This window comes from Telmatherina bonti (assembly GCF_933228915.1).
Source record: "Telmatherina bonti genome assembly, chromosome: 22".
NCBI classification, from domain to species: Eukaryota; Metazoa; Chordata; class Actinopteri; order Atheriniformes; family Telmatherinidae; genus Telmatherina; species Telmatherina bonti.
Genome location: NC_136631.1, coordinates 25,300,947 through 25,445,125, shown reverse-complemented (window position 1 = coordinate 25,445,125; position 144,179 = coordinate 25,300,947). Strand labels below are relative to the sequence as shown.

The following is a 144,179-nucleotide window of genomic DNA, read 5'->3' as shown; positions in this document are numbered from 1 at the left end:
ATTTTTGGTGTTAAATATGTGATCACTCAGTAGCATGATGCAGGTCTCCGGTCAGTTTGCAGACTCACTTATGGTGGACTAATGCCCATGTTGAACAGGGAATTTCACAGGTGCCGGAATTCCTGTACTCCCACAGGGAAACTCCAGACTGTCTGGATCACAACATTCCTCCTGCAGCATGTGGATGATTCATTTCCCCGAGCTAAAAGGGCTCGTCTTCAGCTCTCAGAAACCACCATTGACTCCACAGCAGCAGGTGGGGGCCAGCCAGTAGGCTATAGGTCGAGGCTAAAGGAGCTGAGGTCGGGGAGGTCCGAACCACAATGACAGCAGGCCATCTCCTTGAGGAATTTCCTCATGTATGAGGAAAATATCCCCCAAAGGACATGTACAACAACAACATGTGCAGATGCCCTTCTTCAGGTCAAGATATGTAATCACTGGTTTTGCTAATCATGTCATTCCACACCATTTACTTATCATAAACGAATTGACATGCTATGAGTTGATGTAGAATATACTCGTGAACAGTTATCAGTTCGTGCTACACTTATATTCTTACACAATTACATTTTCCTACTTTTTTAAAAAAATAAATTTTTTAAATTTCAAGTACAAGTTAATCACAAAATAACTTGTTTTAACTCATAATTTACTGAAAGACAGTTCTTGTGTTTATTATGGTGAATGCTTCATATTAAAGAAAATCTAACAAAAAATCTTTGCAGCTGATCAATTATAAATTTAGTTTTCTGTCAGTTGATTGATAAAATAATTATGCAGTTTTCAAGCACTGTATAATGTCATTGATACACAACAGCAGTCATTGCATAGAACCAAAGGATATACATAAATATTGATGATAACAATAATGATAATATTAATAATGAATTAGATGTATCTAGCACTTCAAAGATCCTTTAATCACCTTACATTGTAGTGATTATTACTGTACCCCACATTCACACACAGGGATGGTAAACTGCATGTGTAACCACAGCTGCCATATATTATTTATTTTCTTTATTCCAGACACATCCGTTAATTTAAGAATTAAGGGAAACAAAAAGGTATAAAACAATCGATCATAAAATGCAAAAACAAAGTATAACAATCACTGAAGAAACAATCAGTTGTTCCATTGCTTCAAACATCAGATACCTTGAAGGGGTGTTTCCTATTCATGTTAATGTAACAGATCATTTCTGAAGGATCTATTTTTATATGCATATATTGAGCCATGTTGGAATGTTTATAGCCTTGGCTAAATTTTACTGGCAGGTTGATGTGCACAGTAAACTTTGTGTCTGGGCATTGTATTAATTGTAAAGTGAATGTCAATTAATGTTGGTTTGTCTTGTAGGAGGGGCCTCCAGTATTAAGCTGGAGTAGAAGATTCAGGCATGAGAGAGAATTTTGTTGTGATTGAGCAGCCGCTGAATATTGCTTGTCCAACTGCTAGCTGGTGGATGGCTGACTCATGGGTTTTTCAGTTCAATTCAACTTTATTTATACAGCGTCAAATCACGGCAATGCCATCTCAAGACGCTTTACAGACCCAAAAACTAACCAAAAACATAATGAAAGCCAATTCATGATATAAGGAATAAATATATCTTGAGCAAGCACACTGGCGACAGTGGGAAGGAAAAAAAACTCCCTTTTAACAGGATCAGTTTTTATTTTGTGATTAATAAAGATAAGACAACGTTGAAGAGCTGAGATTCTGCAATTTTCTCCTTCCACCACAGCCAGCCCCACACAGACAAATAATATGCTGAATGCTTCATGAAACGTCACATGTAGTTTTTTCACTTTAGCTTTGCTATAACTGCAACACAAATGGGCAGCAGAAAAGACAACAGTACATCGTAAAAACGCACAATTTTAACATTATGTGTACATGGATAAAGGTTACATGCTAGAATATTTACTTGTGCATACAGTTTACAGCACCGATGGTGGACATCATCATCATCACATAAATCATTCCTGGTAATATGACTTGAATACTTGTTTACCATGTTTGAGACTTGTGTGGTAAACAGCATTTGTCTCCTTTGCAGCTGGATTTGACCACAAGCGTTTTCAGCTGCACCATATTACAGCATACATCCAGGCCCCGATGAGATATTGTTGTATGATTACTACTGTTTCTTTTTATATATCCATCATTCCATTAAATAAGAAAGTACAGATTTTTTAAGCTAACTTTAGCATGTAGACTGCAGGAAGCAACAAGCCTATTTCTTTCTAGTAGAAACAAATCCTCCTATCAGCATGCTAAAAATACCTACTTACATTGTGTAGTCTGCTGCTCTCTGCTTTTTTATAGGCAAGTAATGCGCCACATTATTATCTACATGGGTACATGAACATGGACTGTTTAAATAGTTCTTAGCTCATAAAAACTGAATGTCATTTTCTTCATTTGTATGAAGCAGTAGAATTAATTCCTTAAATCTGGTCTTTATTCAGGAGATTTTCTTCCTTGTATGCTGAGGTACTGTTGTTGTTAGCTTAAATTTGAGCTTTTCACCTGACACAGACTGAAACTTTTTACCCCCTCTCTGGTTCATTGTTTTGGGCACACAGAGCAGATTGCATTGCAGGGATTTCACGCTCTACATGGAGACACATTCCTACTTGTCAGCTTAGATTCAGGCCTCCAAATGCAGGACAGGCTGTAACCTGTTCTTTGCTCTCCTGACATCCTGCTCCCTCACTCACAACACAGTAATCCTCACCTGCAGTATTTTTCACGCTAAAACTGGTTTTGTTCCACAAAGAAATCAATCTGAAATGCCTGTAAATTCTCGTTTTAAGATCTAACTGCTTATATTTAGCTTGACCGGCTCTTAAACACACCCTTAGCTTTGTCCTTCCTTTTCAATTTACAAAGAAATATCTTCACCTGGATGAATCCCAAAACTCAGTCGCCTCGAAAGCACAGACACACAAACCAAACCCCAGACTGTTTTACCAGTTCATGCAGGCGACATTGTTTAAAGACCTCTGTCACCTGCAGGCAGAGACATGCTAAAATTCAGGTTAAGCATTTAAAAATCCTCTATGTGCTAAAAAGACTGGTTGTGAATCTGCTAACATGGGTGTTATAAGATACTTCTGTTAATTTACAATACATGTGTACAAAATTACTCATAAATGCTATAGGTGAAGATTTCTGCTTTTAAATTCCAGAGCAAAGTCTCTGGAAAGGTGAGATCAGACAAACAGAATGCACTGTAAAGGAGCCAAGGAAATGAGAGAAGTTCTGCTATCATCTTTGTCTGCGTAGTGACTGATAAAACACAATTATACTAAACAAAAGACCTTGCATGCAAGCCGAAGCATCAAAATGCTAACATTTACATCCCATTACTTAAAACAATAATAGAGATACACTGTTTGCAAATTAGACATAAGCTGAACAACCTTAGCGACTATGGTTCACGTTTCAACGGGTGGGTGTGGTTTTACTCTCAAGGCAGCTATAAGCATTAATAACACTAAGCTAGCTATCAAGCTGCTAGCTGCTACGGCTCTAGCTAACCAACCCGCAGTCGATTTCTGTTTTATAATATTGTAGAAAGCAATAAATGAAAAGAATGTCTCTTGTGAAATTTGGCTTTTTTTTTTTTTTTTAAATTCATGCTGGTTTAAATAACTTTTCCTCGCAAGCCAGAGAGAATGAAGATGTTCATAAATCCTTGTTTACTGGGCAGTTTTGTTCTTGGAAGGAAAGAGTGTACAATTTTTTTTTGCTTTCAAATGACTTTTGAGAGCATTTATACCATGTGTCGTGAGAGTAGAGGACTGAGTCCAACAACGCCAACTAGGGATGACTCCCTAGTACTTGGCCAACAAGGCCACAAATTCAATCAAAGCCCTGGACAGTGATTGTGGATTTTGCAATAAAACAAGGTTTATTTAATACACATGTGGTTAAAAGTCTTTAAAGTCAAACACCTATAAAAACCTATGAGTCCACAGCCTGGAAATGGACACTGGGATGGGCCTGCAGATAGGAGAGCAAGCTGCCAACTCAAACATACAAACGGCGAAGCAAAGTAACCACAACCAAAAACAAATTTGTGAAAAACTTAAACCATGCAAAATGTTTGAAGGCAGGTTGCCTCCACACCAATAAGTCCCAGCTGTGCACAAACACACCCAGGAAGAGCAGGAATGGTTAGATGTCGACAAAACCACAGCTGCTGAGATGAATCTCTCCACTGGGTGAAGCAGGTCTGCTCCAATGTTTGCTGTGAACCAGACAAGACAGCAGTGCCTCCAAGGGACCTGGATTAATGGCGCATTTGTGGTACACACCTCAACAGTATGCCTGTAAAGAAAATTACTTAATTGGCGTAACAAGCAAGTCTTGTAGATGTGTGGATATCCTACTTGGAGGATAAGTGCAGCCTACCCACAGAAACAGATTCACAGCCAAACGGATGCTGGGAAGATTTGATGGCCCAGCTCACCTGGAAGCCCAATGGCAGCTTCAGCTGGCAGACTCCCATGCTGCAGGGAATTCGGGTGAGTAACCCAGATACACATTTGCAAAATGTTCATGCACAGATCGTACTTACGGCTTGCAAATGGGTAGAACAGACACCACTTGCTTTAACTTGACAATGGTATTTATCATAAAAATTACATCAAGGTCAACATAAAATCGTTCCTATACTTTAGTATATTTGTCAAGTTTTGTAAAAAAGAAATAAACATTTGTTGTAAAATATTTACTGTGTGGGACCATGGTGTAAGCGGATTAAACAACTCAGACCTGTGCATTAGATTGTGTTGATGCACTTCGTTGTGCATAGTGGTATTCTAGACTCCGCATTGTGCATTAAAACCGTAATGCATTGCTTCTCACGGTTTAATCATTACTTATATCTGCCAAAGATAAATTTATAAATATGCACCATTCAATAGAGCAGTATTTAGTTGTCATAGTATGATAATCTGTTAAACTCATACCATTGAGATGTGTTAGCATTTTTGGAAACACATGGTTTTTTCATGGACAATCCTTTCCCACTGCATGAACTTTGAAGTAGGAACTTACATAGTTTGCATTTAAATGCCAGATTTTAACACATCATCTACTTCAACAGTTAGCTATTTAGAGAAATGTAATCTGGTTCTCTGTGGGCGATCCAGAAACTATCAAAGCCTCAGCATGCACAACAGATGCAAGAGAAGTTTGGGTGCCAATGACGCTTGTTATTTTTGTTGTTATGTGGTTTGTGCTGGGGCCGTGGAATGAAAATAGAGGGTTCTTTGAAGATTTCTGCAATGACAGTTTGGGTTTCAGCTGAAAAGGGAGCTTTATGAAAGTTTAGGGGGATTTGTCAAGGCTAATTATTTAGAATCACATTTGCATTTGAGTTAATTAGCTGGAAGCTGTTGACAGACCAGTAAGATTTGTGCTGAACAATGACCCCATCATGATGTGGGCTGATGCACATATTATTTCCTCTGAAATTCCAGACCCCTCCACGTGAACTAATGGCTGTGCGTGTCTCCAATAATGAGGAGGGAACATAATGTGGACAAGTGGAGAACAGGAAGACAACGGAGGGATGTTTGCTTTCCTTTATTGCACTTCCTCTTCACCTTTGAACTCTGACACAATGTCTTGTGTAATGTTTTTCTTATGGATTCTTACCTGCCTTGGGACAATGGATGAATATTAGCATCCTTGCTCTAATCTGGCATGATTGCTTGATACTTTTGTACTGATATTCATTAAGCTGCACCGTCTCAATTGAACAAACAAGTAAACTATCCTGAAAACATCATATAAGTATTTGTTTAATTTAAAAAAAAAAAAAAAAAAATCTTATTTCTCCAAACGTTTAGGCCTTTTTATGTCTGTTAAAGCCTTCAAACCGAAAAGAACATATTATTACAGTTTTACCCATTTTAATATTTTTGGGTTGCATATGCTGTCATTTAGCATTTTTACTGCTTTAATGGAATAAAATCTTTTATTTACATGTTTTTCAAAAGGCCAAAATCTCAAATGATGCTTGAATGAACTAAAGGTTGTCTGTCAGTCAAATTTCTCATTGACATTGTTAAAGTCAATGTTAAATGCGAAAGTTAGCAACATTGTTTGAGAAAATATTAACTGAATTTGACATCCTTTAAATATATTCATATCTGAATTTTATTATTTGCCTTAAAATTTGACTTACTGGTAGCTATGACAGTAGCATGTAGATAAAATCCAAAACCCAGCCTTCATGGCAATCTGCTGGAAGCTACAGTAGCATTATAAAAGAGCCAATCCGCTAATTGCTTTCTTACTTGTAAATAATGTTAACATAGATGTCAAAGTCAAAAAGGCAATCGTTCAGCTTAACAGGAATTTAAAGTTTATCCTTTTACACACTGATGCAGTGATCTAAGACGTGGTGTGCTGTTTTCCTGGTGTTGGTCAAGACTCTAGAGGCAGGATTTTATATGAGCTGCAGATGTTGGATTGTTTTTTCTTTTCTTTTAGACCCCTAAAGGCATCATTGCAATAATCTGATCTGATATGCTTTTATAGAAATCCCTTAACTCTTGTGACGCTTTAAACATTGCATCCTTCCCACTCAAAATAATACATCGGTCTGGAGGAAATTCTAGCGCATCCACTTATTGATTTATTGGATTCACTCAGTGTTATGCTTCATTTAGGGGTGGCTGAGAAACAACATGAAAATGACTCATCTTCCTTAATTGTCAAGCAGCCACAAAGATGTCATGAAAGTTTAAATATTAACAGAGCTTTATTAAAAACACACAAGGCACAGGGAGCTGAAAAGGGGTAAAGGTCACGTCAGGGTGGGCCAAATCCAAAATAATAAAACACAACTAGCTGTAAAAGAAGCAATAACCCAAGTCTCAACAAAAGAAAAAAGAAAATAAAACAACTTATCTCCTAAAACCAACAATACAGGCAACAAGTGGAACAAACAAAAATGGCAGTCCATTCTGAAAAATTCCCAGAAACCCTACATGTGTACTAATGAAACTGATGTAGTGTGTGTGGACAATGGGTGGCTAGTTGTGAGGAGAAAAAAGAAATGACTCCTTTGCTTTTAAGTGCCTTCACACTCAAATTTGCATGTTTATCACCCCTCAAAATCGGTTTAACACTCACTTAGGGCACATTCACATCAGCCTTTTTGATTTGAATCCGAATCTGTTTGCTTGGAAAGTCCACTTGTTTGGAGAGCAGTGAATGCGCCAAATGAATTCTGATTTGGACCAAAGAAGCGGACTCAGTTCGCCTACAAATGCAGGTCTTGGCCCGTTTCAAGCAGACCAAATATGAGAAGCAGACTAAAAAAAAAGTCAGTTCCTGCATTTGACATAGCATTGCATTGCAGGTAAATACATAGTGATTGCATTAAGAGTCCTCTGCCTCGTCTGTTGTTCATACTGCGGTAATTTTTGTGGTGTATTTCTGCAATATACTTGCATGAGACAAACTAAAAAACCCAACACAGCAATAGTTTCCTGCTCCATGTTTAGCTCGCAAGAGGAGGAAACAGATTTTTCTTCTTCACGCTGGTCTTGTTCTCTCTTTTGCTAAATATTGTAGTGCAACGCCACCTTTGGTGGTAATGGGAACCTATTATTTAAAAAGTTTGGCTCATACGACCAAAGTCCATACTGAACCGAGTCTAGCAGACTATCCTGATGTGAATGCACCCTAAGTGACTGTGAAAGACAACAATCATGTGGTAATACTGAAATGTAGAGTTGTGTGTCATCAGCATATGTGATGTAATACTCTGCTGTGTTAGTGGAAGTGTGGTAACACTTAACAGTAGTAGTACAAGAATGGAGCTTTGAGAAACATGTTATTTCTTTTCACAGAATTGTTATTATCAAATGAAACAAAGTATTCAAGCTCTGTCAAGCAAGCTATTAGTAAAAACAAACAAACAAACAAACAAAAAAACAACTTCCCACAATTCCTCCAAGCTGTGGTCTTGCATTTCTTTCCATATCCTCCATCTGTACCATGACACGCATATGTAAAATACAAGATGCATTTACAGCTCTTAAACTTACAATACAAATCTTGAGACAGTCAGTGATTGTGTAGCAAGTGTAAATTTGTAAAAGGTAAATCTGAATGTACAAGCAGTATTGTTTAAACTGTATGAACAGTCTTCATTTACGACTCTACCATAACAGAGCTGCAGTCTTTTGCTGCTACACTAAAGGAATCTGCCGCATAAACACAGATAGACAGCTTTAATTGGAGGCAAATAAGATAGTTTGTAGATTTGGAAGTTAGGATTTGACCCATGGAAAGTTCTGCACATGAAAACATCAGCATGTGAGAAAAGAGCTCTCCAATCCATCAGTTACATAACAACTGGTTTGAAGCTTAGGTAAAGGAGGGGTCAGAAAGCAGTTTCCTTCCAGAGAGCAAGGGTGGATTCAGTCAAGACCCGACAAAATATACATTTTATTTCAAAACTTCACCATGAAAACATAAAATACAAGCCATATTCAGCTCAGGGGGGGAAATGTTTTGTATCATCTGACAATGCAAGCCTGAAACCATAATGCTTCTCAGATGAATACATGATGCTGCGGAATGTGAAAATCTGTTGTTTTCAGTGAAAATACACACAGGCCACGGAGACTAATCTCACTAAGTTGTTGGCTCTCAAAACTTCCCCAGTCCAAGTTTTGAGTTACAACAAAAGCATGTTTCTCCTGCCAAGACAGCCATCAAGGTTTTCAACTCAAAATTTATGTCCTGCTATTAATGTGTTAGACCTAAAGTCTTATGAAATATGAAGGGCCTTGTTGTCTTCTCCTTAAGGTCATGATATTAAAGAAAATGGAATTTTCCCTGACATCTTCCAGAAAGCAGTTGTCTTGTCTCCCATAAATTACATTATGCTGGTAATGGCTCAGCAATTACATTTTGGAGGACTCAAAATTTCTGCCTTTTTTATGTTCAATGAAAATATTTTTTCTTTCCTTTTTACAGTACTCTACCACAAAGACGCTGTAAATGATGACTGGTTTTGGTCATGTGCACCTAAGGTCAGGATCTTTAACAGTGCAGAATATAGTTCATGTCCCATGCGCAGTTTCTGTGAGGGAAAAACTGTTAAAATCTACTGTTATTTTTTTTTCACCAGAAGGACCATAGACCGTATCTGAAAGATGGACGGAGCCTTTGGCGGTAAAAAGTGAAGCCTATGCGGAAGTGCATAAAACTGCAGTTCCCCCTTCATCCACAAGGAGCTGACTGCAAAACAGAGCAAATCCCCACAGGCTCCCATGTTAAAAAGACCAGTTTCACTGCAGAAATAAACATGCTTACAGCCTGGTTCTAAAATCCATTTTTGGTTAATATTTGAGGTTTACCTTCATGACAACTGTGGGGGGAGTGAATTTTTTTCTAACTCGCCAGTTTAAAAGTAATTTAATCTCAAAGTTCGGCATATTCATGGGCGTGTCCTTTTGATTGACAGGTACATGACCTCCTGCTTCAAGTCAGAAGAATGTAGAACAACTGCGCTTTTTAGTCGGTTAACAAGGTTAGCTCCATTAGCTCTTAGCTACAGAAAACTCAGAATTCGCTCCATGTCAATCACGCACCATGGCGCTCACAGCCCTCCTCTCAGCTCCACCTCTTTGCCCATATTTGTATTTTCTGAGTGACACGACATGCATGACCCTGCCAAGATGGCGATGATAGGAACCGCCCACCGAGCTTCAATTCAGCTCTTCAGAATCCTATGGGTGACGTCACGGAGGCTCCGTTAATCTCTTTATATACATTCTGTAAGAACGACACATTAATGATTGTTTATTTAGCATATTCACATAGCATAAAACAATTACTTACCCAGCTTCATGGTTGTGGCTATGTGATAAACAAGAGTCCAATATTCATGCATGCTTGAACTATCTTGTGTGATCAATGTGTTCATGGTGTAGTTGCCATCATTGCATTGCAAAGTTGAAAAGAAGGAGGATGTAATGACTGTTTAATTTAAAAGATAATAAACTCTACAGCCCTTTCCACACTGTATGTTCAATGAGGGGCTGTGGTAGTTTTGCTTTACCTGGCTAAGTTTTATAAGGTAAAGAGAGGGGAATGTGGTTGCAGAGATAGTCACAGACCTGAATTATCCACATCAATGAGTGTAACAGTGAGTAATTATTCATTCATTCATTCATTCAACCACTTAGTCCAATTAAGGGTTGTGGGGAAGCTGAAGCATATCCCAGTAATCATCAGGCAAGGACAGGTTGCAGGTCCTTCACAGGTAACAGCGAGTATCATGGTCTAAACCAGCAACCCAAAATGTTGAAAGAGCCATATTAGACCAAAAAAAGATTAAAAAAAAACCAAATATGTCCGGAGCCGCAAAAAAATAAAAGCCTTATCATGAAGGCAACACATGCCTTATGTATCTATATTAGTTATATTAGCCTACTATCAAAATGACTAAGTTGGCTACAAATACATAATGAGCCTTAATGATAAAATGTTTATTTTCCCAGCTGCGCATGCTGTAGAGAATGACGCACCACGTGACTACTCTGTTGTACGATGCCGTCTCATGTTTAACTTCATTATTATTTTGATGAGTTATGTTTCGTTGCTTTGATGAAATTTAAAAAATGCAATATAGAAATCCGATTTTTTAATGTCATTTTTATTTTGACAATTCGAAAAAAAAACAACAAAATGGAATGTGCATAACGCGCCCCTTATCTGGGCAACAAACAGAGCGCAATAAAACGCTGCCTGCATTTATAAAAAATAAACCAATAAATCAAATTAATACAGTTTGATTACTGTGCAAATGCCAAGCAAGTCGGTGCAAGGGTGAAACGCAGCAGCATCCTCTTCTCTTTAGACACGCAACCAACGCAGCTATCCTCCGACCTGAGCACCAAAACACGATTATATTACCAAGTGTCATTCCAAATATATACTGACAAAAATCAGAAATCATTTTATAAAAACATCCACTTTGTTACTCAATTTGTGTCTATGAAGGATGATGTTCCTACCCGTTTAATGTGACCTCTGTTTTCGGACATCACTGGTCAGCTTCTCAACATCGGGCATGTAAGATGTAACTGAATTAATGTCCTTGATTTGCTGATCGGTGATGCTGCCTGTCATTTTAATGGTCCTTTCCTTCACTGTCTTAGTGGGACATGTCTGATTTTCTGTATGATCTCGGTTTTGTTTTTGAAGTTAGCAAATATGTGTCCTGATATGTTGATGAATGACTCCTTCATGTAGTCACCATCTGTGAACGGTATTCCACACTTTATTATCTCCCGGGTTGCAACAAAACTTGCAGCAGTAGTGGAGTTTGGAGATGCAATCCACTTAAATCTATTTTTGCGCTTCTCTAATTTCTCCAGAAGTAATGCAATCGCACTTTTTGTGTCACTTCCAACTGGGTACTGGCTGCAAATGTAGCATGCTTTCCCTGGAAATGTCTTTCCACATGACTCTTTTTGTTATTTGACAACTTCTCGCTACAGAGCAAACATTCAGGCAATCCTTCCGCATTGGCAATGAATGCAAATGATTCGGTCCAAGAAACGTTGAATCCTCTGTTCTCCTCTGTAATTTTTCTCTTTTTCCCTTTGGGATCCATGGTGCATCACACAGCTGCTGTGTGTTGTGGTGGCACCTGCCTCATCCCGCCCTGCTGATAGGCTACGTGTGTCGCAGGCTATGACGCAAATCTTCCTTGACAAAAATGATGAAATTTAATATTTATTCTACACATTTTTACAGCATTGGAAAACGTTAAGAATGTTTGTGTCATGTTTGTCCTCCTACAGAACCAGATCAAAACAAAAATATATATCTTTTTCCATTTTTTAAAAAAAACATTTTTGAAAAAGCTCCAGGGAGCCACTAGGGCAGCGCTAAAGAGCCGCATGCGGCTCTAGAGCCGCGGGTTGCCGACCCCTGGTCTAAACACTGACTCTGCATCACTGGCAAGTTATTCAGAAGCACATCAGGCTGCAGCACTGCAATGCTTCTAGTTTAGCCAAAATAAGCAAACAAAGGTGAAAAATGGTGGAAAAACACAGTATCTTTGTATAAAATGAAAGGACTGAAAGTGAGCCAAATTCAAGACATTTGCAGTCAGACAGACCAAATCCATATCCTGTTCATATTTTCCAGATTTCTGATCATGAACAAAGGCTTTTTTTTTTTTTAAAAATGGAAGATTCCAGTCTTACTTCAGTCATCTATTAGGAAATATTTAACCAATGCACTGTTGTTTAGAGCAACAAAACACAGCAGACAGAAAAGACCACAAATTATCAGCAATAATCATAAATAAGCCTTTTAAAACCCCGGAATAGAATCAATAATACTATTTGTTTAATAAATTAGATAAAAGCAACAGCAGTCACATTAAACAATTTATGTTAATGTACATACAGCTAACAAAGCTCATAATTACTATTTTTCAGGAGCAAACATCAACACTAGAAAAGAAAAAGAAATATTTTGTTTTTGAAACCTGCGATGATGACTGGTGACCCACGTCAGATGTTTACTGGTCTCCAGCATATATCTGACCAGTCTATGCAGCATGCTGTATTCCATAATGCACATCTAAAACTGGAAAAACATTACTGATTTATCATTTTAACTATTGTATGACAGCTGAATGACACATGATTCATCTGACAACTATTGTTACTGACGTTTACTTTTCTTCTTCTACCTGTTCAGGCAGGTGCCACGCCTCTGTGTACTACACAGCAACAGTGTTTTTGTACATATGTACATTTTTAGAAGTTTTCACAGATGTGTCATTGTTTACTTATGTGTTTGTATTTCTATGTTTTATACTGTAAAATGCTACAAATGGTTATGCATGCAATGCAATGTGCGAGCCATATAGGACACAGTGTGCACTGTGTATCACACACTACCTAGTATGAAAATTATATAGCAGATTCTGACATTTTTTTTAGGTATGTGTTTGAAGTGTAAAGTCATTAATTATTTTCTCACCTTCATTTTTAATGGTAAAACTATGAATAGTTGTGGTTACTTGTTTCTTTTTATTATGACTTCTTTTCTTTTTGTTTAATTGTGTTTCCTATTGACTGCATGCCAGCTCCTGTGAGATGTTCTAGCCGTCTACATCAGTCTTCCTTCTAGATGAAGGTATTAAAACTATTAAAACATTTTGCAATGATGTTAGCATGCTATTATGTAAAACATAAGGAGTATACATTAAACCTCTCTCAAATTGACTTTGTGACATTAGCATCAAGAAGCTAGCTGGGAATGAAGGTTCACAGAAACACACTGGAGCACAACACACACCATGAATGAAAGCTTCATTACAAACTTCTGTTTAAATACCAGAACAAGGAGTTGCCAAATCACATTTAAGATTTTATTTAAGGCACTTATAGAGTAAATAGTCTTCAAATGAAAAACATACATTGCTGCATAAAGAGTCTCAGAACAAGAAAAGGTGTCCCTGCAATGCACAGGAAGAGAGCTGTTTTACTAAGGCCTAAAGCTGGAGCTGCTTTTCCGCTGTGACGCTGGGGATCAGCCCAACCCAGAGCGGGATCACAGCATGCTCTGCTTCATAGCTACATAACATCTGGTTCTGTTTATGCGCAGTGTTTATTCCACGTGTCGTTCCAGGGGCTGTTTGTAATGTGTGTCTATGGCTGCAGAGTCCACCAGGTCTCAAAGATGGGAGTTCAGCCATGAGGGAAAAAAATTAAAGTTCCCCCTCATCTTCAGGAGCGTCCCTGAACCTGGGTTAAAATGGATTTAATCTTCCTTATCCCTGACCATTGGATAGGAACTTTTACTCAGTCTGTAGTTTTTTGTTTTTTGTTTTTTTTATTATCTGCTGGCCATGTGTGGAACGGAGGCAGGTGGCTTAGTGCAGCATTTAGACTGAGAATTGCCCCTTCCAGGCAAGGATTCACAGCCACTGTCAGATAAAACAGCCGTTTAAAAGCAGGCTTTTGTTTAGGAGAGGAAAATTGTGTTGTTAAGGACCTGAAATAGAAAAGTGGAGGCTGTGACATCTGGTCAATTTTGCACCCTGTTTTGTGCTGCTGCCACAAAGACCAAAGTTACAGAGCTGTCCAAAGAGCTGTAAACTTTCAGCGTTGGAGCTGAGAAATGGATGCAAAAACCAACATAACTTCCACTCCTGTCTCCATTCCCCAAATTTCTACCACCATTTCCACTGACGTTTCCAACTTTACCACCCATATTCCCAGTCTGCTCTGCTTCCAGCTTCACTCAACACTTCCAGTCTACCAGTTTCCTGGACGGGTTTATCATGGCTACCACACTGATCTCTCTGACAATCAGCAGGAAGTAGATGACCTCAGCCAGCTTCAGATCAGGCATTGTGACCTGCCAGAGCAACAGGGACACAATGCAGTGTGTTTTTCACAGAAAAGCCACAAACATATCTGCAGGCCAGTATAGTTTACAAAAGCCACTGGCCTCCAGATTTGGTGCCAGAATGGCTGAAGAGGAAAGAAAAAAGGGCAGACAAACAAACAATGCTCTTCACCACATATCGACTTGTGGTAATGGAAACATGCAGTTAACAGCAGCATTGGCAGGCTGTCACACCCAGAATAGATTTGGGGATTTAACATTTTCTATTGGTCACAAACTGACAATGAGGGATGATTACTCTTAAGTTCATGTAGCATGTTTTATTGGCACAAACAGAAATAAATGAGCTTATTTCATTATTTCCAGATGAAATAAAACTGTGGAAAGCAAAATAGACACTATCACAATAAAACCTCCTTGAGGTTCAACCTTCAGATTGTTTAGAAGCTTTCATGTAAACTACAACCAGAAGAATCCGTTTTAAGCCGAGACAGATTGATACGATCAGATGGTGGAGCTGGTCTGTAGGTGATTTAAAGCTTACATGCAGGCAGTGAGGTGTGTGTGGGGAGGGCTTGATCACTGAAATATTATACTGGCCTTGTGATGGACTGGTGACCTGTCCAGGGTTTACCCTGCATCTCGCCCATTGGTTTGCTGGGATAGACTTCTTGTTACACCTACACTGGGCTCTACTACGGACATGCCCACTCCAGCCAGCTTTCCTCGCACCCAGTCTCCTGATAACTAATTATTCATACCTGTTCCCTATCTAATCCTCCGGCTATATGAGCAGCAGCTCTCCAGTCATTCCTTGTCGGACATCGTAACTGCTCGCAGCCATTTCCCGCTGTCCCGTCCCAGGCCCTGACTCACTAACCAACCCCGAAGATCGTTCTTAGATTGATTCCCTGGTTTTGACCCCTGCCTGTCTCTGGATTCCCCGTCGCTTGACTTCTTGGTTTTGATCCCTCCTCGTCACTTGGACTCCTTGGATTGACATCTTGGTTTTGAACCCTTGCCTGTGTCTTTGATCACCCCTTTGAGCTGCTTCACCATCAGCTTGGTGAGACCATCAATATGAACCTGTTGGTGAAATAAACTTGTTCTTAATCTTATCTGTCTCGAGGAGTCCTTCGTTACACTCCCCACAACCCTTTACTCAGACAGAAAATAATGATGATAAAGTATTATACTGGTGTTTGTTGGAAAACGAGGGACTGCAGCTGAGAAACACAGCACACTGAAAGAGAGAGCGGCTCCCACAGCGGAAATGAACCATCAGGTATTCATAGCCTTGAAATGATTCTTTATCACGTTTGTAGCATTTGTAATGAAAGATTTAGGGTTATTTTGGAGCCATTTTCATGGTATCATCTCTGGGATTGACTAGACGCTTTGTGATTTACATCCATCCATCCATTTTCTGCTGCTTAACCGGGGTCGGGTTGCGGGGGCAGCAGCCTAAGCACTGAAGCCCAGACTTCCCTCTCCTTTCTGTGTAGTCAGAAGTCCAAAATTCAGATCACATCCATCCGTCTATCTGTCCATCCATCTCCCATACCCTATTCATCTGCTGAGACACTCTTCCATGCATGTTTACTCCTGTATCCAATTCAGCGTCACCAGTTAAACTTGTATGCATGTTTTTGGCCTGTGGGAGGAGGCTGGAACCAGTGCTGGCACAAGGAGATCGTGCAAACTCCACACAAACAGGCTCCAGCCCATATTTGAACCACCACACCCCTGCACAGCCCCACAAACCACCTTCACAAAAATAAACTTGCATCTGTGAAATGCAGACTACAGATCATGTCTGCCACAAGAACTTTTAAACATAGAGGAACAGATACGCAAAAAAGCTCGGGGTTTATATATTCTGTCATTATTATACAATCACCAGTCACTTTATTAGGTCCACCTTGTAAGTACCAGATTGGACCCCTTTTCCTTCAGAACTGCCTTAATTCTGGTGTCATGATTTCCACAGTGTTGGAAACATTCCTTAGAGATTTTCCTCCATACTGGCATGAAGCGTCACACAGTTGCTGCACATCCATGATGAGAATCTGCTCCTCCACCACATCCCAACTGGGTTGAGATCTGGTGACTTCTGATGTCATTGGAGTATAGTAAATTTATTGTCATGTTCAAGAAAGCAGATGGAGATGATGGGAGCTTGGAGACATGGCTCCTGAAAGTTTCCATCAGAAGATGGATACTTGTCCACTGTGCTCATAAAGGCATGAACATGGTCAGCAACAACACTCAGGTATGCCGTGGCGTTTAAACCATGCTGAGTGGTACAAAGAGGCCCAACATGTATCAAAACATCCGTTACACCAGTGGTTCCCAAACTGGGGGACGGGCCCCTGCGGGGGGGGGGCCCAGAGTCATTACAGTGGATAAATTGGTTGATATAAATCAGTGGATAAAAGTACTCATAGGAAATGATGATAAATCAACAAGACAGACTTCAAGTAATAAAAAAAGAGAACAAACTATGATGCATGTCTGTCCCTGCTTGATCAGTAATAGTAATAACCAGTGGTGGGTAATAATGAGACCATAGTCTTTTGCATGGATCAAAATGATCATCTAAGGTAATGAAGTATGAAACCAAACAAGTAACACCACCACTTAGGGACTTTTCATCCAAGACACAAAGAAAAGCCTGCAGGTTACTTTAGAAATAAATTATCCAACTATCATATATGGCTAAGTTGTTTTACCAAAGCAGCATCGTCTCATAGAAAATTCCACTCACCTAAAGTAGTTTGCAGAGATTCCTGGTTTAAAATGTTTCACACTAAAGCAGAAGAATGGATAATAGCACTGACATTACTGACATGGTTTTAATTGTAGTTACCTACAACACAGTCACTAAAACTAAAGATGCATTTATTAGTATGTTTCTTCGGTTCATGTGACGGGAGTAGGGGTTAGAACAATATTGTTGTCGATGAAAAAGGGGGCCCTGCAGAAAAGGTTTGGAATCCACGGCCTTACACCATTACACCACCACCTGTCTGAAATGTTCATACAAAGAGGGATGGATGTAGAATGGTTTCCTGCTATTTAAACCAAATTCTGTATTTGTCAGCTGTAATGGAGACTCATCAGACCAAGAAACACTTGTAGTTTTCTATTGTCTGGTTTTGGTGAGTCTGTGTGAATTCTAAACTCAACGTTTTGTTTTTAGCTGACGAGAGCTGCAACGAGAGCTGTGTGGTCTTTTGCTTCTGTAGACCATCTTCTTCAAGGTTTGATGTGTTATACGTGAAGAGAAGGTATTCTGCACTCCTTGGTTGGAACCAGTGCTTACTTGAGTTACTGTTGCCTTTCTATTATCCTTTAACCAGTCTGCCCATTCTCATGTCACCTTGTACATTTTCATTCAATTAACTGCTGCTCTTTTTCAGACTGTTGTTTTCAAACCCTAGAAATGGTTGTGTGTGAAAATCCCAGTAGATCAGCAGTTTCTGAAATACTTGGACCAACAAACATGCCATTTTCAAAGTCACCTTAATCTCCTTTCTTCCTCATTCTGATGCTCAGGTTGAGCTTAATCAATTCATTTAGACTAAATCTACATCTTTAAACACACTGAAGTACTTTAACGTGATTGGCTGATCAGCAAACATTTATCATTTAAACCCAATTAAAGTGTCCACTACAGCTTGTGGCTTCAGATATCTTATCTATGGTGCTGTGTTTGACCAAACCCGGCCCACAGGAAAAAGCTGCAGGATTGTGACCTCTGACATAAAGACATGTTTGAAAGGGGAGATGATGCTTTAAATATTCAATTCAATTCAACTTTATTTATATAGCGTCAAATCACGGCAATGCCATCTCAAGACGCTTTACAGACAGAGAGGAAAACATAATGAAAGCCAATTCATAATAGCCTATATAAGGAAACCAACAGATTGAGTTGAGTCCAACCCAATCTACCATCCTGAGCAAGCACACTGGCAACAGTGGGAAGGAAAAAACTCCCTTTTAACAGGAAGGAAACCTCCGGCAGAACCCGGCTCAAGGACAGGCAGCCATCAGGAAATGTCCCTCAGCAGTCAAAACCTATAGCAGCATAACTAAGGGATGCTAACCATCCCTAGCTGTAGGACTTATAAAAAAGATAAGTCTTCAGCCTAGTCTTAAAGGTGGGGAGGGTGTCTGCTTCCCTAACACTAACTGGGAGCTTATTCCATAAGAGAGGGGCCTGATAACCAAAGGCTCTGCCTCCTGCTCGGCTCTTTGAGACTCTAGGAACCACAAGTAAGCCTGCAGTCTGCGAACAAAGTACTCTGCTTGGTATATAAGGAACAATGAGGTCTTTGATATATAGTGGTGCCTGGTTGTGGAGGGCTTTATATGTAAGGAGAAGGATTTTAAATTCTATTCTAGATTCAACAGGCAGCCAATGAAGAGAGGCTAAAACTGGAGAAATATGATCTTCTACTGCTGGTTCTGGTCAGGACTCTGGCTGCAGAATTCTGGATCAGCTGAAGGGTTTTCAGGGCATATTTAGGACAGCCCAGTAATAGAGAGTTACAGTAATCTAGTCTCGAAGTAACAAAAGCGTGAACCAGTTTTTCTGCATCACTCTGAGACAGAATGTCCCTAATTTTGGCTATATTACATAAATGAAAGAAGGCTGTTTTAGTAACCTGCTTAATATGTATTTTGTCCAAAACCTACCAGATATATATATATTTTTTTACCTTTACTGCTGCACTTGAAGGATACGTCAGATTTGCTTCTGATTTGATAACAAACCTGATCTGCTCTCAGTCAAACACAACAAAGAGGGCTCCTTTCTTCTGGGTGAAAATTAAACAAGTTTTGTCCATTTCATTAACATAAAAAACCTCCTCTGAGCCGGACTTCCTCACATAGACAACAGTAATGTTACACAGCAGTGCACACACATGGTGGGTGGTGCTCCCACCGGTTACTGTTCTCCTTAATGAGCCTTTTAACAAGATGAAAGAAGAAAACAGGCCGACCCACAAGAGATTAATGGTTCACAAAATTCCCTTTGTTGATCCTTGTATCCCACCAACTACCATCCTGCCAGATACTGTAAAACACATTTACGATGGAGGATAAATCTATTAAAAAAGAGAGAGAAAACAAGCCTTCAAAAACAAATAAACAGGTTGTAATTACAACCTATCACGACTTTTTACAACAGTCTATATGGCAGCAGATTGGGTGCTTAAAAAGGAGTGATCAGCTGGCAAGAACAAACAAGTACCAGGCAGGTAAACATCCTTATGTCGGAGAACCTCACTGCTTACTCACAGCTTCCACAAGCATACAGTGTGTTGTCTCTTCGTGTCCTGTCATGTAGACGTAAAGTCAAAGTAAGGACACTCAAAGCTGCGTCATTCAGATAAAAATGTGGATAACTAATCCAAATCCATGATTTCCAACTCCGTACTAAGCAGCTGATGAGCCTGCAGGTCTGACTCCGCTCCAGAACGTTGTTAAAGCATGCACAGGGAATGAAGTGTTTTCTGTTTTGAAACAGAAAACATCCCCATGCTTTCATTTATCATTACTCAGTTGTGTGTCTGGGTTAAACAAAAGGCCAAACAGTGTTTGTTAAGATGAGAAAATTGACTAATTTGACCTTAATGTTTTCATTTCTACTTTAGAAAATCAGCATAAATAGCTGTGCACAAGAAGTTACAGTTAGCTGATGTAGATAAATACTCACTTGTGATGTTTATTTGTAAACAGAAAACTGAACAATTTATCTGTCTAGATTTCCAGGGAAGTTAATCTGCAGTATGACAACATGGCATGCTGCATTTCAAGCATAAGCAGGTTGTAGTTGATAAACAGTGTTATAGTTGCTGAAAAGCAGTTGCTGCAGGGCAAGCCTCCTGCTCCACAAGTCGTGCAGGGCTTAATTCATCACAATTCTTCATTTTTGCTCGTTACATCTGACAAGCAGCACGGAAACTTCCACTAATGAGTTATTTAATTGCTTTCTGTTGTCATGATTCTTATCATTTAAAGCCGGTTGCTCATTTGTATGAAGCACAAAACATCTGAGATATCATCTATCAAAGGTGACATGATGCTGATTTCCCTTCAAATGGGTCCTTTGGGGCATGTGAGTGGAGGCTGGGTGAAGATGAGGGTAAGCTGTCATGCAGTAGAATGGCAGAGGAGGTCCAGTCAAAGCCGGATTTATTTCTGAAGGACTTTATACAGACATCAAAAAGTGACAAAGAAGAAAGACTGCAAATAAGGATCAAAGCCAGCGAGGAAAAAAACCCTACAAGACAGAACAAGCACATTGTCGGCTTTGAAGCGAAAAGAGTCAGACTGTGTGAGTGAGTCTTCAAATGACTGAGGAGCCAATCTTTTCCAAACATTCTGTGTGTGTTTTTTTCTTCTACTTTTTTTTTTTTTTTTTTTGCATTAATAGTCACCCACTGACTGAAATAGAAATAAAGAGGGATCTCCATTAGTGAGGGTAACTGATGGCAAGATCTCATCCCACTGATAAACCAGAAAAAGAGCCGTTCTTCTTCCTGATTCCTCCTTCACTTTATTCATCTTGAAGGCTAACGAGACTCCCAGTGTGTTTTAATGAATAATCTGAAGTGGAAATTCTTGGTTGTAGTCATTTGACTGTTAGATGACATTTACATAATTATCATCTGATGCTGAGCTATTAACGTAATTTCACTAATAAAAAAAGGAGGATGACAAATGGTTTTATTCAGCAGCTTCTGACAGACAGAGAATAAAAACAATAGAAGCAATAAATCCTCCTGAGGGACAAAAGATATCCAATCGCTGCAGAGTAACTCGCTGTATCTCATCTTGGAAAAAAATATTGTTTAACTGGCATGAACAGTGAGTTCATGTTTGAGCTACGCTCTGTTCCAGCGACAATCAAATGATATCATGCTTTTGATTAAAAAGAAAGACGGATTCTTCCTAACATACGCACAGAGAGCTGAATGCGAAGTGTGTGTCGTGTGTCTGACAGGAAGTGTGTTGGCTTCAGAAGACCAGTGCTTTCCCAGCACTAATCATTATGGTGCATAATTTGGTCCCACTGTAGTGTGTGGGACCAAAAAAAGTTAAAAATACTGTCACCTTTAACTGAACTCTGCATTTATGTTGAAACCCAACAGAGGCTAGTGGAAAAAGAAACAGAGAAGCAGAGTGAGATGGCAGCTGAGGTTGACATATTTACTGTCTCACAATGGCTCCACAGTTTTACCTCAAAGCATCCCGAGTTGCGATGTGGCCACTGCAAAAGGGCCAATCACGAGGGGAGGCCAGGATGTCTCGTCATTCCCAGCGAGGGATGATGTAATCAGACGGTGATGTAATTAATGGGCAGCGTGGGGACCAGCATAAATGTTAACAACCACTCCCTGATGTTAGACGTGACCCTGCACTCTGTCAGCGGCAGGTTTCTCTACAATTACCGAACAAACCATGAAGCTTTTACCTCACTCAGTGTTTATCGTCCTTCGAGACTCAGCAGGATGACCTGCATGAAGTCTGAAATGGCTGCTAGCTGCAGTTGTGTCCATGGGGAGAAAAACTCTTCCAGGAGTCCTTTCTCTATTAAAAATATTTAGGTTGTCATGAAAACCGCTGTAATTTCTCAACATATGATCAGCCAAGCACTCATCGTGATGATACACTAAATAGTATAATGTCTTACCGGCATCAGCATTGGGTTTAGGCCTTATCCTTATAGGGCACTCAATGAAATACCTTGAAATGAGAAATTTTAACCTAAAATTGTCCTTCTGGTATGTACCAAGACCTCCATTCTGATGTTACTTTTTTTTTTTTTTTTTCAATTGTTTTATTCTGAAAATAAAAGAAAACAAAGTGATCAAAAATAGTCACATGCCTAATAAAGGTTATTTGACTTTCTTTTTTTTTATAGTTATTAATCTTCATTTTAATTAGTAGGAATGTTTTTTTATCGTTTTGTGAAATCAAACTTATTTAGTATTACATTATATGTTAGTTACACGATAGCTTATGAGCCCATTTGTGGAAAATAAGTCATATAACAAAAATAATACAGATAAATTCATCAGAATTTAGATCAAAATAATATTGATTTCATTTCATTGGTGGGTAAATAAATAAATTAAATTAAATTAATTAATTAAATTAAAAATGAAAAAGAACTACAGAAAACCATTTTTCGGAAAAATGAGTGAATGCTGAGCGCTGAGTGAGGTGACAGATTTTGCTTGAACTTGCTGAAAACTGAAAGAACTGACTTGAATTAGATAAGGTTTTTACTTAAAAAAAAAAAATTAAATGCCTGAAGTTAACCCTTAAAAGTGACTTTTTAAGAAAAGAAACTTCCAAAGAAATTAAACATTTTTATACCAGATGAATAGTTCAATGAGTGTGAACAATTTCAATGCGAGTGGCGACTCTGTGGAAGTGTGTGAAAGGAGATGCCTTGTAAAGCGTGAATAAAAGGGGGTTTGACACTTTTGTCAGCTAAAAGAACTAAAATAATCAAGTATGTCAGAGATGATTTCACTACCTTCCAATACGTTGTGTATTTGAATGTGTGGTTCTTGGTGCATGTGTTTGTGTTGTCTGTTTTCAGAGTGCTTGATGATGCAGAAACCAGATCAGCTGTGTGATGTAAACAAATATGCTTTATTTTTGTGTTAACTTGCTAAAACTCCAGTTTTGTCATTCCTACTGCTTCTCTGCACAATGCTTCATAATCATTAAACTGGATTCTGCTGTAATGACTTGTGAATATGCATATTCATAAGCTGCAGGATCTGCAAACACAATCCATGATCATAAACATAACACTATATTCAACTGTTAAAACTAAACACTTTGCAACTTTTTACAGTCATATAGCTGAATATTTGGAGCACAAGTGCGCTACTTGAACTGGCAGTTGCCACATTGTCAGTGGATGATATTTGCTTTAGCTCTTCTGAAGGCCAGGCCTGGAGAAGACATGGGTTCGCCACAGAATGCAAATTATATGCAGATAATTTAAAAGAAGCGCACTCTGCAGCCCCACCTAACCAAGCCTACCCTTCCAAACGGCATAATAGTGACTGATCCTGAACACGAACTTCCACTGTGCCTCAAGCCTCTTTATATATGAAAAAAAACTCTAATTATCTCCGCCAAGGATGTTTTTGTTTTTTTTTTTTTATGTCTGTTTGTCTGTTTGTGTTCAAGATAACTCAAAAAGTTATGGACGGATTTTCATGAAACTTTTAGGAGTTGTTGGAAATGTGAAAAGGAGGAACTGATTTAATATTGATGGTGATCTGGATCACCGTTTAGATCCAGGAATTTTAAAGGATTCTTTAGCATTGGGAGATAGATCCATTTTCAACATATGTGCACACAACTTCAACGGAAATGGTCAGAGCCCTTAGGAAAAAAATACAGGACAAGCTTCCAATAGGTTGTAAAATTTATCGAAGACTGATCCAAGTAAAGGAATCATTCCAGATACTCTGATCCAGAATATGAAAAAAATAGACGGCCTCTGGGATTTTCATCACTGGACAAGAACAAATTATTATAATGTGGGGAAAACTGTGGTCCTTAGCGGAGGTTTGAGCTCTCCGAGTGCTTTTCTAATTCCTCTTGAAACAGTTGTCCAGCCACATTATGCACAGCGATGGATTGTTCTTGTAAAGTTGAAAAAAAAACCCCAAAGAAACAAACAAAACAAAAGCCGCAAAACTGCAACACTTCTCTTTCTTCAGGAAAAGTCCAACTCTCAGTCTGAAGGCTTCAGGGTTGGATTCAGAGGCTTCTGGGGAAAAGTTTGAGTGGAACGGTTGTGAAAGAGAGGACACATTTTCCTACATTTTGATTGTAAAACGTTTTGTTCCAGTTCTATGTTGGTAAATTTCAGGACATGATGACATTAAAGCGGCTCTATGATGCTATTTCTAGTTTTCTGAGCTTTCTACAGTGTTATAGTGTTGAATTCTCATTAGACATATTTTTTAGACGTTTTCTTTTATCACCTAAATGGATGTTTCAGTTTTCCAGCACTCTCTACGTTCGGTTTCCATGACAACAGAAATAATTGTTTTTAAAGAGTTTTTCTACTTTGAAATTTTAGTGACATCCCAGGGGAGGGACTCAGTGATTAGTCATCTTCTCTAGGTTATGCGCGTACGCAATAAGAAAGTTACGCCCACCTTCTCTGCTCAGTATAACTACTCCTAGCAGTCGACCAATCAGAGGCAGGACAGGGGGCGGAGCTTTCTCTGTTCGCTTGTTTCTAGCAGAGGTTGATCTGAGAGGATCAATACAAAATAAATGAAGAGGTTTGTGAAAAATGCTTGATTATTTCTTGCCCTTTTGAACTTGCAAATTAAAATAAATTAGACTGAAATTTCCAGAATAGTCACTTTAATAAATTACACTTGAAATTTTAGGGAAACAATCAAACAACCACAAGTGTGGTTTGATGGTTGTTATTTACCTTCAATTCAGAGCTATTCCATCTCGTACATTACTGCTGTTACGTGAGAAAAGAAAAAGCAAACCTTCGACCCTGAACAATGAGTGTTCAGCAGGACCAGTGTGCTTCTTTCACAAATCCCCAAGGGCTTTGAAAACTTTTCATCCAGGCTTCTATTTTTAGCTTCTCTCTCTGCAATGTGGAGCGCATGTAAAGAGATGCACAAGATGCAAACATTGGGCCTTTGTGTAGGCACATGATGCTCTACGGTCTTGAGAGGAGCCAGAAGAGGACGGTCCTTTTATTCACTGTGTCTGGAGACTGAAAGAGCCTGACCTTTCAGCTCCTGTCCCCCCCAGCGTTGAATCAGTGTCTCTAAAGCGCAGACACTTGATGTTTTGCTGAGGACCAACTGAGAGAAAGGCTGACTCAAAAAACAATCAATGCCATCATGTTTTAGGCCTGGTATTTTATTGATAAAAAGCTTTTCAGTTGTATGACATGATGCAGGTACGTATATTGATCTGAGTCTGTTTAGATGGCTAACATCCGACTGAACAAGAAGTTTGGGCTTGCTTTAAAAAGTCCATTTACAGATAATAGATTTACACTACTCCCATCCTGCCCCCATGTTAAACACACACATACACACACTTCTTCTTGCCAGCTGACTGTATTTGTTTTAAAACACATTAAGTCGTCCCCATCTACTTCTGCTCACCCCTCATTTCTTATTACCCAGTCAGAAAAACTGGAATTTGTTGCAGTTATTTAATGAAACATGTGCAATCATGAATGGAATTAGCACTTAGGGCCAAATCAGAGTTTGCTCAACTTTAACAAGCATGAAAGTCAATATTTAGTTGGAGCACCTTCTTCCTCAGCACAGCATGAACCCTCAGACAAGTCAGCTTGTAACTGAAGTATTCTTCAGGAATAGCTCTCTAGACTGCTTTAAGGATTTTCCAAAGCTCTTCTTTGGATCTCGACGGCATTTTGTTCTCACCTCCTGCAAAATGATCACATGTTGCGTCAGTGATGATGAGATCCAGACTCTGAGGATGATTCATCCATCCATCAGAGCTGCTGTCACCAATAGAGACATTTCCACTGAGGCTTCAGTGAGCATGGATCAACTGAAGGTCTAGATCAGGGGTCTCCAACTCCGACCCTCAAGAGCTACCGTCCTGCAGGTTTTAGTGTTCCCCCACTGTGACACACCTGACCCAAATGACTGGCTCATTAACAGACAGGTGCAGAAGATGACAACCTAGTAGAAGGGAAACACAAAACCAACAGGGTGGTAGCTCACGAGGACCGGTGTTAGAGACCCCTGGTCTAGATTCATCTCTCAGGTCCCGGTGGACATTTTCCTGTTTTCAGACTGTGCCATAGTTTTTTAGGCTTGTCACGTTGTTTCTCTTTCACTTTTCCAGCTTCCTCAAGTGTTTTAAGGACACAGAGCACACCTTGAAATATACCAAATTTTTAGTTAATATGTTTTCAGGAATCATCCTGATGGTGAAACAAAACTGTTTTATTGATGTTTTGTTTATGCAAGTAACAAAATAGGAACAAATGATGCATCTTTCCAACCAGCTCCACGTGGCAAAGTGCTTAAAGGTGGAGCATGTACAACTAAAAATTAACTACAATCATAATTAGATAGTTTTTTTTAAACATATAGGTTCCAGTCTGTCCATATTTGATGTGTTATTAAATTACAAGTTTAATTAATGACAAAGACCCTTCTTAAATGTTTGCCTACCAGTAAAAAAAACCTACATGTTCAAAAAACCTTGTAATTATGATTATAGTTATTTTATTAGTTAATTTATTTTGAAAATATTGATCTCTTAGGAGAGAAAAAAAACTAGGAGGGAGAAGCACAACTTACTCATGAACAGAGTTAGAAAATGTTAGACTGAAGACACGGCACATGAAGGCATCAAAAGAAGGTATGCTGTGCAGAAATGAGTCTAGAGTTAGAATTAATGAATAAAAGAGATTAAGAAAACTGGAAACTGACAGGCTCAAAAACCAAAACATTAAATGGGTTCTATGCTCAGTTTTTTGGCATTCACAGACAAAAATATGGTTTCTTCCATCATTTACATTCCCATTTACACCTAAATGATTTATAAGTAGGGAATATATGGCTTGTCCAACTAAAAGCACTCAAGAGTGTAAACGTCTGCCAAGCCATTGTCTTTAGATCTTTATTTATCCTCTGTCAATGACTGTGAATATCATTCTTGAGTGAGAAGATCAGGTGGTGATCCGGATCTTCAAAATATAGTCACATGTTCCTTATCCCATTTCTGTGATTTCCCAAAAATTGAGTCAAAATTTGTCCATGAACTTTTGAGTTATGTTGCTAACAGACAAACAGACAGACAGACAAATGCAACTGAAAACATGACCTCTGTCTTAGCAGAGGTAATAAAAATGACCCCATGGGAATCATAAGTACTTTGTCAACATGCAAATGAAAACTGAAAGCTGTTCGAAAGCCTGAAGAACTATTGCACATCGGGTTCACCGCTGCCAGAATGGTCACTGTGAACTCTTTGATGCCACGTGGAATACACAACTCACACACAGACACACACACACGCCATGATTTGTGATTTAAAGCCTGAATCCTGTGTCTAATAATAGCACCAAGTGGGAGGATTAAAAGCACAAATATTTCCACTTGAGATGTCATATGAACATGACAAGTCAAGCTGTTATATAACCACAGCCTGGTGGTATTAACATCAAGACTTAAGATTTGTCTTTTATCAGCACCTCCGCTGATGCATCGTCTAATCCTTGAAAACTTCACACAGCCACCACCTCGCAGTGAATTTAATCCAGCCTCCTCCTCCTGCCGCTGGCAGCAGCCCTATGGCAGCCTGTGTAGACATAACACGAACAGAGTCAAACATGTGGGAGAACAGCAAGTACTGCTGGGTTTGTTTCTATCAGGGGATGGTGCCTTTCCCAGGCACAGTGTATAATTCTGCATGCTGATACACTGAGTCATATCTTTCTTCATCCTGGCCACAGGAATGGCATGCACGTAGAAATCCAAACAGCACCTGTCCAACTTTGTGTATGCATTCGCTGGTGATGCCAGTTTTTATGTTTCACTTTAACCCTTTAAAGCCCAACTGAAGAAAACTGTGCCGGACAATCCTTTTTTTATTCTGAAGTTTTTATTTGGTTCTTAAAAAAAGCTAAAAAATAAAATTACTGTTTATTTTTTGGGAATTTTTTACCATTCATTACTATATGATCGATCAAAATGTTTGTAGCCGAGTCTTCTGCTTTCTGGTGTCCAAAGGACAGGAGACCAGTATCATATGGTGTACAAGAGGGTTTTGTGTAAAGTTTCTACCATAAAGTAATGCTTTCTATCTCAGAAAATGTATGTATCAAATATGATATGCTTGGCTTTATAGGGTTAAAACAGTTCAGGAAAGTAAAAGAAGAGCTCAAGGCAACCAGAATGATTATCTGGGTGCTGTGTTCTGCAGGGCAAATTTACTTTGCCAAAGCATTATAGATATAATGCTCCCCTTGATATTCTTGAATCTTATTTTATTTTTCTGTTTCTATTTATTTGCGATATCTATTCAATTTTCTATGTTATTTTTATTTTGCATAATTGTTTGCATTACAAAGTTTGTTTTGCTGGACCGAACCAGAGAGGATAGAGGAGGGACAGAAAGAGAATCGATAAGAAGAGAAAACAGAAAAACACCTTGTAGAGAGAAAAAGTGAGGGAGAAAGAGAAAAAGAAACAATGAGAGAGAAAACAACCTACATACCTATGCATATACATAAGCACACAAACACACCCTCCTATATAGGCTACACATATACATGCAGCTATACACATTGGAGTCATCAACTGTGAGGAGAACCAGAAATTAACGAGGTAAATCAGAAACACAGAGAGAAAACTAGCTGCTGTTAGTAAATAAACCTGCAGAACATACAGAGTGGAACGTGTTCAGAGAAGAGGGATCATGCCAATGTGGCCCCACCCACGCAAAGGCGAGACGCAGGCCATGAGAACCCCGAGACCCGGCCAGCCGGCAGCCACCCCAAAGTACAGACCCCAACTGCCCCACCCCGGAGCAAGCTATGCGCCCACCCAGGAGGTAGCAGAGGGGGCTCCAGCCATAGTCCCTTACATAGTCCTCAGTGGGCCTGGCCCGTAAAGGACCCGACCCTGCTGGACACCGGCCGCCCAGAGCAGACAGGGCGCCGGCCCCAGGGCCACAAGAGCCCGAAGACAACTCCCCACCCCCGCAGGAAAAGGGCCCAGCCCAAACCAACGGAGAGCCAGGCTGCACCCCCGTGCACCGGTTGCACTTCCTGGGCACAAAGACCTCCCCTCCACCACACAAACACACACGCACACACACACACACACACACACACACACACACACACACACACACTCAGAGCTCAGACCAATTTGACTTTCTGGACTTTGGACCAGGCTACCGAAACCCAAACAGCCTCCCAATGTGGGCTAATATTTGCTCTTTGCCTCTTTCCTCTCATTACACACACTATACTCTGCATGCTGCCTTTGTCCAGCTTTTTATCAAGCAGGACTTTATTTGATTCGATTTTGTCTCGCTATAAGTGTGCTTCTGTTTTACAGGATACAGTCAAGGTTTCACAGTTAGACTCAGCACAGATAATAAAATAGTCAAGGATATTTACCCCTAACTCACTTTTATCATGTCTGTCCTTGTGACCCACCTTTCTGTGCATGATATAAGGACGGCACAACTTCAGCTGTTTTAAAATTGCTGCACAGACAATAAAAGGATACAGAGCTTTAAGTGTTACATCTAATCAGATGCTTGCAGTTTATTGTATGTTAACTGAGAGGCATTCAGTTCCCCTCTTGTTTAAATCTTTGATCTCACCACATTCACTCGGCTTCACAATACTGTCATGTCAACCCTCAATCTTTTGATGAGGGCGAGTAAAAGAAAGCGTAAGAAAAAATAAAGAAGAGAAACAAGGCTGGTTCTGTTTGGTGGTTTTGTATGAGTAACTCTGTTGTTGTTCGGTTAAATCCTTTGCACTGTTTTCTGACGGCTTGATTTTCTTTTGTTTTGAATCCAGAAAACTTTAATTAAGCCCATATCTTCACCAGAATGTTTAATGCTAAGCATGGTTTTAATGTTATTTCATATGAGTTGACACTTCAACATTGTAAAATGATCCTACTTTAGATTTAAATTAGACGTTGTAGAAATCCAAAGCACATGACGCACACAGTAGAATATATTCTGACTCATTGCATTGTGGGATGTATGATTCAGTGTTGATTGTTTACACATTTACACCCTGCAGTGTACTAGTTGCATGTGTCACATGTCATCAAATCACACTCTCATGACGGCATTAATACAACTTTGTCTTTATTAAATGACACCACTCTACACCACATCAGTTCTAGTCTGATCATTGATCTTGGAACTTATATTTCAGTTTTTGCATCTGAGGTAGATAAATTTAGGCATCTTTTGGCACTTTATGGCTCAGTTATGGCCAGTTTATGTCATGTTTAGTTTTGCATGTATAAACATAGAAATGCACTTCATTACAGGAACACTATCGTGGAGCCTTTAAGTTATTTTAAAGCCCACTGTTCAGTTCATCTGCTACTTTTTATTGTTCCTGACATTTACTAAAAATATATACCCAAAAATCCGGCTACTCACTGATGTCATTAATGTCCAGCAAAGACATGAGGACCTCAAACAAAGTCTCTTTCTAGGTCTTCTACTTTGAATTGGAGCATAGACATCCAAACATCCAATCCTCAAATTTAAAGGAAAACATAATTTTATTATTTTAAAGTGGAACTATTATGTGCATTTTAGGCTAATTTATTTTTATTTCTGAGACCAGAAGGGCTGGGATTGATGGAGTTATTGTCACAAATCGCTTTATTTACTTCAGACCGACCCTCTCTGTAGGCTGTCAGATCAGCCTGTGGGCAAAACGAGTGGATTGAGACTCTTCCGCATTAAGCCCTGCCTCCCGCCACTGCACTACATCGGGAGCGCACACCGCAACTGCTTTCACCGTCATTGTAACATCTCATAAACAGAAGGATTAGGCTAATATGAACTCAATAAAAATAAACAAAATACAATGTCAACACATAGCATACAGCCCTACATGTTGGAACCTGAATCAGACCCTGAAAACGAAGTGGAAAACAGCAACCCACAGCAACGAATGCAGCAGGATGTCTCTCTTTGGTAAACTCACCAGCCATCGTTGGAAATAACTTTATCCCACATTTTCCACCCGCCTGATGTATTTGTACATGCCCTTGTTAACCAGTAGAAGGTAACCAATCACCGAACCTTATCCCCCGGGACGTCACAAGGATTTCCAAGTAGAAAAAACTCTAAAACGACGCGTTTTTCGTAACACTGTAGAAAGCTCAGAAAACTCAAAATACCATAATAGGACCCCTTTCAGCTCATCTGGTAAAACACAGTGGAAATGAAAAGAGGCCAAAAAAAAAAAAAAAAAAAAAATCCACATATTAAAGCAAATCATAAAAAACTGTAAATAATAATGAATTAATCTTTGCAAATGAGGTCCAGACAGATTTTTAATTTTTTTTGTTAATTTTTGCCTTTATTTATTTATTTACATTGCAACAAGCAGGTTTTTCTTTCTTTCTTTTCTTTTATTTTTTTTTACAAGAGAGTCATATTCCACTCTTGACAGAATTGATAAATCATAACATAAATGAAGCAATTAATCATAAAATGGGTGTAGTAAGATTTCTCTGTCAGCAGAACTGCTGCATCTCTCTCACTGTGCCATCACTGCTCACATCTTTTCTTTGGGATGACAAACATTTGGCTGCAGATGCTGAGAGTTAAATGTGGGGATAAGAGCTAACAAGGCACATTCCACACCGTGGGGGTGGGGAGGATCTGAAAAAAGGGAAGGGGGTATTTGTTTGTTTGTTGCTCAAAAGCTTCAAGCTTTCCAGTGGCCTTCAGCTTTGTGACCTTTACGGTAAGGAAGGATTAGCAACTGGACTCAACATCAATCTCACCAACTTATGTTCTTTTCCCAGTAAAACTGGTGAACGATGCTGGACAAAGGTGCAGTTGATTTATGACTCAGGAACAACCAGTGACCTGCTGGTGGGACCAACAATAAGACGCTAACTGAGAGCTGCTGTTGAGCCTTCATCAAAAGGTAAACATCTTAATTCATGTTAATGGACTGCGGATGTGTTCCTCGGTTCAGGAAACAACTATAAACTCCTTCAGGGTTGGGTGATGGTCACTGATGGACTTGGGGGAGGGGGTTGTCAAGGTGCCCTGTTGTGTTTGTGCACACAGCATCAAGGCAACTGCTTGCTCAGGAGCTTTTCAGTGACACTTTAACCTTCACTGCCAGAATACGCACAATAATAATATATTGTAGTTATTAATAGCACCGGTGGCGAGCTGTACCAGTTCAGTTGGGTGCTGCTTTTATATGTTTACAGATAAAGCAGGCAGTCAGAACTAATACAGTCATCAATATATTAATTCTAATAATTAAGCATAAACCAGTCTGGCTGGGACAGTAAAGACAGCCAACCACCCAACAAACATCTCAATACACTGTTCAATAGTTGTACCTTGTCTGGTCACAGAGGCCAGAGATGGACAAAATATTGCACCATATTCTGAATAATTGTGGTCAGTGTCTAAACAATGAATAATTAAAAACATACATCAGTGATCTAAAAGATAATGAAGGCACTTCTAGTTAATATTTAACTGTTAACAAAATAAATATAAGTAGTTGCGTCTTAATTATCAACGACAATGAGTCCATGAACTATGTTGGTTTGATTGTGAGACTGTTTTTAATTACAGTGTTCATGCAACAACATATGGCCTCCACACAATTTACAGAACTCTTCTTATCAACACCAGCCGGCTTTGGATCATTTGCATTTCGAGGTTGTGCACTGCAAAGGTCAAAGAGGGCGAAAGAAAAAAATATGAAACAAATTTCCCCCGAAAAAAAAGTGACACATGAGGAATGGAAAAACATTTGTGACCTGGCAGAGATTAAAACAACGTCACACACCAGCTGTTTCCAGCCTTGATGAGAAAACTACAAACTAATGTCTGGCAGCAGAAATTCCAGGTTTTTCACAGATTAAAATAATTCATGAAAAAGAATTATTTTCTTTTGTAAATTTCCAGCAAGGTCGCTGTTTTTGTTTTGTTTTTTTTTCCCTTTTTGCTTCCTTTTTTCCTCCATGTTTGTCTCTGGCTGAATGACTTCTTGACCTGAATGAGGGCTACAATCACAGCAGCCTAAACCACCAACTTCTACTGACACTTGCAGATAATTTACTTCAAACCAGTCAATGCAATGAGCCCAATTCAATGTTTTTTTTTCTTTTTTTAACTTTTCGAAGGATTGTTTTAGCTTTGCTGTTCTAGTGAGTAAAAACTCAGTTAGCTGGTGTTGATGCCTGGAAACAAACAAAGCCCAACCCAGCAAGGTACACTACCAGTCAAAACTTTGGACACACTTTCCCATTGGATTTAATGAGTAAGCGTGTCCAAACTTTTGACTGGTAGTGTAGTAAAGAACAATTGCTTTTTTCTTTTAAAGAGTTTGGCCTCTACTGAATGGTAGCTGGACAGGAAGCCGTGTAACAGAAAGAGGGTGACATGTAGCGAAGGGATCCAAGCCAAGTTTTAATCCTGAGCAAGGTGTTCATCCATTCATTCATTTTCATAACCGCTTAATCTGATGAAGGGTCGCGGGGAAGCTGGAGCCTATTCCAGCAGTCCAGCTACACCCTGGACAGGTCGCCAGTCCATCGCAGGGCCTGAGCAAGTTGTTCTCAGATTTATTTGGTAATTTATGCATTGGAGTTAATTATTTTAAATGTCATAAATAAGTTTTACAATACTGACTTTATACATATTTGTGTCCATAAAATGAACTTTTACAGGTTTAGTTCTCCACATTTGCACTTTAAAACAAGAGTGACAGTTTATATTAGTTTAAAAGCTTCTGATTGGCTAGCGCTGTCACATGGGAGTGAGAACGAGGAAGTGTTTTGTTGTAGTCGAGCTATTGAAGTGAAAGGGTGAAGTGTTGCTCAACAAGTAATCTGTCTGCCTCCTGTTGTTAGTTCTACTGAGGAGTGAAGTCACCACCACATATTGAACCCTCATGTTGTACATAGAAATCTGCATGTGTGTACCTCTCAGCGGCTGAAAATGAAAGGATTCCAGGTCATTTTTTTTAATGTGCTGCCTTCCAAAGATGTAGAAAAGCAGAGCCCAGGGAGTCAAATGATCGGTGGATTGTTTGGCTGCAAGTTAGCTTGAGTTGGAAAGGCCTGACTTCGTCCAACAACAACCAGTTTTATTACAAACAGCATAAAACACCTAAAATATCGCCCTCACAAGCACAAAAGCATCAACTGTAACAACATTTACTGGCAGCAATCCTCCCTTTCAAGGACTCAGTTTTGCAACGTGTACTTGAAAAATAATCAGGTCCCCTCGTAAGAGAGAAGCAAAATCCAAGTTTAAGAAATATTCCATATTTTTGGCTCTGCACCCAGCTGAGACTGGGATGCTAAAACAGGTCATCAAACGTTTGCAGCAGCTGTTGAGAAGTATGGCAGTGAGGTATGTTGAGTCCTAAACTGCAAATATTTTGTTGTTGATAACTTAAATAAAGATTTTTAGGCCTTATAGACGTCTATTATATGTTCAGTGGCAAACTTAATACCACTCACACATATTTTACACTTTTCATACAACCTTCCTTACAACACAAAAAATAATGGAAATAAATAATGAAAATACAGCTACTGCTGCTGTTTGGCAAACACACATCTCCAAAACTATCTCCCCTTTACAAACACGCCATATTTTTACTAATCTCCTACAAAGAAGCCAGAGCAGAGCTGACAAGGCGCCAGGTGAATGGGGACACAGCCAGGTACGACAGCTGGCGCTTGGATCTGATCTCGCCTGTTTTCACAACACGGGCATGACCCCATGTTGCCACATTAGCCATGTGGATGACACATCAAAACAAACAATGCTCCTTCTCTGTGGCAATACACTCTCATATGACACACATAATGAATTATACTTCTACAAACCTTCATTGTGACACAACAGTCAGATTATTCTCAATTTAATGTCATGCATACAAATGTAAGAATAACTTATAAAAGATAATACTGATGCAACTTGTGAATAACAGGAATTACAGAATGATGACCAATCTCCTAAAGTATATCCTTTTTTTGGGACAACTTTAAATTAGCTTGTATCTATTTGTTATTCAGATATGAATAAAACAAGGCTGATGTTCTGATCCCTACAGTAACTACTGTGACCTGCAGAAAAGCCTTTTAAAGTCTTTTAAAGTCATCCAAGACAACAAAACTAAAAACAAGTTTTTATGCTAAAAACATCTTTTTTAGAACATTTATTTTAAACTAATGTTTAGCACACGACATCTTGAACTACTGATGTTAACAGAATGCTTTGTTCTCCATCTGAGCTGCTGTATTTTCGCTGTGTAGGCTTACATAAGGGTATTGAATGAAAGCCGTGTAGTGTTACCATTGTGTATTCTTTTCACTGTACCATCTGGTGACTTAGCTCCTCCATCCCCTGTGCAGCTCTGTCACTTTGTTAATATTGTCCTCCCTCCCTTTCTGTCCTGCTCTCAGAGCTGCATCATCGCAAGTTAGAAGTGCACAAAGAAAAAAGCTGCTGGCTTGAAGCGTATGTTGACAAAATATCTGCAACTTTTATCCTGCCTGAGATATTGTTCATTGAAACTGATGAATTTGAATCTGGAAGTGAATGCAGTCAAAATCAAGAAGGAAATGGTGACAGATCTCAGTGATTTTATCATAGAAAACATCTGTTTTTTCTGTGTGCAATGATTAGAGAATTAATGTGTTGTTAGTTCCACTCACACTGCTTTTACTGGAGCCAGTGAGAAATGAATGGATCCTCAGACATCATCTGAAGCAGCACTTTAATTTAAATCAATGCCTTCATCTCCATCTGCCTGCAGGGTTCATAACATATTCCTGCTCTTTGACTGGCTTTATAGTACGCCGGGGCTGCAGAGTTACGGCTGCTCTGAAACTGCAGGACAGGAAGTTCATTCTGAAAACTTTACGTGATGCTTCATTAATGCGCTGCCATAAAATAAAAGCATGCAGGAGTATATCTTGAGCCTTTCTTCCCCCGTAACAGTAAGCAATTTATCTCCCAAGCAGATACTACTCCTCTGTTTTCCTGATATTTCCCAGAGGAATGAGAAAATTTAATCAATGATCTCAGGCAACTGCCCAACCATCTGCCTTATTGTCAGAAAGCAGCTGAACACCCACACCCATTTAAAATGATATGAAACAATCATGATGAAGTAAGACAGGATGTGTCACTTAAAGAAATTTTTGACCGCTCCCCTTATTTTGGGATGGTCGTATTTTGCCTCATTCATGACAGCTAACTGTAACCAAGGCTAATGTTACAGTATCACCTTAAGAAATGTGGAAACAACATGCCAAAATACAAAGGAAATGTTCTCATTTTGCCCTGTGATGGACAGCTGACCCTTTTACTGACCCTTGCACCCAGTAGCTGCTGGGATAAGCTTCAACTCCATTACATGGGTAAAGAAAATGGATGCATATCAATTTATGACCATTAGCTAGATTAAAAGAACATCCAGCCTCTTGTGGAAGTGATTGTTTGTAAAGTGGCAAAACGGCATCCATTGAGGGGACTGAAATGGTACATTAAAACCAGGCCTTCTTAATCAAACCCTTGTTACTGTACTTGGAACGTCTGGTTTGTTTGAGGAGGTGTGAAGCGCAACCAAACTCTGATGTGTGTCAGAGAAGTGAACTCTCGTCCACCTAATAATGTTGGTCTGGTTTTGTTTCAAGTGAACCAAATGCCACGAAAGGTCTACAACTTATGTGTCAAAAAGCAAATTGCTTTTAGCGTTTTTCGACAAAATCGTTGGTACCCTTCGGTCAATGAACGTTTCATGAGTTTATTTTTTTATATAATTCTGTTGAAGCCTGGTTGAAAAGCAATGTCGATATGTAATTTTGTAATTTTTTTGTAACTTTGTCCACATGTGGAGATGGTTGAATTTTCTTGTTGAGTGTTTCTCCTGCAGTAATTACGCACCCATACCTGAGGCAAGGGGGTAGAAAGGTTTGGCTTGTCCGATTAAGTGCAGTGTGAAAGCAAACTCAGGCCAGCTGGATGTTTTGACTCCTTGCTGAATCGAGTCCCAAACTGTACTGAGTCTAACAAGCTATCAGGTGTGAAAAAAACCTAAAATCACAATCTTTTTGTTTCCCTAAATATATTTACTAAAACCAAACACAAAAAACACAGTGTGTCATTTTAAGTTTTAATCCTGCGTTACTGATTGCCCATAACCCAGAACTGAAAAAAAGTGGTTGTATCTGGACATTTAACTTTGATCCCATGACTGAAGCCATGTTCCTCATGTCCCTACTTACTAAAGAGCAAGTCTGTTTGAGGCTGAAAAGCAAGGTTTTGATTCACCAATTTAAAGATTCTAAAACTATCGTTTAATAAACCTGCAAAAAAAGAAAAAAATTGTCAGACACATTCCCATTGACTGGTTTGATTCAGACATGCGTAAAGTCATCAGAGGGCAGTCCAGCTACAGGCTGTACAGGCTACATTATCAGTGGTTTTATGCAGCAACAAAAATCAAACACACAAATTACATAACAACAACGATGATGGGTATCTAGATCCCTGGGAGATTCCTTTTGTTACCTTTATGGAATATAAAGTAATTTTTTAAATAAGTAAAAACCACTTTGTGTGGATGCAATCCTTGTGTTCCTATTATTATAATTATCATTTTCTTCTTCACATCTTCTAAATGAGCATCAGAATCTGCAACAGAGGTCCAGCTAACGATGTGGCTTCATGAATTGTGTGTTAATGCTTTTATCAAAGAATTAGTTGGTGTTACTTATTATTTATTTTTCAGTGACTGGTAGTGTTTGGTTACAATAAATAGCTTCAATCCGAAGCCCAGAGTCAATTAAAAAAAAATTTAAAACATGCAAGCTGCCCCTTGCAATGTAATGATATATTTTGTGGTGACATTGATGGAATTTTTATATAAAGATTAAATTTCAGGTTAATCTTTGTGCTGTTCAGAGCAACAAAAATGTTTCCCTGTGTAAAAGTGTCACAATGTGCTGCTTTTACTTTCCCTGTGGTGCAGAGTAACTGCATATGTCGTGTTACGCCGAGGCAAGGGCAGATGGCAAGGACTCGCCATGATGACTGAAGTCTGGTGGGGGAGCGACTCATCTTCCCCTGGGGAGACAGAAACGCAGAGGGAGTTATTTCAATTATCTATGTACTGCCACTACAAAAAGCCCAACCTGCTCCCTGCTGCACCTCCAGCTTGGTCAGAGACAGGTAATCAAATCAAGACGAGGACGTTTGCAGACAAAGGCTGGAGGCACTCTGAGCTTTAAGAGTGAGGCGATGGGGATATAAGCTGTAGAGTATGTCAGGTATGTCACATTTGGTATGCCCTTTGTTATGGTTTAGCGTTAAATGAGCAGAGAAAATTGCTTAGTAAACAAAAAAGATGATTGAAAGAGTTTAAGGATGATGCTTCTGAGGTGTCCCATATAACATTACGTTCTACTTCCAATCAACACCTGCGTAACCTGATCAGCTGTGTGGCTGATCTAAGGGTTTGTTACTTGTAGTCTGCAGATTTTTCTTCTGAAGATAATGGTCTCTGGGTAGCTTTGTTGTCCACAGGTGCCTTTCTGATGTCACTTCAAAGCCTTGTGCCTTCTGGGCCAGAGGGGCTTTAGCCAGGCTTGACCAGGCACACTCCTGCGCCCCTTTTCATGTTTGCCACGCATTTCTTTGTCTGACAAGCAGTTGGAAAGAAGTCTGGGACCCCGAGCACTAATTACAGGTCAACATGTCAGCCAAGATGGACTTCCCTCACTGTCTGACACCCTAACGGTGGAAGATGGGACATTTTGTTAAGCATGGAGTGTGCACATTAGTTTTACTGTGAAGCATGTTTACATTAAACATGTTAATGATAATTATCATGTACAACACACAGCTTGCAAACACTCATTTTCTCTTTACTTCCATTCGCAGTTTCATGCTCTTCTTTAGATTCAGATTTCAAGTTACAAGCATCTATTTATTATAAACCAACAGTGACTTATTGTCCCCAATGCTTTCATTTGCAGCAGTGCAGTTGTACATCAGCTTTTCAGGTTAACGTTTTTTAACATTCACATAAAGCTACTTAAAATTTGACCAGCCATTATATTAAAAGTTGCAATATTAGTTTTAGCCCATTTAAGTTACATATTTGTATCTTTGTTATATCCTTGTGGAAAGATTTATTACAATTACTGCATGTCATAGGGTGAAAGGAGGCTTATGAAAGCAAAGCAACTGCAATGTGCTGGTTTATTCAGTCTTAAAAATAAACCGAGCTACAACTTAATACTTTTCAGATGCTCTTTTAATACATATGAGCCACTCTGTTTCCATTTCTCCCTGCCGACACTTCCAAATTTACTGCGGCAGAGATCCAGTCTATGTCATTGACTGTATATAGGTCTATGTCCAGTCCTGCTCAGTTGGAAGGAATGGAATGAGAGGAAGCCATGGGCGATACCAAGTCCGTATGAGTGAGGGGGGAATGCCATGGTTACGCCATTGTCGTACCGCACGTTAACAGCTTATAAATGGGCAGTAATTATTTTTCTACATTTCTATCATTGAGTAAAGTATTTACAATGTGATAAATTACATATATGATATTGATTAAACAAGCAAATAACTCTCACCCTCACACCGGGACCCTCCTCTTCCCGCTCCCACGAACCGCACATGTATTCCTATGTACGGCTCCAGCAGGGACAGAGTGGCTCTCAGCGGAGACGGCCGGACGACAACTCTTTTCCGAAACTAGTTGAAGTCTGTCTCTAAAGTGTGGATCTCCATTCTGTCGCTACATAAAAACGCTGTCTGGATTAACCTTATCAGGAATTATTTTTTGTTGCATAAAGGTGAGTATTACTTCGTTGAGGCAATAACTTTAAATGTATTTTTACGTGTTTATTACTTCCCACGAGGGATTTTTGCGGCTACTGCGGCTGCTGGCAGGACTGACGTCTAAAAGGCCAAATTAACTAAAGGATGTTGAAATAATGATACTGTCTTTTTGTTTAACATATCTGACATTTTCCGCCAGTCAAAAAAAGTGTTTTAAACAGTTTATGTCCCAGGGGATAATGACGAAAGATGGCTTGGGTTGCCTTTTAGACAGTGATGCTGCCAGGATATTTCACAGGGAATGCTGCCCTGAAATGTGGGTATAATTTTACTCTTACCTGTCATGTTTTAACTCGAAATGTCTAATAATAAGTAGGATAATTGGTCCTAAATTTTTGCAGGAGCTCAAGTCCTACCATGTCGAGAAAAAAAAGACCGTATCCGAAAACTTACTTTATGTCCTCATTGAGAAGCATGTCGGCTGATCTTGGTGTCTTAATCCCTCTTAGTATTTATTTGAATAGTAAATAATACAAGGATGCGGAAATTGCTATAGCAGTGTAATTACAGCACTAGAATGAAGTGTGGCTGTCAGATGTTAAGGGGACACATTTATGTATATCTAATGTCACTATTGTTGGAGAAGGCAAGTTTTGTATCCTATTTAAAAACACATCTTAAAGTTGTTTTTTTTTGTACCCAGGAATGTCAACAATTTCCCCTCTGTTTAATATTAGACCAGAGAGGGGGCCAGAGCAAATAGAGAGAGGAGATGCTCATGTTTTCATTCTGTTTGTGGTTCATTTAAAGTTGTTCACGCCGTTTTGGTCCATCAAGTTTGGTATTAATGGTTTGAAATCAGATTATATTTTCTCTGCCTCATTTCCAGAAAATTCATTGAGTGCCATAGTATTTTGCCATGCAGCAGATAAGATGGTTTTATCCCTTGTCAAACTTGTTTCACGTGTCTTAACAGTTTTAACTGATTTGCAAACTGCATATTGATGAAAAAATGTTGGTCTATTTACAGATTTTGTACAGAAATAATTGACAAATGAAACTTCTTTTCTTTAGCTTGCTCTGCACACACCAGTAAAGTCTGTCATGGGATTTTACATTAACACTTGAAACTCATCCAGTGTATATTATGGCAGGTTAATCTTCTCTTGTGGCCCATTCCCCCCAATCACAAACCTGCTGTCTGTGGGTTTGCTCCAGCTGAAAGGGAGGAAGGAAGAAAAACGAGTTGCTGTCTCGGCTTGGTGGTGTAACAGAGTAGAGTTGGTGTTTGGGGGAGAGATGGTGCAGGTGCTGTCTGCACAGGAAGAACAGGAATTAAATAGGAAACACAAAGGAAACGTGTGAACAAAAATGCTGTGTGTGTGTGTGTGTGTGTGTGTGCGCCCTGACTCATTTAGATGAATCTGTTCAAATGCAAAAAGAATGAACCATCATTGCACAAGGCAATTCTGTTAAAACCTCATGAAAATAATAGCTTTACTGTCTAGTCTCACCCTGAATCTGTTAATATTCAGTTTAATTTTTATTTTCATAAAAAGTTAGACAGCAAATGTTGGCTTTATTGTTTTTATAAATAAAGCAGAGATTTCCTCTGTATTATGTTAAGCATCTTGAAGCTAAACTTTATCCTTTATACTTTATTCTGATGCCAAAACTCTGTTGTGAATAGGAAATCTGTCAGGTAGAGTACCTGACCTGAAGAAGAGCCTGTTGCTATGGAGATTACCTGTTACATGCAGTTTACATAATATGTCTTTACAATGCAAAGTTGTGAAGAGTACCCTGATATAAGTTATTGGATATTTTCATGCTGGTGTATAAAATGCTTCCAACTTCCCTCTTACTCTGCCTTTGGCATTGAGGCTGGAAGATTATGTGAAGGAGAAACAGTATTTTGAGTCTCTGGGCAGGATGACCGATAAATAAGCCCTCGACAGCTCTATGAGAAAAGATGAGATTACTGTTGTTGCCATAAAGCATGAGAAACTCTATCTCTAGCTATGCAGTTGCATGTCCTATCTCACCAATGTGTACAGTTTGAAGGTGTGTACAGTCAAATTCCCTTAGTGTAAGTTATATAGGCGCCCTGAGCTCTCTGTTAAAATATTTGCATGGTATTTAGTCCATGTAGCTTCTTAAGGATTCACGCCATACATCACACCTTACATGTGTTTTGACTGACTTCATGAGACCCCACAGTGCTGTGCAGAAAAAAGCACAAAACCTTGATCCTAGAAAGAAACATAAGTTTGGAAATTTTTTACTGCAACTGCAGGGATGTGTCATGACTCCTCATATCCACGTGTCAGGTGCACCAAGGAGATGGAGTTAAAATGGGTCAGCCTTTCATGCATCTGTCTGCTTTTGTCCCCTTTCCTTGGATTGTGTTTTTTTCCTTCTGCTTGCTTGCCGTCTTTGGTGAAGCTTGAATCTTTTCAAGGATGTAGACCCAGGGAGATTTAACCTGCCGCCACCCCCTGCGGATATTATCATCTTATTTCATATGCTTCTCACTGTAGCTCGTAATGTTTCCTGTAGGCTGTTTTGATTATTATAGTCGGCTTGTTTACATTAAGGTGTTACTGAGACCTTGTACCATGTATTGGTTGATAAGAGTTCAAAAATTTGTTTATCAGCTTTTTTATTTTATCTTAATTCGTCCTCCTCCTCTTTTCTTTAATATTATCTTTATATTGTCATTTTTCTTTTTGAGTTGGCCCAAATTTAAATGCAAGAGGGGTGTGGCAATGCTCTTTTGACTCTTTCATGAAATATTCCATGAACTGCGTTCACGGTTAAATGACTTTTCTTGAGAAAAGATGTGCACATTTCACTATTATGACTCTCCTGAGGTGTAACAGTGTATACAGCAGGAGACAATGCTATGACACAACCTTCACACAGGATACGGATTATCAGATCATCAAAACAGATCATCCTCTCAAACATTTTCATTCAGACGAAACGGAGGAGCTTCAACTTAAAACAACAGGGTTCGGTTGAGGTTTGTTATAATTACTGCTATTTTTTTTTTATTTAGCTTGCTTCTTTAAGGTTGCTTGCACTATTTCAAGCATACATAATAGCTGGGTTTATGTCCCTGTGGTGTGATGACTGCGATTGCTAGTTTAGATGGGGTTACTCATGCAGAGTCCAAACCTGAATGTTGGGCGGGGAAAGAAGGGAGCGACTGCTGACTCTGTTGTAACATGTCTGGTTAGTTTTAGATATGTGTGTACGTGTGTGTGTGTATCTGTGAGTGTGTTCCCAGTCTTTGCTCAGAGCCACATGGATGCCAGATGCTATGAATGTTGATGTAATTTTTCCATTAAGGTAGGAACACTGAAGTTGTACCTTACCGAGAATTTGGACAGTTGTTGCTGCTTCAGCTTTTCGTTTCCATTGTCCTACATTAAAGTAAAGGCTAATAAATTCCTTGTGGGTTTTCATAGAATGAGGGTGTGATCATTTCAAACTGTGTTGAGGAAAAAAATGAAATTCCCATTTGAGTAACATTTTTTTATTAAGAAATTATTCACAGATTTAAAAAAAAAATGGTATTGCTGATAGTTTCTTTATAGCAAAATTAAAGACGTAAGAGCCACCGCCCTTAATTTGGAAACTTTTATGACCTCTCTAGTCAAGTGTTTGGATATTTTGCGGAGCACTTGATACCTAGTATGTAATCAGTAAGTATTTTATGTCCCAGCAACATATGCTTTATGCTCATCATTTTACAAGCTTTCCAGCTGGATATGATCTAGTGCAGGGGTGCCCAAAGTGGGGCCAAAATTTTCCTGCCAACCCCTTTCTTTTGGCCCGCTAGTCGTTGTTTATATTAGTACCCCACTTTCAGTGTCATGAACCTCAATAAGTCCAGACTCAGAGGGACCCTGACTAACTCACATCTCAAGGACATGCTCACCTTGTCAGGGAGCCAGGTGCAACCTCACATGGAGAGACTGGTAATGTCCAAAGAGCAGCTTCAAGTGTCCCACTAAGCAACTTCCCTTGTTTAACATGCACTTTGCTTGTTGTTGATGTGTTGCACTTGGTTGAAGTTTAGCAGCTGTAATTATTGTTTCTTGCCCCTCTAACTATGGCTTTATTGTTCTATTGCCATATTGATTTTTTTATGTAACATTGTATGTGCCCAGATAGGAAAAAATACACTGTATTAGCTATTGAACAGTAATTAAAATAACTTCATTCATTTACTCGTGTTTCATCCTTAAATCTGCAGTGTTTGGCTTACAGGATCATTTTCAGTTTGGCCCTTGGAGGCTAAAGGTTTTGGCACCCTTGATCTAGTATGAAAATATTTCAGTTTGTTGATCATTTTGGCCACAGAGCAATGAATCATTAACACAAGTAATTCCTGCTCTAGCATGCAGTCCTGCTTCAGATGAGTCTGCAATACTTGCAGGTATATATTGAAACATGCACTAAAGTTTATGTTTGCTGTTCTTGACCTTGCAAATGTAAGTTGTGCTAAAATTGATATCGTTGGATATAACACACTGAGCGAGGGTCCATCCATATAAGCAACTGCATGACGCTTTAAAACCAGATTAGGTGCAATTATTGCAAATGTTACAAAGACATCAAATGAGGAATAAAAGTAAAACCGAGTTAAAATTGTAGTTATGTTTGTGTATGCATAATGAATTTCCTTTTTGCTTTCTGTTATGTCTATTCCTGTGGTATAATGCTGTACGCCTACTGTCTAGGATCAAGGCTTTGTCCCAGGTTGCCTTCAGGCAGTTATACTGCTCTGTTGACATCATGTCTCACTTGCACCATAACCAATGCTACAAGCATAACTGTGGCTTTAGTCCCACTGTGGATAGGGATGAATAATAGACATAGCCTCTGTGACGTCAGCCGTTGGTTTCCGAAGAGCTGAATTAAAGTTTAGTGGCAGGTTCCTACCATTGCCATCTTGGCAGCATCATGGGTGTCGTCTCTCCCGTAAAATACAAAAATGGGTAAAGAGGTAGAGCTGAGAAGGGGGCTGTGAGCGTGTCGTAAATTATTGGCATCTAGCAATCTCTGACCTGCCGGTAGCTAAGAGCTATTCGAGTTATCCTAGAGATAACAGGAGCTAACAGGAGCTAACCAGCTAACGGAGGTAAGCGGACTAAAGCTAAGTCCTGTTGTTAACCAGCTAAAAACTGTGGTTGTTCTACATTCCTCCTTCTTGAAGCAGGATATTGGGTACCTGTCAATCAAAAGGACACGCCCCTAGACATGCCGAATTTTGAGATGAAATTATTTCTAAACGGATGAGTTAGAAAAAAATCCACTTATCCCACAATTGTCATGCAGTTAAACCTGTACTATTAAATCTAAAATGTTTTTTTGTACCAGGCTGTAAACATGTTTATTTCCACTGTGAAGTTGTTTTTTTTTTTTTTTTTTTAACATGGGAGTCTATGGGGATTTGATGTTTTGGAGCCCCTAGTGGATGAGGTGGGAACTGCATTTTTTTGTTACGTCCGCATAGACTTAGCTTTTAAATGCCAGAGGTTTCTGCTTAGGATAAAAATACGCAGTTCCAATAAAAATAATAAAAGCACTCTGAGAGTGTAGACATCCGACAAACAGCTAATTTAAACCCGTATTGTGATTTCCACTTTATATTATAATTCCAAAAATTCCCCTATATTTTTTCCTGTTCTGAATCGTAGTGTCCAGAATTTTGTACGGATTCAGATCCATTTTTGATATCTTGTAAAGCCTTTTGGGAACTTTTGTGTATTTTCTTGTGGAGCTATACTTAAAATTGCCTTGAAATGATAAAGCATCCTTCCAAAAACTCCTGGATCCAGATGGTGGTCTGGATAGCTCCCAAAATTTAATCTAATCAATATTAGACCAAGATCCATTCTCAGAAAAGATGTCAATGCAGTACATCTTCAGCATGAAGCATTCACTGTAATATCACCTCTTTGTATCTTTGGAGGCCCTGTGATGGACTGGTGACCTGTTCAGGGTGTACCCTGCCTCTTGCCTGATGATTGAAAGGCTCCAGCTTCCACATGACCCAGAATTGGACTAAACGGTATAGAAAATTAATGAATGGTTTTGTAGTTCATAGACTTGTTTTCTGGAAGATGGTTGTAGTCACTGAATAACTTCAGTTCTTTAGGTTGGATGGGAAACAGCTGTCAAGTAATAAAGGATTTCCTCAGCTTACTTTAGTTGGCGTACCACTGTTTAAGAAAAAAAAAAAGAAAAACGTTCAAATGATCTCCTTTTTGTAGAAGTGTGTCAGATGGCAATTGTCTCAGTAAATGAATTTCTAATTTCATTGTTCATATAATGCAGTTTTAGCCTTTTAATAATTGTAAGAAAAACTTAATAGCAGATTCGTTAAAGACCAGTTCACTTTTCTGCCCAGTATTTCATTTTCACTTTGAAAGACAACTGTAAAAGTAAAAGAAATAATACTGTTTTCTTATCTGTATTGATCTGAGTTTCAACATCAGTTGTCTCTATTTAAGCCGATTACTTCTTGATCTAAGAGTTAACCCTTAGATCCCTGAGGGTGTTTTGATTATTTTTGCATTGCTTATGCATTATGTCTTATTTAAGCTGTCTGATGTGTTTTGTATATGGTTGTCACCACTTAATCAAATTTTCCCACCCGTAGATGTCTTTACCATCCATGGACTGGCGGATGACTGGGTTCCAAAGTTTATGCTGTTTTGTTTCTACAACTGAAAAAAAAAATGACTGTCTTATGTCTGGTATTAGATGTGAAAACAAAGCTGGGAGTCTTGTGCTACGTTTTCCAGGCATTCCCACTCCAACACACCTGACTCAAGTTAATCATGCATTTTGCACAACTTTATTGGCTGTGGATCCATTCAATGTAAGCCAGGTGTGTTGGAACAGATACATAAAAAAAACCAGCAGGACAGCAGCGCTTCAGGATTAAGACACCCCATTTGACATTGACATGTTAAATGTGCACTTAACAAAATACTTTCCTTATTTTTTTTCATCCTTTGCATGCATTGCTGTCGTGACTTGGATCTCTGCCACTCTGCCTCTAAGGGTTAAGAATCTGCTGTGTCTAAATCCAGAATAAATCTTGGACATTGGATATGAACATAAGTGAAATTCTGCACCTAAATGATTATATGCATGGAAAATCACACCTTCTGTGAACTCATGTAAATGTTCTGCTAAAACTCTGTTTTTTTTGTGCGTAGTTCAGCCTGAAGCCTCTTATCGTCTATTCCTTGACTTTTCTCAGGAAATTATAGAACAGCATTAAAGTACCATGCTGTGCACAGGCCTGTCTTTAAGAAGTTTACAACCATGACATTTGATCAAGGAGAACACCCAAGCATTTACCTCTCACATCATTGATTTATATGAGGAATTGCGTAGATTATATTTAGTGTGGAATAATAAATTATTCTCTGGGGCTGGGTCTGTCAGTGTTGCGGATAATTACTATGATTCCCATCCTAAATATCATCAGCATTTAATGAGTGGTTTCGCTTCTCCAACGTTTAGATTAACTCAGAGCCAGAGACAGATTTTTAATCCTCCTGCATGCTAAGTGGAAAAATACAAGGACTCCTTACAGTCAACATACAAATATCTGTTAGACGGTGTTGTGGGCAGGGGACCCTGAGAATTGGTGTCTCAAAAAGCACATTATTAGGCTTAATGTTTACACAGCAAGAGCATTCAGCTACTGATGGAGGAACAGCTAAACATGTTTCCTGTTATAGTCAGTCATTTGTTTACTGCTTTATCCGAGAAGCCAGCTCGAACCCACAAGAGATTTTTAGGTTACACTGAAGAAGTTGTGAGGGTGATGATACTTGTCACCTTCCAAGGTGCTTTTTCCAGTTGGTTTCCTAACATTTGGCTTTCCAATGCATCAGCATGTTGATCAGGACAGAGAAGAAAGGTCTTGCTATTAGCATCAGAGGTGGCAATTCCTGGTCCAGAAAGTAAAAGTCCTCCAGCTGTTCCAAGCAGTCACAAAACAAGCTGAATTTAATGAGCAGAGTTTATTTGCCAGGTAAATGAGCCTGTTAGTGAAAACACCTGTTCTAAATGTACAGGTAGATCCAAAAACATGGCAGGACTTTTACGTTCTGGACGAGGAATTGCCACCTCTGATTAGCCTGGTATCAATGTGATTCAGGGCACCTTCACACCAGCCTTTTTGTTTCGATACCTTGTCTGTTTGCTTGACTTTGTTTGGGGTATTGTGAGGGTGCATTCACATCAAGGTAGTCCGTTAGACTCGGTCCAATTGGGGATTCGCCTCAGTTCTAGGGGGGCGTATTCATTCAGACCGAGATTTCATTCATGCCGCACTCTGGTCAAACCTTTACAATGATATATCCCCATTCCCACAAAAAGGTGGCGCTGCACCAGAATTTAGCAAAAGAGATGACAAGACCAGCGTGAAGAAGAAAACTTCGTTCCGAGGTAAACATAAAGACGAAACTATCGCTGTTTTGGGTTTATTTTGTCTTATGCAAGTTTTCTGCAGAATTACACTGCACCATTTGGTGTAGCGTTGCATTGTGGGTAAATACATAGCGATCGCGTTAAGAGTCCTCTGCCTTGTCTGTTGTTCATACTGCGCCCATTGTTGCCGAGTCCCAAATCGGACCGAGTCGAGCGGACTGCAAAGCAAAGTGCCTTGTGTGTTCAGCGCTTGGCATTCTGGGTAAACACAACCAAAATATACACACATGTGGGGCGATAGGCGGATCTGGATAGGAGGAATAGTTCACGGCGAAGACGTGGAAGAATTTGGTAAAAGTTCTGATAAAAATCTGACCAACCCAGACCTCTAGGTTCTGATGCAGCGCTATATTTTCCTCCCTTTGGGGGAGTGTGAAACACATTTCTTTTAAAGGTTCAATTCATTTAATAAGTGTCAGCCAGTTGACCTTTACACCAAACCAACAAGAGTTCTTAAAAATTGTATAAACTAATATGTTGGTATGAAACTGATATTAAAAACTGACCAGTTGTTGCACTATTGATCAAAGTTAGGTCCCTTTTAAAGGAAATCTTTACATTATTTTAGAGCAGCTTGTCGGCATCTGAAGGCCATGAAACAAGGTTGTATTGCTTTGTGAAAGTTGCTTTATGATGCTTTAACACCCTACTGTAAGATTTATTAGCACAAAAATCTTTTGTACTAGTAAACTTTAACCACAAGAAAAAGTCTAAACAAATGCAGAAACATAAATTGATTTTTACTGCTAAAGAGGAGTTGAATGTTGAATCAAGGCTAAAGTCTTTATAATGAAAGAGTGGAGGCTGCGTTTAGTACTCGGTGTGAGCAAATGCTAACCCAGAAGCAGTTGACACAACAGCTGGTGATTACCTGTATGTTAGATAAATAATTGCTTTATTTTTAAAGTCTTTTAATGCAAAATGTTAGTCTATCGATCAGAGGCTTCAGGTTGAAAACACAGTTTTATTATATAAGTTCACGGAATGTGTGAAAGCAGGGAAACGTGAGCTAAGTTTGCTTTCCTGTTCAGCGTTGTTCATCTCCAGACTGTGAATGTCACAGTACATGCGTGTCGTTCCATGTTTCAGGTTTCCGTCAGTGGATTGTGGGCACATGGAGACGCTGTTGGTGCAGCGTGTTGTGTGCATCAGGAATCAAAGGCCGCCATTGTTGGAATGAGAAGCAGATGTTAGTGAGGAATTCTCCTGACTGCAGCAGTTTTTGGTTTTTTTTCGTGCTTAAGCTCTGAGTGCTGCCTCACTCCATCGCCCTCCCTCCTGCTGTCTCGCTCTTCGCTGTGTTTACCCACCCTCTTCTCTTCATTTCCTTAAGCTTTGACATGCTGTATGTTAAGCCATCATTAAATCAGTCTGATGACAGCCCTCATCAGAGGGTCTTTTCTTCCTTTTCCAAGCAAAGGAAGTTTTTCTTTACTATCCTGTGTCTGTATTCCTTCGGACACTGTCTTCTAAGCTGATGTCAGTGGAGGGAAAGAATGAGAAAACAAGAGGTGTAGTTGTGACAAAAGTCCCGTCTGTGTCTCCCTACATAGGATACAGTGTCATGCCTGACTCCAGTTTGCCACGTTGACAGAATCTCTGTCTCACACTGAAAGGGAGGATGAAGCTCAGTCGACTGTTCTTTTATGTGGATGTTGCTTTAGATAGACTTAAAAAATTGCCCTGCAGTGAAAGAGGCCATTTATTCATCCAGCACCCTCCTGGATGTGTAAGAACATACATCTTTTCACGTGATGATAGACACCTCCTCCTGCAGTGCTCTCCTTATGTGTGAAGACACATTTGTGTGAATTACACGTCGCTAACCTCAGCATCAGCATTCACCATTCAGCAGTTTGTTAAATGAGCTGGAGGAGTTAAATCCCAGCTCTCACCAAAGGAGAAGCAGGCACACCTTAAACAGGCCTGATCACATCATTGATGAAGTGACCAGTTTTGTTTTTATTACTTTCAGAGTTTTGCTCCAGATGAAAGGCTGCTGAGATGTTAATGACCCCGTCTGTACCTCAACCTGCTGGGGACATTATACTGGTGGCATTTTCTGTAAAGGAACATTTAAAAGTTTGTGCCAAAATCTCCCCACATCTGAATAGAAACACAGATAATTTCTACTGGATTTGGGAACTTGAAGCAACTGAAGTAGGCCAATCATAAGCCATTTTCTCCTGTCTTCTCCAGCCATCACTGATAAAAAAAAAAAAAACCAACCAGATGCTCTTAATTTAGTTTGCTTAGGTAGAGCTGGTCGAACTTCTGTTTCTTTAACATTCATCATCACTTGTTGTCCATTTATTGTCTGATGTGACCACATAACAGAACTATAAATGCAGCCTGTGTATGTGTAAACAAAGCCCTGCTTAGAGTTGTATGTAAACAATGAATGCAGACATAAAGATTTATCTACTATATCCTAACTGGAGGTGGACTGTATTCATACTCATTCAGTCGCCACCAGTGTCTACACACAAGTAAATTCTATATACTATTTCTGGGTTTACGGGTGCTTCATGTGTGTGAATAAATCCAGATACTATTCTGTACAGAACTTTAAAATCTGGTTTAAAACATATGTGTCTTCAGCTGAAACAGCATTAACAAAGGGTTGGACAATATAACTGAAAATATTGCATTAATTTGACTAAAAATGTTGCATTACTAGGGCTGAAAATGTTGCATTATTATTTTCTGATCTAGGTCATGATATATAATTTTTTAATGCTGTAAATTTCCTACATATACTAATGGTGACCCCAGAGGGCATCATGTCTTTTGTAAGATGTAGGATGAAACTGCTGTAGTTATCTCTTCACTTTGTTTTGAATGCTTTTATTTGATGAGATGATGTTTTTCTGCTTGACACTTTCACTACAGGAACTGTTGAACCGAGCCACTTTAGCCCACAGTTCAGTACTTTCTGAGGGGTCGCTGAGTTAATACCTTTTCAAGTGATTAAACAAATTAGCTTTGTTTCCTGTTTTGATGGTTACTAACCAATGACAAAGGCTGCACATCGTATTTCCCTGTTTTTCATCACTTTATACTGAATCCAAACCACTTCCATATTACTGACATATGCTACGTTCACATGGGAGTTTTAATTCCTCTTTAATTCTGAATAAAAGTTAATTCTGCTTTAAACAGGTGGAAAATGACCATGTGAACACTTAATTCCTAATGCAAAAGTCTATTCAGAATTAAACTTAGTCCTGGTTTATTCGCATTTTAATTCCAAACTGTTTAATTCCTCTTTCATGTAAACCTTAATTCAGCTCTAAGTTAAATCTGGTCGTTCTGCACATGCTCGTTACCTTGTCTTGTCCCGATGACGTCGCACATATTCCACGTGTTGTTTGCCTCCCGTCTTCGGTAGTTTATTTTCCTTCTTCTTCTCAGTTTCTGCAGAAAGTGAAGTAGTATGCTTGTGTCTAGATGGTACTTCAAAATGATAATCACAATAGCAGTGAAACTGGTACATATGTAGTGTTTACAAGTTACCACTGAAAAGACGAGAAGCACGGAGTGAATTTTGTTTATTTCTGGTAGACGTCAGATGTCACCTGCGCCTTCTGTCCAATCAGAACCCTTCCTTCTCTAAAGAGGAATTAGGTAAGGACGTGTTTCATGTAAACCTTCCCATAGAAATATTATTTCCATTTGAACTCGTAGGAGAGTACGTTAATTCTTAATTATTTAATTCTGAATTAAAAAGCACCATGTCACCGTACCCTTAGTGAAATCTTGTCAGCCATGAGCTCAGTTCCAGTCTCACCTCTACTTTTGCGGCTCTCTTCAGCTGCACCCTTTCGCTCATGTTTCTGCTCGTTTTCCCTCCTCAGTCCGCTGCCAGATCATTGTGTTTTCCCCCTTTTGGTTTTCTACATGGTTAACAACCAGCTTAGAAATGTTTTACCTACAACTTGCGATCTGGAGTGTGCCGAAAGGTACACTGATGAAAAATGTCTCCTGCTTTACACCAAGATCAGTCTAAATTTAAAGGTGATTGAACTTTGAGATTCATATTCTCATGTCTGCAAGCAGACTCATGAAAACTGCTGCCTCCAGCAGAGATGTTCCCACATTGTTGCGCTTGTGTGAGCAGCATGTTGGAAGCTAATTCCCAACACATTTTTCTGGTGTTCATGTGAGAGAGCGGCATTTTACCCCTCTGGATGGAAAGCAGGTGTTGGAAGCAAGTGATCCACTCAGATGGGTCCACCGCTTATTAACCCCCTCTGCCATCACACAGCTTTGCGGTTTGGTAGTAGCACCTGACAAACAGCCTTTGCAGAAGCGCAGCAGATTCTGTATATGTGTTAGTAAATGCTTTTTATGTGCCTCTATTTCTGCCTTTGATGACATATGTGTGTGCATTGTGGTAGTGATGTGTTTAGTCAAGGTCAGCAGCGGTACAGGGAGTACAGGGAGGTACTGTCGAGTGGCAGCTTGCCTGCTAAGCCGAGCATCCAACGTCCAGATTTAATGAGAACTGATGCTCTATGTCAACAGTACGTGTATTTATGACCCTATTCCCACAATGCTTCATGGCTTTGCAGAAACAAAGCAGTCTTATATGTCGACGTCAGGAATGGCTGAATGGCTTCTCAGTTGGAAAATCATTTTGTGACTTTGCAGCAGAAGCCTAATTCTCCTCCTCAGGATGTTGTTTGCCGTTATCAGGTCAGCAAGTAATTTCAGGAAAATTCCAGCTACAATTTAGTGAGTTTAAGACTTACCTTGTATTGCCTTTCAAAACAGTACTAATGATGTTTGAATCTCTATTTTTGTGCTGAAGGAAAACTCAGTTTTGTTTATGCTATGTTGGTAAATCAGGGACATTCCTTGTGAATAAATCCTAAATTCTTTGACCCCCCTTTAAGCCGATTTCCACTGTAATGTGATCCTGCTCTGTATACATGCTATCTGTTTTTAATGACGACACAGCTTCAGGGACCTTCAGCAGGAAGCAGTGCTAATCTAAACTAATTGTTCTTTAACTTTCTTTTGTCTGCTCTGAGAAATTTCACACCGCCTGAAGGTCTCCCACATCCTCAAGCTGTTTGGTACATACTGCTTACAGGACAGCAGGTACAGCTGTAGGTGTGTTTATACTCACCAAGGAGACTACGCTATTCACAAAGAATAGTAGCACAAGTGGAAACATAAAACCTGATAAGGCTTTGGGATCAGAGGGTGTTTAAGTTCTTAAACTCAAAGCCAAACCATTGCAACTTTAACTCCTAGAACAACATGTTGTTAGTCATATTATAACAAATTTAATTTTTATTTAACCTAGTTGCTAAAAAGAAAGTTGAAAAAAGTGTGACAATTTTATATCTTCCTGCCAACATCCTCTGGCTTCTTATAAAGAAACTGAAAAGGAGGGTTTGGAGCCGACAGTAGTTTAACTCCTGTGTGGGGATTTCAGTAGATATAAGATATTTAAACAAGTCAAACAGCCAGAAGCATCTCAGCAGAGCTGAATCTGTTGATAGAAGTGCTGCCAGATTGGAAAATGTGGAGCTGTTTGGCTCACAGGGCCAACAAAGTAAGACACCGAGTCAACATCTAAACCCTCTCATCCGATTTCTCAGCAGCTGCTCTCAACTAGTGTGGTTGCACTTTTTTTTTTACTTTCTTTTGCTGCAGTTTGTCTCCGTTAAATCGACCTTAAATCAAGGTCTAAAACTGCGTAAAGAAAACCCCCAGAAGATTAGAGAAGTTTTGTGTTATGAAAGATGAAAGTTTTTTTGGTTTGGGTGTGTAAGTCAGTCGGCCTGTGTTTCTGTCATGCAGTTATTATGTTTCATCATTTCCTCTCTAAACATATGTCCACACATGTTTTGTTGAAGTCATAGACATTCCCCTGAAATGATGTCACAGGAAAACTACCCTGATTTTTCTTTTTGTCTGGCTTTTTCTGACACATTTGCCCCTTTAAAAACTAAAATTTTATGCAGCTTTTAAACAGCTATTAGCTCCTTCTGAAATGGCACAGCTTGTCTCTTTAATGCATATATTAAATACAACAGAATGACCTAACGTTGCGCCCTTTGTCCTCTCTGTGTCTCCCCAGTGGCTGACTGCAGCTCGGGCTTCCATGCCCTGCCTTCTGACTGCCGCTTGGCTTGCTGAGCCCATAGCTGTGTCTGTACTGGACTGCAGCTGAAGCAGGACTGCGGTGACTGGGAGGGTGGTGGAGGTGGGTCGTAAGAGGGCCCAGAACCTCTGGTTGCAGGCAAAGAGGCCTGTACTGTTCCATCCACACGAAGATGAACAAACTGAACTTCCATAACAACAAAACAATGCAGGACCGCCGCTGTGTTTGTGTCTTTTTGCCCAATGATGATACTCTCAACGTTATTGTCAGTGTGAGTAAACAAAAAAAAATAAAGTTGGCTTATGTGTACTTTAAAAACAAAGATGTATCCTAGCCAAGCTAGCTGTTTTCCTTTGTTTCCAGTCTACGTGCAAACAGCAGCAAAGTGAAACGGCTTGTTGAAGTCCTATTTTTGGCAGCCGTTCACTTAAGAGTTACAGTTATTTGTGGCGCAGAAACATCTGTGATTCAGCCTCTACACATTTAACAGATGTTTAGTTTGTACTCACTCAATTTGTACCAATTTATATGCAATTTTTGGTAGAGTGGTAAACAGCTTCACAGCTGCTAAATTTAGACCTCCATTAGTCAGAATAGTTAGATAATTAGTTAAATAACTATAATTATTCAACACAAGCAGCCTAGTTGTATATGTCTCTTTATTTCTGGCTGTTTATGTATTGCATATGTCTCTAAATCTTTATTTTTCATTTGTGATATCTGCTCCTCAGGTAAAAACTTTGTGCCAAGAGCTGTTAGTCCAAGTGTGTGACCTCCTCAGGCTGAAGGACTGTCACCTTTTTGGACTCAGCGTCATTCAGAGTAAGACTTGCATACATCTCACAAACACATTTAGACAATAAGCTAGTTTTTTTTTTTTCATTATTAACAAATATTTTAAGTTAAATGATCAAATAATATTTGTCCTCATCATGACTGCTTCCTGTTGTATGGAAAGCTTGGATGTTTTTGATGGGAATGAGGCCTGAAAGGAGCTGTGTGTATGGAGTGACTCACTGTGTCTGTGCTATGGTGGGACAGACAACAGGTGACAGCTGTAGGCAGCTGGAAGGAGAGAGTGACTTGCTCAGGCAGTGTTTTCAGACTACCAGCCTCCAGATGAGCCAATAGGGACGCTGCAGGTCCGTTGAGCAGGAGCCAATGGGTCTGATTGTGGGACATTCCTGGAGTGCTTGTCTCTACAGTGTGAAATCCCCAAGGCAAACAGAGGCCACCCACTCCCTGTGTGTCACCCACCATCCTCCTAACCAGAGCAACCACACCCCACAGACCCACTTTCATACAAACAAGTGGTTTATTTAACATGAATAAATACTTGAAAGAAGAGACAGTGCCTGAATGTGCTAAGCATTGCAGTCTTAGCTTAATCTTAAACATTCAATATATAGAAGCAAATATTTCCATATTTGTTATCTTTTCAGAGCGGGTGACAATACGTGTTGACATTGTGTCAGAAAGTCCCTGCTCCTCCTGCACTGTTTGCTTTTCAGTCTGTTAAATAGAAACGGGGTTGTCACATTATGAAAGATGTCACTTCAAGAGCAGATAAAGACATCACAGGGAGAGGTGGAGGAATGAGAAGAAGCACCAAAGGCTCAGAGTACAAAAGGAAGTGCTGATGTGGTTTCTTTGAGGCAGAATTTAACCAGGCTTATTCAGAGGAGGCTTTCCCTCTGCACATATACGCCTAAAGGCACCTCTATATCAAGCTGTAAACATGCACAAACTGATGACACAGACAATAAATGAGTTAAACGTGCGTCTGTCCACACAGATAATGAACACATCTACATGGAGTTGGATCAGAAGCTGTCCAAGTATTGTCCCAAAGAATGGAAGAGAGAAGCCAGCAAGGTAAGACGTGCTGCAGATTATCAACTTTCAGTCACACTTTTAGCAGAGGACACGTAATCCACCTGGGATTCAGAGGATTAAATGAAATTTAGTGTCAGGCAGGTTGAGTTTTCCATCCCTACAAAGAAGAATATAGGACATATTTTTAGCTTTTGACCATAACACTTTGTTAAAGTTACTTGACAGGCAGATAAATCCAACACTGTTCTGTGCTTTGAGCACTCAGCAGTCAGTCTGTATTCAGTCTGGGTTACCTGTGGCCTCATTCTTTTAGTGCCACGTCCATGAATGTGTCCTGCAGGAACCTGGCTTCCTATCAGTGAAAGCTAAGACATTTGGCAGAGCCCTGCCCTGGATCAAGTACCTGCAGCTATTATTAGCTGCACACTAAACCAGAAATCTATGTTAAATGTATGCCCATTACCAGTTGGGAAGTAGTACCAACATGACATTTAAGTCAGAAAATTGCAGATCAGTCAGTTCCAGCTGTGCATTGAGCTCAGCAGCCACAGATGTGTGCATGCTGACACAGCTTTGCAGAACTGGACCTGTGTGGGACGGTGAACAGATGCATTTATCACCATGTGCTTGTGATGCATGTAAATGTCAGTTACACACAGGGTCATGATATCTGCTGCAGATAGCCGTTAGTTTCTGGGTGTTTGGGCTCATTGTTATGCTGCGAATAAATTTGGCATGATTTGATGGAAACAAAAGATTTAAAGCGCATCTAAATGGCACACGGAAGACTTTTTTTGTCATTTAAGTTTTATTGATTTTCTATACAAGTGAACAAGGAACAAACATATTACAAGAATAGTAACATAGGTTTACATAAAAGGAAAAATGGCACATTTGAATGTATTACACATTGGAAGCGAAGGTATGTGGTGTGATAAATGACAGAAAATGACTTAATATTTGGCCTGTTTTTATCTGGGCAATGTTTAGCTTAGCAATTAGAGCTTCAAATGATGCAGTCTCCGTCATGAGTTTAACCCAGTCCTCAATCTGAGGCCTGTGGGGACTCTTCCAGTTCCTCAGAATAAGTCTTGCAGCCACAACAGATCCAGCCACCACAAGTCCAAACAGTTCAGGAGGCATGAGAGACTGGTTTCCCAGTAGACACAGTTGTGGTGATTTAGGAATAGGTAGTCCGGTTAAATTTTCAAAATTTGTCATCACATAAATACATAAAGAAAACACCAAGGGCCCCTCCCAGAAAACATGAAGATAAGTGCCAGTTTCTTTGCCACATTTCCAGCAGTAATTGTCTTGCAACAGGTCCATCTGAAACATCTTTGATGGAGTATAATAGTCCCGGTGCACAACTTTGCAGTAAATAAGTTTACATCTAGCATCTCGAGTAGCCCAACCAATGTTTGAAATGATATATTACTCCATACTTCCTCAGAAATGACAGTTTTTAAATCCCCTTGCCAAACCAGTCTCAAGCTGTCACAAAGTCTGTCTTGACTTAGTAGTTTTTTATAAAACTGAATTTAAATAACTAGTTGAGTTCAACTATTCCTGTATTGTATTGGCACACGGAAGACTTGTGTGCAGGTTTCTTTTTCTGCATTGCACTGTAACAAAAAGCCTCCTGGAGGTCAAGCTGTTGGGCCAGTTTCTGTGTTTCATAGCAGCTTCTGTGCAAGGTGTCCATATTTAAACCTACTGGTAGGAAAATTATCATTAAATGTTATTTCTTATTAGGCGAACTGCCTTTTCTCTTTACATCCAATGTACATTTTAATAGTTTGCCTGTTTTTTTTTTGTTGTTGTTGAGTTTGTAAAATTTTCACTATGAAAAAAATGTCATTTTTTTGCTAATCTATAAGTTGTTTTACCTCTAATGTTTTTTATTCCATCCATGGTTTACATTGATAATTTTTTCACATCTTTTGCCATTTTTCTCTACACTACAAATGAGAAGGAGCAGGTTGAATAAAACTTAAAAACAGCTGCCTCTCAACTCATCGGGGTCTGCCATGTAACTTGAAGGCAGATCTATATAGATGGTAAATATTCATATGCTGAGTTTGCTTGTAACATTTAGCAGCTATATTACATACCATATGAAAAATTTACTTTTTTAGTTGGTGAGAGTCATACAAATGTTTCAAGTACAAGTGTTATGTACTTGCTTTTTAATCACAACTTCATTTTGTGCCATCGTAGTGTAAATTGTTTACACATTTATTTCTGTATTACAATGGTTATGAGAGAATTGCAGAGAGGTTAGTCAACTCAGACAACAATGAACCTTCGTTTATAAAGGAATAAATCAACCGAACGTATGAAAACAGAAGAGCTCTGGTATTAACCCTTTCATGTATGAATTAATAAAAAACAATGCAACATTTTTTTAAATACAGTATTTTACCTCTGCAGACATATGCAATGATACTTTTTTGTTTATTAGTGATATTTAGAATTTATCATAATTTATGAATTATTTTAGTCTATTCTATAAAATATTTACAAAATAATTCATAATCATATTTATATGAAGTAAATCTTCAATAAAATATAGCTGTATCATTTTCTTTTCCTATTTATTGCAATGGCAAACTTGTATAATCACATTATGTTCAATTATATATATATTTTTTTTTAGTCCCCAGTGAGTGGAAATGTATTGGATGACTCACTAACATCTAATGAAGTGGTTTATTTACAAAAATACCATCCTCATTTATGAATATGCTAGAAAAAAGCTGGTAAATATGTGTCAACAACATAGTCACTATGCATGAAAGGGTTAAAAGCTTCCTCCGCTGTCATTCATATCACTTTCCATATCCTTGATCTGTTAGAAATATTAAATAAAGAAGTAATTCCACTTGTAAATTTCCAGGGCATTGACCAGTTTGGACCTCCGATGATCATTCACTTCAGAGCACAGTATTATGTGGAAAATGGGAGGCTCATCAGGTCAGTAAAGCCTCTCAGCTGTTTGTTCATGTAATGTGCCTGTACTAACATCACTCAGTTAAGCTCCAGTTATCCTCAAAGCTCTTTACATCTGCTCTGTTCCTCTGTTTGGCCTGCAGTGACCGGGTAGCCAGGTACTACTACTACTGGCACCTGAGGAAACAGGTGCTGCTCTCGCAGTGCATCCAAAGAGAGGAGGCCTACTTCCTCCTTGCAGCCTTTGCTCTTCAGGCCGATCTTGGCAACTTCAAACGCAACAAGCACTTTGGAAAGTACTTTGAACCTGAAGCTTACTTCCCCCAGTGGGTGAGTGTATCTAACACATACCTTATGTGGGCCAAACGCCTGTATGACCACCATCCTGCTCATTATGTAGCTTCCTGTTCACACCGAACCACATATGGCTTCACTATTCTTCTCCACAGCTTTCGTTTTTTTTTTTATCACAAATTAAATTTGACATTTATTTTCTTACACAAAGGCCTCACTTTTGCTTATGATCGGCAATTATTTAACAAAAGAAGTAAAGTTTAAATGTCATAATACATTTGTCACACCTTCGGACTGGTACATTCCTCTGTAGCAAACCTGTCTCATGTACCAGCGATTCAAAGTGAATGTCCTTTTACAGCACCAGTAGTTTCAGAAGGTTCGAACTAAAACAGACAGGAAATAAATTGCTGTGTCATCGACTGAGAAGCTGAAAGTACGTTTATAGGCCAGAAGCCAGTGTAGAGTATCCTGGGCTGCAGTGTGTGTGTGCTGTATACGAGTCCGGAGCAACCTTCCATTAATCAAGATGAACACACACTTAGCCGTACCTCCACATCTGAGTGTGAGGGATAACCAGAACTGGGACATCAAGTTTATTTTTGTCCCTGAAAGTGGCACACAGTTTCTTTTTTTTAAATCTCACCTCAGTGAACATTGTTATTTGGGCAGCACTGTCCCACCGCCACCACCCCTCTGACCGCCACACCCGTCTGATTGCCCTCCACTTCCTGTGATTAGCCTCCTGCTTCTTTATCGCACTTGAAACCAGCAGAAACAGGAAATTGTTGGAAATTGAACAATGTATACCACCCTAAAGTAAATATCCCTCAGATTTAGTTGGTGCTTGGAAAGCTTGCATACTTTACTGCAAAGCTTAGTGGGTGTGTTTCTGGTTCCAGCCTCTGGCTCTCATTCACGCTGTTCGCCCTGCGGCAAGCGGTCTACTTCATCACCCTCATTGGCAGCCTCTGCCTCAGAGCAGCCAAGTCAGATGACTCCCTTTGTCTCTCGTCTTGCTCAGGTGATAGCTAAGCGTGGCCGTGAATACATCCTGAGGCATATCCCGAACATGCACAAAGACCAGTTCGCTCTCACTGCTTCAGAAGCACATCTCAAGTACATCAAGGAGTGCGCCCAGCTTGACGACGTCACAGTCCACTACTACAGGCTCTACAAGGTGGGAAATTTGAAGTCGCCACTAATCTGAGAGGGCTAATGTGACATTGCATGTCTTCTTCTGTGGTATTTTATACTAATTTATGCTGTTGCTTTTTAAAGGACAAAAAAGAAATTGAAGCGTCGCTCACGTTGGGACTGACTTTACGTGGAATCCAAATATTTCAGGTACAGTTTCTTAATCAGTATTACTCGCTTTAGGGTTGTCTCAACTTTAACCTTGCTTTCAATTTCAGTTTTTATTTTCAGAATTACACATGTGCAACCTGAAAATAGCTGCTAATATGCTTCACTGTAAAAAAAAAAAAAAAAGGAACCCCCTTTTAAAGCTGACGCTTATAAAATAGGGGTCCTAACACCCACCACCCGAACATTGTGTAGTGTTGCCTTAGTTCAGCTCAATCAACAAACTAGTACTGAGATCAAGCTTTGTATAACTGTTGTCTGTAAGTCGGGACTCTCAAAACCCGTCTCAATTCAGTCACATCACCGCGTTCAGACAATAAAAAATTATTACACATTATTTGCTGGTCCTAGCAGACATCTACATACCCTTTGTGGAATACATAACACAATATACTATTGTCTGCATGAATGAGATACGTACCATCATAGCTTAATTTATCCATGTATTTAATTCATTGAAGTATTTAATTTGCACATGTGTCAGGCGCATAACCCTCCAGAAGTTTATTTTTTAAATTTCTTTTAAATAAAGTAAATGTAAAGCCGGTTTCCATTTTTCATCTATATATTTGAAGCAAAAGACCTATTCTATTCTATTCTATTCTATTCTATTCTATTCTATTCTATTCTATTCTATTCTATTCTATTTTACAGTCATTTGCCAGACGCTTTTATCCAAAGCAGCTTACAGTAGCTAGTTTGCATAAAGTCACCAGAGAGTGGTGGTCCAGGCTACGCTGCCATTGGTGCAGTCCATTAGAAGATGTAGTTGTCCTGATTCAGGGGTGTCCAAAGTCGGTCCTCGGGGGGCGCTTTACTGCAGGTTTTCGATGTATTCCTGTTTCAACACGCTGGACTCAAATTATCCAGGATCCAGGAGACTCTTAACTTCTGCTCAATGACATAGAAAACCTGCAGGATTGTGGCCCTCGAGGACCCGAGCTGGAGACCCCTGTCCTAATTAAAACATGAGGGAAATAAAACAACAGCGGTGGACATCTACAGCAGGAAACAGACAGAGCTCTTTGTCCAGAATCACTTTAATCTATGGTATGGTTTATCATGCCAGAGAATATGTCTCCAAGTCATTAAAGGTAGAGTATGTAAGATTTTCAATATTTTCAAAATAAATGAACTAAAATATAACTACAATGATAATTAGATAGTTTTTTAAACATGTAGGTTCCAGTCTGTCCATATTTGATGCGTTATTAAATTACAAGTGTAATTAATGACAAAGACCCTTCTTGAATGTTTTCTGACCAGTAAAAAAAAAGTACTATTTTCCCACCAGTAGGGGGAGTATAAGCCCATTTATTGCAGAGCGGCTCTGAGCTACAGCTCACAAGCGATTCCTGCCCTCATTGGAGCTGGCAAGGAGGAGGGGTGAGGGGTGAGTTTTGCTCATTACTGCCAACCTGTGGTGGTTTGTGGAGGTAGCAGTTTTGTGGTTTTGCTCATGACCTGGTGTTTGCCACCTGGTGGTGGAAAGAATCACCTTGAAATCTTACATACTCTGCCTTTAAAGAAAAAAAAAAAATCTTGTTCTTGTTTATTTTGTCCCTGAAGAAAAGTCTCTTGAAGACGTTTTTTCTTCTGTCTCAGTTTTATCTGTTTTTTTTTTTTTTTTTTAAAAACAAAGTGAAACCGAGGTTGTTAGTATGAGCTGTGTTGTTGCTGTTTTTGTATTTTCTAACCAATTTTAAACTGTTTCTGTGCTGCAGAACGTGGGCTCTGTGAGGCAGCTGTTGTACGACTTTCCCTGGACCAATGTGGGGAAACTGGTTTTTGTGGTAAGTCAGATGCAGCATCTGAACGTGCATCGCAAAGCAACATTGTTTCATATGTACTTGTGTTATGTTGTGTATTTTCACCAACAATGAAAACCGAGCATCTTCTGACTTTCAGCGATGTTTGTAAAAACAAGCTCCTGCTCAGGATTGTGGACATTTCGTCTTCTCTCCACATGGCTGTTTTATCTTAACCTGCAAGTCCTCTAGAACTAATCTGGGATTTTAAAAGACTTTCCTTGCACAAAAGCATACGCAAAGACACTGTACTTTAAGTTACATACATATTTCATGCAATCAGATGCAGAGTTTTCTTTATGATAAGCATGTCTTGCTACCTCGGTCTTATTAATTATCTCGTGTGTGCTTTTGCCCCTTGAAGGAAATCCGGTTCAATCTTCTCATCTCGGCTCTGAGTCAGCGTGTTGTTAAGCTGAGCACAGCAGTCATTTCATTCGAGGAGTTTGTGTTATCGCAGGGAGAGAAAAGAGAAGCTTACTACGTATCTGTTTCACTCCAGTGATTTATGCTCGTCAACTTTTAATCACAATCCGGGGAGCTTATTACTGCTTGTCACTGCTGCTGCATTAAAAAGCTCTCATTGTGATTGTAAATTTAGAAACTTTTTTTAAATTTTTTTTTTTTTTTTTTCTAAGAGGCTGGGAGGCGTGTGAGAAAATGTTCTGCTGTCCCGGAAAGTTGAGGATCTTTGGCGTTTGGGTGCGCTGTTGCGTCTGGCACCCAGCTCTCAGTAGAGACATCCTGTTTTCCTCATTTTGTTTTTTTCGGTGGTTTCTCTCTGTCTGCTGGAAGAAATGGCGTGGCTGCGGTACGACTGTGGACCCGAAGAGCTTCTCGTTGCCCTGTCCCACCCTTCTCCTGAATAACAGGCTGTCTCCTCCACTCCACCCACGAGTCACGTCAGCCAGCACCGCTGCCACCACGGCTCCAGCAGCACAGGGCCGCACGGGTCAATAAACACCAGATGTTTGATGATTTTGAGGGGATTTTCAGCTCTGACTTTTAGCCCTTGGAATGATTTGAGATCATCTTTGGCATCAAAGTTTAAAAGCAGAAGGAGTTTGTCGTCTGCTTTCTTCTTCAGATCGTTGTTCTATGTGAACACGTTGCGTTTCTGTTTCTCTTTCGCCTGTTTGGCTTCAATCTGCTGCTTCTGAAAGCTGAAATGACGTGATTCCCCTTGCAGCCTGTAGTGTAGCATCCAGGCTTCTGGCTCACCAGTGCTTTGATTGGTGTGGGCCTCGGTGAGGGATTGTTGGATAACAGCCCCATGCTGATGCTGGGAGTTTTCAGTGTGTGTGGCCTGCTGAAGAAGTCCTGGTGAGGAAATTTTGGCCGGTGACTTCTCAAAGGTCTAATATGTGTGTTGGATGAAACAAGAAACTTTTCTAAAGTGGCTTCTGAAAAGCTTTTAATAGGCTGCCATTCGACACCAGTCTGCCGCCACGACCCTGAGCTGAGTTACCACCAACATGGAAACTGGTTTCATCCTGCGTAGGTCCAACTACATATTTCTATATTTCCAAATTCCTCCCTTTCCTCTCCAGTCTTGTAATATTTAATGTAACGGGACTTTAAATGACATTTTTACATGATCCTTTAACAGATCTGTAGGTGATGAGTTCATTGCTGTTTGGGTTTCAGGCGTTACTAGATTGTATCCTTCCTGTGTAGAAATTAGAAAAACAAGACAAAACATCCCCTAAAGATTTTTGTACATCCTTCATTATCCATTCATCTACATGTTTCCTATGCACGTGTAGGTTTAAGACCAAAAATAGCCTATGAATTCACAGAGGAGATTTTATTTTTCTCTCTTTTTTTGACGATCTGTTGCCAATTAAAAAATGAACTTCAAAAACCTCCGTTTGCCTCATTCGCTCGTGCCAGCTGCCCCCCAGTATGACTCCATCTCGGCCTCTCTGAGCCGTACAGGGACACTTTGAGGTTAAAGAAATATAAACTTGAGGGATGGAGGTGAGTTTCTCCTGTAGTTTCCCACCCAGAGTTTTTCTGCCGGTACAGGGATTTCAGGAGGAAATCTTTCTGCCTTTCTCTACTAAGAGGAAAAAAGGCACTTTTATTGGAAAGCCATTGTCAAAAGAGCTGTCAGTTTGGTTTTCTGAACTCATTTCTCAAATATTCAATGCTGATTGTTCCTGATGAGTTCATTTACTTTCAGCTGCTTTATTTCAAAAAGGCTGGATAAAAAAAAAGAGAAGTGCGGCTCAGTTTTGTGGTCAAAAATGAACATGTTAGCCGAGCTTTGACTTTTTAAATTCAGAAATGTTTGGACTTGTGTTGCAAACAACCCCGCTGACACCACAGACAGCTGTTTGTGGGCCGAGCCTCAGCCAAAAGGCGCGGGAGAAAGCTGGAGCCCACCATTTTAGTTTTTTCCGTGCGTGTAGCCAACATGTCCTCTCCCTGGAATCAAACCAGCTCCGAAATGTTGTTTCTGCACAAGGAAATGAAGAACAGATACATAAACTGATTGTTGTTCTGTGTTTGGCAACCAAACATCTTCAAGAAGAGACTTTTTGCTCTCTGGCTGATGTTTCCCCTCAGGCCTTCCTGACATCTAATCATAATCCCAGATCCACATTCCGATGTCATAACATTTTAATATTAATGGCCGTAAATCACAGCTTCCTGAAATCAGCTATGAGTTGATGTGCTGCCTCTCTTTCCACTCTCTCAGGGGAAGAAATTTGAAATCCTTCCTGATGGTCTGCCTTCAGCTCGTAAACTCATCTACTACACCGGTTGCCCCATGCGCTCTCGCCACCTCCTGCAGCTGCTCAGCAACAGCCACCGGCTCTACATGAACCTGCAGCCTGTGCTCAAACAGGTTCGCCGACTGGAGGAGACCGAAGGTATCACACTCTTCTCTCCTTCTGTGCTGCAATTAAATGCGTGCAAAGAAACATCAAGATCATGATTCCAAAGCAGAAAAGACTTGAAGCTCAGTCTGAAGTCCTGGTTCAGCGTCGCATTCAACATTTCTCCATGTTTGGGAGAAACAGAACTGTATATAGGGGTGTCCATGAATGTGTAAGTGGTTATGTGGGGGTATACATGGGTGTATGTCTGTATACACATGGGTGTGAGAACGAGTAGAGGTGTATATTTGTAGAAATGTAAATATGTATAAGGGTACAGCTATATACAGCTAAGTATCATTATGTATGTGTGTGTACGTGTAGGTATATGTATGAGTATATATGTGTGTATAATATGAATGTTTGTAGGTATGTGTATAGGTGTAGGTATGCATATAAGTATGTAAGTATGTATGTTCATTTATATAGATGAATGTGTAGGTATAGGTATATATATGTATATATGTGAATGAGTGTTAGGTTTAATCATTAATCATGTGCGTAGGGGTAGGAGCAAATATGTTATACTTCTTCCTACCCCTTTTTAGACCTGTCAACAGAATACATGGGTATTGTAGAGGCTATACGTATATGTTTGAAAAAAAAAAAATAAATATATATATATATATGTATGTATGTATATATATATATATATATATATATATATATATATATATATAAATAATGTCGACCTGTCTGCCTGCCACCAGAGAAGAAGCAGTACCGCGAGTCGTACATCAGCGATGCCCTCGAGCTGGACATGGACCAGCTGGACAAGCGTTCCCGGGCCAGCGGCAGCAGTGCGGGCAGCGTTTCCCACCACAAACGACTGTCTCGCCACTCCACTACCAGCCACGGCAGCTCTCACACGTCAGGCATTGAAACAGACAGTTTCAGGGCCCCGGGTCACGCCCCACACAGGCCACTGCGAACCTGCAGCTCGTCCACAACCAGCCACGGGAGTTCGCACACCTCCGGCATCGAGAGCAGCGGCAAGGAGCGCATCCTAGATGACGACGGTGAGAGCGGACGTCTGATGTGGTTGAAAATATGACTAATTAAATCCAAAAAGGAAGAATTTGCCATCAGCAGTTGACAGCAAGACGAAGGGATCTCTGGAATTTTTGCAGCTTACTGACTTATAACTTTTGTTCCTGCAGAGATTGAGATGCTGGTGGACGACCCCAAGGACTACGAAGAGCTTCACGAGATGGCTTTGGATCAGGAGCTGTGTATCCATATAACTGAGGACATGCTGACGATGTCGCCTGATCAAACCAATGGATTCTCAGGTGGACTTCTGCTCTGCTGTCCTGTAATGAAACCTCCGCAGCAACTAGTTAGTTAGTTAACCTGAGGCATGAGGGTAGCAAAAGGGAAAATAAAATACACAAAGATGTTTTTTGTATCAAAGGAGAAACGGCTTCCGGTTTGAGCTGAGGGAGCTGCGGGAGGATGAGGAGCGCAGTCACTGAATCATTGTCTTATGTCTTTTTTTCAAGGACTGATCGTGAAAGATGTCAGCTCCTCCACTTCCAGTTCCTCTGAGACCGTCGTCAAGATGAGAGGACAGAGCATAGAGTCTCTGCCACAGGTATTTCTGCTTTAAATCCTGTTTCTTCCATTTTCATATAATAAACCAGTTTGCTGCATGTTTTTACATGAGGACGGCCGCTGCCCAGTTCAGATAAATTTAGAAATAAGCAGCGCTTCTGTCTGAGTCGGAGGTTTCTCCATCTTGTTCAGGTTTCTGTCTGCATTGCAGGTTCTTACGGAGAGGTCCTGAGGTGGTTTAGTTGTTTGAAAAGATCTCAGCAGCCTCAAACTGTCAGCAAAGTTTTGCTGACTCAACAGAAAAGTTTTGCTTGTGACAAAGTAAACAGTGCAGCGTTGAACATTTTTCTTCTCTTGCTTTCCACCTCCAGACATCTGCATGCAGGAAGCCTCAGTCTTCAACAGACCGCCACAGCCAGTCACTGGACGACATCCGGCTCTACCAGAAGGACTGCCAGCAGTGGGCGGAGCTCTGCCAGGACACCGCCCACAGCTACACGTTCGGCTGCGCCGAGGAGCTGAGCGATGGCGGCGGCTACCAGGGCCTGGTCGACCAGCGTGCAGGCATGCAGAGCGAACAGCATCCGTTCCCCATTAAGAGGACCAACAAGTACTTCTCTCTGGACCTGACCAACGAAGAGGTGCCTGAATTTGTGGTGTGACAGAGGCAGAGACGGGGCGGCCGCAGGGTGAAGCGTTCGCTCCCCCCGTGGAGTCGTATCAGGCATCAGGGGTTCAAGAGAGGCGCTACAGATGTGGTTTAACAGCAGCCATGAGTGAAGTGGCAACAAAAGGCTCGTCCTTCACGTAACACCTGAGATGTAGAACACACTACAGACACACGCGGAGGATTCAGGCTGAAATAGGAATTGTAAGAAAGAGCACACGGCAGAGGAGAGTGTGTGTTTTTTAAAATGTAACCTGAACTGCTCCCCTGTGTCAAAGGAAACAAAAGGGATCGTGTCATTTTCTTGTTCATTCAAATCTTCCTCCTCCAGCTCTTTTTCATCAGCCACACCTCGTGTTTGCCAGCGTCACAAAGTCATGAAGAGACTCATGTGTGCATGTCACAGAGGAAAGACTCATTTCTAAGATCTTCTGTGGAGGACGCGACAGAAAAACAGACTCTCAGCTGCAAACCAAAGAAAAGAAACATCTGAAACTACGTCCACATAACAGGACCTTTCAGGCGTCCTGCTGGGAGGGAGGATGGACCCTTCATCTAACGTCTTCACTTTCTGTCACCACTTCATTTTACCTCAATGTGAAGTTAAGTATGCTAACTTCCACCAGACTGGACGAGTAAACAGTCAACCGCCGTGCCTTCGTCACACTATGCAGATGTGAAGCGCTCGCATTGACAATCACACTCCCTCACATTGGCAGAATTTAGAGCTCAGCTGAACGTTTGATGCACGCCTCTTCTGCAGAACCAGTTCGTTTTACAGCCTTTTCATATCTAAAAGTCGGATTTCACGCCATCTTAAGTCCTGTGAAATCTGGCCAGGTTTCTCTGGAGGAATGAGGTCGAGTGAGTTCCTACGTGTTCAGACGTGTGTGGAGTTTGTGGCCGGGGGAGTTCCTGTGTAATCTAAAGTCAAAATGGAGCCTGATTGGCTGGCAGCCAAAGCAAACCACACATTTTACACCTTTTACTCCCCTTCTCTCCTTTAGCTGGTTTAGGAAAAAAAACTGGAATCTGTTTAAAAATTTCACATGATCATATCAGATACGTCTTTTTATGTGTTTTTATATGAATCATGAGTGTCGAACAAGAATTCTTCTGTATGTAAGTCGAGCGATCAAATGTCAGTATTAAGGATGTTTTGCTTCCATCCAGAGGAACTGGTCTGATCTGGAAACTTCAACAGAACTGAATCCGTACTTTGTTTATCAGGCAGCATCTCACATTGAACACCTTACAGAGTGAAGATGGAGCCATGTTGCAGGTTAGCGCCACAACTGATGCTTTAATGTTTCTTATTGTTTGCTTTTTAATTATTAATGGCATTGTTTTGTTTTTTAAAAAAAATAATTTTACTAAAAGTCAGAGGTAAGAACAATTTTACTAATATTTCATTTCGATGGCATTACATTTTGACTTGTTTTTTTTTAAGGTTTTACAAATTTGACACATTCAGACATATTTACGCTTGTGCCAAAAGTTACCGATTAGATCAGAGCGTCCACCAGGTTAATAACATTTCTGCTAAATCTACCAACGCAGTGTAACTCAGGAAATAGAAAATATAAAAACTGACTGATTAATAAATATTCATTCTCATATAAATATTAAAATATTACATGAATGTCTGTGATGTGGTTGAAGAGCTCAGAAACATCAGAGTGTCGTCTGGATATGATGAACAGACAGGCGGCTATGTTGCATCACTCTGAAAGTGTTTCTGAGATTAGACCCCACAACCACGAGCCTTATAGGTGTGTAGAAAATAATCAAATGAATCAAAAAGGTTGAATAAATATGGTGTCTTTTTTTAAACAAGGGGATTCTTACTGTTTCCAAAATGCTCCAGAAAACCCCAGGGCTACTATGCATGTGTGAAAACAAGCTTAACACATTTAACCTGGATCCTTTCCATCTCTACACACTTAAAAATATCTTAAATATTTCACAGATTTGTATAAATCTGTTCATTTATAGAGCTTTGGATGCTCTCGGTGGTGCGTTTGGACACGCCAGCCTCTTTCTTCCAGTCTTTACGCTAAGCTATGCTAACCAGTTTATCAGTTTGTTCACATGTATCACATGTTGTCAGGTCAGCAGATGTGCAAAGTTTTTCTGTCAGCAAAGAAATAAAAGAAACTTAAAACCCAAACTGTTCGCTCTCAGTTGCCAAAGTCAGTTATAGCAATACAAGATTTTTCTCCTCCTCCCAGGCCAGCTTGAGGTGTCTGAACAGTTTTTCTTTTTTTTAGAATAATACATAACACATACATGAATTTGATATTTGAGTGTAATTAAAAGCATTTTTCTATATTTCTGCTTGTTTCTATCACTGTTATAAACTTAGAAATACTCATTAATGGAAACTCAAGTAATGTTTTAATGAACAATGTTTCATATATTAAAAGAGAATGTGTTAAGGTACATAGCCATACAGTCACAACCCAGGTCCTAATTGGTTCATCACTTCCTTCTGTGGCGTCAGTGTATGGTCATACTTACACTTTGTAAGGGTCTGTATGTCTGTGTCCATAGTCCTTTCTGTGAAAGGATCTTCCTGCAGGAAAATTTTTTAATGTTTTTGTCACCCTGTTGTTAAAAAAAAGAAAAAGAAAAAAAAAAGATTTGTTATAATGAAGTGTGGGTCTGTGCCTTCTTGGTACTAATGTCCTCAATATCCAAATAAATAGGTACATTTATCTACCAAAGTCCAGTTGTCTGCTTATTATGAGTCACAGATGTTGCAGTAAAACTCCAATAGAAACTAAACGGATGCAAATAATTCCTGCTTGTCTTCAGCAGAGTCCTACACGTTTCCTGAGACCATGCTGCTCCCTGGTGGAGGCTTTTCCCCTCATGTGTCATATCACTGTTGACCTGAAGGTGGCAGTAGTGTTTCAACCTTTATACACCATCTCAGATCTGGTGTCATATGGTCCTTCCGGCGCTCCGTAGCCTGTCAGCTGTTGCTTTAATGCACCAGTTCAGATTGGCAGTAAACTAAACCTCATGATCTTTGGCAGTTTGTGAGTTTTTAGGAGTTTAGTGGTGTAAATTTAAATCTGATGCCACTTAATTATCATTAATCCAGGTGAAACAAAAGTACTGAGTTCAGATGAACCTTTTTTCATTGTTTACTCATTTACATTAGTTTCTCTGAATGGAAGCTGAAAATGTATTAAGTCAACTTTGCTTCAGCAAATACAAATACTTTACATGACAATGGCAGGATTTGGATCATATGTGGCTTAGATAAACCCAGCGATTCAAGTCAAAGAACAAAAGAGTAACAATTCTACTGACAAGAAAAGCGGAAAGTTAAACAGCTTTTTGCCTCTGAATATTATATATATATATATATATATATATATATATATATATATATATATATATATATATATATATATATATATATTTAAATATTTATATATTTATTTATTAAACCCCAATGTAAATATAATCAGAATGCAATGATTTGCAAATATATTTTATCATAAGTAAATCAAATCAAACTTTATTTGTATAGCACTTTTCATACAAACGCATATCAAAGTGCTTAACATTAAAAAATTAAAAACAGTTTCACATTTAAAAACACACGTTACCCACATACGCACACAACCCAACCCTTCCCCTGACCATTGATGCCAAAATAAAAACTAATAAATTTCGGATTCTGTCATCTGTATCTAAAATAAACAACATATCAGATGTCGAAACAGAGATATTTCACCATTTCAAAAGAAAATATCAACTTATTTTGACTTTGACAGCAGCACCAAGTTTGTAAAAGTAATTTACAAAAGTCAGAAACACCTGGAGTAGCATATAACAACTAGTTAGGTAAAAGATCAGGCAACAAATCAGTAACAGGAACGGTTAAAAAGAAAAGTGTCTCAGTGAAGCAAGAATAGCAGAGGTTCATCAACTGTGAGGAAGAGTTTTATAAAAATGTTCCACAATGTAAACTTGCGAAGACCCCCGCCATCTACAGTGCATCAGCTTTCCAAAAGATTCAGACAATCAGGAGGAATCTCTGTGTGCAGGGGACAAAGTTGAGGAAAGTTTTTAATGCAACCCTTTAAAAACAGAACATTTCCAGAAATGACTGCCTGCGAACTCATTTCACTCTGAAATCCACAGAGGCAGGTTAAAGCTCCACCAATGAAGAAGAAGTCATATGTGAACAGGATCCAAAAACACCACTGAACCAAAGCCTGAGGCAAAGTGGAAAACTGTGCTGTGGCCAGATGGATCAAAATGTGAAATTCTTTTTGGAAACCATGGACGCAGGTCCTTCAGAGCAGAGAGCAGAGCGACCACCCAGCTTGTTAGACAGCTCAAACAGCCTGCATCTCTGATAGTATGGGGCTGCATTAACGTCTATGGACACGTCTTCTGCATCAATACGGAAAAGTACATGGAGGTTTCAGAGCAGAGATCAGGTGTCCCGCAGCAACACACCTGATTAAAATAAACAACAAGCTGTTGGAGATCCATTTGACTCATGTATTGCAGTAGAGAAACTTCCCTGCTGGACACTGGTGTTGGTTTTAGAGCAATGTCTGCTCCCATCCAGACGGCATCTCTTTCAACGAAAGCCAGACCAGAATGGATCAACATTCCTCTCCTAAACCTCGCGTGACTGCTCTCCTCCTTTCCCAGACATTTAAAGAGATTTAAAAGAAAACGGGATCCTGCAGATAAATTCCTCACTTTTTTCATTTCCTAATAACATTTTCCATGAAATGATAAAATGTCGGTTGGAAATTAAACATGGATTTATGAGATTTGTAGATCATTCTGGTTTTATCTACGTTTTCCAATTCAATTTGTATTATTTTATGTTACATATGGAAATAAATACTGTTTCCAGTCAAATATACATCAAGATGCAACAGCTAAAATGAAGTCAAACATGCATTCTGCTGGTTTTCTCTTCTACTCTGCAAGGAAAAAGTAAAATAATACAACAAAATCAGCAAAACAACAGATTCTCAGATCGATTTATGGTGGGAAAATTAAGGTACTTTCTTGCCTTTTGAAATTAAATTAACTTTATAATTCTACAGAAAGTGAATGCAGCTTGAGTTGACATTTTATTTTAGTTTCGTTTTTTTCTTGTTGCTTTTTTTTCTTTCTTTGCCTTCTGGCTGTAAGTTGAAGACCTGGCAGAGCATCTCCACAAAGGCGCTGACGTAAATGAAAACATGGATGCTTTCCTCAGCAAGCTCCACCTCTTTCCCTCTCGCCACAGCTGTACAGGAAATCAGTCATCCACCATCCACTGCTGTCGCCATGGCAACAAGGAGGGGGGGGGGGGGGGGGGGGGAATCCATTTTTCTGGCTCTGTCACCACCCTCCTTTTCTTATGTGCTTTGGCTTGAGGTGCGGCTCCTTTTGGGGAGTTTTGGTGCTGAAGGTTTGTGATGACCACTGTTACAACCTTTCTGACACTTCCATGCATCTCATCCTGCCCTCTACAAGCATATGTGTGTGTGTGTGTGTGTGTGTGTGTGTGTGTGTGTGTGTGTGTGGGGGGGGGGGTGTTGGTATCACTGGAGCTGATTGTCTGAGAATATTTGGTGACAGTGCGTCTCCAGCTGCAGTCCTGACCTCTCCATAAATCCCATGAGGCATCGGGAACAGCACAGGCTGGGCGGCTCTGCTCGGCAGCTGCCTGGAGGAGGCAGATGGTCATAAATCAGAGATGAAATCCAGGCCTCTCCCCCGCCAGCTTGCTAACCCCACCCCACGTCCACTGCATTTACAGAACGACTCAAACATCTGCCTCCACATCCATCAAAACAACACTATTGATGAGTGAAAACCTGGTGAATATCTGATAACTGCGTTCAGCTTTTTAGGCAGAAACAAATGAACAGGTTTTAAAATCTGGCCTCTCTGAATCCAAGATGGAGCTCTCCGATTCCTGAAAAACCTCTTTTATTCTAGCATGACATAAGACATCCCAACTCACGGCGATGGACATTAAAAAAGCAAAAACCCAGAAGGCACCACATCTGCTCATGCCCTCTGAAAGATGGATTAACAGCTCTTAATAAACCATCCTATTAAGCTAAACATCTGCAATGACACCAAAAGATTCTGAGATGATCCAAAGAGCTGATAATAAAACATAGTAATCAGATTACACATAAACAAATCTCTGGGTTTATCTCTTCTCCAGTGATGGAGGGAGGGGGTCCTGCTGTTTCTGTCCCTGATGGTGCATAACCCAGATTAATGCTTCCCGACTCGGAGTACTTACAGCACACGAGCTGTTGTGTAGATGGAGAGCTCAGCTAATGGCTGAAGTAGTTAGCTATAAGTAGGCAATTATCACAACACGCTTAGAGGGGCAGTGGAGCTGTGTCAGTCAGAATAAGGTTGGGAAGAGCTGGCTTAGTGGACCCGGGAAGGGCTATCCCAAATCAGTGTGGTATCCTGGTGACAGAGGCTTCATACGCTCACAGGAACCATGACTCATTAATTCTCCATCCACCTCCTCCCCTCTCTCCACCTCGCCTCTCTCTGGATGTGTGCTGTACGCTTCCCAGAAAACAACCTTTACGTGAATGAAGCAGAGGGAAATGTGACTCACAGCGAACGTGGCGCCCAGACAGTAAGAGGAAGATGAAAAGGGCTGGCCGGGTTTACCTGCAGGCCAACTACATAACATGCATGAAAGCAGATGTGCAGCATCCTCATGCAAACACAAGACAAGCTGGGGAGTCTGTGCAGGGAAGAGACTGTGGCTGACATGTTTATTTTACGCTGGAAGGGAAACCATTTGGTTTCCTGGTATTCTGATGATGACGCTGTAAGAAGACATGGCCTCACCAAAGTTATTATCATCAGTTTTGGATAAAATATAAATATAACCAGTTGCAGCTCATTAGAGGAAACAAAGCAGAAAACATTTTTGAAACTATGAATACTTTCTGGGCTCCAAAATATTTTTATTTCTGCCTCTTTAAATGTAACATGCCTGCAATTGGTACAATATTAAAGCAGCTTTACTGAACTTTGGCAGATTTTTCACATTTTGGCTCCTCTAAGCAAGAATCCACCACACATCCTGTCTCTTCTCTGACCTCTCTTCTGCCTGTAAAAGTCAGTCTGTTGTGAACTCTTGTCTTATCTTTTGCTTCCTCCAATAATGTCCTTTTGTGTTTTGCTGAGTCAGTAACGATGCCAGTGTGTTAAAATTATTTTGCTGGTATGTTAATCAGTTAATTTGCATTTAGATATTTCTTTTCCATTTTGGTATTTATGAGTTATTATAGCCCAAAATGTGTTCAACATGGGGTAAAAGTCAAGTATCAGATTGCATGCAACAGGGTTTTAAACAAAGTTTTTACCATGAAGTGACGCAATAGTTCTAAGAAATTCATTTGTTATCCTAACCACTTTGTCCAATTATTGGTCACAGGGAAGCTGGAGCCTATTGTAGGAGTTTTTAGGCAAAAGGCAGGTTACATCCTGGTCAGCTTGCTAGGGCCACACTGAAACAAACAACCACACATGAGTACCCAGAGAGAACCCACATACACAGGGAAACATACAAACTCCACACAGAAAGGCCACTGTCCAAGCCTTGCTGAGGATTGAACCACTGACCTTCTTGCTGTGAGGCCACAGTACTAACCACTATTCCACCGTGCAGCCCATTCACAGTAATTGTTTGGGTCAAATAGGAAAAATTAGGTGTTCAGAAGTTTGACTTGAGCTTAGAAGATTTTTCACAGAATTATAACCTTAAAATAAAATAAAATAAAATAAAATCAATTAAAACCTAAAATAAATTAACCTAAATAAATAAACCTAAAATAAATCAATTATTTAACTTTTTTCTTTGCTGACATTCAGCCTTTCTTTCTTTGTACCGATTCTTAACACCATCTAATCACCTTTTTGGTTTTGTTCCACAAATCCCATCACTTTATTTGAGAATTTGCTTCTCATCCAGCTGCTCTTTGTTAATGTATGTAGCACAATAATGACACATCCCACTAAAAGAAGCACACAGCGAGTGGATGTATGATATAATATGGAAAAGAGTTCATGGGAAATGTAGTGACCGCACCGCTGGGACAAATTGCTAAAATAATTTCTTCCTTCATTACCTTCTAAACTCCATCTTAAATACCAAAATAATAAAATAAAATAAATTAATTAATTAAAAAAAACAGAAAACCATAAATATAAACTCAACAGGGGGGGATGAAACAACTGAAGAATTTGATCACATTTTGATCTTTGAGGGATCAAAATATAAAAAGTCTACTGAAATCTACAAAAAAAAAAAAAAACATGGTTCATGTGCATCTTTACATGTTCACATCTCACTGCTGCATGATCCTTGTGAGAAAATAGCATTTTCTTTCCGTTGCAGCTGCTCCACCTGATTGAATGTGTTCAGACATGTTTCCAATGTCCTGTTAATGAACACACACAGATAGTAACATGATAGTAACAGTTCCTGTCATGTAACCACAGGCGATATGCATACATTTTACATTTGATTTTATGCATCTAACCCTATCTGAGTGCATCCCGGAACAACCACATGTACAGTCTGCTGTTTGTTTATGCAGTTTGCTCCAGTTCCTTTCTGCGTTTTATGTTTTCATCTTTGATGGCTTCACTGTGATTGTAGAGTAAAGATTAAAAGCTTCCGCTCTGGCAGGACACGTGTGTGTGTGTGTGTGTGTGTGTGTGTGCGTGTGTGTGTGTGCAATACAGGATGTTGTTGTAGAGGTTTGACTAGTTTTGTTTCTTTTTTTATTTTTGTCAAAACTGAACAGAATCTGAGTGAAGAACGTGAAGCTGAAATGGCTGCAGGGATTAAACTCCAGCTCGTCCTGGCTGTCAGCTGTCCTGGTATGCATTTGTTTACTGTAGCTGTTTAGATAGCCAGCCAGAGCTTTTCCTGTGGACCTCTGAGAGATGGAGTGAACGTGTCCTAATAGCAGAAAAGAAAAGACACAAAGAGGAAGGGAAGGAGGAAGAGGAGGGTAGTTTCTTGCAGCCCGAGCGGCTGGCTGAAGGGTGGAGACTCAGCAGCAGTGAGGAGGGAGGCAGGGAGGATCTCAGCTGGAGTAGATAGAGAGAGAGGGAGAGAAAGGCGTACAGAGCGAGGAGTGTGTGTGGATGTAATCGGCTGACTGACTGTGTGTGTGTAACAAAAAAAAAAAAGGGGGTGAACGTTTGGATACTACTCCACAGGACTGGATGTGTCGGGGTTACTGAAGAAGAACCACAACAAAGGTAGGATTTTTTTTTCGTTTTTTTACATTTTCACATTTTCCTTTCCTCATGCAGGAGATGCAGTTTGTTTTCTCTGTGTTTGGACGACATCTGGGTCAATCGCATCAAAAAAAAAAAAAAAAAAAAAAAAAAAAAAAAGGGTGTGTTCCAGTGGAGGAGGGATTTTTTTTCATGTCCATGCTGATGTTCGTCAGGGCTCCAGGGGTGAGATTGATGCCGCTGGCTGCTTTACAACATGGAATCCCCTCCTCCCTCTAAAATTCACTTGCTTGAAGGTTAGCCACGGCTTAATACCCCCCCCTCTCTCCAACCATTACCTCCTTTCATACATGTGTATCTGTAAAATGAGAGAAGGATGGACCACCTTCCTCCCTTTTCTTCTTCTTCCCTCCTTTCTTGCATATTGGGCAGATCTTATAATGTGAAGCCAGAGGAATTAAGGGCATCTGTTTCAGGGGATATTTGCATGAGCAGAGGGGATGGGAAAGACACGCAAAGAGACGGATGAAAAGGGGGTTGGTGTGGCTGACAGAGGAGAATGAAAAAGACAGGAGGAAACAGAAAACCAAACACGGATCCCATAAGCTTCCCGTCAGGTTTTCTGGCTCTTCTTAACCCTCCAGCGCTCCATGCTGCGAGGAGAAAGCAGTCGACCACACAAGCTCCATGTAGTGGTTGGGTCAGGCAGATGGCCAGAAGAGGAGGAGGATGAGGAGGAGGAGGAGGAGGAGGGGGGGGGGGGGGACTGGTGTTTTAATGCTGCCCATAGACGGATACAGTATGACACCAGCATAGTAAGAAAATGAAGAAAACAAACACAGATGTGCTATTTGTCCCACTCTCTGCTCGTCACACAAAGACACCGTCATGCACAACTCATATTAAGTCATCCAGTCGTGTGTGTGTCCGTGTTACATATCCAGGGCCATTACAAATGCACAGTGCGAGTCAGAATTACGCAATAGCTCTTGTCCAGGCGGGTTGAAGAAGAGCGGCTCCGAAGCCACAGATTGCTCCAAACGCATCGATGTTGAGACTACAGGGGCAGCTCTCCAACTACGCTGTGATAAGCAAGAAATACCAAAAAAACCTTGATAGTTAAGGAGACCTAAGACCCCACTGGATGGTGTTACTGACAGGAAACAGGGCGAGGAATAGGCAGCCTCTTTAAGAACATCAAGTTTAACAGTTTGAGGCCCATTAAACCTCTTTTCTGCTGTAATTTCCCTATTTGTAATGTAGACTGTAAACTATTTGTTATTTCTAGGGAAAAAAGCCTTTGGGGGTGGGGATAATACAAAGTGGGAGGGATGTGGCTGCACTTCCATCTATGACCCTTGTACCTGCCACTCTTGTTTGCTTTAAACAGTGTTGATTGAGTTTATTTGATGGTGTTGGTTTCACCGTAAAGCATCCAGAAATGTTTAAGTTGCAAATCTTTCGCTTGCAAAGCAAGAAAATCTTCACAAAGTAAAAATTTGAAATAATAATTAAAAAAAAAAATCACTTGAAATTTTTAGCTCTATACAAGTTTTCCAGCCAAAACTAAACCTCTTACCGAGCTGCTGAAATCCACGAGAGCCAGAAAGTCGTGTTAAGATCGAGCTTTTAGAGATACTCCTTATAATTCAAGTTTCCAGTTGTGTTTGTTTTTTCAGTGCAAGTGAAGTAAAACGTAAAAAGTCTTGCCACCCATCAGAGCTACAAGTTTTTGTCTCAGGATTTTGGTCCTGATTTTCAAGAGTCTGTGTTACGGCTCCATTTTCAGTCGCTTGCTAATGAGAGTTTAATGTTTTCCTTTCTAGGTTTACATTACATCCCTCTCCTGACGTTATAATTCCCATGAAAAGTCATGAGTGGGTCTCAAAGTTTAACATTTCCAAGTTGTTGCTAAACAAAACCCTCTCATCACCTTATTTGGTTCTGACTCTTCCGCCTATGACTGGAGATGTGATAGTATGTACATCTACCGCTGGTCTCCAGTAAATATTCCAGATTCCTCATTGCAACATAAAAACACTTGTTATCCTTTGCACTTATCAAAAACGGCTCAAACTGAAGCTAAAACTGGGTTAAATATTCATCCCAACGTCCATCAAACTTGTAGAAACTACCGCTTCAGTTAAAGTTACTTTCTGTTCCTGTCACACCTGGTTTTCTCTTGCTGACTGCTTCATCTGCTCCTTATTTGTTAGCAGCTCCCTCTATAAATACTCCTTTATGTCTTTTATTCAGGACCAGATTCTTTTCCTCCGTGTCTCAGTTTTTCAGTAAGTTAACGTTATTTAAGCTTGTTACACACACTTGTTAACACTTTCTGTTCCTCTCAAATAAAACCCAGATTCCATGTCCGTCTGCCTGACAGACTGGTGCAGCTCATGTTTCCTAACAGAAACACGTTTACAGACTGGCATCTCATGTGGAAAATAAAAGGCATGTCATCCCTTTGTGTTGTCGTAGCGACACACCTCTCCTCTGACAGGTGGAGGTACACTGGACTGGAGCCCTCAGAGGGCTCATGATGAACCACATGCAACAGGTCAGGTTTGTTTTAGCAGGTTTATCCTGAATCCAGAGTCCAGAGTTAAGGCTTGAAATCCTTCCTCGGCTGTGAGTCTTTCAGTCCTCTAAATGTGAACCAAGGAGATTTATCAAGCCATCTTTGATTCTCCGTGACAAATCGGATCATTTCTGCAACACACACATGCAAACTGCTTCACCTTTCAGCGACACACGCAGTAAAAAAGTGATTTGATATATGAACTGGTCCAACCAGAGCACTCTCATCGCTATCTAAACACGTCCGGATGTTTGTAATATTGTTAACAGCCCAGGAGACCGGCCATGTTATTCACTGCATGGTGACGGATTCCAGAGGAAAAGTGTGTTTGTGTCTTCTCGCTTAAAGCAGGCACAAAAAAAAGCCCAACAAAATCCTGCAGCTTCATCACAGCTGAAGCACGGAGCAGAGGGCTTGACGAAAAGTTGGTGAGATCATTATTTGTGACACACGGGACAGGAAGTTAACCTTTTAAACTCATCGGCCACATTGGCTGCTTTCCCTCCAAAGTGGGGAGAATAATCTGAGCAACTCGTAGCTAAAAGTCGCCAGCATTGTCTGGCTGGAAGCTTTTTACTCCTGTGTCAAACAGAAGCACAAGTGTTTGGTTTTTTTTGTGTTTAGTTTTGCTCGGCTCTGTGGCTGTTCTTATGACAGCCAGTGTCATGGATTGTTTCTACTCCACTAAACCGCTCTGCTGTTACGCAACCCCCACATCGAAGGTTTTAAACACTTTAAACATTTTATGGAAAGAAAGCCACTGGGTCGCTGCTTTAATCCAACAAAGAACCAACACGGCAGACTTTGATTATCTAATTTGATAAATGTAATAGAGCAAATTTGCACTCCCTGGAGCCATAAGCCTCCACCCTGCTGCCTTCTTGACTCCCAGGGGATGCATCATTTCCTGGGCCACTGCTTTCTCCCCTCCCCCCATCTGGGACCTAGATTAACTCACAATACACACATGTTTGTATGTATGCATGCACACACATGCAGCACAGCCTCTAAGATGGCAGGATGGGCCGCACTTGCTAGGGGTGGCACAGATGTCCAAGCTAATCAAAGGATCATGGGTGGTGATGGTGGTCTGACCGGTCTGACATTTAATTTAATGGTACATTTAATGCGAGGCGAAATTAACCTGACTGTCACACTTGGTTATTCTATTTATTTATTTCTCCTGATCAAATTTGGCCTATTTCTTTATGGAAAATGAAAAAAATACATAAATTTAATTTAGTTTTAGACCTGCAAAGTCCCAAAAGGCATGTTGGAAACCGACATTATGTTTATGCACACTTCATAGTCTTTCTAATACAGTTAATTAACAGTGTATAGAATATTATATAGTACATAGAATATATACAGAAGATTTAACCTTTCTTCGGTGACTCAGCAATGCCAATACGCTGTGATTATCTGGTTTTCCACTTAGGTCTGAAGAGAAAAGACTAAATTATCCTGTCCACAGACCACATGTCACAGTGTCAGCTGGAAAGATACTCGCAGGGTGAAGAAAAAGTGAATGACAAAAATAAAAAAGGTAAACAGTAAATGAAATAAACAAATAAATTCTGATTTTCCTCATTTGAGGGAATGTAGATACTTGTGAATAGACTGAAGAAGTTCATATCTTTGCTTATTAAGATGGCGACTTCTTATTGTGAATTCCAACCAGAAGCCACAAAGCCTGCTGCCTCCTCCTGGAGACGCTCTACAGGGTCAGGGTTAAGTTAAGTTAAGTTAAGTTAAGTTAAGTTAAGTTAAGTTAAGTTCGGTGGAGGGAATTCTAGTGTGGCGATGCATAGTTAGAGAACAGCAGGAGAATGGATAATAGATAAGATAATAGCTCTAAGATTAATTTTAATATTAGACTTAAAAATAGAAGTAAACCTAATACACCATTCAGGTGGAGCAGAAAAAATAAAATGCACTATGGTCAAGAGCCGCTCAGAGCCTGATATTAACAGGACCTGTGTGGGAAACACTGTAACACTCAGTATCATCACCACAGACAACAAAGGTCTGACACTCAGCTCTCAGTGTCCACCACTTGCTTTCTGTCTGTGAGTTCAGGGATGGGTGGCCTTTCTCGTGTTCAAGGGCAGGACGCCGTGCTATATTACATTCAATAGTCAGTACTGTCTTGACTGTGCTCAATAACAACTCTGGAGGCCAGTTTTAAGTTACTTCAACTCACTGAGGTCACTTTACAAGTCACTTTGGAAATGGTTTGACCATCAACAGCTTTTTTTTCTATCTTCCTGATTAAGTTTTTCAGCAGTTTAAAAAGTTCTTTGTGATTTTATCCACTGAGTACGTCGCTGCCTCTTGTTTCACAGTGACATCGTAGGCTGCAGCTCATTGTCTTGCAACGTACCGAGGACACTGAGGTCACACGGTCGCGCAGACGCTGTCAACGCTTGGATGAGCAAACTTTTGTAGTAAAATCCTGTTCTTACAATATTGAAAATCCACAGTGCATTTAGAATTTCTTTTGTGTGTGTGTGAGATTTATAGTCAGAAAAAAGACAAAATGACTCATTTAGCTCAGAAAAGAACTATGTCAACTTCTACAGTCATAAACACTGAAGCGTGCTGGTATGTCGTGCCTTATTTAAAGGTTTAGTTCACCCACATGACAAGCAATATTATCAATGCTAATGTTATTTCTTATAATATAAAATCTAATCATCATGCGATTAGCAGCTGCTGCCTATGAATTTATCCTAGTACAGCAATTATTAAGCTGAAATATTAAGCTGATTGGGGTCTGATAGAACAAGCTGAAAGCTAATGGAGGTTTACTAAGAAGTCAGGTTCGGTGTTAGCTACTCTTAGCAAAAGCATTGAACAAAAACACATTTAAGCTGCATGCTCCAAAAGGTGGCACGTCCCAATTTGTACATTCAGGATGCATTCACATCAGGATGGTCCACTAGACTCGGTCCGATTGGGGACTCGGCTCAGTTGTTGGGGGGTGTATCCACTCAGACAAGACTGCGTTCACGCTGCACTTTGGTCAAATGTGCCAAACTTTTACAACAACATTAACGGAGGACAAGACCTGCGTGAAGAAGACAACTCTGTTAGCTAAACATAAAGCATGAAACTATCGCTGTGTAGGGTTTTTTATTTTGTCTAATGCAAGTATACTGCAGAAATACACTGCAACAATGACCGCAGTATAAACAACAGACGAGGCAGAGGACTCTTATCGCCACTGCTATGTAGTTACCCACAATGCAATGCTACACCAAATGCAGGAAGTGACTTTTTTTCCTAGTCCGCTTCCTATATTTTGTCTGCTTGGAAAGAGCTGAGATTAGCATTAGTAGGCTGACTGAGTCCTTTGGTCTGAATCAGAATTCATTTGGTGCATTCACAGCTCCCCAAACGAAGCGGACTTTCCAAGCAAAAGGACTCAAATCAGAAAGGCTGATTTGAATGTTCCCTAAGGGGAAAAAAATGTGTGTTCATTCATTCATTCCATATGTTTACTGGAATCATATCAGAGTTTAAATGTACTTAAATATTTAAACTCTGTTTTTATTTGAGAATCAGTCCCACTATGAACACAGAAGCCATTGATGATATAAAAACTGAAATTTTACCAGTTTGTCTTTGGATCCAGTTAGTAGACATCCATCATTTGGTCCAAATCATAGATAATGCATAATCCTAACCTAATGGGTGCACCTAGAGCCTCCTGCACCCTTCTCCATCAGTTTTCAATACAGGGAGCTGCTCTACAGCCAGAGGTGACACAAACTAATAGGAAAAACTAAAAACACTTTTTTAAAGACATTATGAGAGGCGAGGAGAGTTTCAGACAGACCCATCATGTCATGTTTTTTCTCTGCCTCCCGCTTTATATTCCTTTGTTCGTAACTTCCTGATGCATTAGAAGTAGGCTTGTAACTAAAAGTACTTGTTTATGGGTCAGGAAAACACAGCCATGTTTCATATTGAAACACTGACTACGTGAGCAGGACTGATGAACAGCTGGACGCTACCCTGCATGTTGAAATATCCAGGATCTTGAAGTCAAGGTTGACAAAGTTCCTTGCAGGATTACAGCTGACATTTCCTGGTGTCAAATGTTGACTTTACAGTGCAAATTCACATTTGCCACCATATCTGCTGGCGGTAGCTTTGGCTGTAATGAGTGCATCACTTGCTGTTGCACGTTAGCTTACAGTTCATTTCTCCTCATAGACTTTTCCCCCACAAATAGCCAAAGAAGCTGGAGGTTGACCAGTACCGCTCAACTGATAAAACAGACACAAACTACAAAGCCTCCTGTAACCCCAACTATGTCAAAATTAAAGAAAGAACTCAAATTAACTCTGCAGTGCGATATAGAAGCAGCTGTGTTGCTCAAATGTTATTTCAGGAGGCAAAGCTGATGTGAACAAAGAGCTATTGTTTAATTCAAATGTTTGGACCTAAATCTGCCACCACTATCGCTGTAACTGCGCTGAAATCTGCGAAAGACTGCCAGGTGTAACAACAATAAAGAAAGGCACAGTATTTAGTGAATGGTCAACTGCTTTCATGCAGACACGAGGCTTAAGAGGCCCTCAGAGCATAGTTGCTTCCTCCCTCTTGCTGTCCCTGCAGACCCTTGCAGGTTAATCACCGGTTCTCCAGGGTCCAGATGACTGAGCCAGAGACACATTTTTAATTACCACGCTCTGATTTCACACCCTAGGCATTACAGAGGACAGAATACTCCCTGCCTGGCTCCTGTAATTTCTCAGTTTGGGTGATGTTGGTAAAAAAAAAAAAAAGGAGAGAATAAAAGGTAAAGAAAGGGGAGGGACGAGCAAGCGTGCGTGGGAGATCGTCACTCTCGACAGGCCAGGAATTATATTTTCCACACCAGGATGTTTCCTGCAGCACTTAATAACCCTGCAAGTCAGCAACACCCTGACTCAAGCAGCAGCTATAATCAGATCTGTGGAGCCTCGTGATGAACATAAACTTCCTAAAACCCAGAGGAAGAGGCTAATAAAAGTCTTCAAATGGCAGGGGAAGGATGGCAGAGGGGGTCATATTGATTCGGCTGTGTTAGCAGCAGGACAAAGCATGCTGGGGGTGTTTCAGTTCCATCACCGAGCACCTGTCCGCCGCAGAGGGAGGTACGGGAAGCAGAAGGCTGATACGCAGGAGACAAATGGATCACCGCTCATGGCCAATGCTGCATCTCCTGTCGTTTTTTTTTTTTTTTTCCTCTCAGTTCAATTCAACTCAAGATGTTTCACTGGCATAAAAGTAGGGCACAATATTTCCAAAACAATCGTTTACAGAACTTCTTGCAGCCTTTTCCTGGTTTGTAACATATATGCTTAATGCTTAACAAGTTGCATTAAAGGAGACGTGACTGTCTTGTCTTGGCCTGCTGTAACCTGCCTGGAATATTCTGATTAATCCACACTGAACAATTCAGCCTCCATAGGAAGACGTGGTCCTATAATTATTTGTCAGAAATGGGTTTGTAAGATGTTAATGATTCAAGTCAAGCAGCAACCTTTATAGGCAAGGCAAGTTTATTTGTATAGCAAATTTCATGTACAAAATAAATACACAATGCTTTATGTAAGAGCATCAATATCCTTTATGTTGTTGTAAAGGCTACAGGAAAAAGTGGGGACAACTTTATCTCCTCAAAAACATGTATAACGGGGATTTGAATATAATATAATACTCTCACAATGAACACCTCCTTTGAACCACTTGAACCCAGAAGATAATTGATTATTAATATAGATTAGCACATTCCACCAACACTAACTTGTTTGTATAACTGAAGACCAAACAAAGATGTGGAAAGCGGAAATCATCTGGGAACTTAAAACCATATTAGCTTAAAATGTGACGATGCTTCATGTACTCCGCATAAAAACTGTCAGAAAGCGTCATGTCTTCAGAGGACATGAGTAAAGTGCATATATATTTTGAAACATACTTAGTTACCACAAACCCAGTATTAACAAAGCTACATTATCTGAGTTTTGTTCATATTCCCCCAAAACAAACGACAGCTGTACACTTTCTTTGGAAGGTAGATGCAAATGGGAGTCACTCAGCAATAAGCCAGATGCCTCCATGAACAAATAAAACCAAACCCAGTCATAAGTTGTGGAACCATCAAACAAGGTCATGTCAATAAGGATTGTTAGTCATACTGTTTTGCTGAAAGTTCTTTTTCCTGTTAACCCCGTCAGACTTAACCAAGTTAGAAAAGTTCAACTGTTTTGAATATGAGGGTCTTTATTTGTGTGACTTTAAATTAGGATAAGAAATTACGATCATATCATCACAATTGAGCTTCTTTGTACTTGCTTCCTGTATGTTTTACAATTAATTTTAAGATCTTATTGTTTGGTTTTAAAGCGTTAAATGGACTGGTCCCCAACACATCACTGAATGCCTCCAAATATAAATCCGTTGAGAGCTTCGAGGTCTGAGGGCCACTTCTAGCTTGTGGTGCCTAAGACGAGGATAAACTCATTTAAATATTTTATTTTTACTTTATTTTATTAGGTTATATAGTTGACTTTTGATGTGCAGCACCTTGGAGACCGGCTGTTTGTAAAATGTGCTTTAGAAATAAAATGGATTGGGTCGGATTTAATTGTCCTTTTAACAAAAAGTTTAAAAGAAAATTAAAAGTAACCTGTTTTTTGTTTTTTTTTGTTTTGTTTTTTTTTAGGTATATTTAGCTTTCATTATCGTTTGATATGTCAGAAGTTTTATAGTGTAATCTTCTGCTTACTGGTGTCCATTAAGGGATAGAAGGTAAGAATCAGATGGTGTTCAACACGATTTCGAGCAACGTTTTTACCGCAAAGTGATGTCAGATGTTGCAGAAACTGTGTGCATCAAATATGTCATGTTGGGTTGTTATTGGTTAAAACAGTTCACCTGTGTTGCAAACAAATAATAAAAATTACTATGGAAAATTTTTGCTAATGGAGATTGGGCCTGTGTTTCAGACAACCATTGCTCTTTGTGCCACACACTAAAGGTTAGTTGAAAGTTTTTTTTGACAAAAACAATAGGTTTTTTGTTAAATTATGATGTGTGTTTTATCTTAAAGTAGTGATGAGGAGACAAAAGCCAAACTCTCATTATTGTTTGTAACACAGAAATGCACTTAGTTAGCATCTCTGAAGTTTAGCATAATGCTTTTGCTTTGATATGATGGCAGCTTGTCAAAGACAACATTTAACATGTTTGCAAAGTAATTTACAAAAGACATATTGCTTATAAGATAAAATGGTGTCCAAGTTAAGGTTTTTCAAGTTGCAACACTGTTTCGTCTTTCTTAAAAAATAAAAAAAAATAAAAAAAATAAAAACATCAACACACTGCTGCACACTCCATAACTGAGGTTGATGAAGTGGTAAAATCATTATACAGCTTGCATAACACAGTGTAACCATGCAGATTAATGGCTCCACTAAATCAGGACGGTGACAGGACCATCTCCCTCTTTCTTTGGGGTTTTCGCGCAGTTTTTACTTAACCTAAGCAGTTTCAGCGTTGCTGGAATACTTTGGCTCAGGGGCTGAGCCATTGTGGGCGAGGTTTTGTTAATGGGTGTCTCAGCATAACGTGGCTTTAATGTTGTGTGCTGCCATGATTTACGATGGGTGGAATTCCCTTCCTTTGCAGATCTGCTCATGCAGGGTAATTGGTCCATTTATCATAGGCAGCAGAGAACTGAGAAGCACAGTCAAAGATGAATAAAGAAAATAATCTGTTGGAACTGAAGAGGAGAAACGAGGGAGAGTTGAGGGAAAGCTGAGGTCAGCATTGATAGAAAAACTCCAAGGGATCACAATAAAAAAATAGCAGCTCATGTGGTGGTACCTGATGTTTGGGAAGAATCTATAGATAGCAGTAAGTTAATGCATGCAGGTTTTTCCTGTTCATGGTTTTCCTGGTCTCTTAACAAACCACTAAAAACAAAAATAACAACACCCCCCCCCCCCCAAAAAAAACAAACAAAAAAAAACAAAACACGCAGGGCAGGGGGTCCCGAGGACCAGGATTGAGAAACAGTGCTTTAGGGTAGCCCTGGGGGATATTTTATAATTCTAATATCTAAATGTTTAGGAAGACAACATTAGGGCCTTTACACTCCTCTGAATATTTCATCCAACTTATTTTCACAGCAATATTTTTTATGGGATTAGTGTAAAGTCGCTAGGAACATTCACATCAGTGCCAAAATCCAGTGATTTTGCGAGTATTATATTTTTGAACTGAAGTTTTTTTTTTTTTTTTTTTTAATAATTACATCTGATAGATATAATCAACCAATCAGAGAAGACATGTTGACTGACAGATCACCAGCTGTGAGCTACGCAGGTGTCACTTTCTCTGTTGTTTTATTCAACCTTTGTCTCATCATGGCCGAGTATCTATATTATTTCTTCTCTGCATCCTAAAGCAAGCAGCGAGCTACTAAAGCAGATCCTGCCCCATAGACTTTATATAAAAAGATGGACGTAGCCTCCGTGATGTCACCCATAGGATTCTGAAGAGCTGAATTGAAGCTCGGTGGGCAGTTCCAACCATCGCCATCTTGTCAGAAGCATGCATGTCATCTCGCCCGGAAAATACAAATATGGGCAAAGAAGTGGGGCTGAGAGCGGGGCTTTGAGCATCATAGTGGATGATTGACATTGAGCAAACTCAGAGCTTTCTGTAGCTAAGAGCTAACTGAGCTAACCCGGCTATAACAGGAGCAAACCAGCTAACGGAGGTAAGCGGGCTAAAGCTAAGTCACGTTGTTAACCGGCTAAAAACTGCGGTTGTTCTGCGTTATTCTTACTTGAAGTGGGAGATTGGGTACCTGTCAATCAAAAGGACATGTCCCTAAATATGCCAAACTTTGAGATTAAATTACTTTTACACAGGCGAATTGTGAAAAAATTCACTACCCCACAGTTGTCATGAAGGTAAACCTGACCTATTACACCGAAAATGGGTTTTTGTACCAGGCTGTAAAGTTGGCTTTTTTAACATTGGAGTCTACGGGTATTTGCTCTGTTTTGCAGCCCCTAGCGGATGAAGGGGGAACTGCAGTTTTATGCACTTCTGCATAGACTTTATTTTTAACCACAGGAGGCTCCATCCATCTTTCATATCTTGTCTATGGCCCTGAAGCAGCTTCAGCTCCTGTAGTAACCAATGAAACCCCCAAAGTTCTCTTCTCTTTTCTAGAACAGGGCAAACCCAACACCTCTTTTTTCTTTTGCAGCATCAACACACTGTTGTCGTGGCTTGATGTGGAATCAACATTGCGTTTGTTTGATAATTTTAATAATTATTCACAATTTCACATCATACTTGATGCGCAAAGATCATTGATTTATTTGCATCGGTCCTGGTGCGTAAAGGCCTTAAAGCATAAAAAAAATCATGTTTGTTTTATGAACCAAACAAACCATAGACTTGCAAATAATCATGTTTAACTTTATATTTTACAGCACACATGCAACTAAAGTTATCCTTTTAAAATAAAATATTGAACTGTGGATTAAATTAATATTTGTACAAGTTAAAGTGAATTATTGATAGTTTTCCTCTTGGAACAGCCCTCCATCTTTATAACATTTACTTGCCACTACTGTCCATTAAGGTAGAAGGGAAACATCCGTATGCCATATTTTATTAATATATAAATCTTTTATTGGAGAACAAGCTGTTTAATGTTTTTGGTTTTATTTTAAATGCCATTAAACAAGCTCCTATTTACAGCAAAGTCAAGCAGTTTTATGATTAGCATTTGTTATAATTTTGAGGTAATGCCATTAAAAAAGTTTCAACCAGGCTGCTCTTGGCTTCCATAGAAGGATATAGCTGCATTCAAGACAATAAGATGAGAATATTCTTTTCAAAACCATAAGTTAAGATGTTTTCCCTCACTTGGTCTTCTTTTATCTCCTTTTTTAGTGTGTTGTGATGTTTCTCCATCAGTATTTTCCCCGGAGTGGAGCTGTGACATTCTGACACACAGTGATCAGAGGAGAGTGGCTACACACCAAACGTCTAAACCAGATTGATCTTGAACTCTGAAATGAAAGTGTGCAGAGCTCTGATTTGCACTCTTCAACCCATCTTTATCTCTTTCCTACTGTTTACAGAGAGTGTGGCTGACACAAACTGCTGAGTGAACCGTAGGCTGACACCAGTGTGCGGAGGAGTAAGCAGACAAGGTAAGCCAAGGCAAGAGGAAGAGCCAATGTGGCACAATAAGGGAACGTTAGCATTACATCATGAGTTGTTAGCAATGGCACATTCTGGCATGATCATGAAAGATCACATTAATTCTGCATAAATGACTAACTTAAGGTCCTCATCCCTTATTGTAGGTACCTGTTGGGCTTTCACAGTTTATCAGCAAGTAGACACTACATGCAGCATTTCACTATGGTGAATTTGCGTCAGACAGAAAGGAAGGAAAAGAGGTCATACGATGCAGAGGGTCAGCTGTAAAACCTTTTCCTGAAAGAAAACTGAAGAACTTATCAAGCTTAAAATACCCAGAACAATACATTCAGTTTACTTGAAAATCTTTTGCTGCCTTTAAAGTATCAGTCGTGTCAGCATCGGCATCTGCTACATGTCACTGTCTCATCATCACACTCTGTAGATATGAAAATGTCAGGGTGGCATTTTGACACACTCCAGTGATAATACAGAGGGGAAAAGACTCCAGATTCAGTTACAGCTTGGTTCATTTACTGTCTTTACCTTTTTATTTTAATACATTATCAGCAGCCATTCTTTCTGAGCCCAAGCTATTAGTATAAAACATGTTTTCTTTATTAGGTTCTATTTTCTTTGTCTAAAAGTTGTGTGCTTGGTCAGCTCCAGAAAACCAGTCAGCCTTTGTAACTTTGTTTCAGATGATGAAATTTATTTTACACAAACTTTATGTATGACTAGATGGTTGTGTGAATGTCTAATGATAAACCAAGAAGGAACCATTTTTTTTCCAATGCTTGCAATAGATATTTAAAAACTGTTATAGCTGCAAATGAAACTATAGTCATACTCATGACCTAAATTTGAAATATGATTTGATTGGCCATGAGATTAAGTATACACTGACATGTGAGCTTAATAAAAGTTTTGGAAAACAGTAACCAAAGTTAAAACTCGAGAACAGGCATCACCAATGGAGGACCACTTGGGTGAGGGTCCTGCATGTATATGATGTTTCCCCTGCTGCAACACAACATCAAAGTAAGAGACTTAAAAAATCTAAACAAACTGATTAAGAGGACTGATTCTGTAATGGCGATAAATCTAGAGCCAGTGAAGCTGATTGTTCAGAGAAGAATCCTCCAAAAGCTGCTGAAAATATGTACATGTACAATCCTTCACATCCTTCACAACAACACAGTGAAGAAACACCAGTGTTCAGGCAGACTTTGTCAAGTTCCATCCAATACAGAAAGCTACAGGACATCATTTCTGCCAGGTAATCCATACTGTAGAAAAAGAAATACAGAAAGGCAGGGTGAGCTGTGAATGTGGCGAGAATCTCCTCCCAGTATCACCAGTCGGGTCTGCAGCCACACTAACACAGGTGTAGACAGTTAAATCAGTCGGTCACACTGAAGCTCATGCCCCATCCGAAAGGCTCTCTCCTGCTGCGGTAAGGTTATTGTGGAAAGATAAATGTTGTAGTGAACTAACCTGAATCAGAACATAATATTTCATATATTGAAATAAGACTTGTGAATTTTTGTAAGTTTGCCAGTTTAATTTCAGAAAATTATCAATTTCATACAAAGATTGGCCATTTTACTCAATTGGATTAATTGATTCATTGATTTGCTAGCTTTGCTCTTGCACTCATCACCATCCACCAATGTAGTGTTGGAAAACATCAGATGGCAACAGTAAATACTTACTAATTTTTGCCATGTTAGCCATGCTAACCGGTTAGCCATGCTAGGTGGCTTTTCCTTTGTTATGCTAATGTTCACATGTGAATTGCATAAATGGTGGATTTCACCTTGTCATGTTAGGTTGTTCCTCATATCTAGGACAATGAAAACCAACTAGTCAGACTTTTAAAATACATGTAAATGTAACTTAAATAGTCCTACACAAATTTTTTCTCAAAGCTGGGCTAACTAACACTAAAAGTTTTAATCTCATGTTTTCAATTGATCCTTTGACATAGTAATTAGCTTCCACCTACATTTTGAGCTTGTGATGGCTTTTGGTTAAATGATTTTTTCTGAACAAAGAAAAAACAAAACTCAATATAAAAAAGTTTAAATCAGCTATATAACTACCAGTTATACCAGTCTGGCTGGACAGTAAAAAGCCCTAACTTCCATCCAGAGGCAAAACTGCTCATTTAACAGCCAATTGAGCTTAACTCTGCAGATAGATGTACTGAGAGAGAATATTACCATCTAGCTAACTTTAACAGGTGTGTTTGTTACCTGACAGTGCTTCATGAACATGTTAAGCTAAAAGAGAATATACTTAACAAGGGAATCTCACTTATGTATGAAATCCTATTTAGGCACAGTTTTGCTTTGCTATTGAAATGTCTCCTCTCCATGACAGTCCTTCATAAATTAGGCTATTGTGTCAATGTATTTTGTGTAAAAACGTAAGACCTACTTTTTTTTTTTACAGACATCCCAGAAACCTTAAAGAGTGACATAAATCCCTATCAATAGTCTGAAGATACCCTGGCCTGTTTTTGACATCTCTCCTGAGTGTTGAAACAATATTATGGCCTTAATATGAAAGACACCAAAGACTAATTTTTGCACTTTGTCTCTTTGTAGTAAGTCTTTGCCCTATTTTTTTCTTTTGGTGGAGGACGAAAGTGAAGCTTGCATGCAGATGTGACATATTTTTACAGAGCTACTGCATTCATTAGACTGCTGTGTTTGTAAAGATTGGGAATTCCTGAGTTGCACAGTTCTTATTGACTGTGTATTTCTTTAGTAATACTTTGAAACCAAGACATGAGAAATCTAACATTAAAATGAAATTCACCCATTCCCCCCTTTGGATGGTGCATCACCCTAGAAGGTGATTTTCTCCTCATACTGAGAGCAAGTAAGATCCCTCAGCTGCAATGACTGTTTGTTTTACTGCTAATTCTGTGCAGTCTGCTGCAGCTTGTTCTAATAAATCCCAGTGTCACTTGGTTTGAACTAATGTCTTTTTGAGATGTTCCAGCTCAGGTCAGAGGAAATGTTTCAGTCTTGGAAAAATGGGAACTTAGTAAATATTGTAGATCTTTACACTCTTAGTTTTCAAGACTGTAGTTTAACAGTAAATCTGCCCTCAAAAGTTTAGCTAACTGGCAAAATTACAGATTAACAATTTACTAATTTCAAAAGCCATGCCCTCTTTGTTACTATTGCAATGTCAGTCAAGCTAGCTCTGGATGTCATAAAAGGAATAGCTTGCATCCCAGTGTGTGTTAGTGACTCATTTTGAAGCAATAGCATGATATCCTCTAGATCAAGGCAAATGGGGTTGCAGTATTGGAGGGATTATGCACCTGTACAGCAACAGCTGGGTTGAAATACTAAGGGGTAGCATTTCCATAACAAAATGCTGAATGAAATTTTAAAACAAAATGAGTTCAAATAGCTTGTTAAGAAGCAAATGCTATTATAGTTAGCTAATTGCTCTAATTTTATGCAACTAGTTGAACTGACAAAACATGATATTAAAGGGTCCCCACCATTGAGAACATAGACTGAATATAAAAAGATGGACAGAGCCTCCATGACGTCACCCATTGGTTTCTGATGCTCGGTGGGTGGTTCCTACCATCGCCATCTTGGCAGGGGCATGTGTGTAATCTTGCCTGAAAAATACAAATATGAGCTGGGAGGGGTCTGTGAGCGTCATGGTGGATGATTGACATCAAGCAAACTCCGAGCTGCCGGCAGCTAAGATCTAACCGAGCAAACCTGGAGCTAACCAGCTAACGGAGATAAGCAGGCTAAAGCTAAGTCACGTTGTAAACAAGCTAAAAACCGCGGTGGTTCTGCGTTCTTCTTTCTTGAAGCGGGAGATTGGGTACCTGTCAATCAAAAGGACATGTCCCTAAATATGCAGATATCCGAGATTAAATTACGTTTAAACAGGCGAGTTAGAAATAAATTCACTCCCCTCACAGTTGTCATGAAGGTAAACCTGACATATTAAACTAAAAATGGATTTTTGAACCAGGCTGTAAACATGTTAATTTGCGAAGTTGGCCTTTTTAAATAATGGAGTATGCAAAACAGAGCAAATCCATGGGGATTTGCTCTGTTTTGCAGCCCCTAGTGAATGAAGGGGGAACTGCAGTTTTATGCACTTCTGCATAAGCTTCACTTTCAACCGCTGAACGTTGCTGCTTGATTGAGACACAACACGACGGTGAACAGCTGACTTAGACATTCACCAAAGTTAGCTGATGGCTTTCTTAACATTGAGGGTGATCTTCTGGTCATGAGATCCTTCACATTATTAATGAATATTGATCATAACCTTGATAAACAATTTTGTTGATGTTATCCCCTTTGGTACGGGAAAACCCTTGCCTTACCTATGGAGCCGACATATGCAGGCTTGTTTATTTTTGAGACATTCAGCTGGGAGTGAGGCTTTCCACAAAATTACGTACAGTGTAGTCACTTCTTTAGATGTGTTTTCAGTTTCTGGAAGAGAAAAAAAAAACATTACCCCCTCCAGACAAACTCCTGTGATCCCTACTGTCTGCTGATTTACATAATCCATGCATCACTTCACCAGCTTGGGAAATGTTGGACCTAGCTTACATAGTCAGAGATGCTAATAACTTGTGATTGGACAGTGACCATTTGAGGATGTGGTTTTGTAAAAGGTCAATTTCTTGCAGTAATTTTAATCCAGGATAATGAGGTTGAAAATCATACCAGCACGCAAAGATAATACCCCAGCTGAGATTTGGACCATCTTGCTGTGAGATCCCAGTGCTCCCATCGCATCACTGTGGCGCCTTCAGTTCAACAGTAACAAATCTAATTGCTGTGTACAATTATGTGTAACCTGTGACCTGGTGCTGAGCTTTTAATTACTGAAGCACTTCCCCAGCCAGAGGAGCAGATGTGCCACCTTGGAACATTAATATTCATGCTTTACTCCTCACCGAGATCAGCGCTGACCCCACACTGAGTCATACCACAGTGCATATGGGGGATGACAGTGGGGATGGCAGGGACGATTGATCTAACACCAAGGAGGAAGCTGTTTTAAAGTGCTTGATCCGCTTAATCATAAGGAGTTATTTAGGGTAGGAAAGCAACAGAGAGCCATTAAGTCTGTGTAGACAGATGATAAAGAGAAGGAATAAATGGATAGAGAAATATAATGCATGCAGAGGCCTTCATACTAAGCCCCAGGCCTCTCTGCTGGATGGTTTTGATGAATCCTAACCCAGGCAAAGACTATATTAGACTGAGTTCAGGACTATGTTTGCATGATAGATCCTTGAGATTTGTGGAGTTAAGGCATCCAGGCGGAGGTTTCTTCAAGCTGTCTGTGAAGCAATATAACATACGTTTCTTACCTAAAAGCCCTGTGCTTCTTCCTCACTTTCATGGCACACTGATATTCACTATGTACAATCCTGGAACTGTTATAACTCTGCAGCAACCCAAGGCTGAGAAACAGCACTTCAGCATGTTGTGTTTCAGCCTAGAGCTTCGCGTGACCCCAACATTTTGTTTTACAGCACCATGTCACATGCCAGTAACTGGATATTAACACAGGGGTGTTTTGGATGCACACCATGGTTGATTCAGCAAAGCCCAAGAGGATGTTACCAGAGGCAGAAGAGAAAAGAAAGAGAAAGAAATTAGACAAGAGTTAACATCGGACTGAAAAGACAAGATGCAAAGCAGATCCGAGTAAACTTTCATTACTGGCACCAGTGTGAATATCTGCCACAGTTCTGCAGTGCTTATTTGTTTTTCCAAAGATGCAGCGTTGATTAACTTAAAAAAAAAGCTAAGCATTTATATAGCTTGAAGAACATAACTAAGAAACAAGAGCTTGAAAAAAGTATATTAAAAACTATAAAAGCTTTTAAGGTGAAAAATTACATTAAATGAGTCTTTTCTACTGTTAAAAAAAAAATTGGTCAGGAAGAAACAGTAGATTTTCTGGGTTACAGTAAGTACAAAACATGACTTTTAGTGACGTAAATGGAAAATCTTTTTCTTTTACCTTCCCCTGCCAGGTGTGTGTTTTTATTTATTTATTTATTGTTTTGCTTTAATTTTTTTGCTTGAGATAACCACTGTCATCATCCCAACATCTGAAGTTCTCTCTGTGGATGTGGCTATAGTTTGGCAAGAGATTTAGAAAGCTCTCCAAATAAATCTGTCCTCTGCACAGGAACTCATCAAATCTGCTTATTTATTTAACACCATTTGATTAAAAAAAAAGTCCAAGATTCCTTAAATTTAATCCAAGTAACTCTGCAGGTGTACATACATTAGTTACATTGAATGAAATATAGGGTTGCACAGGGGGGAAAAACATCTAATGGACTCGTCAAAACTGTTTCTATTTCAACATGAGCCAAACAGAATTCCTTTTGGGAGCAATAAAAGACGGCTATATTTTGTCTCTGACACATGAACAAACAAGTTTGTGTATCACAGACCTGTAATGTCTCTTATCTAATTTCTGCTTAAATACCATCTTCCAGTAGGTTAGGAGATGCCAGACAAGATATTTTGTACAATCAAACTGAGATTTAAATCGACAGAGAAGTCGGTCCAGTTCCACCAAGCTGCTGATGGCTGTCCAGACAAACAGTCTCAAAAACTCAAACCCTCAAAGACCTAAGCCATTCATTTCTGCCGGTATTACTTTATTATATAAAGTTATTTGCATGTGATGCCATTTTTAAGACAATGTTCCAACAAGACACTGGGTTAGAGGTGTCAAGAGGTGTTTCTTGTATAAAACTGATAGCATTGTAAAAGAACAGGGTTTGTTTCTGAAACAAACGTTTTTATTCATACACGTAATTAAAATACAGTGTTGGACTGAGAACTACCCCCTCACTCGCCTCCCACCTTCTCTGCCGCCTCCTCACTGTCAGGGGCTGCCTAGCAACTGACACCATAAATAATATGCCTGTGTCTGTAAGTGTGTGTGTGCATGTTCTCAGGCATGTGATAATAAACAGGGTATCTGTTACAAGCACTCCTCTTTGCATGCTTGTTGTGTGCATCCTCATTCTGAAATGTCTGGGCTGTTTGAATTTCTTTCTCCACCACATAGGCTTAGCAGACGAAGCTGACTGGAGAGCGCCCATGGCGAGCAATAACACGGCCAGCATCGCACAGGCCAGGAAGCTGGTGGAACAGCTGAAGATGGAGGCCAACATTGATAGGATAAAGGTGCGCTGGCACGCTGCTGTTCCCGTTTTTAAGTTGATTTTATTGTTACTTTAATCACTGTTATTTGTGAATAAGTTTTGCCACACGAAAAAGGGATTTAGACTAAAATCTGGAAATTCAAAATGCATTTCAAAGGATTAAATCATGCATTTTTCTCAGGTTCATGTTATTTTCATTCTTATGTAACATTGTGAATATTGCCACATAGGTCAAATCTATCTGCTAAACAGTGCTAAACTACACTACTTCACCATACATGTTGCATTTTTATTTTTAAATTTGGTGCAAATTAAGAAATGTTTTAATTAAATAGATGTTAGTCACCAGTGTTTACGTGTCGGGGTATGCTACGAAAAGTTAAATAACACTTAAGACTACAAGCTTGTAAGGACGATGTGTTTTGTGAAATGAGCAAAACATGAGGGGTAATACCCCACCTTAAAGGTGCCAGAATCCCCTTCAGTGTCTTGGTGGGTTGAATGACTTTCTTTTCAGTAATGAGGAAGAAACATCACATATTCTTCTTTAAATATTTAATTAATTTTTACAAGGGCAGGAACCTCCGTGGAGGCTGCATACTCGGCCACATGTAGCCCGGCTACAATTATCAGTTCTTTTTTTTTTTTTTTTCCCTTTTCTGCCTTTGAGTCCTGTTACTATAGTGATCCTGAATGCGGGATATAAGATGGGTGCCATGCACCAGTGGGTAGATGGATTGAACGCTAGGACGACTGTAGATATGGCTTCAGATGACAACTGTGCCTATTGGTTCATGTTTAAGTGTCCGTTTGTAAATGTGGCGCTGATGCAAGTTACTGTGATCGAAGGAACACTGCTTCCTGCTTCACATTCTCTCCTCATGCTGGTCATCAGGATTGGCTGCGTTTTGCTGTGGGATTACTTCCCATGCTAGTTGTTAAAAGTCAACCAGTGCGGTTGTGTTGGTCAATGTAACACGTACGGCACACCCAAGCTGATACCACAGATGTTTTGTTGGGCTGAGGTCTGAACTCGTCACTGGCTCCAGAATGTCATTTCTCTGTTAGTTAACATACATTTGTGACTGACAGACACCTGGTAACACTTTAAATTCAACACAAGAGTGAATACAGTTAAAATATAGCAAAATTTTGCACATTTTCAATCAATCTTTATTTATAAAGCACTTTTCATACAATGAAAAAATATAGTGGGAAATTCTTTTGGGGGCAGATATCCACACATTTAGCTGTGTTGTTCATTGCACAGAAGTACAAACCTTACAAGTTTTACCTTGTTGTAAATGTGATGAATCAGGCTTTCCAATGATGAGTAATTGGTAAAATAAACGAGAAGAAAAGAGGGAAGCAAGTTATTCTTGTTTTGTGTTAAGTTTAGTTGGTGTGATTTTGTCAAAGGTATCTTGGCAATTAGCTTTTCAGGACCTCTCAGACATGACAAAGCATTTTAAATCTTAATTTGACAAATCTGTGATTACCAAAGAGCCATTCATAATTTTATAATTTGACTTTTTGTGTTTGTTTATATTCCTGAGTGATGCAAAGCAAAGCTGGTTTGCTCAGTTTTATGTCAAGTTAAGCCAAGCTAGTTAGCTTAGCTTAACTTTGGACATATCTGTCCAAATATTGATATTGATACCAAGGATAGTATAGTATTGCTAGACACTAGCTAGATGATATTGATATTTTTCTTGCAGAGGGTTGTGGGGTTAAAAAGCCAAAGAATGTGAAGGAGAGCCACTCAGTAGTAGGTTTAGTTTTTGTTCAAATAATTTGCACTGTTGCCTTTTATTTTTCACAAAATAAATCTAAAAAAAAAGTTGTTTTTTTTTACATTCACAACCAAAAAATAAAGTTCTGTTATTCAAATTGCTAATAAAAAAAAATGTTTTTTTTTCTTTTAAACAAAATAATGTAATTGTTTTATTATGCCCATAATAAATAATCAAAGAATAACATTATGAAATGACTATTAAATTTCAAGCAAAATGTATCGTTATCAGTGATACTTGCCCTGACTTCACTTGGTATCAGATCGAATAAAATTTTAACAAATACTACAAATTTTTTAATGCACTCATACATGCTGCCATTTGTCTAATTGCAGGTGTCAAAAGCAGCAGCAGACTTGATGTCATACTGCGAAGCTCATGCCAAAGAGGACCCTCTGTTGTCGCCAGTGCCAGCCTCAGAGAACCCGTTCAGGGAGAAGAAGTTCTTCTGTGCCATCCTGTAAACTCAGCATGGCCCTTCAGCAGTCTGCTCTGTGTGGGACTTTGAACGCGGACGTTCAAAATGAGTAGAAATCTTCTAGTAACAGGGCATGGCAATTATTGCCCCCTTTCTTGATCTGCACTTGAAGAGTGCGAAAATTAAAAACCGCAGAGTTAAAATGTAACTATTAACGGGGTTGTGATTGCTTTTGGAGGGGTGTGCGGCATGTTGAAGGGATCTGTGCTTTTTAGATGACACAAATGGGATGAAGACGATGATGCTAATGATGATGATAAGGAGCCAAGAGATGTGATGGACATCAAGTCAACCTACTATGTTTCCAGGTTGTGATGTGTACAAACATTAAAAAAAGAAAAAAAAAAAAAGAAAAAAATTACAAAGCTAAAAAAAGTTAAATATTTTGTGGCTCTTTTGGGACTTCCAGACCTTCTCTTCAATGGTTTGTAGGTGGCTGGAGCACCGTAAGACAGCAAAACAAATCTACGCCTACCACTAGACACCACCTGATTATTAGAATGTTGTTTTTTTTTAAAGTTTATTTTGTGTGTACTCCAACTTTACCAGGATATATTTCTCGTAACTGTATGTAGATGATTACTGAAGCTTTTTTTGTTTTGGTTTTTTTTTTTTGTTTTTTTACACCAACAGCTTAGTGAAAACTTTTTTTTAATGGGATGTTTAAAACATTCGGCTCTGTGATTCTCTTTAGACCTTTTCTGAAAATCAGTATCTGTGTATCAACATCAATCTGGAAAATGTGATGCAGTTCGTTTCCTTCAGACACAAACCCTCTTTCTACTATTTGTACAAAATGACTAGCAAGTAAACTGTGCTGTGCTGTGAGTTCTGAAGGTTTGTGTTTGTATCATTGATTTTTTGCATGAAATGGACAGACGGTCTTCTCTCTTTCCTTGCAGATTAGCTTCGATTTGAACATGACAAAACAAGAACCATTTGATAGACCTGATAAAGATTTCTGCCAACAACAAATGACACTTGACTGCAGCGGGAGGGAAGCAGCACAAGTCCAATCTTTAGGAAATTAAGATATTTATCTGCAAAAATTAATTTTAAATAAATATCCATTTTAACCATTTGAAATGTCATTATAAATCTCATATGAACACATCTACATAGTCTTTCTCCCAACACAGACACAGAAAAAACCTTATTTCTTTCAACTTGCTCACACAAGTCATTTAAAAAAAATTCTTTTTAGCATCTTTCAACCTGTGTTTGTGTCATTGATTGTTTTGAAACTTTAGTGTACTCTAAAAATATAGATTGAAAAGTGTGGCCACCAAAAAATGTTTCATCTGTGCCAAATATTTAAGAACTTTGCTAAAAAATTAAATGTGTCATTTTGCTACCAGATACGGATATTGCAAAAGCAAATGTGTGGTTAACATTTTTTGAAGTTTTATGCAACTTTATTTGATTTTTTTAAAAAAGTAAAATAAGACAATTGTGGGGAATGATAATGCTAATAAACACCCTTCTAAAGATGTTTTTTAGCTATTAAAAACATGTAAATGTATAGTTTTAAATCTGCTGCTTTTCATTTCTTCACAGTGCAGGGATGCCTTTTTCATATTTCCCGGTTGGATAAGTAATGCAAGCCTCAAGTGTAGAATACAGGACGAATAAAATTAATGACAACTTCATATAAACACGGCTGCCACACCTACAAAATGCAGTGATAGTTTCTGTAATAAAATCTTTACTCGCTCCCGTCAGTTTATGTCTCATTAAATCAGTGACATGGTACAATAGTCAACCACTCCTAATGAAGACCTGAAGTCTAAGCTGAGAATATAAAGTTGACCACTACAATTTAACCACCTGTTACACTAAAGTGTGTGTATACACACCCAGACACACACACACACACACACACACATATATGTATATATATATATTGAATTTCCCCTTGGGGATTAATAAATTGTTTTTCATTTCTCATTTTTATATATATATATATATATATATATATATATATATATATATATATATATATATATATATATATATATATATATATATATATGAATATACACACACACGCTAGTGTAACAGGTGGTTGAATCGTAGTGGTCAACCTTATTGTGATGTTCTCAGCTTAGAGTTCTGGTTTCCAAGGCAAATAGAAAATAGGGCTATCCTTCTGAAACAATTTGAGTTTTTCTTTTTTTGTCTGCCGTTCAGATAATTTTCCATTGGTCTAAAACTTAACTTGTGTATTGGCTAAATAGTATGCAGAGGAATTACAGTATATCTTTCTAGTATTTAGTTCAATGTGCATGTAGTGATTGGCTGCCTGCTTCTTGAGGAATTAAACATTTCCACCAACTTTTGCCACAAGCAAAGCCAAACAATTAATTTGCTTGAGTTTTATAGTGTATGGTGTGAAGGATGTATTTGAAATAGCCTGACCACTCCATGTTATGTTTCCAGGGTTGAAAATTTAGCCGTAATCAGAAAAGGGCTCTAAAGTTCACTCAACATCCAAATAGTACAACTTTTAGAAGCACAAACCATCAGCTTTATAGGCAATATTTATTAGAAAATGTATCTTATGGTAAAAGTAATAATTGACATTATTTTAATGCTACGACTTGGGTAAAAAAAAAAAAATTCAAATGTATTTTAATGGAGTAAAATCTGTTGTAACCTGTTGCATATCAATCATAAGTCATTTATATAATCAAATATTATCTCAAATGGGAAATATGGAGAATTATGCAAATGGTGTACATTTGGTGTTATATGTAGAACCAGTCCAATCATTTGAACGTCTTAAAAGGGCCAAAAATTGGCTATGTTTATGGGGGGAAAAAAATTAGTATTTTACATCACTGTTTCTCAAATGGGGGTACGCGTACCCCTGGGGGCACAGGAAAATCATTTGAAAACATATCTTTTTTTTTTTTTTTTTTTTTTTTTAAACATCCTTAAACAAAATAATTCAAATATAATATTATATAAATATTGAATATATTTCAATAAATGTAAGTGTACATTTATAAACTGAATATACATTTAGATTTACACTATTTCATTTACGAGCCAAATCATATCCGGTCAGTCACTGTTGCCTTGACAACGCAAACAATTGTTGAAGCGTAGTAGAGATTTCGCACGGTTAAAGTTTAATAAACCAAACACGAATTACAAAGTCCTGTATTTCATGTTTTTTCCTAACCAAAAATTCTTTGCAGTGGTACTTGGCTGAAAAAATATTTTATAATATTTTATAAGGGGAACTGTGTTGCAAAAACGTTGAGACTCGCTGTTTTAGATCATTCACAACTGAATCATGGCATAAAGTATCATTTTTAAAGGACGTATAAACGTTATCATAATTATCAAGTAAAGAAATAATAGTAGGGACTAACAGAGACTTAAAGTTTGATGTTGAAGTGGGTTTTGAACCCACGACAGGGGAGACTTGCCGTTTTGTATTACACGGTGGTACATCACGACCCAGCTTCATGTCAGCCACGATGCTCCTGCCTGGGCTACATAATAGTGTTTGTGATGATTTATGACAGCTGTAATCCACCTTGATGCGCGGGCTGCTGCCACGCCTAGCATTGCCACAGACATAAACCCGCTCATATAACCTGTTCATGCTTTTAAACTTTACCAGCGTTTAAGCGGAACAGCAGTGGACGCTAGTAGCAGCTAGCTTAGCGAGCTCCACACAGTAGCGGTTTTTCCATTCCTCGCGTAAGCTGTAAGTAAAGTAGTCATTTTATGTATTAAAACTCGGTTTACTCATGCTAATTCACATAATGTTTTCACCAACAAGGCTGTTTTCACACATGAAAGTGACGGAAGAGGTTGCTCAAAGCTAACTTTTAGCTAAATGCTACGTACTTGTCTGAAGCTAGGTGAAATCTAGCGTCGCATATTGTGTTTTCTTTTCCACAGATGTTTTATTATCCTGAAATGTTTCATGTTTCCAACATAATCCTTTAGTATCTTACCGGACTATCTAGCTTGGTCAGTAACGTTATGCTAATGTTGACTAGACTGCTGGACTCTTTCTGTGTACTTTTTAAATATTACTAATTGTTTGGGTTTAACTAGCTATGTGTGAATGCGGAGAGTAGTAAACTAACTAAATACTGTAATGTTTGCAAGAGTTACGTTGTTCGAAACAAACCAGCTGTGCTGAATGGATCACCTCTGACTTCCATCTACAGTGCTCATATGCATTCATACCCTTTCATTAAAGAAAAGGCTGAATTTACAACAGTCACTCAAATAACTGGAGACTTAAAAAAGGAACAATAACTAAAAATTTGCCCAAAAATAATTTAGTAATATAAGACACTGTTTTTTGTTTTCATATAATTGAGTTGAAGAAAAAAAAAAAAAGTGTTCCTGGACAAATTGGAGCACTGAATCGTGGGACAAAATACCTGTCAACAGGTGCAGAAGTCTGAGACTGAGAGGAACAGAAAACACCTGACTGTAGCGGAAGCATTTAAGGATTGTTCAACAAAATATTAGTTTATGAGTGATGTAATATGTAATAAATTATATTATTTGTTTGCTTTTTTTTTTTTTTAAAGAAAAAATTCTATTGAACCAGATTTAGAAAATAATGTAATGATTTTCATAAAATTTTCATTTATTATTACTTTAGTCAATTCCAGCTTATTTTACAGTCAGCTGTTTTTTTCCTTCTTTATTGAAAGGGTATGAATAAATATGAGCACAACTGTACACCTGATCCCGACCCCAGACTCAATAAGCACAGAATGATCCCGACGTGCTGGAAACATAGACAGGTGATAATCACACGAGACCCAGCCGACCATTGACTGAAAGCGGTGCGTGACATGTTTAAAGGCTGAACATTATTGACCAGGTTCAGGTTGCTTTCCTCGAGCATCCATTTCTTTTGGTAACCTTTTCACCTGATCTTAATGGTTGGTTGGTTGGTTTCTGAGTTATCTTAAATATAAGGTCCTGACTTTTTGTGTTATTGTTTTTGACTTATTAATGTTTTCAGTTTGTTCAGGTCTGCTCAGATGATCTTTATTCTCTAGTTGCAAACTGATATGATAAATTTACATGAGAAATCTGCAAGTGGTTTTATAAATCACTTTTTTTTTCTTTTTTAATTTAATCAGACTGAGCTGGTAGTGTTTCTGAGGTCCTGTATAGTGGGTGTCTGCTGATGCTGCCACTTCTTATTCTGTTTTTTTTCATTTGAGATGTAATTATCTTAAATAATAACCAACTTTTATTGTCACCTAATGATTTTGTTTTATTTTTTATTTAATGTAATCTAGATTTAACCAGGTAAAATCAGTTGAGAACAGCTTATCATTTACAAAGATGACCTGGCTCCAATGAAGCTGCAACACCTCAATTAATTTTTGACATCTTTTTACTGAAATAAAAACAGCTTAGTGTTCTCATAAGGCTCAACAAACTATGAAGTAGTCTTAAACATTCTCTGTTTCTTCTCAGTTTTCCACTCATGGCCTCTTCTGCTCCGCACAACTTCTCCTGGGTGGAGCCAGGCAAACTGGCTGGGCTGGCGATGCCCAGGATGACATGTGAATACCAATATCTGCTGGATAATGGTATCAAACACCTAGTTTGCCTGTGTGAGAGGAAGCCTCCTTACCATGACTCATGCCCAGACTTACAACTTCACCACATTAAGATAGCAGACTTCACTCCTCCTTCACCAAGTCAGATTGATAGATTTCTCTCCATCGTGGAAGAAGCCAACTCAAGGGGCGAGGTATGGTTTTACTGCGGACTGCAGTGGTTGTGCTTAGAAAGTACTTTAAGAACTCCAGAACCGGGTCTTATTTCCATACTACTGCATCAGTTTTACTCGGCTTTATGAAACTCCTGGAGCAGCAGGGAAGATTATTTCTAAGCCTTGTAGTCTTTCCAAAGTTCATCAATCAAAAAGCTTAAAAGGTGAAATGCATTTAAAAGCCTACTTGGCAACTTGTTACAGGAGCAGCTGAATTTTATCCACTTTTTTTGTAAGCTACCCTGTCACAATATGGCTATTATCATTTCATTTACCAGACTTATTGATGGTTGCACAAGGTGAATCCGTCTGTGTGATAATACCTGTCTGGCCACAAAGTAAAGCAGGGCGTGTGCTGCGTTACGAACAACTGCAGCAGATAAACATTGTCTTGTTCATCGTCAGGGCGTGGCTGTCCACTGCATGCACGGTCATGGGAGAACAGGGACCATGCTGGCCTGCTACCTGGTGAAAGCGAGGAAGGTTTCGGGGATCGAGGCGATCAACGAGATCCGCAGAATGCGGAGCGGTTCCATCGAAACCCACGAACAAGAGAAGGCAGTGGTGCAGTTTTATCAGCGCATCAAATAACTTTTACCAAACCACAGAAGCTGTTTTTAAAAAAAAAAATAAGCATAATGTAACAAGAGCTTTGATTATTGCTAAATTCTTTTATTATCTGATAAATGAAAAATACAAGAAATCGTTGTAACGGTGGTCTAAAAAACACTCTGGGTGTCCTGGACTTCTATTCTGAGTTAAATGTTGACAGTGTTTGGACAAACACCTCTACAGCTACTTGTACATGGTTCTGCCTGCACAATGTTCATTTTCTTTCTTTCTTTTCTTTTCTTTTTCTGGGGTTTAACCTTCTTTTTTATGCACTGGATGCCAGGGAAAAGAGACGCTGACGCTCCCTGAACGGGAGCTTTTCCGGAGCCGACACTCTCTTCTCCATTTTCTTCTCCTGGTTTCTGCAACGTGGAGAAAGATGGGAGCAGAAATACTTGAATTTATCTGTAAGGGGTACACAAACTGTCCTAAAATCAGTTTATTGAGCATAATCTGCAGATTTATTTTGCTCAGGGATATTCTTTCCACTACTTTTCAAGTGAAAGAAATAAAAACAAGCTTTTGTTGTTGTAGATATTTCTGTTCTTGTTTAAATGAAATCGAGTTGAACTCCGTTGGAAAATCTTGTGCCATAAACTGTACTCACGCTTCAGATACCATATTGTTTACACCACTCAGTCTTTGATCTGACAAAAATATGGAAATAATGTTATAATTAACGATGAAATGTCAGACAAGCACACCCTTTTGTCAATAAATAAATCTGACAGTAAAATATTGAAATATTGTGTTTGTGAATTATTACCAGCCTTTGCCTTGTCTTCCTCGTGGAAAAAGTGATTCCCGTCCTGCTCTTCCTCTCTCTTCCGTTCTCCGTTGTTATTCCCAGCGGAGCTTCTTTTGTCCTGCACATGGAAGAAAATAATAACCAGATGAAGAGCAACAGCTTTTAAATCAGCAGATATGTGGTGTCGAAAGGTTTCCCTCATCAACCTCGGCTTGTGGCGTTCTGTTCTCCAGCTGCTGCAGGGTCATCATCATGTCCAGATCCTCCTCATCCTCCTCATCCTCCCCGCTCTGCTGCATCTCCTGCACCCTCTTCTGAAACTGCCACTCCAAACTGAGCCTCCGCAGTCGCTCGTTCTCCTCCGCCGTGCGCTTGGCTTTAGCCTGCAGCTCCTGCACCTCCTCCTCCAGGCGCTCCACTGCTTGAAGCCTCCGCTGCTTCTCCAGGTCCTCCTGGGCCTCCCTCTTCCAGGGGTCACACAGCACCAGAGGGTATTTTTCCCTCACAGAGCTTGTACTCTTCTCCTGCTGAGGGGCATCTTCCTGAAAGGAAACATGTTTCTTTGTTGGAGTGATGCTCACTCTGGGTTTTTCTCTTGTGCCTTTGCATGTCGCCGATCTTTGCTGCTGAGGTTGAGGTAGCTTCATCGCTGCAGATGCCGGACACGCATAAATATGATCTATTTGGCTTTGAGGATTCTGCGTGTGTCCACTGACTTTAAGAGTTTGACTCATCTTCACAGCTAACAGAGAGGAAGTCTGCTGGAAGGTGGTGAGAGGAGGATTTGACTGTGTGTTTGCTGCTCTGGTTACGGGGATGTCGATGCGTATTGGCTGGATTGATGGTGCAGGTGTGGACTGCTGGGAGAAAGGCATTCGCCACACACCAGCTGCACTTGTACAGCTGCTTTGCTGGTGTTTTTTGGGAGAGCTGTGATTGGAGAGAAGGTCGAGAGTAGAAGCACTTGCACGGATTGGGAAGGAGGAGCAGTGACTCTGAGTTTGCTTTGCACCCTGGTCCCTCTGATGCCATAAGTTCCGCCTTTTGTCCAGCAGAGGGCCTCCACTGTCCATGCACAGGTTATCCTGAGAGAGGGCTTGACGCTTGAATGGGGAGATAAAGAGCTTTCAGTACAATGTATCTGGTTTTTACAATTTGTCCTCATTTAGTGTTAAATAAATTGAAAACATAATTTTTGTGCCATATTGTTACAAACCATAACAGCTCTCTTAGTGCAGCTCTGCTCTTCTAAAGGTCTTAAAGACATTTTGAAGGTTTGCTGTGGTCCGTTTATTTCAGACAGGCTCCGGTCCTTGGACTTGGGGTTTGGAAGAGTCAGATATTCTCTGTGACATGTCTAGACACAAGCACAAAAAAAGTGCATTGTTGAAGACTTTGAGTGTTTAATGATTCAGCAATCTTGTGAAATGTTTATTTAACCACCTGGATAAGATCCTGACTAAATAACGACTTTTTAAAAAAAATTTTTTTTAAGAGATCTCGGTGTGAATAGGATTTTCTCTGTCCTCTTTCTAACCTCAGGGTTTTGCCGTCACAAAACAGCCACAGCTTGTGAAAAAGGAATAAGTGTCTTAATAAACCTCACATCAGCACAAAGGTTGATGGTGGAAACAGAAGTGATGTTTCTTCTCACATCGGGGTCGGTGGGTTCATCTCCATCCTCCAGGCGCAGGTCTGTTAGAACAAGAAGACAATAGACTGACTCACTCTTATTCATTAAATATATTTTACATTAAGGAATACATGGTGCATATGCCTAGGAGCAGTTACCAATTTAAAATGGAAGTTCACACACCGGTCATGTTGGGGTTGGAGCGGTACAGTTGTCTGTTCTTTTGCATCATCTGGTCCTTCTTTTTTTTGCTGCCTCCGTGGAGCCTCTCCGACGGGCCAAGATCCACGACACAGTACAGCATGGACATGTTTTCATGTGGCTGAGCAGGGTCTCAATAGGATTGTGAAACAACAGAAGGTTTTAATTAGGTACTAAAGGACAGAGAGGAGTGAAAAACCAGATGTTTTAGTATAAAAGATTCCTACTTGTAGTTTTTTCTGCAGCTGCTTCGCTCAGCAGTGCAGCAAGACCATGGTAGCTCGCTCCAAACTTTGCAACCTGTAAGTTCACTACGGGGCCAGTTTGCATCATGATGGCTGCTGCCCTAAATAAACATGAGAATAATAAGACTAGGAAAGCAGTTTTGGATTGAAGTACACCTTATTGTGGCAGGAGTTTTAATCAAAAATGTTGCCAACAAGCAGCTAATCGGATACTAACATTTCATTTTAAAAGCATCAGAATGAAAAAAACTGATTTATTTTCAAGACATCAACTAATTATTGTTTCATATTAGTGTGAAACTTTCTGTATTTGTGAATCTACAAAAAGTCTGACGAAAGATATTCACAATCACATTTCCTTCTGAAGTACACTTTATAGGGAAATTAAACCATTCTGAAAATACATCCATACAGAGCGAACCTCTATCGTTTGGCTGCTGCTTTTAGCAGCCTACAGTGGCTCTAAATCTCAGTCATGTATATCACTGCATCGCTTTGTTTTTGACATTTTGTAAAACAAAAATGATGGTTTTCCCACAAGCTGCACTGTGTGTGGAATTATTGAGTTAGCAGACGGCAGTCAGAACACTCTCAGGTAGGGAATTTCTTAGTGGGTGAAGGATTCTCAGAAGGAGCCCAAGAGAAGAGGTAATTTCACGTCATCATAAACAACTCAGCCCTCAACAACACTGTGGCAGTGTGAGTGAAACGTTTTTATGCCATGCCAGAAAGTCAAGCAGATTTACACGTACACTTTTCTGCCTTTAAAGGTCTTGTTACTGTCCTTTAATTAAGCTGACGTTTCATTGATAAACTGACTTCTAGGTCTGTTGCTGTACAACTGGTTCAGCAGCAGCTTAAATACCAGTCAATCTAATAATCTGACTGATCATATGTCTGATCTCGTAGCTTAGCCTGTTATTGGTACGGTTATAAACATCAGGCGTCCAGTTCACTGTTGAGCTGTAAAGCATTTAATCTGTGAACTGTTTCCACTGTATGGTTCATGAAAGTAAACAACCGTCTGGAATAAAATGTGCCAGGAGCTCTGATAGCATCTACTGCAGGTTAGAGACTCAATACTCATGAATACTTTAATCAATCTTGACTATATTGAATAAATATCCCAAATGTTTCTTGCTAACAACTAAAGAGTGTCAAACATTCAGTCCCAGTGCTGTAAAAACACACACTTTATTTTCTCATATATTGTCTTTATAATTATGGCGACACCACATAACAAAATTTATGTTTGTTTTATCATTGATTAATGTTGGGATGGCAGTATTGTGATATGTGAACAAATACATCAAGGCATGATGTCAGTTCATCTATACTTGGTAGATTTGTTTTGTTTTACGGTCAAAACAATCCAAAGACTCTTTTACCAGATTAAAATGAAATGTTTATAAACAATAACCAATTTTATTCTTTATTTTGTGCAGCCTTTTCTTAAAAATCTATAAAACAAATTTGGTAAAAGAAAGTAAAAGATTAAAAAGCATGCTTTTCTGTTAGTAAAGTGCAGTATGAGAAGTGAAGCTTTTAAAGAACATAAATATATGTTTATAACTTATCTCTGTGACTGATAATCAGACATTATGCTGCCAAAATCCTAAAAAAATCTCTTCACAAACTGTTTAAACAAATCCTTTTCAACATAATGAATATTTGCTGAGACTTCCCAACTTAGCTTCAGTCTCTAAAAACACCCTAAAGAATGTTCCGATTTGGACATAAAGCTATATGTGGCTACCTTTCTTGGCTGAGTCCAACCAGATTGTGACCGTCCACACGGAGCAGCTGATCTCCAGCTGCCAACCTCCCATTCTGCACAAACACACATCATTTAATGCAATCCTTCCTTATGTAATATGAAAATGCATTTTAAGGTTCAGCTGGTGAGAAATGTGTTTTGCTTTCACCATTTCAGCTGGTCCTCCCTTGACAATAGATTTAATATAGATCCCAAGGTTACCCTGCCCCGCTCCCTGTGGAGGGGAAAGAAAGGAGGCCGTTTATTTTCTGAACTTTTGTGAATTGAGTTTCCATGATTTAATTTTACAACATTCTGCCAAAATTCCCTGAGTCACCTTGGCAGCTACAATGCTGACTCCCATCCCACTGTTCAGAGGTTTGTGTAAAGTTATGGTCTCAATCTCTGGCTGCCTACGCACTGCCTGTTCAGAGAAAAAAAAACCCACAAGATTTCATCTCACTGTGAAATCATATTTCTATATATCATGAACCACTGAACACATTCTGTTTTTCTTCACCAAATATGCTCCTTCCTCAGCGGGAACAGAGTTCTTGAAGTACACAGTCCAGCTGCCTTGGGAGTTTGCCTGAGATGTCAAAGAGCAAAGACCTGCCAAAGCGAGATGTAATAACATACAGATTCTAAGAAACCATTTCAGGGTCAAATACAGCTCATCCGTGGCATTTAATTTCAGAATCTCATACCTTTCTGGCAAATTGGCTCCAAAAACTCTCGAAGCCCCTGAGGGATTCCTCTCACAGTGTCACAGGAATATCCTCCCTCCGGAAGCAGGAAAGGCAGGTGCAGGTCCAGGCTCTCCTCCAGCTGGATGTCGTGTCCTTCACTCCGAATCAGGTTATCTGCCAAGGCCTCTGCAGCCCTCACTACAGCATCGATCAAATCCTGTAGAAAGGATGACAGACACTGAGGCGGCGGAAATATTTCAGGAAAAGGTCGAGTCGGTGTACATACAGTCGATTGACATTTGTCTTCGTGTGACAAGGATCTAGAGAGGGGACATCCAATCTGCCTGCTGTGAGTCTAAGCAGAATGATAGAGATAACCCTGGCCTCTGACTCCCCTGCCGAGGTGGACAAGTGTCACATCAGATGTTGTCATAAAAGCAAGATAATGATGAAACAAGATGGTAGGGGTGTGAGATCTGGACTGTAAAAGGATTATTAACTGTAGTTGTTTTCACAGAATAAAATTTAGCTAAATACTCGTGCTTCACAATACTTAGATAGTATTTACTTCACTTTGTGCTATTCAGTATAAATTCTGCTGCACTTCAACAAATTATGTACATTTGATGTATTTTCAGTTCATATTGTCCACCAGTTTATTTGAAGATGAAAGATGTCCAATAAAAACATATATTAATTATATGAAATAAATCCATTATACAGTCATATAAAGCAAAAATAATCACCAGACCTTTTACACATTAATGGAACAGCATTACTTAAATTGAATTAAACTTAAATTAATATTTTCCTGAAACTATTCATGCAAAAATAACTATTGTATGGTTAGCATGAAAGTCCATTTATAATAATAATAATAATAATAATAATAATAATAATAATAATAATAATAACAATAATAATAATAATAATAATAATAATAATAATTCAAGTAAAAAATTTTAGATAAGATTTTAAAATATTGACATATCTTTCTGGGTAATTTAGCAGTTTTACAGTAAGTCTAAATAAATTTAAAATGACCAAGTCACAATTTTACTATCCCATAAGAATTATGATAATAAATAAAGAAAATAAAAAATTAACTGAAATTTGGTGAAATAGTTGTCATTTTTACCAAATTTAATCAGGATTGATAAATTACCTCAATTATTAAGATTTTCTTTTAATGATTATTTTTTATTGATGTTTAATTGACAGGCAGCCAAATAATAATCAGAATCCTGGTCAATATAATCATTCATTCAGTCGTTCATTTGTGTGTTTACATTGTTAATTAGTAGTTAATTTCTAAAATAAATTAAAATAAAATTAATTAAATTTAATAAATTAAATTATAAGCTAACTTAGAAGTTTAATATAAGCAAATGGGATGTGTATTCTGCAGATTGTCAGAAAATCTGTTGTTGCTTGTTCACAAAAACATTTTCATGTTCAGGTTTGTGAAGCTTTTGACAAGCTGAGTCTGAAATATCTCAGAAAAACTGTGAGAGCCTTCCTGAAAACAGTCACCAGGGGAAGTGTTTACCTGGAGCAGCTGTATTTCATCTTGACAAAATGTCTGACAGGCTGCCAGAGATTTCAAAATAAATAAATACATTGTCCCGCCTGAAGCCACATCCACATCCTACTTCTAGCTCTTCTCATATTTTGCCCACAACTGGCCTCCAGCCATGTTAGCACTCGTCATGATGCTCCACTTTGACTGATTGTTGGCGATGGTGACCTGGGATTAATAGTTCCGGTAACATTTCATTTTCAGGAAAATATGAGAGAAATTTTTCACCAAAAGGAAGTGGGGTAATGTGTCAAATCACTTCACTATCCTTCATATATTATTCATTATAATATTCATTAGTGTGAATTATTCATGCTATTGTAGGTCGATGTTGCTGAGTTCATGTTCTGCGGCTGAAGCTTCTGCTACATTAGAAAGGCTAAACTTTATGTCCGTCTGAGCCAAATACTCATAAAATACTCCAAATATCACTACTGATAGATCAGTGGCAGTACTTTGATTTATACATACTACTTTTTTATATTAGGAATACAAAAAAAAATCTCTTGCAAGGCGTTGGGGGGAGTGAAGGTACTCACAGGGGGGATGTGAGGCTCATTGGTTGCATAGAGGTAGCCAGACAGCAACATCCGCAGCTGCAGTGAGTTCAACTTGAAGCAGGTACTCTGAATGTCCTTGGCATGCTGCATTGAGTACTTATTCATGGTCAGGAGTGTGGTTGCCTAGAAACAGCCAGGCAGTACTATTTTAGCATCTTGCTCCTAAAGGGACATGTTCTTGCGCACTGAATGAAAGCTGAGAGTTCACAATGGAGCGTATTATCTTTGAAAGAGCTGCAGATAATAGTAGAACAGAGAAACCATTGACTCGGGTTTGGCTTATTAATGGACTAAGTCATGGATCCATTTTTTTTTAATAGGAAAATTTAAGTTAATGACTTATTTTTTACCAGGGTTCAGACATGCAGTTCAAGGAGTTTAACACCTGTATGATGTGTCCCAGGTGGCAGTCGGCAGCCAGCTCCAGGCCCTGCCTCTCCGCCCAGGCTTCGATGGCCGTGAGCCTCTGGCGGAGAGCAGATCCCCAGTAGTGGGAGCGCAGACCTGGAGTGCTGGTTTCTGGGCTCATGAGCTGGTTAAAGAGCCAAATGCTGATGAAGTGAAAGAGCTGGGAAAAGAGCTGAATGGTGAGGGCAGGGTTGACTCGACAGCGGCGTAACAGAGACATGGCATTCATCAAGGTGTTCAGCACCATTTCTGTAACAGTGAGACAAAAGTGAAATGCTCAGATCTTTTATATGCGGTTATTCAACTTTGTAAAAGGATAAAACATACCTATTCCAGCCGGCAGAGCACCGTGTTGGTCGGGATCAATCAGAAAAGTAGGTAAATGTTTTCTTAACTCAGTCTGTAGACACTGCAGCAGGAAACTTTAGGGAATAAAGACGGATGACTAAAGCATCAAAGGCAACAGAGCTATGCTAAATCGTAATCCTATACAACTCTTTTTTTATATCTCAAAATCAAGGTTTAGGAATATTGTAGAGGTGGATTAGTGGACATAACGTGGAGACCATGCACATCGACAAATGCATCATTTAACACTGAACACAGGCTTTGGAGCAAGATCTGCTAATATCTGTAACATCATCTTTTTCATTAAAGGTCTTGATTATTTCAGCAAGATAATACCAAGCCACACTCATACAGGAACATGGTTCAGTTGTGAAACACTCCAGGTGCTGAAATGATCTGTTTTGTGTGTTTTAAAAAGGAAACTGAAAATAAAAGTGAAACTTGCAATGACCCAAAATAGGAAAACTTTGAATCTTCAAAACTGTAGTAACGTGTCCTCATTGATGCCAAACTCCTGCAAAGTGTTAGGATGTGACTTGAGTAAAGGCTTTACATAATGTAGGGGACATCATCATAGCTTTTCTTCTTTTTTTCTTGAAAGGGCTGTACTATGTATGTACACTCAGCAGCCACTTTATCAGGCCTACCATGCTAATAGTAGGAACCCTTTCAAACTTCAGAACTGCCTTAATTTTTGGTTTCATAGATTCAAGGTGTTTGAAACAATTGCTGATATTTTGAAATGACAGCATCACACTGTTGCCGCACATCCGATGCGAATCTCCCGTTCCACCACATCCCAAGGCTGCTGTGTTGGACTGAGATCTGGTGACTGTGGAGGCCGTTGGAGTACAGTGAACTCATTCTTATGCAGAAGAGACAAGTTGGAGATGATGTGAGCTTTGTGACATGATGCACCATTGTGCTGGAAGTTTCCATCAGAAGATGCTTCACTGTGTTTATAATGGGATGGACATGATCAGCAACAACACTCAGGTAGACTTGTGTGTTTAAATTGTGTGACGTTGGTACTAAAGGACCCAAAGTGAGCCAAAAAATAGCCCTCTCATCATTACACCACCAGCAGCCTGAACTGTTGATACAAGGCAGGGTGGATCCATGATCTAAAGTTTGAGGTGTTTAGATATGGTTTACTGTGTTTGCCTTTCCATCATCTCCAGCCAGTCTGCCCATTCTCCACTGACATCAGCAAACATTTTGATCCAGTCAGCTGCTGCTCACTGGATATTTTCTCTTTTTTTCAGATCTGTCCAGGGTGCAACCTGCACCTCGCCCGAAGGCTGCTGGGATAGGCTCCAGCTCCCACGTGACCCTTGAATGGATTAAGCGGTTCAGATAATGAATGAATGAATCATATGGTTGTGTGTAAAAATATTAGTAGATACGTTTCTGAAATACATGAACCAACAAGAATGCTATTCAGTCACTTAAAGCTGAGGTAGGTAATGTTGAAGAGATCACAAGATGTGACAGTGACACCCTATCTTGGCTCCTCTACCTCTGGTTTTGCTCCTTGCGTGATGCAAGAATTTTTATCCGCAGCTTTTTCCACCAACGTTTTTCTCTTTCTCGGCTGTTTAGCGGGAGGAGGCGAATAAACCGAGCCAGGTCAGGAAAATCCTTCCTGTATTTTCTCAGCCATGTTTGCCTTCCGAGTTTCTTCTTCACTACTTTATATTTTCATCCTAACGCTATTTATATGCAGGGTGGTGCTATCAGGTATGCGCTGCTGGAGGGGGAGGAGGGGAGCCGGGAGAAGAAGCTTACAGAATATAAGAAATGAACAACTCCATCTTGATCCGAACGTTTTGATTGGTTAGAGTTTTTATAAATTTACAGTAAACTGAGGGGTCTAACTATATCTCTTATGGTTCATGATTATAAAACGTATAGACTACTATCAGGACGAGGAACCACATCATCCAGAGTAAATGTCTCTGAGCAAGATTACCTACCCCAACTTTAAATGCCCTGTCTACTAAATTCTCCACGCTCCTCTAGAACTTCTACATGATTAATTTCACTGAGTTGCTGCCATGTGATTGGCTGACCTAATAAAGTGACCAGTGCATGAACATGGACAAATGGACCTACAGTAAAATAATTTTTGGTCCATATAAATATATTCAGTAGACAGTTTATATGATGTAAACTGGACGAATAAGTTGTGATTGCTGTGTACACTGTTTGTGAGGATGATTATGATCTAATCTCTGTGCTGGTGTGTTATTTGTACCTGTAGGCTTTGTGCACCTGGTGGGACAGGTCCAGCTGACTTTGCTGCGTAAGCAGACTGAGGTCTTTGTCATGTCCGAGGAAGTTCAGCAGCTCAGAGGAATTGGCCATCCAGAAGGCGAGGGCCCCGGCGATGGTTTGCTGCCTCTGGAGATGCAAACAAGCTCAGATTGCAGATCTGACTTTGAGGTGTCGTTATTTAAAGAAATCCATATTTAGAATTTAAAATGGACAAATCTTGAACAAACTACTGCTCACAAATAAAGACAAGACTGGGAACAGTTTTCATGAACTTGCCTGGATGACCTTCCCTGTCATGGCCACCATGTTTGTGATTAAGGTTGCACAATGTGTGAGTTCAGAAGATGGAGGGCCTCGAATGTAATGGCGTTGCAGAGCAAACCGGCTCACAGCATAGAGGATGTAAGCAGGTGAGAGCTTGAAATGAACTGTGGAGCTGTTGGTGTAATTAATGACTGCAGACAGGAAGGGCTCCTCGGCTGCAACGTAAAAAACACCAGCAGGGGGCAGGAGGACATTGTGAGACAAGAAGGCAACGTGCTTTCAACTGGGGAGTATGAAACCAATGAGAAAAAAAACGGAAAGAAAGAAATCACACAATGAAGATAAGGTGTGGTTTTGTTTTACACTCACCGTTCTCGCAGAAGTGAATCTCTATGGGTAATCTGGGCTGAGCTGAAACAACATTAATGTGTGAAATCCTGCATCTTGACAATTTCCACATGGTTTAATGCAGCATAAAATGATTGTGCTGTTCAGTACTTACTCTCAAGAGCCTGTATGTGCTCCTTTTTCTTTTCTTTGCAGTGTTTTTGGGTCTCAGTGTTGTTATTCAGTAGGTCTTCTGTTGATCTAGATTTTAATTTCAGTTTTACAGAAAAGGATGTCAATCTTTAACATAGCAGGCCAGTGATCAGTAGCCTAGAAATAGGTGAATATTTTACCCATTCCCATCGTCTGATAATTTGTCAGCTGCATCGGTTTTGCTCTTCTCTTTTGTCTTTCCCTTTCGTGACAGCGTCCTCTTGAAGGTTTGAATAACGCCTCCTTTTTCCTTCTCGTGACAGCTTTCCTTTATAGTTCCAGCATACAAACAGAGCAGATTCACAGCATACGTGAGAGAGAGTTATAATTCAGACTGATCTTATTTTTCAATATTTCAGGTTACAGGTTTACCTCCAAACTGTCCTTGTCTTGCTTTAGCACAAAACGTCCTTCTCTGTTGTCTGATTTCCAGCTCAGTTGTACAACCAAAGGTCTCTCATCCAGACCCAATTTGCGTTCTTTTGCACATGGAAAAATAGAAAGAAATAGTCTGAACATATTCTTATTGCAACCGAACGCCCACATCTCCTTTTTGTAAACATTATTTTATTTAACAAATATGCATCAAGCACAGGTTCAACATCCAGCTACGTTTATGATGGCATCATCCGCCTGATGTGTCCTATTATGTGACAACAGCTACACACTGCATCGAGACTTGCCATGAGTTTTCTACTTTCCCCTCACAAACGATTTCAATAAGTTAAATGACGTGGTGTGCTAGGGTCGGGAATTTAAGGGTTTTTTTCAGTTGACTAGTAAAAGTGGATTAGTTGATTAGCTGTCCTAAAAGGGAAAGTGTAAAATGTGTAATTGTGTTCCATATATAAGGTGATTTTTTTCACATTCTAGTGTCCTTTACTCCTTTACTGTTCAGCCGATAAATGAGATCGTGGGTCATGGATCCTTACATCAGGGAGATGTCAGGATCAAACCCAATCTGGCTGCAGTCATGTAATGGGGCAGCTGTTGTTCTAGGTGGACTAAACACCACATCTACACCAGCATTCAGCAACACCAAAACCGGTTATTTTCCTCGTCATTTGGTAAACAGATGGTAAACTTTCCTGCTTCCACCTCAAAATGGTTGGAAGGTGGAGGCGAGGTGATTTTGATGCGTTAAGTTAAGAAAATCATATTTTCAGGTACAAATTGAGCAGCATCTCAATAACATCAGGCTACCGACATGGAGGTTCTTCATAATTTGACCAATTCAATTCAGTTCAGCTTTATTTGTACAGCGCAACTTCACAACAATGTTGTCACAGGGCACTTTACATACACATCATTTCAAGCCAGTTCATACATAGCCTATAATAGAAACCAACTGATTGCATTGAATCATGACTTTGATTCAATCCCCCATCCTGAGCATGCACAAGGCAACAGTGGGAAGGAAAAAACTCCCCTTTAACAGGAAAAAAACCTCCGGCAGAACCCAGCTCAGGAAGAGCAGCCATCTGCCTCGACTGGTTGGGTTGACCACCACTTTTATTTAAAGAGGCCTTATTTACATGTGCCACCCTTTTCTTGTTCTATGCCCCTGCATACCCCCCCCCCCCCCCCCCCCCCCCCCCCCATCAAAACTTTTCCACTCACCCTGGAACCTGATTTCACTGTCAAAAAGGTAAAATCTTGTATCATTAAAAAAAAAAAAAAAGTCACACATCTTCAGCCCTGAATATACATCAGTCAATCTAGCTATATTCTATGCACATCTCATCTGACCAGTTCAATCTGGTAACTGAAGCCGATCACAGATAATCTCAAAAGCAGGGTAGATCCTGGATGGGTTGCCAGTCCATCACAAAGCAGTGTCACATCTTCAATGCTTGAACTAATCTACCTCTGGGATTTGTTCTAGAAATGTTTCCTTATTTGTGTCCCGAAATGCCAAAACACAGACAAGTTTTTAGTCTCCCAGATGCTTTGGAAAGGTTAGTTTATGACTCTTTTCAAACCAAACTTAGAAACACAGACTAATTTTTGTTGACTGTTCAGTACCTATTGCGATATAAGTAAGAAAAAAAAACCATGGGATTAATATTTAGAAGTGCTTACCTTTATTGGTGTGGATCTCATAAAGAGAATAACTAGTCGTCAGCATTTTCATATCAGGCCTGAATTTCTCTGAAAGTGTTTCAATGAGCTCTCGAGTCGGCGAGCTGCTGCAGACACGCACGCACTTTGTGGCCACGTTGCCTTCTATATGATCCTCAAAGTAGAAGCGGATCACGCCATGAAACTTCAGGTTCTGTGAAGAAACAGGAGACAGTCAATGGTGTGTTCTGTGTTTAGATTTATGCTTAAAACAAAGAAACACTTTTTGCCTTAAATTTAATTTAATTAAGTAAACTATTTAATTAGCTCATTTTTAAGTATGCATATGTGAGTTCAACATGGGTGCCTCGCAAAAGTTATGTTTTTTTAACTGTTTACATAAAAACTAAAGACCCACGTTTGCAGGCTGCGATATGTAATATATATATAACCAGTAGGGGGAGTGTAGGGACCAGTTCAACTGGACGTTGTGTTAGAAAAGGGATGGGCAGCTCAGCCACAGTCCTGCCAGTTCTGCAACATATCTGACTCAAATCCATGGATAATTATCAGACGTCTGCAGAGTTTGATGTCAAGCTCTGCACACATCTTCTCAGTTAAATGTATGCCAGGTGTGTTGTAGCAGGTAAACTCTTAAAACTTGCAGGACCGAAGTTGCCAATTCCTGGCTTAGAAGGTGAGTTTGTTGATCAAGTCAGAAATTACCTGCATATCAGGGCTGGTGTACAGTGAAATATGTTTTATTAGGATAGCTGGTGAGAAATCTGAACTGTTTTACAGGTAAAGAAGAGAGACATGCTCACCACTGTCATGTTGTCTTTAGTTTACGGGTCTCATATACCATCCATGCTACGCTTTTTTTCTGCCATGATCTCAAAATACTAAATACTAACTTTGCCTGTTGTCACCCCATTAAAGCTTGGGTAGGTAATCTTGCTCAGAGACATTTCTTTCTACCCTGGGTGAAGTGGATCCTCATTCTGATAGTAGTCTGTACATTTTGTAATCATGAACAATAAGAGATATAGTTAGACCACTCAGTTTACTGTAAATCTGTGAAAACTCTGACCAATCCAAAAGTTCAGGCTGAATTGAAGTTGTTCATTTCTTGCATTTCATAAACTTTCTCATGGCTGAGAAACTGCAGGAAGGATTTCCCCGACCCGGTTCGGTTTATTTGTCTCCTCCCGCTAAAAAGCCGAGAAAGAGAAAATAACTGGTAGAAAAAGTTGCAAACTGGAAAAGCACTAGGAGAGCGCAAGCCTCCGCCAACGCTTTTAAAATGTTTCTGGATCCAAACGGTGATCTGAGTCACCATCAAAAGTAAATCACTTCTTCCTTTTCACATTTCCATCAACTCCTTAAAATTGAATGAAAATCCGTCAATAACTTTTTGTATTATCTTGTACAAAAACAGATAAATGCCGGTAAAAACATAAATCTCGGATCACGCAAGGAGCAAAACCAGAGGGGAGGAGCCAAGACAGGGTGCCCCAACATTACCTACCCCAGCTTTAAGCATCTTGTTTACAGTCTTCAAATTCTATCTGTCCATCCAGTCATCTTTTTATGTGCCCCTTGGCATAGTGGACTGTAACCTTTACGATCCTAAGTGCCATTTTTACCATCAGCAGCAAAATGAAACTCATTTAAAGCCACAAAAAAACTTTTAAAAGAAAAAAGACAACTTATAATTTTCCATAAATATGTGTTTTAGAGAATTTGCTATTTAAAAAAAAAAACAGTTGTCTCTGTGTTGTCCTGCGATGGACTGGCGAGCTGTCCAGGGTGTACCCTGCCTTTTGCCCAAAGACTGCTGGGATAGGCTCCAGCTTCCCTGCGACCCTTCATCGGACTAATTGGTTAGGATAATGAATGAATGAAGGAATAAAAACGCTTTTTTATTCTTATTTTAGGTTTGAAAATAAAACGTAAAAAAGAGCTTATGTACATTTTCTTCATTAGGATGTAGATGATTTTGGAAAGATATGTAAAAGAAATATTTTAAAGTCCCCACCATAATGACAAGAAAATAGATCATAGTGTAATTATGATTTGTAATTTCGATATAATTTTTCTTCAGTACGGAAACTGGTAAAGATTTGCATTTGTCATTATGTATATATTTAAAAAAAATTTAAAAAAAACTTCTAGCCAATTTTCAAAACATTCATTGGTCTAAAATCTAAAGAGCCACTTTCAGCTCCGCAGGTCTCAGACCGCTGCTGTAGTGAAATCCTCTGCTAATAAAATCTGTCCACAAGCAAAGTATGTAAACAACTAGAAAATTTCTGAAGAAATTTTGATGGGTGCCAATGAAGCTGCCCGCCCCCCAGTGTGTGTGGCAAATGTCCTAATGAGTGTGAGTCAGGGGCCTCTGATGTGTAGTGTGTGAGTTTGTTTGTGTGTGTGTGTGTGTGTGTGTGTGTGTGTGTGTGTGTGTGTGTGTGTGTGTGTGTATGTGTTGGGGAGAAGAAAGAAAAGAGGCGCGTGTCTGTAATTTTCCATTGACAGCAGTTAATGAGTGATATTCATAATAAACCAACAGTGTGGATCAATAAAAAGGGTGATTATCATTAAATGCATCCTGTTCTTCTGAAAGAGGACAAGAGAGAAAAGAAATGAGGCGTGCTGAGGCGTGCTGACGCGTGCGTCTACTGATACTCACTATATGTAAAGCAGGTATTGAGTGATATCAATTGAAAACCAATAAACAGTATGAATAGATCAATAACTGCATCCTGTTCCTCTGAACCACTGTATATTACTGTATATGGGCAGGTGTGTGCGTGATTCCAGTCGTCCACACAAACCGACTTCCTGCTCGTTAACGTCGTCCTGGCAACGGGGACACTTTGTAACTGCCATCTCAGTCAAACTGACACAGACAGAGATCACAGAGACTAATAGGAAATGAATGAACCCCCTGAACAACCGAGTGCTGTACGCAAACGAAAAGTCATCAAAATAATTCTTGAACCGTGAGCGCCAAAAGACTTTCAGGAATAAAGGGATGTAATTTATTTTGCTTTATTGTGAAGGGAATTTAAATGGCAGCAAGTTAATTAAATGAAGGCGATTTTTCAGTCCGGTCAGATTTGAATGGGGCTTCAATGGGAGGAAAAGTAGACTTTCTGACCTTTGGAGCTCCGTAACTCAAAAACCGTGCGTCTGAGCAATATTGGACCCGGGTCTAGATTGTAGCCAACTTGATTCCCGACGTTTTGGTGTAAAGCTTGTGCATGTACGACAAAAACTCTGGGCGTGAGAGCCATTTGTTTGAGGATTTCAGAAATTAATTTTTTAGAGTGCGGCTAGAGTGCGGTTCAAGTGGAGAGGGATTTTGGCCGTTTCTCTGATTTTTCATAAAACGTAACTCGCGATAGTGTCAAAACCGTACAAGATATGACAATATCCTTTCATTTGGTTAAAGTTTCATTTGTTGTGACCCATTTAAACTTTGAATGATGTTCCTAGGTAAAAGTATGGCTGAGCTGTAGAGCTCCAAAGTAGGCTGGGTTTTGGGATTTTCTGCCGCTCCTTTCGGTCAAAACCCATTCATTCCTATGGGACAAAAATTCGCAGTTTTTTGCAAATTACGTAAAAACCATAAGACTTTTGTAGAAGAAAAGTCATAGCACACTTCTCTGGGCCGAGACGCACGTTTTGATATAACTTTTGTGGGGGTGCTGGCAACGCCCTAGGAGGAGATACGCGCCGAAAATCGCGACGGAAACGGGAAAAGTTTAAAAATAAGATCGCGGAATAAACGCAAAGCGATAGTAATATGTGTGCCTCAATGCTTTACAGCATTGGCACCCATAATTACACTCACAACAGAACCCGTTACCTAAATTTACAGTCAGCCTATTCTCTGTCTCAAGCTGCCATGTATTAGAAAATCTGTACTCCTGCAGTTCATAGTGACGTCTTCATGATTGTATTGATCACACTGATCAAAGTAGTGAGCTATCACTTAATGGATTTGTCACATTGGATTTCTGTATTTACACGTGTTTAATATGTGCTTTTTAGATTAAAAAAAATAAATAAATTAAAAAAATAAATAAAGATGCCACATTTCCAAATAGCAGACATATTCAAGGCTAATCCGAACTACTTTTTCCACTGATATGGTGGTAATGTGGTGGAGCTTTGGCAGCTACACTCACGTGGATTCAATGCTGTGAATCAGGCAAAATGTGTTCCAAAGAAAAACACTGCCAAACATGTTTTGCTATCTGGGTTGTCACAGACACTTCTTTTGTGTTCGCGTGTGTACAGGGTCTGTCTTTCTGTTGCAGTAAACATCAAAAGTCACTTTCCTTATACGGATGTGTGTATTTTACATTGGCGTGATGAGAGCGGGACTGGCGAGCTGTCCAGGGTGTACCCCGCATCTCGCCCAAAGACTGCAGGGATAGGCTGCATTGGTCTAAGCGGTTTGGATAATGAATGAATGAATAATGAGAGTGGGCAAAATAATCTACATTCTTAGAAAAAACACAATTGTGGCATCTTCTTCTGTGTACCTTTAAATGGTTGCATGTAAACTATACTGTATAAGACTGTCCCCGTGGTTTCCAGGGGAACTGCTCTGCTTGCTACGTTTAGGCGTGCATGAGTAAGCGTTCTAAAATGGACTGAAATATGCACAAAACAAACACCTTCATGTATGCATATTTAACACGGAGCATTAATGAGCCCTTTGTGCAACCACATTTACCAACTTTTACCATAAATGTGTTCCCGTTGTATTTTAATCCTTACAACTAGAAGACTTAAAATGTTTTCTTGTTGTTTTAAAAACAAAAATGGTTTCTACTTAAACAAAAGCCTGCCTATAACATATCCTGTATTCTCATTTAAAACAGAAAACTGAATTTAACAATTCAGATGTAGCTCAGAATACGTTTAAAACAATAATCCTTTGCATTCTGTAGGTTATTGTTTTGTCAGTAAGTTTTCTGTGAATGGATTTATTCTTCAGTACATAAATGAAAGTCAACAAAAAACATGAACAGAATCCCTCTCATATCTTATCAGCCCACAGTCCAACATGCTGCGTTGACACGGATGTCTGCAGACGACTCACCTCATCTGGTTGGCTAATCTCAAACAAGTCCAGTCTGTTGTTATTCCACTGTCGGATGATTTCAGATAATTTCTCCCGATCTGCTTCCTCTGGCATTGTTCAGACTGAAACGTTTTCATCCAACAACTTTCATGTAAATCCACAGAAGACTTGGACTGTGAAGTTCTTTTCTGCAGTGGGTCTTTTCCCTATCTGAACCCTTCCCTTCTCAATCTTTCCCCAGTTTGTTATAAGCTCATTGTCCTCTGCTGTGAGATCTTATAATTGCCTAATTTATCCCAACATCACCCCCTCCTCCATGACCCCTTGCCCCTTATTTAACAGGTCAGTGGAGTTTTGTTGAATGAAGCAAATGTGCATAATAATCATATTTATGACAAACACAAGAACCCTGACGGTTATCACAAAAGTTAATATTTTCTTCAGATTTTTTCTTCATTTTAGGGCAAAAACTGCATCATTTAATGGTTAATGAAGTTGCATCAAAAAAACATTATGTATTTCTAGCAATGTTACATTGCATCTGAAGCGTTTTCACGGTCCCCATGAGAGATTTCCATCTACTTTTCTAAAGAGATATTTACGCTTGAGGGAATCCAACTTCTCATGCATACCAGTCATTTTCAGCACAATTTACATGTCTCCCCATTCATTCTGCCCTTTGTATGTGGGACAGCTTTTGTTGGCTGATCCAAAGCCTTTCGAGTAAAACTTCTATGGAACAAAAGCCTTAACAAAAACATCCCTTAATTGCATATACAGTATAGCACAAAAATGGAACAATCAAGGCTATTGTTGTCTGGATTTCGAGTTTATGCAATGTTGATCCATCTGAGAAACAAACAGACAGCTACAGCCGCTCAGCATTATTTATTTTTTATCTGCATTTCACAGAGATTCAAACAGACCAGCATGGCCGTGATATCTGGGAATACCCGAGTCCTCCTGAAGACGGCTTTCATGCATATTATGTAAGTTTTGAAGAAAAGTTCATCGTGTTTTGGTAGTTAATCTTAAATGGACAAAATCTAACTGGGGAGAAAGTAACAGCTTCTATTAATCTTAATATAATATGAAGATGGAAATAAAACGGAAGCAGCTGCAGACCAAAACACAACATCTCTGACATGGGTCAAGTTTAATAAGTTGAAAATGGGAACATCAAGGTAAATTTTCCTTTGTAAACAACATGGGATTAATCTTCTTATTGAATGGATTCACTTGCTCTTAGAGTCAGTCGTGGAAGTCTCCACTTTGTGATCTTTCACAGATTGTATTGCTATGTGTCGATGTGGTGAAGAAAGTATCCAACATAGGCTTTCTGCAGATGATAACCACCCATTGTGGATCAGCATCTCCAAATCTGGGACCATGGATCTCTCTCCCCTAAGGTGAAGAGGGAGCATCCATTTCAGGAGGCTGAATTTCAGTATTTGGGATTCAATTTTGGCAAAGTGATGATAAAGGGGCATCATCAGTCAGTCTGAGATATTGACTTTAAGATGGCTGCAGCCTGAGCAGTCACATATTTCACTGATTTTTAGGGGATGTGTAAAATTTACAAATATGTACAATGACAAACACAAGTGACAAAACCAAACTCTCTCTGCAGGGAGGGTGGGTTTACCCTTCACCCCACACAAAATAGGGTGAGAAATTTACAGATGTGGGAGGAGTTTTGAGTAGAACTCCCCCACACCAAGAGAGCTATGGGAATTTCTGAATCTCAGTTTTGGAGACATCCTGCCTGGTAACATAAAAACATGAAAGAGGTCAAAAATCTAACATACCACTCAATCCTGTTCACCTGTAACTCAGTTATAAGTGTAATCATCCACAGCCTTGTGGCAACAGAACATCCTCGATAAAGATAATAAATAATTTTTACTTCTAAAATATCTGCACTCTCAAAGTGTGAGATTGTAAAGATATTAATGTCCTCATAACTCAAGTTCACACCTTTGAAGGGCTCAAAATAATGTAAGTTGATAATAACACCCTCTGCAGATCTTCTTACAGTCATTTTCACAGGCTTTACAAGTAAAGGGTAGATTACAATAACACACATGGCACATGGCAGCCGCACAAAATGGTCGAAGAACAATCCCGCTCTTCATGGCTCAGTCCGTTATCACAGAATCATTGCTTCTTCCTTTTCTGTCCCCCTGGCAGAAAACATACACATAAATCTTCATTAAGAAATCAAGTTAGCCTTTTTCTTCTACTTTGGTTTAGACATGTTTACACCTTTCAGTATCTATTATTTACCAGTCTTTTTCATTAGCTTCATTCTTTTCTTTTTTACAAGTGATGACACATATTTGTTGTCTTTATCAATGTGTTTCTTTAATGCTGCCAACACAGTATTACAGTTGCATCATTATCTGTTGTTCTGATAACAAAATCAGTTAATTGTTAATTCACCTTCTCAGATTCTCTACATCTTCTGGTTTCTGGCAGGGCAACTCTGCTAATCTCAGGAAAGAGTGTCACTAGTACACTGTACACAACCGACACATCTTAAACAAATTGGACATTATTACTTTGTCCGTATATATTTAACTGCGTCTGTGATTTTTCTGTGCCAAAACGAAAGAATAATTTTACTATAAGGAATAAGAGGCAGCTCCTGGCCAGTCTGTAAAGAAAGAATGGAGCAACAGCTGCTATAATGTCACTTGCTGATGAATACACTGACACTCCCAGATTTCTATAAGAAATTAGCAAGAAAATTAAGCTACATTGAAGAATCTTATAATGTTACTCCTCACAGCACTTTGAACCTGAAGCAATCTCTTAAGTGGAGTATGTACATTTTATTCATGTTATTTTTAAGTTTTTACATTTTTCAATGCATTTTTTCTTTCTTAAAAATTGATTAATGTAACAAATAAAAAAGGATGGATCAATTGAACGTCAGCGAGTGTTCATGAATGTGTGAAAATCATAAACTTTATATGTTTGTGGTTGTGTATAGCATGTTAGCTATTGTTAGCATGCAACGTATTTTCATTACTGATACATATAGTATCTACGAAAAACTATGCTCAAAGTTATGTAAGATCTGCTACGTATTTCCAGCAACCAGTGCGCCTGCGTGAAGAGAGGAATTAGTGCGCCTGCGCATGCCGCAAATTTTCCTGGATGGTCTGGACGGTTCGGACGTTCAAAAATACTAGCATTGATGATGCTGTAGCATGCTAACATCAGCTAACAAAGAAGTTTAGGCCATTCACACTTGTTGAGGTTTAAAATGTAGATGTGACTGGTAAACAAACAAACAAAGAGTTTATATGAACAGAAATGTCCTTTTTTCCTTTTTACATTTTTATTCTCACTGCATTGGTATTAGGTCAACATCCTCACTGAAGGTTCATGTTACATTTGTGAAACCTATTTTCCCCAATTATAAATCTAGTTGTGTCATCCTAATAAAGTATTATGGTTGTCTAAATCTTAAAGAGCATTAACTTTAAACTGGTATGACAAGTACTAGTCTCTCATTGAAAGTAGCTTACTATATTTTGACTTATTCCACCACCACATCCCACTATCTCACTGTTGAATCATGGACACCCATCAATAGAAAATAGCAAATAAACACATATCTAAAAATTGAAGGCACCTCACAAATTTAGCGTCTTTATTATGACCCACTACATTTAATAGACAAACTAAGTTTTTGCACGCCTTAATGAGAGAATGTGTGCAGTACAGTGAAAAATAAAATGATCCTTTCTCCAAAATGATTCATCTTATAATTTCTGTAAATCTGGCTCTAGTTATCTTGGAATCCTTTCTTTCTTAATTGTGATTAAATCTCTCCAGGCAGGATTCAAACTACTGGTTTGTTACTGGTCTGAATCAGTCAGTGTGCTGTAGATAGTGGTGGTGGGTTTAACATGCAATGGCGCCTGTTTGTTGATTCAGATGTGATTCCATTTTTATGTTTTGGTTTTATGTTTGTAACTCTCACAGGCAAAGTTTTCCTCTAATCATGTAGTTTTGAAAGTAGCACCATTTTTACAAATAAAATAAATAAATTTTTAACCAGGGAGTATCTACAAAGAAAAAAAAAAAAAAAAAGAGTCCAGCTGGAGGAACTATCACTAAATCTCCAGAGTTTCCCTTTAGTTGTTTAGTTGTACAAACTTGTGGATACTAAAGGGACGACAAGGCAGGCAATGCACCAGTGAAGTTAGTGACGGCCATTAGGGAGCGTCGGTCCACTCTATCCACCAGCAGATAGAAGACGAGCCCAGTTGGCAGCTCCACCATGGCGAAGATGAAGAAATCCAGGAACAGTTTGCCACCAGTGAGACCCAGTCGCAGTACCAGGGCTTGGAACACAACAGTGCTTGTAAACCTGTATCAGAGGAATATTGCATAAATTACCACCATCCTAAATAAAGAATTGGATTGTTGTTCTGTACTGTTGTATGCACTCAGCTGACTCACCAGGCATATGTTAAAATTAATGTGATTTTTCTAATAAGCGGAGTCTTATTAAATCCTTAAATGACACAGGGTGGAAATCTTTCCTTTTCTCCAAAATCATCTGAAAAACAATACACAGCATTTACTTTTAGCTTAATTCACCTTGTAAGGATGTGTAGTCTTTCTACTTTGAAAATGGTCATACCTTTGGAAGATAATCATATGGCAAAGAACTGCCATTATATTTTGCAATGTCGTCTGCAATGATCATGGCCTTTGATGTTCTTTTTTGGGAAAACAGCCAGCATGGAGACTCAGCAACCATTCTTTAATTAAAAACATACATCTACAGTACCAGTCAAAAGTTTGGACACATTTTACAATTGGATTTAATGGGAAAGTTTGTCCAAACTTTTGACTGATACTGTATCTTCAAAATCAGAGTTCATGTGATGATGTTTTTTGTGATGCAGTTATTTTCACACCAGTGAAATGAGATAATGGGGAAGCAAGGAAGACTTACGACCGGCTGCAAAGTCCTTTAGGAAGATAGAAAGTAAGCCAAGGCAGGCAGGATGGCCATACCAATGGACTAAAACACTCAACACACCATGGACACAAATTGCTGTTGTCTGCTCCAAAGAACTCAATCACTGTGAATGATAGTAGTTTTTGATGGCAAATGGATAAACTGACATCAGATATTTAATATTGGGCATTTTATGTCAAAGTTCTTTGTAAATTTAGACTTGTTGGGTCATGATGATTAATTTTGTGTTTTTTATCCGAGGTCATTTCAGGTCAATGGCACTGAGAGGCCCAAAGGCATTCCAAAAAATACGTTTGAACATACCAAGCACATAGTTGGCCACCCACGCTCCCTTTCCGCAAAACCCCTGTAAAAATCGTAAGATGAGTAGCAGTGTGTACCATGGGGACAGCATCACTCCCACGCCTCAAAGTCCCAGGCCAAGCATCGAGGCAATGAAGCAGGATTTTCTACCAAACCAGTGGAAAACCAGGGAGCGCTTGTTACTGTTAAGTTACTTGAAAATACTGTTTACCTGAAGGTGCATAATATACCTGTCAGCCAGTTACCCAGTGACAAATGATCCAACAAAAATGCCAGAGAAACCTAGATTAGGTCCCCAACCCAGGAATTTTCACACACCAAGGGAAAAATAAATTTTTCCATTTTTGACCGTTGTTTTATATATTTAAATATATATATAAATACAATTTGAAAGCCAAATCTTAGCTTCTCCTCTGACTGCCTCTGGAGTCAGAGGAGGATTTCTCCAAGCTGTCCTGTTGACATCTTGTCGTTTATGTTAACGTTATTGACTTTGGGGTCGGCTTGGTTCATGTTACACAGTTACATGTACATTATGTGGCACTGCAACAGATAACCTTTTCGCAAGCTGTATTTCGAGTGAAAACTGCCTCATAGTTAAGACCAATACTTGTTTTAGTTGTGAGGAGATAAAGAAAAACTGTACCAGTCTCAGAGACGATGGTGCTGTTGCTTGTGCCAAATATCCATCTGCCATCACAGAGCTTTGTCTGGTTAGCATTAGCTGACAGCTGCCAGTCAAGGCCACCACATGTGATTTGGATTTTCTTCCAGTCCACTGAAAACCTCTCACATTGACTGGAGGATCCTAACTCTTGAGAGTGGGGAGCGCTCACTTCACCCAACTGGACCTCTGTCCAGCCACATTGCTCCTGGAGATGCTCAGATCCAGGACTCCAACACCAGTGATCAAGAATGTGCCCGAAGAAAACATCTCTACAAAGCAGAAAAGCAAAAATGATCAACGGCAAAGAGCCGAGCGTGACAACCTTTTTCTGGAGAGGCCCAAAGTCTCCTACAAGCTCAATGAGTCTGTCTACACTTGTCATCTCTGCTAATCATCAAGAGTGTAATAAAATGGCATCCGTTCAAGCTGCTGCACTCTGATAGTGTCTAAGAAGCGTCACATTTTTAAAGAGACGAGGGACCAGACTGCTGATTAAAGTCCCTCTCTTTTTTCTTACTCTTTGGTTTGCATGTCATCTTTTCAAGAAACTGAGCAAGCTCTTTATACCATTAAAAGTGTGCCTTTATCTAAGCTTTGTGCCTGGGCTTATGTTTGCAAGATGTGGTTTGCTCTTTTAGTTTGCACGCCACCCTATATTACCAGTTAGAGGTACTAAATCTCTCCTCCAAGTTCTCACTAATAATCCATTAATAGATCTATCATGGGTTCATAATGATGTCTTTTAGTTTGTGTTATGAAATCTAAAATTAAACCTTAACTTAAGATGGTGCATTTCACAGAAACATTAAATAAATGTAAAAGCAACGATATGACTGACTAACCTCTGCGTGATGAGAATGTGGTCTGTCTCATTCTGACAACAGGCCAGCACTTTTTTTTTTTTACACTGAATAATTTGTTTTAGTTTGGATTAATTGTTACTTAACTACCTCCAGGATGTACAGTACCTATCAAAAGTTTGGACACATTTTCCCATTGTATTTATTTATTGTGTCCAAATTTTTTAGTGTATTCTTTGTTGTTTTTGTTGTTGTTTTGGGTTTTTTTCTGCTTCTCTTAAAGCTGGTTTATACAGAAGGAGATCTGTCACAGAAATAAGCCATGAAATTATATAGGGTCTCTAATGCATTTAACATTGTAACCTTGTGTAAATGTGTCCAAATGTTCATTCATTCATTCACTCATTCATTCATTCATTCATTCATTCGTTATCCGTACTGCTTAGTCCAATTAAGGGTCGCGGGGATGCTGGAGCCTATCCCAGCAGTCTTTGGGTGAGATGTGTCCAAATGTTGTCCCATTAATTTCACTTGGATCATGCTGAACAAAGAGGATCATCTTTTCCTTTTTCTAAGCAACATTCACCGAACACTCAACCAAAAACAGACAGTGAGATCAAACATCGAGGAAAACACTTTGAATGCTCTGACAGATGTGTGGTTTTCTTTTGTCTTTGTTATATTTTTAGCTGACTGTATTAAAGGCACATTGTTATAGTATGTTTAGTAAAGTATTGCAAATATCACACTCAATATACTGATTAAGATGTTTGATTATTATTATGATGTTTTATTATTATTATAAAATAATTTTAGATAAAAAAAAAAAAAGAACTAATCATATGTACATAAACAGACATGAACATTTTGATATTAAATGAAAAGCTTCTGGTATGTCGCATAGTTTTTTCCTTTATTAAACAATAAATTATCCCGAACTAAGTAACAGCAGTTATACTATAATAAATACATTACTGTGAGACTGTGAGTTGCACTAAACAAGACATTTCATCACCGAATTCTTTAGGATTTTACTTATCAAAAAAAAAGTCATAAAAAAAGAGAAAAGTTATTTGTAAAACAGATGCTAGGTGGAGTGATTGTCACAATCCATGCTGAAAAGTGAGGAGGAAGAACCGAAATGAAGGACAAAGAGATGGAAGAGGCAGGATTTTTTTGAATAAACAAAATGTGCTTTTTCAGAATCTAACCTGAAACAAACATGACAAACAATCAGCCAATAAAAAACAAATAAAACCTGAAGATACTGAAGGCAACTAGATGTTGCAATCAGAACAAGAAGTTCTTTTTTGTGTTTGTTGTTGTTGCTGTTTGGACCATTTAAAAATGTTTAAAAATGTTAAAATAAAGAAAGAAACAAAAATAGTTTGCTTTCATGTACAATATAAAGTATTAATGTGTGACGTCAGAATTATTGTAGTGCAAAAAGTGTTCCCTAGGGAGCAGAATATATGTATCAGACTGTATAAAATGCGTTTTTAACAATGCTTTAATATGTAATCATGGAATAGATCACAAAAACTGATATAGCTTACATGATACATTAGACATTAAAGGTTGAAAACTTCAACTAGCTTCAAAACTGCTGGCGTTACCACCTTTGTAAGCTCAACAGGAACTGTTCATTAAATGACTTGACTTCTCAAATGTAAAAGCAGAGGGGGATCATACTTATGTTTGATAGGAGTATTCCCTAAATCTGAAACAATGCCAGACTTTGCCAAGGTGTAATTCATTGTGAATAATTTTACAAGGCTAGAAAATTGCATTTATACCTGCAATTTAAACAATACAAGAATCTTGAAGAATAGATTAAACTGTGTTTAATTATAATTTAACACACAAAGTTGAGTTTAAAAGTAGCATTTGAATAGACGTAAATGATCAAGTTTATTTTTTTTGTTCTGTCAAATCAAACAACTTTTATCATTTCTCTCTGAACTTTTATCAACTCAGTGTGAGAACCTCTGATATCATTCCTGCTGTTTCCATGTTTGTTTTGGTTTCTCTCTGCTGTTGCTGCAGTTTCACTGGGCAGACAACATTTCTTCCAATGAGGGTCGGTCTAATGGACTCTGGCAGCTGTGAGAGTACAGAACCCTCCCATCTTCATCCAAAACAACGTCTCCTCCCAGCTGGAACACAAACACAGTCTTATCATCTCATTTTAAGAGAAAGAGTAAAAGCATTTTGGTACCAGTAAAAAAAAACTATATCACCAGCTAGATTCGTCAGTAGGAGTCAAATTATTTTCATTTGAATGGACATAATTATGACTGAAAGAGATGATTGCCTCCTGCATATTTCCATTTTCTCATAGCTGCTTATATTTACTCATGCATGGCGTATAACTACTGTGTTTTAGTTGGAGGAAGAGTTAAAGAGAGAGAAGTGGGACTTGCTGAGAAATGAACCTGAAACATGTCGTCTTGAATGGATGGAAGTCCTCGTGGAAACTCCTTTTTGTCTGCTACATATTCAGCGTAAAGCAGCATGTTACTGAAGTTTAACACTTTCCTCAGAGATGTTTCCAGACCTAATGCAGCGTAAATCTGTAAAACAGCACAGATTACTTATCAAGCAGACTAAGAAATAAAGTTTTCACTCCAATTCATACATATCCTATAATAGAAACCAACTGATTGCATTGAATCAAGACTTCGATCCAATCCCCCATCCTGAGGATGCATGCGGTGACAGTGGGAAGGAAAAAACTCCCCAGAATGCAAAGTCCATTGAATCACAGCAGCCATGCATGTTTTCAGTTGTATCCTATTTAGGGATCATTCAATTTCAGCTAATTATTCCTTGAATTTTAATGGTTTGAGTCTATTTGGTAAACTAGCACCGTTCTGCAGTATGTCACACCTTCAGCATGACAGAGGCACACCTACAGAAGATCTGGACACAGTATGGTTGTATTGAGGGTAAATGAGTCTGTTACCTGATTCATCTCCAAATCCTTGATGTGCAGGCGGCAGAGCAGACAAGAGAACTGACGGATTAACACCAGCAAAGTCTTTTTACCTCTTCCAAAATATTTCTGCAGCTTTACTGTCCTGAAAAAGTTAGAAATAAACAACACTGAACATTTCTGAAGAATATTGGACATGTCTAATGTATCATGCAAGACATTTTCTCGTCCCAGTGTCCCAACCAGCAGTGGTCCGAGGTCCACAAACATTAAATCTCTATCCTTCAGATGCCACTATCACAGACATGCCGGTATTTCTATCAAATTTCACAATAATGACAATGTTGCGTTTGATTTTAAATAGTTAGTTGCCTGTCTTTCTGTCTTCCTTACCTTACTTACTTGATACAGAGGGAATGGTGGATAATATATATAAATACAATTTAGGATACACTTACTTGCTTGTTACACATTTAATGATCGGAATGAATGGTGGATAATACTTTCTGCAATAAAAATGATTTAAGAAACACTCTGGGAACTTTGATTCTTTGAAATAAAATTTTGCATCATGCTCTGGACACAACCAAGAGGTAAGATGTGTACTTGCCCTCTTAAATGATAGTTTGTCTCATATAACATAAGCAATGATCTCACTGCCCTTCACTGATTAGGCCAAATATAACAGCTGCAGCTGACCGAGCTGCAGCTTTTGTTGCCAGAGCCGGTTACTTTGGCAACGCATCACAATGAAAGATATAAAATTTTAATGGTAAAAACCAGCATCAACATATTATTAAATGATTCAATATTTCTTTCATAATTGACCATGGTATAAGCATGGTAAAGCACTTTAAGGTTCCATTATCAGAAATGAATGAATGTTGTGAAAGCCGGTTCACACCTCTGTGTCGTCCATTAATTTCTAATAATGGACAACTTGTAGAACATCATCCCTTCTTTTAAATGCACAGACGGTTTTACCATCTTACTTAAAGTATTTTATTTTATGGTGAATGATCCAAAGCTGATCTGCTGGCTAAGAATATAAGATGTAAAATCCCTTTTTTATAATAAGCAATTAAATAAAAATAAAAATCCATGTATGTTGAGTTTGATGCAAATGGGGAATAACAGTCAAAAATGAGTTATTTTAGATGCCACATTGATGTTGAATTCAAACCTAAAGGTACAGTGTGAAAGAATTACCGATATCTAAAGATGGGCAAGAATAATCAATATCTTCCAGACATGAAAATGTTTATATGTGAGAGTGAATCCAATGCATCCATGAATGCTCTACACTTCATTATTATGTCTTCTTCTGTGGTCTTTTAAAGCTCAGAGGGTTTTCATGTCACAGTTTTTTGTCCACTCAGAGACACTATATTAAAAATGGTGACACAATTATGCCAGCTGCTATATAAATGGCTAAATATAAATGGCTTATTCTAAGAGAATAAAAACATAATAGTAATTTTGGTGACGTGATAACATACCAATAGAAACACAGTTTTTGATGACATATTTAATTTTTTTTGTTTCTGAATTTTGGTTACAAACTTCAGTGTTTCTACATTGAAGTTTCAAGATCAGCCACTCGAATGACAGCTCAGTTAATTTCTAATCTTCACAAACTACATAATCTTCAATAAAGAAAAAAAAAGACTTTCAATTATTTAAAAAGATCATATTGGAGAAAAAAAAACATATTCATTATTATTGAAATAACTGTTAAAATACTTGCATTATTGAAAGAGTTGTGGGAAAAAGTCTGTCAGTGACGAGGAGAAGTGAAAAATTTACAAAGTTTATTGAACGTAAAATAAGAAAGAAGAGAAAAATGCAAATTGCAATTTGGAGACACAGTTCAGAAGTCCGACAGCAGAAGTCTGAAATGCTCTAACTGAGTTCCAAACTAAACCATCCTTTACCTTCGCATAAGGGCGTCAATTGCCTGCCCGAAATCAATGTTATTCTAAACAAGCATCGTCCGTTATTAGCTGTCACACTCTTCAAAGGAAAAGATTTGTAGTTAATCAGATCCCAGATGTCTGAATGCAGACATCTCAGGGCCTCTACACATTATGTCTGTAAGGAAAATAAGTGTAACCAAGCTTAAGTTCTTACGTTCAGCATGACCTCCTCAGACCTACACAGCAACCCTCAGAAATGAATATATGCTAAGGATTATAAGATATATGAAAATCTAGAGCAGAACATTAAATTTCCACAACAAAAGTCAGTAGTTGTATATTTTGTTTACTTAAAAAACAAATTCACAACAAATGAAGGTCAGATTAACAAGGAAGGAGATTATGGAACAATGACGGCTCCGTCTTTTTCCTTCTTGTTCGCGTTTTCACCATTTTGAGGCAAGAACGATTCAATCTAACCAGGCAACGATTGTTGTCAATGAAAGAAATGACAGCATTGTTTGCAGGCAAAAACATCCTTAGATTGCCAGCTTTATCCTAATTAAAAATTATCTATTCATGTTGTGGTGTAGAATCAGCAGTTTGCAGAGTTTAGTTTGGTCTGCAGTGTCATGGATTTCCATGCCTCTGTGTGTGTGTGTGTGTGTGTGTGTGTTTTCCTCCCTCCCTTTGGGGTTTACAGGAGGCGTGGCCTGTGGTTAAACAGCACAGCTGTGAGGAATCAGGTTTATTGCACCTCACCTGCTTAAAAAAACCCAGGCTGATCATCATTCAATGCTGGATGTGTTTCCTTCCCCTTGAGCCTAAACAGCCTCACATGAAACCTGTTTGTCTGCTCGCCACCCTGCCCAGAATCCTGAGCCATCAACGTCTGCTACTCTGGTCTAACGTCCCAAATAAACCTGTTCAACCTTCCTTGCTGGAATCTTCTCTTCCTTGGGTCCAACTCACCTGGTGACATGCAGGTGTTTGCATCTTGAGCTCTAGGTTGCTTACAGACACGTATTACCAAAGCAGAACGTGCATTTCACGTGATTTAATGTTGTCATTTTCATGCAAATCCAAAATAAGAACTAGATACACACACTGTTTCAAAAACTGTCCCGTTAGCTGATTTGTGCTGCAGCTAATATATATTTAGCTTTTTTTCTTTTTGATAACTTAATAAAAACCATTCATTTATCTGGACACACACACTGACTTGTGCAGCAACACACAGGTTGACATGTTAAAATGTAACAGTAAACGGAGCTCTTGCTTAAGAAAGTAAAAGGATTACTTGAATTGCAAAACTAATGTGGAATTTTACAAAACTTCTAATGGGAACTTAAAAGAAAAGACTGATCAGACTCACTCTCCTGATCTGGCATCGACGAGAGGCACATCTGGTAAAGTGCATCTTGATTGATGGTTCCTGTGCAGTGTTTTCCCACTCAGTTGTAAGTCATCATCCAGACGCTGCAGAAAGGCGTCCCACTGCACCTGTGTTACATTGGCTGCACTCAGTAAAAGCTAAACAGATTCAGCCAAGTGTGATTCTTTTTTTTTTCACATTTCAGTGTCTCACCTCAAGCTGTTGAAATTCCTTCACAGCATCCCACAGGGCAAGACAGCTGGAATCATTAGCAACAGAGTCTGTTATTTAGTTCACTGCAATTTCTAAATAAATAAGCAAGATCAGTGTCTTTATTTAATGCAGTATGAGTGCAATAAGCATGGAACACAGAGACGTATAAGTTTTTACACTTCACGAGATTTGATTGACTGATTACTGAGGTTTTGAATTTTATGGATAGTTTATGTCGTGTCAAATTTTGTGCTGAAGTCAGAAGCAATCGGGGTTTTACCTGCAGTAGAGAGCTGTCAGAGCACTCTCGGTTTACTGAACCAGCCAAGAATTCTAACAAGGAGCAAAGCTGCTCAGAAAGGGTCACAGAAGAGCGCATTTTAAACATCTTTAATGACCCAAACTCTCAAAATGTCACATGGGTTTGAACAAGTGCTTCATATATTGTGAAGTGTTCTGCTTTGAGCCTGATCGAAGGTTGTTTTCTTTGTCACTTTTCCTTCCTGATGCTGAGAGTGCTCCCACTGCTTTCTCCTGCATATAAGGCAGAGACTGCTCGCAAAGGGTAGGACTAAGATATAAGGTAAAGAGTTGAATTTTAATCTGTTGTGACAGGTGATTACACGCCCGTGTAGCATCTTGGAGGACATGGGACGTGAATGAAGGAAGGAGATAAGATAGGACTCCACAGAAGGAGAAAAGCAGGAGGACTGGCAGCAGAAGGAAGAGTTTGAAGTTTGACTGAATGGGAAATCTGTAGGATGAAGAACCCAAACGTCAGGAAATGAGGGCAGATGACACAAAATATCACATTAATAAGCCTCTTAGGGCTGAGGCTTATTCAGGAACTTTCATTGGGAACATCTGGGTGAAGAAATTTACACATTTCATCAGCACTACTTCTTCCATCCTTGTCCCAACTACTGCTTCCTAGATGTAGCAGCAATATTTCCAGCTGTAAGAAAGCAGTTTCATGTAGCTATTTCTGCTCTTTCTTCACCACACTGAAAGATCTTTTTAATCCCCTTGATGTTTGATGCTGTTTGATGGTGATGTTATTCTTGCTCTTACTGATTGTTTTTGGCCCATAGCTCCTCTGCATCCTGTTTCTTTGTGACAGACAGGCTGTGAAATTAGAAGAAAGACTGTCAGGCCCCCGTGAGGCTCATAAATACATCACAGTGGTAAAATAAGCAAATAAGCAAACACTGTAACAGAGACTGTGTGTGCTGAAGGTAACCTGCTATACAGAGCTGCACCCGCTTCAATCAGACCCAGCAATGAATCCTTTCGCTCTATGCGGATTTTCTGCCTGATGAATTCCTCCTTAGAGCCTGTGAGGTACAACATGAGTTAGGTTAGCGTGTAAAAATCCATGTGTTGACTTTCCATGTATAATGATTGACAGGCCTCCTGCCTGTGACGCTCAGAAGTACCACTGTAATTTGTCAGCCAGCTGCAGAACGCCGTGTCTGCATGTCTATTTTTATGTGCACTACACAAAACGCTGCCTACCTTCATTGCTCTCCTTCTTTGCCAGGTCCAGCAGAGCTTTGCCGGTTTCAACAAAAGCTCTGAGAGCTTTTGCGCAAGAAACTGCAGTCGGCGCTGATCCCGCGGCCATTTTGGGTCTGTTATTGGTTGAAGAGATGTGCAACTTTTTATCAGTGACCCCGCACAGCAACATCTCAAAGGTTCAGTCAGGGTATCAAGTTCAGTTTGGGATGCTGAGTAAAACATAATTCAATCATTTCCTAACCTGAGGTTTACACCAAACATGCAATATGAAGGTTCCTTTTTAGCCCTTCAGGACCCGACTCATGAATAGAAAAAATGGTCAGAAAAGTCCTGTTTTTTTTTTTAAATATCTTAGGTCTTTATTTAACCCTCTAACAAAATGTAACAGTTTTCTTTTATTTATTTATTTATGTATTGGGAAGGGGAGGGGAATATTTACCATTTGTTACCATGTCAAAACTACTATAGTGCAATCTTCAGCTTCCTGGTGTCTATTAGGAGGCAGAAGACACGTATCAGATTGTGTTCAACAGGGTTTCTAGCAAAGTTTTTTTTTTTTACCATAAAATGGTCCAAAACGTCTCAGAAACTGTGTGTATCAAATATGATACATTTAGCTTTATGGGGTAATACTTCATTTTTCTGCTGGGTTTGATGCTGCAACATGAGCATGTGCACCACTGTGTTGCATCTCCTCTTCTTTTAAGGTTTTGATCAATCTCGCTTTGTGCTGCTGTTTTTGGTTACACCATGCACCTTTTTTTTTTTCAATTTATGACAAGACCCCTCGGCCTGCAAGCCAGTTCGGACATATGACTCTTGTGGAGTCATGTGGATTTAACACGTGCTGAATGTTGTCATACCTCCCGTGGGCTCACCATCTGCGGGAGGAGCCGTAGGGGTCGGGTGCAATGTGAGCTGGGCGGCAGCAAGGGGCGGGGACCCTGGCGGTCCGATCCCCGGCTGCAGAAGCTGGCTCTAGGGACGTGGAACGTCACCTCTCTGGTGGGGAAGGAGCCTGAGCTTGTGCGCGAGGTTGAGCGGTTCCGACTAGATATAGTTGGACTCACCTCGACACATGGCTTGGGCTCTGGAACCAGTACCCTCGAGAGGGGCTGGACTTTCTTCCACTCTGGAGTTGCTCATGGTGAGAGGCGCCGAGCAGGTGTGGGCATTCTCATCAGCCCCCAGCGTGGTGCCTGCACGTTGGGGTTTACCCCGGTGGATGAAAGGGTAGTTTCCCTCCGCCTCCGGGTGGGGGGACGGGTCCTGACTGTTGTCTGTGCTTATGCGCCGAACAGCAGTTCAGAGTACCCACCCTTTCTGGGGTCCTTGGAGGGAGTGCTGGAGGGTGCTCCTTCTGGGGACTCCATTGTTCTGCTGGGGGACTTCAATGCTCACGTGGGCAATGACAGTGAGACCTGGAGGGGAGTGATTGGGAGGCATGGCCCCCCCCCCTCTGAACCCAAATGGTGTTTTGTTATTGGACTTCTGTGCTCGTCATGGATTGTCTATAACGAACACCATGTTCCAGCATAAGAGTGTCCATATGTACACCTGGCATCAGGATTCCCTGGGCCGCAGTTCAATGATCGACTTTGTAGTCGTATCGTCGGACCTGCGGCCACATGCCTTGGACACTCGGGTGAAGAGGGGGGCGGAGCTGTCAACTGATCACCACCTGGTGGTGAGTTGGCTCAGATGGTGGGGGAGGAAGCCGGTCAGAGCTGGCAGGCCCAAACGTGTTGTGAGGGTCTGCTGGGAACGTCTGGCTGAGTCCCCTGTCAGAGCGAGCTTCAACTCCCACCTTCAGCAGAGCTTCGAACATGTCCCGGGTGAGGCGGGGGACATTGAGTCCAAATGGGCTGTGTTCCATGCCTCTATTGCTGAGGCGGCCAGCCGGAGCTGTGGCTGCAAGGTCGTTGGTGCCTGTCGTGGCGGTAATCCCAGGACTCGTTGGTGGACACCAACAGTGAGGGATGCCGTCAAGCTGAAGAAGGAGTCCTATCGGGCCTTCTTGGCCTGTGGGACTCTGGAGGCAGCTGATGGGTACCGACGGGCTAAGCGGCATGCGGCTTCGGCCGTTGCCGAGGCAAAAACTCGGGCATGGGAGGAGTTCGGCGAGGCCATGGAGAAAGACTTCCGGACGGCTTCGAGGAGATTCTGGTCCACCATCCGGCGGCTCAGGGGGGGGGGAAGCAGTGCTCCATCAATACTGTGTACAGTGGAGATGGGGAGCTGCTGACCTCAACTCGGGACGTTGTGGGTCGGTGGAGGGAATACTTCGAAGACCTCCTCAATCCTACCAACACGGCTTCCCATGAGGGAGCAGAGCTGGTGGACTCAGGGGTGGACTCTCCTATCTCTGGGGCTGAAGTCGCTGAGGTGGTCAAAAAGCTCCTTGGCGGCAAGGCCCCGGGGGTGGATGAGATCCGCCCGGAGTTCCTTAAGGCTCTGGATGCTGTGGGGCTGTCCTGGCTGACACGCCTCTGCAGCATCGCGTGGACATCGGGGGCAGTACCGCTGGATTGGCAGACTGGGGTAGTGGTCCCCCTTTTTAAGAAGGGGGACCGGAGGGTGTGTTCCAATTACAGGGGAATCACACTCCTCAGCCTCCCTGGTAAGGTCTATTCAGGGGTCCTGGAGAGGAGGGTCCGCCGGATAGTCGAATCCCGGATTGAGGAGGAGCAGTGTGGTTTTCGTCCTGGTCACGGAACAGTGGACCAGCTCTATACCCTCTCTGGGGTCCTGGAGGGGGCATGGGAGTTTGCCCAACCAGTCTACATGTGCTTTGTGGACCTGGAGAAGGCATTCGACCGTGTCCCCCGGGGGCTCCTGTGGGGGGTACTCCGGGAGTATGGGGTACCGGACCCCCTTGTACGAGCTGTCCGGTCCCTGTACGACAGGTGTCAGAGCTTGGTCCGCATTGCCGGTAGTAAGTCGGATTCGTTTCCGGTGAGGGTTGGACTCCGCCAAGGCTGCCCTTTATCACCGATTCTGTTCATAACTTATATGGACAGAATTTCTAGGCGCAGCCGAGGGGTTGAGGGGATCCGACTTGGTGGCCTCAGGATTGGGTCCCTGCTTTTTGCGGATGACGTGGTCCTGTTGGCTTCGTCTGGTCGTGATCTCCAGCTCTCGCTTGAGCGATTCGCGGCCGAGTGTGAAGCGGCTGGGATGAGAATCAGCACCTCAAAATCTGAGACCATGGTCCTCAGCCGGAATAGGGTGGATTGCCCTCTCCGGGTCGGGAGTCAGGTCCTGCCTCAAGTGGAGGAGTTTAAATATCTCGGGGTCTTGTTCACGAGTGAGGGAAGGATGGAGCGTGAGATCGACAGACGGATCGGTGCGGCGTCTGCAGTAATGCGGGCTCTGCGCCGGTCTGTCGTGGTGAAGAAGGAGCTGAGCCAGAAGGCGAAGCTCTCGATTTATCAGTCGATCTACGTTCCTACCCTCACCTATGGTCATGAGCTGTGGGTCGTGACCGAAAGAACGAGATCTCGTATACAGGCGGCTGAAATGAGTTTCCTCCGCAGGGTGGCCGGGCTCTCCCTTAGAGATAGGGTGAGGAGCTCAGTCATCCGGGAGGGGCTCAGAGTAGAGCCGCTGCTCCTTCGCATCGAGAGGAACCAGTTGAGGTGGCTCGGGCATCTGGTCAGGATGCCTCCTGGACGCCTCCCTGGTGAGGTGTTCCAGGCACGTCCCTCGGGGAGGAGACCCCGGGGAAGACCCAGGACACGCTGGAGGGATTACATCTCTCGGCTGGCCTGGGAACGCCTCGGGATCCCCCCCGCAGAGTTGGCAAATGTGGCTGGGGAGAGGGAAGTCTGGGCTTCCCTGCTTAGGCTGCTGCCCCCGCGACCCGACCCCGGATAAGCGGCAGAAGATGGATGGATGGATGGATGAATGTTGTCATCATCTTGCTGACTTAATTTTCCCTTGAAAATATGTTCTGGATGGCAGCTTATTGAACCTGCTGAAGCTATTTTCATACTGTTATAAACTTCATGAGGGAATATTGTACAGTAGAAACTATTTCATGCCAAGATAGACGTACCTTTAAATTTTTTTTTGTTATTGAGTTGTTGATGCTACCAGATAAGAAGGAAAATCTGTAAATAAAGGCGTTTAAATTTGATGAAAAACACAGATATCAGTGTGTCTGCTGTCTAAAGCGCGCTGCTTTAGACATTTTCAATGTAAATTTACAGATTGTTTAAAGCCTCATCACTCTGAAATCTTTTTAAAAAGCATTTTACTAATTGTTATAATAGCCCAAGTAAACTGTTAAACACTTTCTTTTTCTCTTTTCAGTTTGAAGGTTAAGACAGCCACAATGACTGATGGGTAATCTTGCGATTTGTTGTGAGATGAATTACTGTCTCTCCATTTGTCATATTAAATGGAGCTTTGCTGCTCTTTGTGATTTGGAAACTTCATCTGAAAGCCAGCAATCAGAACATGCCCATTCATCTATTCATTTTTCTAGCCTTAAACCGTCTTATTAGTTCATGTCATTATCATTGCAGCTCCATAACTCAAAGTGTAACACACATTATACTCTGTATTTTTGTATGTCTTAGTTTATATCTTACAAGAATTTTAGATTTGCATGTTTTACAGCTTGTAAAAACATTTGTAAGAAGAGCTTTACAGTAGATAGCAGATAGCATGGCTGCTTTAAAAACTAGCGTTTTTGAGCTTGTGTGCACTGTGAAAATGGGACACTGAATTTTAACACAGCTTTCATCATGCTGCACCGTACTTCTCTATGAAGCCAACATAAAACAAATCACTTAAGCTGCAGGCATGTCTTGAGGCTTGGTCGACGTGTTATCTTCCTCTAAATTCAGGCTAAACTGAACAGCTCAGACAGTACAAAACCTCAGACTGACTGCAAATGTCATTACCTTGAATACTATCTCTGCTGAGTCCCACAAAGGCATTTTAACAGGGACGTGTTATTTAAATCATGTGTGTACGGTAAGTTTGCTTATTAGTCTCCTACAAGTACTGTTC

The 144,179-nt window shown here is 39.7% G+C and overlaps 5 protein-coding genes and 1 pseudogene across 8 annotated transcripts; 3 read left to right on the top strand and 3 right to left on the bottom strand.

The window, feature by feature from the left end:
* Window positions 1-39,945: 39,945 nt before the first annotated feature.
* On the top strand, window positions 39,946-70,803 carry frmd6 (FERM domain containing 6). 3 transcript variants are annotated; one of them, XM_079262181.1, is made up of 14 exons: window positions 39,946-40,086; window positions 54,693-54,987; window positions 55,448-55,538; window positions 56,512-56,591; window positions 59,452-59,528; window positions 59,648-59,834; window positions 60,823-60,978; window positions 61,080-61,145; window positions 62,888-62,956; window positions 65,676-65,850; window positions 66,567-66,875; window positions 67,017-67,148; window positions 67,359-67,450; window positions 67,782-70,803. In XM_079262181.1, the coding sequence occupies exons 2-14, from the start codon at window positions 54,889-54,891 to the stop codon at window positions 68,070-68,072; spliced, it is 1,824 nt and encodes a 607-aa protein (XP_079118307.1). In that variant the 5' UTR covers window positions 39,946-40,086; window positions 54,693-54,888; the 3' UTR covers window positions 68,073-70,803. The 3 variants fall into 3 exon arrangements, with proteins under 3 accessions (XP_079118307.1, XP_079118308.1, XP_079118309.1); XM_079262182.1 differs by lacking the exon at window positions 39,946-40,086 and adding an exon at window positions 46,069-46,157; XM_079262183.1 differs by lacking the exon at window positions 39,946-40,086 and adding an exon at window positions 53,632-53,716.
* A 6,429-nt stretch (window positions 70,804-77,232) lies between these two features.
* Window positions 77,233-101,173, top strand: gng2 (guanine nucleotide binding protein (G protein), gamma 2). Its single transcript, XM_079261709.1, has 4 exons — window positions 77,233-77,368; window positions 90,095-90,166; window positions 97,269-97,387; window positions 99,494-101,173. The coding sequence occupies exons 3-4, from the start codon at window positions 97,301-97,303 to the stop codon at window positions 99,620-99,622; spliced, it is 216 nt and encodes a 71-aa protein (XP_079117835.1). The 5' UTR covers window positions 77,233-77,368; window positions 90,095-90,166; window positions 97,269-97,300; the 3' UTR covers window positions 99,623-101,173.
* A 1,959-nt stretch (window positions 101,174-103,132) lies between these two features.
* dusp23b (dual specificity phosphatase 23b) lies at window positions 103,133-106,275 on the top strand. Its single transcript, XM_079261834.1, has 3 exons — window positions 103,133-103,357; window positions 105,109-105,388; window positions 105,815-106,275. The coding sequence occupies exons 2-3, from the start codon at window positions 105,119-105,121 to the stop codon at window positions 105,998-106,000; spliced, it is 456 nt and encodes a 151-aa protein (XP_079117960.1). The 5' UTR covers window positions 103,133-103,357; window positions 105,109-105,118; the 3' UTR covers window positions 106,001-106,275.
* afdnb (afadin, adherens junction formation factor b) lies at window positions 106,275-124,542 on the bottom strand (the record flags this gene model as incomplete). Its single annotated transcript, XM_079261651.1, has 24 exons — window positions 106,275-106,383; window positions 106,629-106,668; window positions 106,788-106,887; window positions 106,976-107,872; window positions 107,986-108,126; window positions 108,424-108,464; window positions 108,586-108,735; window positions 108,831-108,949; window positions 110,605-110,678; window positions 110,774-110,839; window positions 110,942-111,028; window positions 111,125-111,216; window positions 111,312-111,510; window positions 113,412-113,555; window positions 113,818-114,089; window positions 114,168-114,262; window positions 116,446-116,591; window positions 116,742-116,944; window positions 117,099-117,140; window positions 117,232-117,317; window positions 117,410-117,537; window positions 117,642-117,748; window positions 119,352-119,544; window positions 124,447-124,542. 24 exons carry the CDS (start codon window positions 124,540-124,542, stop codon window positions 106,287-106,289), a joined length of 3,615 nt encoding a protein of 1,204 aa, XP_079117777.1. The 3' UTR covers window positions 106,275-106,286.
* A 4,042-nt stretch (window positions 124,543-128,584) lies between these two features.
* On the bottom strand, window positions 128,585-130,670 carry LOC306772238 (solute carrier family 22 member 3-like; annotated as a pseudogene). The gene is made up of 5 exons: window positions 130,573-130,670; window positions 129,760-129,918; window positions 129,089-129,167; window positions 128,905-129,004; window positions 128,585-128,812 (listed from the first exon to the last, which is right to left on the bottom strand). The product of its transcript is annotated as a solute carrier family 22 member 3-like (transcript).
* A 2,193-nt stretch (window positions 130,671-132,863) lies between these two features.
* Window positions 132,864-138,992, bottom strand: LOC306772237 (uncharacterized protein; the record flags this gene model as incomplete). The annotated part of the gene is made up of 7 exons (XM_079261650.1): window positions 132,864-133,359; window positions 133,639-133,776; window positions 134,169-134,283; window positions 137,430-137,557; window positions 137,643-137,688; window positions 138,714-138,767; window positions 138,883-138,992. The coding sequence occupies 7 exons, from the start codon at window positions 138,990-138,992 to the stop codon at window positions 133,252-133,254; spliced, it is 699 nt and encodes a 232-aa protein (XP_079117776.1). The 3' UTR covers window positions 132,864-133,251.
* Window positions 138,993-144,179: the final 5,187 nt, after the last annotated feature.

Coding starts and splice junctions, on each gene's coding strand:
- frmd6 (XM_079262181.1), top strand. CDS start 54,889: ATGAACAAACTGAACTTCCATAACAACAAAACAATGCAGGACCGCCGC. Junction 55,539..56,511: donor TGGACTCAGCGTCATTCAGA/GTAAGACTTGCA, acceptor CTGTCCACACAG/ATAATGAACACATCTACATG. Junction 61,146..62,887: donor GTGGAATCCAAATATTTCAG/GTACAGTTTCTT, acceptor TCTGTGCTGCAG/AACGTGGGCTCTGTGAGGCA.
- gng2 (XM_079261709.1), top strand. CDS start 97,301: ATGGCGAGCAATAACACGGCCAGCATCGCACAGGCCAGGAAGCTGGTG. Junction 97,388..99,493: donor CCAACATTGATAGGATAAAG/GTGCGCTGGCAC, acceptor GTCTAATTGCAG/GTGTCAAAAGCAGCAGCAGA.
- dusp23b (XM_079261834.1), top strand. CDS start 105,119: ATGGCCTCTTCTGCTCCGCACAACTTCTCCTGGGTGGAGCCAGGCAAA. Junction 105,389..105,814: donor AAGCCAACTCAAGGGGCGAG/GTATGGTTTTAC, acceptor GTTCATCGTCAG/GGCGTGGCTGTCCACTGCAT.